Genomic DNA, 117,231 nt, shown 5'->3' with positions numbered 1-117,231 from the left:
GCAGCTCTCCATAGGCTTTTTGTTCTCCTTTTACATCTCGGAAGGGGAGTCTGTTGTTGTTCTCTTCCCCATTGGTGAACTTCATACCGGTAAGGATATTGTGTGTGTTTATGGGCTGCTTCTAATTTGTTGCGTTTCATGATGACACAGATGACATAGCAGACCTAAAGCTTGTGCTGGATCGTGAGGAGGGCTGATCGTTCCAACCTCTGCATAACTGCCTCTGCCAAGAATCCTGATATTGGTGATTCCATGGGTGTCCCATTGGTTTGTTTGTAGGTCTTGTCATTGAAGCTGAAGTGGGTGGTGAGGCACAGGTCGACCAAGTTTGAGGATGCTGTCCTATCTGATGGAGTTGGTGCTGTCAGGTGTTTGTGACCTTTAGTGTGGCCAGTGTTTCTTTGACCAAGATGATGCTTATTGATGTGAATGAGATCCAAGAGTCTCAGGTTGAGTCACAGGTCAACGTGACCAATGATCAAATCGAACAGGAATGGAACGGTGTGGGCCAAGACAGGAGATGACAAGATCGGGGAAGAGGGTGCAAGATTCTCAGCAGGCTGCCTGCTCTTGTTTTCTCTGCCTTCGCTCCACAGAACCTGCCAGACCTGCTGAGCTTCTGCAGCACTGTTTTTGCCCTGACAGAAGAAACATTTCAGAACTGGAGGGAATACAGAAACAACAAAAAAAATAAGATCGACCCACAGAGTATTGAGAGAGGTTTAGTTATGTAGAAAGACTAAAATGTTCACCCAGCTATTAAATCATGAGAATAAGCAAGGTCAATTAACAGCATTACATTGGATCATTTAAAACAAGGGGACATAAGTTCGAAGGGCTGAATGGCCTACTCCTGCATCTATTGTCTATTGTGTATTCCCTCCTGAATGACATTATGGGTCTAGCTATACACATGGACTGCAGGGAAATTCACAGAGGCAACTATAGGACTGGTGTCAGGAAACTTCACATAAAGTAATCAACATTTGGCTCCAGAGAGAGAATGGTGTGTCAGTCCTTGAATTATTTAAAAAAAACAATAAAGTATGACAACAATGGAGCCTTAATTATTTTCAGATGGAAGACAGGATCAGGAAATGTCCACTCATGAACTCAAGAATCTCATTCAGTCTGCGTTTGCACTGATTAAAATTGCTTTTCATTTGTGACCCTTTTTAATCGGTGCATGGGGAATACGTGGAGGTGTTTTTCAGAGAATTGGCTTTTTTTGGGGGGAGGGCCGCACTTCCCCATCCCCCTTGAAAGAAACAACCCACACACTTTGCGAATCGAATCATTGCTGAAATCAATCCTTTTCAGAGTAGGATGCATTTCATTCAATGCTGAAAATTCAAACTTGCAGCCATCATACTAATTATAGAATGACTTCCAAAACAGCCACAGCTAAAAACAGAAACGTGAGTGCAGGCAAGTTAATGGGATGTTTTGTTTTTGACAAACTCAGTGGAATGAAACAAAAGATGGCTGCTGTATTTGAGTGACCGATGTTACGACAGAGGCGTAAACCCTCCTGTTTAACTTAACCCAGCATCACAGAAAAGGTTTATCCCGTGCAGTAATCTGTGAAAATTCGAAAGGCCAAGAACTATTTAAAGTAAAAAAAAACTTTATTTCTTAAAGTATAACAGAGAATAATAAACTAACAACTATGTACAACTCCTTCCTCTAACCTATCTTTTACTTTCCCCTCTCCAAGACTGGTCCAAAAAAAATCCCAGTTAAGATTTATAAAACAAAACTCAAAACCAGGCAGCTTTATATTCTCCTCTGTATTTAAGTCTTCTTTTCTTCTTCTTGGGGATTCTGCTTCACAGGTTCCTGATCGATAAAGGTACCTTTAAGAGAGCTATTTTTCAGGCAGTCATTATATGCTGATGGCTTGGCAGTTCTCCTCTCAACTGTTCAATTTCCCTCCCCCCCCCCCCAAGTCTGAACTCCAAAGCATCAGATTGTGTCATTGGCTTTTAAGATTGTCAATACATTGATTTCAAACTGGATTGGAGTTTGGTATTTTTCGGGGTAAAATTTAAATGGATTGGCCTAATTTGAATCTGTTTTGTTGTTTCCAGACAACCAGCTAATCTAGCTTTCGACCAAGTGTGACATTGTTACCTTATTGAGAATGATTGTTGCTGTGTCAGGTCATTCTGTTAGCTTCTAACTCTCTTAAAGGTACAGTACACTCACATCTTCATAACACTGATTCTTCAGAAATGCAATAAGAGTTTCCTTAAAGCCATAGAATGCAGCAATAACACTTTCGATCTTCTACCTACCAGGAAGAGGCCTTTGGTTGACGTGTAATTTGATGGAGAGGAAAACACAGAACTTGACAACCCCTGACTGGATTTATCCCACCCTCTGTAACATTTGAAATAAATTGCAACAGCTTCATAAACGAGACCAACCAGGGCGAAAAATGTGCTTTCCCCAGTTTTGGTCAAATATTGGAAACACAGCGTCAGTGTATGCATTCCCACTCCTCCAGACTGTAATGTGGTTTCCTGACCCACTTTCTTGGGATGCTTTCAGAGGTGACCTGTACCCCACCTCCCCCTCCTCCCCCATCCCCTTTTGATTACCCAGTCTGTACCTTCAGGAGGGGAGAGTGCAAGTGACAAGTTTGGGACTTGCATCATAAAGACTTGAATTCGAAATATAAAGTCTGCCTGTCCAGAGAGTCCCTTCTACAGCGAGTTCCTGAGCTCAGACCGGGTTAAGTGAGGCACCCTGGAGTGACTAACCTCTGTCACTCCTACCAATGTCATAGGTCCCTTCCCTATCGATTTCTCTTGCCCTCCATGCAGACAATGACATGCAGGATGTAGACAGCAAGCCAGGAACGCCCTGGGCTTGATGCCTGTTCTGTCCATCAACAACTTGCATTCATGTAGTGCCTTTCCACTAGAACTGGAGAGTAGAGTACTGGGTCAATGGAAAGATTCTTGGTTGTGTGGATGTGCAGAGGGATCTTGGAGTCCATGTACATAGCTCCCTGAAAGTTGCCACCCAGGTGGATAGTGCTGTTAAGAAGGCATACGGGGTGTTAGGTTTCATTCGTAGAGGGACTGAGTTCTGGAGCCGCAATGTCATGCTGCAACTATACAAAACGCTGGTGCGGCCACACTTGGAATATTGTGTCCAGTTCTGGTCCCCATATTTCGGGAAGGATGTGGAAGCATTGGAAAAGGTGCAGAGGAGGTTTACCAGGATGTTGCCTGGTCTGGAGGGAAGGCCTTATGAGGAAAGGCTGAGAGACTTGAACCTGTTCTCATTGGCGAGAAGGCGGCTAAGGGGGGATTTGATAGAGACATGCAAGCTGATCAGAGGATTAGATAGGGTAGACAATGAAAGTCTTTTTCCTAGGATGATAACGTCAGCTTGTATGAGGGGCATAGCTACAAATTGAGAGGTGATAGATTTAAGGCAGATGTCCGAGGTAGGTTCTTTACTCAGAGAGTGGTAAGGGCATGGAATACCCTGCCTGCCGATGTAGTTAACTCAGCCCCATTAGGGAGATTTAAACAATCTTTGGATAAGCACATGGATGATTTTGGGATAACGTAGGGGGATGAGCTTAGATTAGTTCACAGGTCAGCGCAACATCGATGGCCTGTTCTGTGCTGTTTTGTTCTATGTTCTAACCATCCCCCTGTGACCCACCAAGACACAACTTGGCACTGACCCACATAAGGAGCTATTCAGACAGGTGACTGAACACTTGGTCATAGAGATTGGTTTTACAGAGTGTATTAAAGGAGGATAGAGAGGTGGAGAGGGGTAGGGGTGGGATTTCAGAGCCGGGACTCCAGCCAGGGGAAGGCACAACCATCAATGGCGGAGCGATTGAAATTGGAGAGGATCAAGAGGCCAGGGTGGGAGGAGCAGAGAGATCTCGGAGGGTGTGTGGCTGGAGGAAGTCGGAAGGTATGGCGCTGGACAAGCACAGCAGGTCAGGCAGCATCCGAGGAGCAGGAGAGTCGACGTTTCAAGCATAAACCCTTCCTCAGGAATGTGAGGGAGAGGGGCCAAGAGGGCTGAGAGATAAATGGGGGGGGGGGGAAGGTACCTGGGAATGCGATGGATAGATGGAGGTGGGAGGCTGATGGCGAGAGGTCGGAGAGGAGGGTGGAGCAGATAGGTGGGAAGGACATTGGACAGGTAAGACAGTTCAAGAGGGCGATGCTGAGTTGGAAGGTTGGAGCTGGGGTAAGGTGGGGGGGGGGGGAAGATGGTGAAATCCACATTGATGCCGTGTGGTCGGAAGTTCCCAAGGTGTAAGATGAGGCATTCTTCCTCCAGGCATTGGGTGGTAAGGGAGTGGTGATGGAGGAGGCCCAGGACCTGCATATCTTTGGCAGAGTGGGAAGGGGAGTTGAAGTGTTCGGCCACGGGGCGATGGGGCTGTTCAGCGTGTGTCCCCCGGAGAGTGTTCCCTGAAACGTTCCGCGAGTAGGCGTCCTGGCTCACTTTCCTGGCTGGGGGAGGTCACAGAGCGAAAGTGAACCCATGGAGGAATTGGAAAACAAAGACTTTTGAACTCAAGATGTGACTTGACCAAGAGCCAGTGTAGGTCAGTGATGGCAGGATCGATAGGGGAACAGGGCTCTGAAAGGCGTGGGGGATTCAGCAGCAGAGAAGCTGAGACAAGGGTGAGGTTACAGAGGGGAATTGTGTTTGGCAGCTCAACCCAGCGCCCGATACAGTAACATTGAGAATGGTCAGATTCAACAGTTGCTGGGGGGTGATGAATGGAGCCCAGGGCTAAGGACCAAGCCTACTTGTGATGCCTCCATTGTTGACCAGCCAGCTGCTAGTCACTGTTTCGGCTCAAATGGACGCTCCAATAAGCTATCAGATGGCTGCCAGATGCATCTTAGCATGAGTTAACAGCTCCAGGAGAGTAAAGAGAAATACAGACAACTGGAGACGGGAGAGAATAGGCCTCAATGTAATAAATCAACGTTGATTTTCCTGCTCCTCAGATGCTGCCTGACCTGCTGTGCTTTTCCAGCACCACACTCTTTGACTCTGACCTCCAGCGTCTGCAGTGTTCACTTTCCCACTCAATGTAATAAATACCTGGAGAGTAGATCCTGAGGGTTAACTTTCATTGATCAGGGATACTCAAAGTGCAATGAGCAGACATCAGGAATGAACGTGTCCCGGAGGGGGGGTTGAGGGGAGTGGGCTGTGGAGCCACCTGTACAATCAGTGACTCTGCTTCCTGACACACCAACCCCACTGACTGGGAAGTGGACATGGTGAACCACAGAGCTCCTGAAAAGAAGCCTCAATGGTTTCTCGATGCGAACATTATGAGCACTGAGAAGCGGTGACGTCAACTCGAGAAGCACTGTGATGTGCTGTTTCTGATTCTTCATTCTTTGTCCCTGAACCGAGTGAAAAAACCTGTAAAACGTGCAAATGAACTCACACTGGTCTGACTTGTTTTCTCTGCCTTAGAACAGGGAGCCAGTATATCCAGTACATTAATTTCCTATTCTTTTGTACACTGCTTTTTTCCCTCTGGGTTGCTAGGCCATTTCAGTGGACAAATGCCAACCACATTTGAAATTTGGTTTTATTGTCACGTTTACTCAAGTACAGGAGGACAGTGAAAAGTTTACAATATCACCAGTCATGGCGCCACCTTAGGGACTAAACTACCTGGGTACAAAATAGAGTCATAGAGATGTACGGCACGGAAACAGACCCTTCGGCCCAACCCATCCATGCTGACCACAGATCCTAACCTAATTTAGTCCCATTTGTCAGCATTTGGCCTATATCCCTCCAAACCCTTCCTATTCATATACCCATCTCGATGCCTTTTAAATGTTGCAATTGTACCAGCCTCCACCACTTCCTCTGGCAGCTCATTCCATACACATACCACTCTCTGTGTGAAAAAGTTGCCCCTTAGGTCTCTTTTATATCATTCCCCTCTCACCCTAAACCTATGGCCTCTAGTGCTGGACTCCCCCATCCTAGGGAAAAAAATCCTTGCCTATTTACTCTATCTGTGCCCCTCATAATTTTATAAACCTCTATAAGGTCACCCCCCAGCCTCTGACACACCAACCTATCCAGCCTCTCCAACCCTGGCAACATCCTTGTAAGTCTTTTCTGAACCCTTTCAAGTTTCACACCATCCTTTCTCAAGCAGAGGGACCAGAATTGCAACAGTATTTGAAAAATGGCCTAACCGATGTCCTGTACAGCTGCAACATGACCTCCCAACTCCTGTACTCAATACTCTGACCAGTAAAGGAAAGCATATCAAACACCTTCTTCACTATCCTATCTACCTGCGACTCCACTTTCAAGGAGCTATGAACTCCAAGGTCTCTTTGTTCAGCAACACTCCCATTACCATTAAGTGTATAAGTCCTGCTAAGATTTGCTTTCCCAAAATGCAGCACTTCGCATTGATCTATATTAAACTCCATCTGCCACTCCTTAGCCCATTGGATCAAGATCCTGATGTAATCTGAGGTAACCTTCTTCGCTGTCCACTACACCTCCAATTTTGGTGTCACCTACAAACTTTCTAACCGGATTTCCTGTATTCACACCCAAATCGTTTCTTTAAATGAGAAAAGTTTAGGTAGGAAGTAGAAAAGTCAAAAGTTCAATGTTACAGTTCTTGTCAGTATAAAGTAGCAAATAAGAAATAAAGTTAAAATTCAAATGACATTGCTGTGGGGGTCTGGAGCCATGAATAGACCAGACCAGGCGAGACTTCCTTCCCTGAAGGATATTAGTGAGTCACGTGGGCTTTTACAGCAATCAAAGGCAGATGGTATGGCTATTATTATTGTTATTGAGACTAGCTTTGAATTCTCAGATTTTTTCATTGAATTTAAGTTTCCCCAGCTGCCATAGAAGAATTTGAACTCCTTGCACTAGCCCGGAACCTCTGGCGTCATCGCCCAGCAACATTACCAGGACACTACGATCTCCCCATATTTAGTGCGTTGAATAAAGACTCATAACCAGATATCTGAGTCTCTGTACCTGCATCAAAGTGAGCGAGAAGACTTATTGTGAGTCAACCAGCCAAAAGGTGTGGGCAGGCAGTTGGACTTACTGAGGTATAATGGTTGAACTGGACCTGACCTACGCCCAACCTCTCTCATAGAGGGCAGTGAGCATAAATACTCTGCCAATGCATGCCTTTCACAATTTATCGCTTGAACAATCGATGCTGTTGTTTCAACAAAAGTATGGAATTCATTCAAGGCTCCGCATGCCCTTAGTCTTCCTCACCGCTCAAGTTCATGATTGGAAGATGGTCAGTGAAGATGATGGCAGCACATATCCCTGCAATTGCCACAAAGTGCCAGTGGGTGGTGCTGTGTCTCTGTTCTCCAAAAGCAGCCCAGCTCCTGTCTGTGTCCCCCTCCTCCAACCTCGCCCCCAGTTCATAAAAAAGGTACAGCTTAAAGTTCATAATGAATTCACCGAAAGTGAGCTTTGCAGGGAAGCAAACTATAAAATCCCCAGGACATTTTTCAAGGCCGAGGCTGCGATAAACAGGGAAAAGCAGGATACAGTAACTATGGCAACTGGTTCAAGCAGCATCAATAGGGGGTGGGACCTGGGTAACACCATGAATGAAAAGCCTCCAGCACTGTCACTGTTGGGGATGAGCTAATTTAGCATACTCCAGACATCAAGTCTTTGATCTTCTCGTTAATGTAGCTAAATACCACGCTGTGCAATACTGGTTATTGCCAAGTGGTTCGGGGTAGAGGCGAAAGGAGACATTTTGGGAGCTGTTTCTCCTCACCTCGCTCAGACGCATCCAGGGCAGGTGGCACCGGAACCCAGGTCTTCTGGTAGTGCCCGCGCCTCTACCAGCGTGCCACGGGCATTGTGGGTGATGGGCTGGTCTCAGGGCTGATGGGACTCTCCTCCAGCCATATTCCCTTATTCTTAATTTAGTCAAAGCAGGGGACAAACAAACAAAAGCTTTCCACTGTATTTTCCTGTAAAGTACACGGGAGAATAAACTCAAAACCAAATCGAGATGTGGAGGCGCTGGTGTTGGAGTGGAGGAGGGGGAGGGGGGGGGTGGTAGGACAAAGTTAGAAGCCCACATACCACCAGGTTATAGTTCAACAGTCCAATAGCAGCACTACAAAGGCTTATGATTTCAAAAGAACCTGTTGGACTATAACCTGGCGTTGTGTGTGGAATCAAATCCAGACCTTGGAGGATGCAGTGAGATGCATCATTTGACAACGGATGAGATGCAAAAACAGAACTTCACTGCTTCAACTCAAAGCACACCCACACACAATTGATTAAAAATACTGATAATTCCCGATGATTCAAATAAAACCAGACCACCAGCACGTGAGGAACTGCACACCCTGTTCGAGTTGCCAGCTGGCTTCCCTTGCTCCTTTTCCTCTTTGTACACGCCAATAAATTACTCATTTACATGCAGGCCAGCTTGGAATGGAAGCAGTCTGTGCCTAGCTAACCATCAAAAGGCTAAAGTTGCAATCCTGGTAGATCATTCAGCATTTTCAATGGGAAAGAGGAACTTGCTGTGTGCGTTATGTGCACAAGTGAGGTCAATCGAGTCGCTTTTGTATCCACCCTTTCAGTCACACCACCGCCAAGTATTTACTTCAGAAACAAAAGCTCCCCTACCTAATAGCAGAAAGCTTCCTTTCAGCTACCGACCCATAGGGATGCTAATCTCCGCTCATTCAATGGAGTTACTCATTGTCAGGCGAGTGACACTGGGGCAAACTTCCTGACCCAGAATGTCAGGTTTCCATGTGGCTCCTAGAGGGAATTGAAAGGAAGGTTTTCCCCTCTCATCAGAGAATCGGAGCAAAACACATTCGGAGTCGAAGGAGGACACAGTCGAGAGGAATTTGCCAGCCCCTAGGAAAATAAGTGATTTCCTGCCCTCGCACGTGCACAGCTCTGCTCCTGAGTAAGGCAATACACATCCTCAATTGGTCCGCTTCATGGGAGTGGGAGAAAGAGAAGAGAAATCTCCGACCTCTCCTGAAACTGACGCCTTCTTGCAGGGTTCCGTGGGCATCAGCAGTTTCTGCACACACCTCATCCCCGTTGGCTGTCTTTACAGAGCACCCTGGTCGTCCGTGTCAATGCTCTTATCTCACGATTTGGAGGTGCCGGTGTTGGACTGGGGTGGACAAAGTTACAAATCACACAACACCAGGTTATAGTCCCAACAGGTTTATTTGGAAGCACTAGCTTTCGGAGCGCTGCTCCTTCACTTGATAAGGGAGCGTCACTCTGAAAGCTAGGGCTTCCAAATAAACCTGTTGGGACTATAACCTGGTGTTGTGTGATTTGTAACTCTTATCTCACCACAGGAAGCATCACAGCTCGACGCAATCTTGCCCTCTAATATTTGCTATCCCGATGAAGGGCTCCTGCCCGAAACATTGACTCTCCTGCTCCTCGGACGCTGCCTGACCTGCCGTGCTTTTCCAGCACCACACTTTATCGACTCTGGCTCTGCAGTCCTTACTATCTCCTGTCAATCAATAAGTCTTCGGACACGACAATATTACTCCTCCCCTGTACACAAGCCAGTTGTGGTGTCTATAGTGTCCCTGCCTTCTCTGAGATTCACTAACTCAGCACAAGCCAAGGATCAACCTTGAGATCTTCTCTAGTTGAGTATGAAAACAAGCCTTGCACTTACTCCAGCTGTGGTCAGCATGGACTGGTTAGACTGAAGTGTCTGTTTCCTGTGCTGTCAGATTCTATAGCTGCCTTGTCTTCCAGATAAAGTATTAAATTAAGGTCCTGCGATTCTCTGAAGAGCAAAGAGTTTTCATGACCAGCTCGAAAGCTGGATATACTGACGAGTTATTCAGCTCTCTTTCACTCTGTGGGACCTCACTGGACTGGGTTGTTTGGATAAGGGAGAAGCTAAATGCATTCTGATCAAGGATGTCAAGTTGAAGACCCAAGTTCCTCAGGGAAAAGGGTACAGCGGGCAGCTAATAAATATAAAGAGTGCAATACATAGAGAGTGAAGTATGGCTAGCAACCAAAATGGGAGATTAGGAAGCCAAAATGGTGGATGCAGGAAGGAACAACAGTCAATAAATGGGATAGTAACGAGGGATATTTACAAACACATCGATAAAGAAGGCCTTTAGAAACACAGGGCTCGTTTAGTCATAATGTATTGAGTCAGGAATTGACAGAAATGCTTGCAAAATATATATGAGAAACATTAAGTAGGCACAACAGGGGTATTTAGCAAGAATAATCAGAAGCTATTAAAAAGTTAATAGGATTGAAAGTCGCTGTGTCACCAGCCCAGAAAGGACTGCTTCAGGAGATAACGAAAAACATGTTCTATCATATTTCAAAATTCTTTGGAAACAGGCATTATGCCAAAAGACGGGATGATGGCAGATGTTACACCCTTGCTTGAGAAGGAGTAAGCCAGAAAATTACAGGCTAGTCAAATTTATGTCAATTGTGGGCAAACTGTGAAGGATACGTAAATTGCAAGTCACGCTTCACCTATTTATTTGAGTAAATTATAAGTGTATGAAGGGAAAATGATGGGTGGAGACTGTCGATTTTCAGACAGCATTTGATAAGGATTGGAGAAGAAACATCTCACAAAACACAAGATAATAGAGACGGCTGAACAACAGAAAGCAGAGGAGAATGATAAATGAGTGCTTTATTAATTAGAAGCTTACAGGTTGTAATGTGCACCCGAGAGCTATTCTTCGACATTTCTCATTAAGAAAAGATTGTTGGACATAAACAGGGTTACTGATGGAAGCTGAAGGGTAAAGCAACCGTTGAGGAAGAATGTCAATTACAGGAGGAAGGGGCGAGGCTGGCAGGGAGGGTCAGGGGGCACACTGCAGGGAGGGGACGGGGGGCACTGCAGGGAGGGGACGGGGGGCACACTGCAGGGAGGGGACAGGGGGCACTGCAGGGAGGGTCAGGGGGCACTGCAGGGAGGGGACGGGGGCACACTGCAGGGAGGGGACGGGGGCACACTGCAGGGAGGGGACGGGGGCACACTGCAGGGAGGGGACGGGGGGCACACTGCAGGGAGGGGACGGGGGGCACTGCAGGGAGGGGACAGGGGGCACTGCAGGGAGGGGACAGGGGGCACTGCAGGGAGGGTCAGGGGGCACACTGCAGGGAGGGGACGGGGGCACACTGCAGGGAGGGGACGGGGGGCACTGCAGGGAGGGGACAGGGGGCACTGCAGGGAGGGTCAGGGGGCACACTGCAGGGAGGGTCAGGGGGCACACTGCAGGGAGGGGACGGGGGCACACTGCAGGGAGGGGACGGGGGGCACTGCAGGGAGGGGGACAGGTGGGACACTGCGGGGAGGGGACGGGGCGGGTCAGTGCTGGGAGGGGACAGGGGGCACACTGCAGGGAGGGGACAGGGGGGTCAGTGCAGGGAGGGGACGGGGGGACACTGCAGGGAGGGGACAGGTGGGACACTGCAGGGAGGGGACGGGGCGGGTCAGTGCTGGGAGGGGACGGGGGGGTCACTGCAGGGAGGGGATGGGGGGGGTCAGTGCTGGGAGGGGACGGGGGGGGGGGCACTGCAGAGAAATACGAAGTACTATATCTTGGGAAGAAAGAACAGGAATAGGAAATATGTTCGACCCATCAAGCTTTTCACAAAATTGTTGAAGGCAGTAGTGGAGGTGGAGAAGACCTTAAAATGGCAGTAAAACCAGAAAATGCTGGAAATAGCAGATCGGGCACCATCGTGGACAGAGGAACAGGGTTAATGCTTCAGGTGGATCCAAATATTTGGAGTTCAGAAGGCATTCAGGATGATGCCACATTAAAAGGGGACTACAGCAAGATGGGAGCTCAAAGTCATGGGGGTGCCATATTAGCGAAGAATTGGATTGCAGGCAGAAGGTCGAGAGGCACAAAAATCAGTTTCAGGGCCTCAGTCATTTCCTCTCTGTATTACTGACTTGGAGGAGGGGCAGAGTGTAATGTATTGACTAATGATACAAAAATAGGTGGGAGGGAACGTTTTGAGAAGGACATATGGAAACTTTGGGGGTGTTTAGATGGATTGAGTGAGGCAGTTCAATAGAGATTCACTTGGCTGATTCCTGGGATGAAAGGGTTGACTTATCGAGAACAGCTAAACAGGTGAGGGCTGTATTTCTTACAGTTAGAAGGATGAGGATGATTTTATTGAAACCAACAGGAGACTGAGGGGGCTTTACAGGGGGAAATGTTGAGATGATGTTAGGGAACCATGAACTAAAAGACATAGTGATAGAATAAGGGGGCACTATTTAGAATTGAGAAGCAAAGGAATTTCTTCTGAAGGGTGTGAGTGTCTGGAATTCTCTACCCAAGGCAGTTGTAGACGCTCCACCACAATGTATTTCAGGAGGAAGGATACTTCTAAAATATCAGGGAGTTGAGAGGTATGATGAGCGACACAGTAGCTCAGTGGTTATCTCAGCTGCCTCACGGTATCAGGGAGCCAGGTTCGATTCCATCCTCAGGTAACTGTCTGTCCGTGTGGAGTGTGCACATTTTTCCTGTGGGTTTCCTCCCACAGTCCCAACGATGTGCAGGTTAGGGTGGATTGGCCGTGCCGAATCGCCCGCAGTGTTCAGGGATGTGCAGGCCAGGTGGATTAACCATGGGAAATGAAGGGTTACAGGGATGGGGTGGCTCTCCATGGATCGCTCTTTGGAGGGCTGGTATGGGTCAAATGGCCTGTCACTGTAGGGATTCTACGAGAAAGGAGTTGAGGCCTACAGTAGATCAGCTACGATCTTCTCGAATGGAGGCAACTAGAGGGGCTGAATAGCCAACTCCAACTACTGTTTCTTATGTCTTAAAGACCTTTCTTCAGGACTGGAAAAGGGAGAATTGGTTTCTGAGTTTTTATATATGCCGTCATTGACCAGTAAACAAGGAGCTGATGATCAATTAATACAAAGTGCTGTTTGGGTGTGATTGGGCAACTGCATGTCGTTATAGACACTGCTTTTAATAGCTGCAATATAATGGAGAGTACAGGTACAGCAAAGGTTTACCAGAACAGCACTACAAAGGCTCGAACGATAAATAATCATCTCAAAAAAATCAGAGTTTTTTCCAATTAAACAGAAAAAGTGAAAGGGGGGGTGGGGGTGGGGAAATTTGCTTTGAAAATTATGAAATGTTTTGAGAGGTTAAATGAAAAATCGTCTTCAGTGGTTTGCCAAATTAGTAACAGATGGAGGATTATCAGAAGAGCAATGAAGGGGGAAAAAAACGCAAAGGAATTTTTTTTTCCCCCCACACAGATGATTAAAACATAGAATGCTCTATCACAAGTTGCTACTGAAGCAGAAACGCTTTCGTTTAAAGACGGGGGCTGGATAAACGTTTCAAAAAACGTGACGTGGGATGAAGGGTAGACGTCACCAGTGATACTGCCAGCCAGCTGCAACGCGGACTAGGTGGGAAGGACGTCCCTGGTTCTGGGCTGGAGCTTCTTTGTATCTGCCTCTGGTCCCTTCACAAGAAAAACCTGACAACAGGTTCTGTTTTAGGAAGGCCTGCACGCCTGAGCCAAGGGGGGTGGGCAAATCAAGTGCCTCTCATTAAAGTTGAGACACCACAAATACTTGTGGGGAAAGTTGGTCTACCCAAACTATATTTAAAGGGAAAAAGTAAAAGCGACAAATGAAATCCAAACAGTACAAGCATTTAGTCCTGAGGCACGTGACGTGGATGCTGTCATCGACTCCCATGATACTGGAGAACCAGAACTTGGTGAAAACTAACATTTTCGAGGAGAAAGTGTGAGGTCTGCAGCTGCTGGAGTATCAGAGCTGAAAATATGTTGCTGGAAAAGCGCAGCAGGTCAGGCAGCATCCAAGGAACAGGAAATTCGACGTTTCGGGCATAAGCCCTTCATCAGGAATCTAACATTTCCCATTCTAAGGATCACCTACGAAACTCCTTTTCCCAGGTTGTCAGTGCAGTCTTCATAATGGCCTGATAAGAATGTAAGAACTAGGAGCAGGAGTAGGCCATCTGGCTCCTCTAGCCCGCTCCACCGTTCACTCAGATCATGGCTGGTTTTATCGTGGACTCAGCTCCACTTACCTGCTCGCTCACCATAACCCTTAATTCCTTTAACTCTTCACAAATCTAGCTTTGCCTTAAAACCATTCAGTGAGGTACCCTCAACTGCTTCACCAGGCAGGGAATTCCACAGATTCAGAACCCTCTAGGTGAACAAGTTCCTCCCTGACTCAGTCCTAAACCTGCTCCCCCATATTTTGAAGCTATACCCCCTCGTTCTAGTTTCACCTGCCCGTTGGAACAACCTCCCTGCTTCGATCTCATAAAATGATGAAGGGAATGGATATGTTGCTATAAGAGGCCCCCTCCCCCCCATTCTTCTAGATTTTCCCTGAGGTTGGAGGGTCTCGAACTAGAGGGCAAAGGTTTAGGGTGAGAGGGGAAAGATATAAAAAAAGAGACCTAAGGGGCAACTTTTTCACACAGAGGGTGGTACGTGTATGGAATGAGCTGCCAGAGGAAGTGGTGGAGGCTGGTACAATTACAACATTTAAGAGGCATTTGGATGGGTATATGAATAGGAAGGGTTTGGAGGGATATGGGCCAGGTGCTGGCAGGTGGGACTAGATTGGATTGGGATATCTGGTCGGCATGGACGGGTTGGACTCTATGAATATAACCCCAGTCTACTCAATCTCACTTGGAAAGAATGGGCTTGAGATGACCGTGGGCGGCACGGTGGTTAGCACTGCTGCCTCACAGCGCCTGAGACCCGGGTTCAATTCCCGCCTCAGGTGACTGACTGTGTGGAGTTTGCACGTTCTCCCTGTGTCTGCGTGGGTGTGCTCCGGTTTCCTCCCACAATCTAAAGATGTGCAGGTTAGGTGAATTGGCTAAATTGCCTGTAGTGGTAGGTAAAAGGGGTAAATGTAGGGGAATGGGTGGGTTGCGGGTCGGTGTGGACTTGTTGGGCCGGAGGGCCTGTTTCCACACTGTAAGTAATCCAAAACAGTTTTTTTTTGAAAACTGCAGGAGGCAGAGATGATTTTTCACTCTGGCTGGACTTAGACCAAAAAGGCAAAAGGACAACATAGATATACTGCATTGTGTGATCAAAAGACCATCCCAACTACACTACATATACACCAGGGGCACAGGAGCAAATACAAACATAGCAATGCAATCGGTAAACAGTGAATTTATTTGCATCTGTGTTACTTATCATCTTACATGGTTAAGTATGTACCAAGAATAACTTTTAGTTGTTAATTTATATACATCAGTATGTGGAGATGCTTTTGGGTGGGGCAATATTGTACGTTGACACGAAAGATCGGCTCATTTAGACAAAAAAAAACCATTTATTTTACGGATCCCACGTTTTCTGGAATGTCAGCAACTGAGCACAAGTGAGGTCTACCTTAATAAGAACAGAAAGAAGTCGCTTTCCCAGACAAGAGGCTGGGAAATCAAGTTAACTGCTTGACAAACTGCAGAAAGGAAAAGCAACAGATAAAAAGAACAAACTGGCGAATGAGGCCATCCATCAAGAATGCATCACAGGAAGAGGCAAGCAGCAGCTGCTGTGTAAAGTCTGGCAAGGGAGGTCACTCGAGTGACAGTACACTCCAAAAGGGAGAAGTGATAGCGGTCGTCTGGCAATTGACATCATCGCAGACAATAGACTGCAGGAAGGAAACGTAACAATGTCCTCAGGCTGGACAAATAAATACAAGGGCACCAAAGACAGCAACGTGCAATGTGAACTGTTTGGCACAGAGGACAGAGCTTGTGGGGAAATCGGATCAAAACGCAATTAGTTTGGTTTCAACCGGGCAGTCGTCCACTGAGTATTTCTACCAAGAACGCTCTCTGGTGTCCTTTTAAAAGAAAATTTGCCAATAACAACCAAAGACTCAAAACAAATTATTTTAGCAGTGGAAAATGAAATGGCTTGTATATATTTTATTCCAGACTTTTGGCATTTGTACATAATCGTTCCTAGATAGTTGCACTCTGGGAAAACAAGTCAACGCATAACTGCGTTCAAGCTTTGGATATTGTAATTAACAGTCAGCGCAGTGGGTGGAGAGTCCCCAGCGAGAAGGGCACTGCAGGATGAGTGTAACCATCCTGTTGGAAGGCCCTGCTTTCCAGATTGTTTAAGAATGTCAGATTTAAAGTGTGAGGACGCTTCTCTTCCTCTCAAAATGCCCGGTTTTCAGGTTCACAGTCGATGCTTCATGTTGCAGGCTGCAGCTGTCCTTTATAGACGTATTCCAGGGCAGTGGCGATCGTTCTCATGTCCATCTCAATGCTTCTTGCCCAATTCTCAACGTCACCGATTTCCTGCCGAGAAAAACAAAACAGAGTCAGCAAGACGAGAACAACACCCGCTTGCTGCTGATCGATATAGCTACCCTCTCTGGCCCTCGAAAACGACCCATGGGGGCACTGCCAGTTTTTGGGCACTGCCCTCAGATGCCAGTCTTCCAGTAAGAAAATGGAATGAACTTGCAGCACCTTTCAGATTTTCAGGATGTCTCAAAATACTTAAGTGCTCAATGAATGACTCTGGCAGCAAATACAGTTCACAGCGAGTTCCAACAGTATATCGGTTTTGGTGGTGTTGACCGAAGGATAAAATATATGACAGCTCTTCAAGAAATCGGCATGAGAGCTTTAGTATCTACCCAAGACTCTTGGTTCAACATCTCACACAAAAGCCAGAGCCTTTGACAGTGCAACTATCCCCTCATACCACTGTCATGTATTAATCAGCACTATTGCATGTGCTCAAGACCCTGGAGGGGGTCTTGTATTCACAACCTTCTAACTCAGAGGCAAAGATTATATGACAAGATATGTGCTAGTAGGAGGCATCATACCAACTGTAATCCTGTCCTTACATTCAAACTTCCCAGCAGTGGTTACTTGATACTGAGCAAGAGGAGGGACCCAGACGGCTTGTTTGCTCTCCAGCTGATTGGAGCATCAACAATGAATGCCTGGAAATCAAAGCTGGGAGATACCATTCTGCCTGGCAGGTAGGACCATCTGTTCACTAGGCCAGCAGGGAGCTTCCTCTACAATAACTGCAAAAACAAAACAGCTGTCTGATCCAAGCACTTCATGTTGGTATTGATCCACCCCTCCATCAGTAAGTGACAGAATCCCAACAGGGCCATTCCGCCCATTGAGTCTGCACCACCACTCAAAAGGGCATCCCACTCTATCCCCACATTTACCATTGGTAACCCAGGCAGTCTGCACACAATGGGGCAATTTAGCATGGCCAATCCACCTAACCTGCACCTCTTTTGGATTGTGGGAGGAATCCCCATGCAGACACACAGGGAGAACGTGCAACTCCATACAGACACTCACCCGAGGCTGGAATCGAACCCAGGTACCTAGCACTGTGAAGCAGCAGTGCTAACCGCTGGGCTACCCTAATCCCATGATCCTACCCTGCTCCCATTTCCCTCTATTCCGTTTTCTTTCAACTACCTCTCCAACCTATTCTTCAAGCTTTGAAAAGAAAATGAACATGTTAAAGACAGGTTACGACACACCTTTGGACCAGGTGGGACTTGAATCTGAACCTTCTGACCCAGAGGTAGTCACACTACCACTATGCCAGAAGAGCCCTAAAGCCGACTGCACTGGGTATTTCCAGACAGTCTCCCATCCAACTACTCCCAAGGTTAGAGTCTACTCAGCATCTGAGACCAGATAGGATTGGGCTCTTTCAGATATTGGCCAACCTCTCCTGAAAATGTTCACACACGGTCTTCTGACCCTGCTCTGGATCACGAACTCCAGTCTTGCATTCCACAGTTTCACAACCTTTCTGTGCAATATGGTCTTCATCCTAAATAGCTGACATTTAATCTCGTGTTTCCTCGAGTCCTGACCCTGCACCCACTGGAAACAACTGGGGTGGGGGGGTTGGGTTTAACCCTCCAAAATAGGTAAGCACAAATAGTAAAATGTCTAATGTGACGCCAACCTCTGACAGATTCCTACCCCACTTCTGGTTTTACTGTCAGGCAGAATTGGCTGGGAGGGAAATACAATGAGCATACAGCGCTCAGGAAGTTGGTCAGTCACTTTTCAGAAGGCTGCATACATCCATTTGAACTCCAATCAGCCTTCGGAAACCTGGCTCCTAAAAGGAAGGTGAGAAGGGCATCCATAATGGGAGTGGCTTCACAGCACTGCCTGTGGACCAGGAGGTACCCCAGCATTTCCACTGACCCAACAAACGTATTCTGAATCCCATGATTTCTTCCTGCAATCAGGGATCGCCCAATCACTCTTCGCCATGTCTGCGATCACCACCCACCCCTCCCTTCAGCTCAACCCTGAACACTCGCGCGGCATCATCAGGAAACTGTACTCTCTAACAAGAGAGGCTGCCAAACCCATCATTCCGCCTGAAGTCCAGCTAGGGAGCCTAGGAAAGGAACGGAAATGTGCCCTGGAACTAAAACTCCAGGCATTTGGGGGAAAAAAAAAAGAACTCGGGCAGCACTGCAGTTCAGTGGTCAGCACTGCTGCCTCACCATGCCCGGGACCCGGGTTCAATTCCAGCCTCGGGAGACTATCTATCTGTGTGGAGTTTGCACATTCTCCCCATGTCTGCCTCCGGGTGCTCAGGCTTCCTCCCACAGTCCAATGATGTGCAGGTCAGGCGGACTGGCCGTGAGAAATTGCCCGAGAGAGATGCCGGTCAGGCGGATTAGCCATTCAGGGATGGGGTGGGATGCTCTAAGGACCAGCATTGACTTAGTGGGCCGAATGGCCTCCTTCCACGCCAAAACCATGTCAAAGTACATACTCGGGCCAGTCTGTGCTATCCCATCACACCAAATCACCCTGCAATCTCCTCAGATATTGAGTGTTGACCCACTTTCTCATGTCTTCCTTTGTATTTACACCTGCTGAAATCAGACAACATGCTTGTGAATTTACACTGCACCTTTGGAGGGAACAGCTCAAAACTGTGCGTCAACTGCAAATGGTTCCTGGTGCAGGGGAGATTGTTCTCAGTGAGTTATGTGGTTTCCCCCGCTCACTTCCTGTGGCAGACCAAGCAGACGGCTTGGAAAAGTTCAGCAGATGAGTTCTGAGTAGGGCTCACCGGACGCAAAAACAGTAACTCCACAGATGTTGCCAGACCTGCTGAGCTTTATCAGCAACTTCTGTTTAGATTAGATTGGATTCCCCTACAGTATGGAAACAGGCCCTTCAGCCCAACAAGTCCACACCGACCCTCCAAAAAGTAACCCACCCAGCCCCATTTCCCTCTGACTAATGCACTTAACACTACGAGCAATTTAGCCTGGCCAATCCACCCTAACCCGCACAGCTTTGGACTGTGGGAAGAAATCGGAGCACCCGGAGGAAACCTACACAGACACGGGGAGAATGTGCAAACTCCACACAGACAGTGGCTGGAATTGAACCTTATGTTTCTGATTTACAGCACTGTTCTGTTTTTAAAACAGACGGGTTGGTGACCTGCCTGTTTAGGAGAGTGAGCACCACCGCGTGATTTCCTGCCCTCTTACGTGGGAATGCCTGGAATGGATTCAGGAGATAATAAGATTGGGGTGATGCAAACTGGCATCCGCATCCCAGCAGTCACTTGCACTACACCTTGCTGTTTAACATGACATGCCACATCTCTCTCCATGTTAACTGGCTCACGGCCATTGAGGCAGTACAAAATATTAAAGGCAAGATGGGTAACAGTCAGTCACTTTAAAGCATTACAGTTGAACTTGATAATAACAGGAAACTGGTGATCTGGTTCCTTGAATTCCACTTATAATGGGGAGGGGTGTGTTTCAATGCAAACTGAAGAAATTTCAACAGAAAGCAATGAAAACTCCATTGGATAGGGTGTGTCAGATTTTGCACTATTTTTATCTGGTCATCACATTATGCAGCTGTGAAACTATTAGTCGGTACGAGAAACTTTTTTCAAAATTTGCAGCTCACCTTATTTGTGAATGTAATATTTCATACTCTCTTTATTGTAAGGACAATGTCTGTGCTAGCTTGTGTACATGGACATGACTGTGCCTCATGGAGACCTGCCGCACAACTACATAGCTCACAAACATTGCCATCCAGGCTCTCCCACAGAATGGGTGGTTGGATGATATAGGGAGCCTTTTCAATACGGTGCTTAGACCTGGTGACCGGGGGACAGGTGCAGATTTCAAAGTCTGACACTAAAACTGTGTCGCTGTGATACTCAGCAGGTCAAACAGCATCTGTGGAGGGAGATACAGAATTCATGAAAGACCCCTCTTTCATGAAAATGGTTGCCACAGGCCTGAAGTGTTAAGTTTTTCTCTTCACAGATGCTGTCAGGCCTTTTAAGCGGTTCCCTTATTTCCAATGTCCATCATTCGGACTATTTTATTTCTGAGAATGCACCAGAAGCAAGAGTCCTCCATCTAACCCGTGGAACGTGATTCAATCAGGATCAGAGGCCCCTCCCCCGCCAAAAATGTCACACTCGATTTAAAGTAAGCAAAGGAGGGTCTTCCAAAACGTGGGAACCTCCCTTACATTGGAAAACTGCGGCCTCCATGACATCAGCGTTGGAATGCCAGTTTGACATCTGGATTTGGGAGGTCCTCAAAAGGCCAATCCCAACAGCAGAGCCACAGAGGGGCTGGAAAAGGCAAAGGTTACGCTCTGGAAAAACCCGTGCAGGCCAGGAGGAGCAGACTGTCTTCCCACTCCAAACCCAGCAAGGAATTCTTGGGTCTTCCCAGCCTTACATCAGGCCTTTCTCTCCCAGTACTGACAGTGACTTCCAAATCCCCAGTCCAAGCCCAATTTTAGTCACTATTCAGTTGGGCACCCAGCTGGGTCTATCACACTGCAGGGGTAGAAGTAGGTCACTCAAGCCATCGAGTCTGATCATCGGTCTCAAATGCGCAAGCCCTTACTCTGAGATGAAGCCCTCTGGTCCGAGACTCTCCCACAAGGGGAGACAACCCCTCCCCATCTCCCCTGTCACGATTCACATCATCTTGCATTCTGTAAATGAGAGCTGGGGTCAAACTTTCCTCGATCTTTTGCTGAATCTCCTCTGGGGACTTCACTACCTCCAACACACCGTCACCAACCTCCAGTTAAAATTCAGATAGCAGTGGATTCAAACCCATGTCTAGGACTTGAGCACAGAACCTTGGCCAGTGGTTCCTAAAACAGGTTAGGAGTTGGCATTGAGAGAAATAAAATCACATTCATCTCCGGCTTCCGCCCCCCAGCCCCCAGCTTGTGTTGTTCTAGAAATGAGAATTAACCAATCATAAAATGAACGCCCAGCACTGGGTTTTGACATCTCTGACCAACTGTGCTATGAAGTAACTCAAGAAGAAAAGTGCCATCATCCCAGAGGAGCCACAGAACCAGTCTCTCTCTCGGCTGAGAGAGTTATCCTAGCGATGCTCCTATGTGAGTACAGCAGAGATTTCCCGGAGCTTTAGCCATGAAAGTGGATGCAGATTTAGCAACAAACTGCAACTCAGTAATCAAGCGCCCGGGATTTTCATCATAGGCTTTCATACTTACACGCGGTCATTAATTACATACTGAACGTTATCTACTTTATTGCTTTCGTTGGCATCTGGGGTTGCATTAACCATCAAGTGTTAAAATGGGGTCGTATTAGAAAACAGTTCGGGGAATGCTGATCTAGGCTGACACTTTGTTGGACCGAGTGAGTGCTGCACTGTTGGAGGTGTCATTTTTCAGATGGGATGTTAAACAGAAACCAAATCGGTCTTTAAAAAGATGCCAGTGTACTAATGGAAGAGCAGTGGGGAGTTCATGCAGTTTCCTGGCTAACACTTGTGCCTCATCACCACCACCAAAAGTCGATTAACTGGTTACTTATCTCGTTGCAGGACCGTGCTGTGTGCAGATTCGTGCCATGTTGACATATTTAACAGTAATTGCTTTTCAAAGGTTAATTAAAATCGACAGCTAAATATTTTTGATCATGAATGTCCTACATTAAGTTGCAACGTCCCTATTTTCATGTACTGAGGCTTTAAGACCCAGTTGTAAAGATACCCCCAGTAACATCATTTGGGAATAAATCATAATTGCAGGTTTAGACAGACACACGAACAGGCAGATAATAGAGGGGTGCGGACGACGTATAGGCAGATGGAAGTGATTTAGAATGGCATCATGGTTAGCACAGATATGGTGGGCTGAAGGGCCTGTTCCTGTGCTGGTCTGTGTCCTATTGCTTGTGGAAGGACTGGATTACAGCTTCAGGAAAGGGGTGACAGGCGGAGTTTCAGCAATTTATTCTCGCATTTCCTGGGCGTGCGTGGTTGTGTTTTTTTTCTTTGCAAACCAGCTGGAGAAAGAGGATTGAGAATTTGCAGCCAGCAGCAGAGCTATGGAGCATGAAGCACAGGTATACGCCAAGTCAAAACATGTGACTGCATCAGCATCACCCTTCCACATTAGACTGTGACTAAAGGAACAGCTGCCTTTCTGAACCCACCTTTCCATGAGAGCAGCGATTCTTATGGCCTGGTGAATCCAGTTAAAACTGAATTTGCCAGGGTCATGCTCAGATGGATTTGATTTTTCTCTCCAAGCCAGCAGATGGCGCTCAGTGCAGCATTAATCCAGTGTTGCTAACCAAACAGGCTTGAGCGTTTCTCCCATCTACTTTTCGGCCCTTCCCCTTTGACTTACCCATGCTGATGTTTTGTTCAAGTGTACCGAGCCCCGTCTCGTAAGGTCATCGATCCTCCCAGAGTGTTGCACACATTCTTAGACATTGTTGGAGGCCATTCAGCCCATTGAGTCTGCTCCACCGTTCAATGAGATTACGTCTGATCTGATAATCTTCCAACTCCATTTTCCTGCCTTTTCCACACTCCCACTGCCCTTGCTGATTAAAAATCTCTCAGCCTCAGCTGCAGTGAAGGATTCCATAGATCCATTACCCGCAGAGATGAGAAATGCCTCATATCTCTGTCTTAAATGTACAACCCTTGACTCTGAACGTAAGGCTATTCTTTGTGTGAGAGCCAATGGACTGTCTTACCATGGGGCTCATCCCAACATGCCAGGGCTTCTTCACCTCCACTGCTCAGGGCGACACATTTCGTATTTTACCCCCAAACTTGAGAACATTTTATTCACATTCAGTGACTGTACATGATGGAAAAAAAAATCATCAGAAGGGCTTGATAGACAGGATCATTATCTTCCTATCTATCAAGTGGGTGGCACGGTGGTTAGCACTGCTGCCTCACAGCGCCAGAGACCTGGGTTCAATTCCCGACTCAGGCGACTGACTGTGTGGAGTTTGCATGTTCTCCCCGTGTCTGCGTGGGTTTCCTCCCACAGTCCAAAGATGTGCGGGTCAGGTGAATTGGCCATGCTAAATTGCCCGTAGTGTTAGGTAAGGGGTAAATGTAGGGGTATGGGTGGGTTGCGCTTCGGCGGGTCGGTGTGGACTTGTTGGGCCGAAGGGCCTGTTTCCACACTGTAAGTAATCTAATCCTGGGATTTCTCCCCAAATCCCAGGTTTCCAATCTTCAAGACAGACCAGATGATAATTTGCATTGCTTTAGCACCTCCTGGAACCCATTGCAGATCGTGCTACTTCTGGGCAGCTTCCAGGAACTGCCTCATTCCCATCGGCTTTGGCCAGCACAGAGCTGCTCCCTCCACTGAGGGCACCTGCCAGGACTCATTGCCAAAACCCGGGATTGAACCAGGGACCTTTAGATCTTTAATTTAACACTCCCCCCAGGTGAGGACAGTGGCTGGACAGTCTACAGCTAGGGTTTACAGTGGATACATTTCTTTCCACAAAGAATCTTCAGAGTTCTCGACCCAGGAGCACTGTGGCTGCTTTGTTGAGGAGTTTATTCAAAAGGCAGAGATCAATAGATTTTTGCGTACGAAGGGAATCGAGTGATATGGGGCTAGTGCGAGAGGCTAGACTGAATGAGGGAGGGTGGATGAGGAGCCCCAGGACCTACAGATAGGGTTAGAGGAGGGAAACATGGTAAAGGCCAAAACAAAAATGGACACAATATTCATCACAAGCTGGATGAATTGATGGCACAAATACAAGTAAATGGGGAGAATCTAATAGCCACTACATAGATTTAGGTCTAAATTTAACATCTGATGTGGGCCCCACAGTCAGAGAGTCATAGAGATGTACAGCTCAGAAACAGACCCTTCGGTCCAACCCGTCCACGCCGACCAGATATCCTAACCCAATCTAGTCCCACCTGTCAGCACCCTGACCATATCCCTCCAAACCCTTCCTATTCATATACCCATCCAAATGCCTTTTAAATGCTGTAATTGTACCAGCCTACACTACTTCCTCTGGCAGCTCATTCCACCCTCTGCGTGAAAAAGTTGCCCCTTCGGTCTCTTTTCTATCTTTCCTCTCTCACCCTAAACCTATGCCCTCTAATTCTGGACTTCCCCCCTCCCCCCACCCCCACCACCAGGGAAAAGGCTTAGGATAAATAGACAATCCATTTTATAAACCTCTATAAGGTCACCCCTCAGCCTCCGACGCTCCAGGGAAAACAGCCCCAGCCCGTTCAGCCTCTTCCATTAGTTCAAACCCTCCAACCCTGGCAACATCCTTGTAAATCTTTTCTGAACCCTTTCAAGTTTCACAACATCTTTCCAATAGGAAGGAGACCAGAACTCAATGCAATATTCCAACAGTGGCCTAACCAATGTCCTGTACAGCTGCAACATGACCTCCCAACTCCTGTACTCAATACTCTGACCAATAAAGGAAAATATATTAAACGCCTTCTTCACTATCCTATCTACCTGTGACTCCACTTTCAAGGAGCTATGAACCTGCAGTCCAAGGTCTCTTTGTTCAGCAACACTCCCCAGGACCTTACCATTAAGTGTGTAAGTCCTGCTAAGATTTGCTTTTGGAGAACAGGTGAGAAACACACGTTGCTTCGGTGATGGAGGTTCAACTGAATGAAGTTCCTCTCCAGTACTTAACTGGTCAGCATCAGGCTTTTCCCAGGGTATAGGACCCCAGCAACAGAAATCCTGCCCACTGAGAGTTAGCAGGTAGAGGCCAACAGCTCTCTGTTGTTGGCGGTCACTAAGAGCATGGCTGTTGCTGTATATACAATGACGCTTTCACCAGAGATCATTGTGGGACCCATGGAAGAAGCAGATGGAATGCTCTGGGATCACTGCCTTGGGAGGGTTGTTTTTAATGCAAGAGCCAAGGGCTGTCTCTTAGAAGCCATCCACCTTGCTGACGCTGTATCCTTTGATAAGGTACGTAAGGGCCTTTGAAAGAAGGATTCCCAACAAACAAGGTTTGCTGGGAGACCTTCAGGAGAAACAGGAATTTTTGGCAAGTCCAGGAGAATCTCTGGGCCACATCTAAAGTATTTCAGATAATCTAGAGCTCCTACATAATAGGGTGGCACAGTCACTCAGTGGTTAGCCTGCTGCCGCACAACACTAGGTACTTGGTTTCGATTCCAGCCTCGGGCGACTGTTTGTGGGGAGTTTGCATTCTCCCCACGTCTGCGCGAGTTTCCTCCCACAATCCAAAGATGTATAGGTTAACGTGAATGAGCCATGGGAAATGTAGAGTTACAGGGATAAGGTAGGGGATTAGGTCTGGGCGGGTCACTCTTCAGAGGGTTAGTGTGGACTTGTTGGGCCAAATGGCCTGTTTCCACACTGTAGGGATCCTATGATTCTATAGTTATCAATGTAAAAATACACATTAAGTAATAGAAACGTAACGCAGGGGATATACATATTAATGTTTATACTTTGTTCACAGCATAAATCACTTAAATAATAATGCAACTTTGCCTTCAATAAAACTTACTGGCAGAGAGCCTTCTCACTCACACCCTTAACTGACCACATCGAGGTATTGGAGGAGAAACTGACGTGAAATTGACTCTCAACTGTTGATATTTCTTGTGGCCATTCGATTGAACAAGTATATTTACACGGAGGTTAATAAATGTAAAAACTGTAATAACTGGAGAGAATAATACAGTAGACTTTGCAATACTTGGAGGTATATACTTTTTTGCCAGTTTATCCAGAGTGCCGGTTCACAAAGTGCCAGTTAAAACAAAGCTTGCTGTATAAGGGAGTCACAAGGGCAAACAGAAAAGTCGAGCTGAGGCCAAAACCAGATCAGCCTTGACTGGATGGAGTGGCAGAACAGGTTTGACGGGCTATGTGGCCGACTCCTGCTCCCATTTCTACAATTTCATCTTCTTAACCCTGTTCCGGTTTCTTACATTCTTATGAGCTGTTAGGGAAAGCCTCAAATAAAGGTTTCTAAACCTTATAAACAAAGATTGCATTTTCAGCTTTACAAATGTAAAGTCCTTGGAGTCTTTACAAATTGGGGAAAACAGCAAATAGCAAAATAACCATGAGGGAGGGGCCTGGTAAGTTTCGAAGTTATGACTGTTAGAAAATACAAAAAAAAACAAACACTGCAACACTTTTCCAACTTCATAATACCAGGAATCTTTATCAGTTCAATGTAACGCAGAAATGCAGTTATCTATCAACATTGCTACCTTCCAGTGTTTTCCTAAAATGATAAACTAAGTCTTATTTTTTCACGTGCCGTCATGTTATTTTCCTAAGGAAATAATATAGAGAACAGTTTACAATCTGCAAGAACCTCCATTAACATTAAACAATGACTTCCAAGCCTGTTCACAGAGATGCATTAGTCTGGTGGCTGATGAGTTATTGAAGCCACATTGCCCTGAATAATCTTATTTATTAAAGGCGCTCTGATCGGCAGAGTGGAAATCTTGTAGCTACTTTATCGCCAGAGTCAGAACAGCAGGTTGGAAAAAGGAAGTTATCAAAGTAAATATCTAAACCCCCAAAATGAGCCACATTTTCCACAAAAGTAGCAGCTCTCCTGAATGCAATCGCTACGAGAGACAGGCCGCTTCAAATTCTCAACGCAAAAGGTAAAGGCCGCTGGAGTAGCAGCTGGAGAGTTGAAAATAATTACAGCATCAATAGTTAACTAGGTCTCTTAAGAGATCAAGCAGCTTCACAGCCACAGGTGTGGGCTCTCAATCGAAGGCAAACAGCATACGCTGGTCGTTCCAAGGGGGCGTAATCAATGAGCTCCGAAACGGACAAAATGATACTAGAGGGTGGTACAGGGTGATGCTGAAACACGTCATCAGATGAATTCGCACATGACATTAAACTAAAAAGATGGCGGTCTTCCTCCCCAAGCAAAAACCATGCGCAAGACGAGTCTGTTATTTGAGATGTCCAACCGTACTTTGATTGTGTCAATTTACAGAAGCCATCGTCATAGAGATGTACAACATGGAAATAGACCCTTCGGTCCAACTCTTCCATGCCGACCAGATATCCTAAATTAATCTAGTCCCATCTGCCAGCACTTGGCCCATATCCCTCTCAACCCTTCCTACTCATGTCCCCACCGAGATGCTATTTAAATGTTGTCATTGTACCAGCCTCCACCATTTCCTCTGGCAGCTCATTCCTTACACGCACCACCCTGTGTGTGTGAAAAGGTTGCCCCTTAAAGAGAAACCAGGAGTATGGGTAGCATCAAGAAAATAGATTTACCTGATAGATACTTTAAGCATCCAGAGTGAAACAATGACTGAGTGGCAAGGGATTAAAAAAAAAATCAGTGAATATGCCACCACAGACAATACACTCCGAGTAACTGACTACTGTCTATCTAATGATGGAGATTCAATTCCCTGACCTGGGACATCAGTGGAGATAGTCATTAACCTGGGATAATTAAGTGATTATGCTGTCCAGACCGTACAGTCTCTCTGACAACTGCTGCGAAGATGTAGCAGCTCATTATTTCAAAGGTTTAACATTTCCGAAGTGACGATAGTTGAAGTGGGTATGGCAATATGCCAGAAATCAGATACATTTAATTTCCTGTTCCCACAATCAGAAGGCAAATGTGTAAATTAAACCGATTCCCCCCCCCAGCCAATCCCTCTCAAGGAGACTGAAAATTCTAAGCAGCACATTTCACCCATCAGGTTCAGTCAGGGTACAGTGTGCTCACAGGATTTACAGGGTTGCATAGATATTATACGCCACGTACATGCTTGAGCAGCACTAAGATAGTAAAAATAATTGGTTTTAGATCAAAGCAGAAGCATGCACAGCTTTTTCATCCCAAGTCAAAATGCCTCAGGATTCAGGCCCCCTTCAGGACCTCAGCACATCCTCTAGGCTGACACTACAGCACAGCACGGTTAGAGGTGGCACCTTTTGGTTAAAACATTAAACCAAGGTCACAGCGATTTGCTTGGGGGGAAGAACAGACTCGTGGCACTAATTGACAGGCAGAATTCCTCAGCTAACGTTTCTCTTTTCATCAACACCAACAAAAGCAATTCACTGGTCATGCATATCGTTGCTGCTTATGGGATCTTGCTGTGTGCAACCTGGCTACCACTTACCTACAAAATAATACTGACAGCATTTTGGACATTAACAAGTGCTGGAGAAACTCAACGGTGTGGAGAGAGAGAAGCAGAGTTAACGTTTCAAGTCCAACGTGACTCTTTTTTGGAACAGAAGAGAGGGGGAGAAATGTGATGGCTTTTATGGAATAGAAAGGGCAAGTAAAATAAAAAGGGATGGTCAGGAAAGGATAAGAGGACAAGGGAGATAGGAAATCAAAGGTGCCACAGAACAAAAGATCGAGTAGTAATGGTTGTTGAGAAGTGACAAAGAAATCCAGAGTGGGTGCGAACAGCAGAAGAAAAGGTCAGCTCAAACTGAAACTGAGAAAATGGGCTAAGTCATGGTGGACAGGGGTTATATGCCATAGATAGGGTTCATTGTCTGATACTGTTGAGCTCAGAAGGTTGGAAAATAAGATGTTATTTTCTCAGCTTGCGGTGGTCTTCACTAGAACACTGCAGCAGGCCCAGGACAGAAACAGTGTCTCAAAATGGCAAATGACTGGAAGGCTGGGGTCCCACTGGTGTTCTGTGAAGTTGGTCACCCAGTCTGCATTTAGTCCCCCCAATGATTTTGGAAGAAGTTCGCTAACCGTGAAGTGCTTGGAGACATTAAGGACATGCAAGTTCCTTCTTTCACAGGCCCTGCCACTCCAACTGCTTGAGCTAGGCTATTGCTCAAACGTTAAGACCAATCCTTTGAACACTTTGAAGGGATAAAATCATGCTTTTCCCCCCCTGTTGCAGGAAATAAATCACGCTGGCTATTTGAAGTGAATTTGATTGTAACCATGTCAAAAACACAATCAAGGTCATGAACAAATGCTGGGCGAGATGAGGTCGTTGCGCTGTTCAGTTTACCTTGAGAGCCTGGTTGAAGTTATCCACCATACCAAGCCACTGTTGCGTCTGTTTGGCAAACTGGGCAGCCTGGATCTGCAGCGTTTTTACCTCATTGTCCAGTTTCCGCTGATTCACATATGCCTGAGCCACTCTGAAAAGGAGATAGCAATGTATCAATCAGCAATCTTGCAGAGGCTCAAGAATGACTGGTTATTGGTTTTCCATTGACATGATCAACAATTTCATCACCATTTGTAATTATTTATCTCACTGAACACGAAGAGTCTATTTTTTTGCTTAATAAAGTATACTGCATTTGCACTTTCTTAATGTGTGAGCTAATGCAATCTTCGAAGGAATGTCATAGATATCTACAGCATGGAAACAGGCCCTTCGGCCCAACTGGCCACGTGTGTCTACGATCAAGACAAAACAGGGCAGCAATGTCCTTGGAACACCATCCTGTTTATGTTCCCCTTCCAAGTCTCTCACACACCAGCCTGGTTTGAACATATATTGTTGATCTTGAACTGTTGCTAGGCCAGTACCCTGAAATTCCTGGGCTAACTGATGGTTGAGTAGCACCACAAAAGGACTGCAGTGATTGAGTGAGATGTCACCACTACCTTCTCAGAGCAAACCTCTCTGCGTCATTCATATTCAAAACCAAAGCTTATTTTTTAAAAACTCCTCTCCTGCTATCAGGACCTCCATGCCAAACAGGTCACCTCACCCAGATGAATCCTCACCCAAACAGGTCACAACTGCTTTTCCTGAGTTATAACTGTCGGTGTTCAGATAGAGCAGAGCTTTACATAAAGTTTCACAGGTGCTACCAGGCATTGGGTTGAAGGAAATATTGATGACAACATATAACAGAAGTCCCGACAGTAAATCAGGCTGGAACCTGGTTTGAATGTGCTTTGATAGCCAAATTCAAACTCCATTTCCAGAGTCAACAGGCTGCAGCCCACTCAGGCAGGAGCACCAACAGCAGGTTCTTGACAGGAGAAAAACCATTCCTAATTAAGTTGGGGCAAGATGAGGCTACTTTGGGAATCCTGTCCACTGACAGTAGGAAGCCAATTATTTCACAGCCCACTGTAACTTAATGGTGGCTGAGGGATTGACCAGGATTTGCTCAGCTCTCCTGGGCCTTCTGAAGGCCAGCCTGCAAACTGTGCTGTATTTGGGTGTGGCCTTGTGGGGTGGAGCTGTTTAGGAAGCAGAGGGACCTCGCAGACAGACACTTTCAGCCGAATGGAGGGAACTGGCATTGGGAAGTGGTTGACATCAAAAGCCTTCCTCTCTCTGATCTCGGGAGAGATACTGCCTAGTAGCCACTGTGCCTGGACACAGGATGGTGAACTGCCAGTTTCCTTCCCACTCGGGGCAAGGGTTGTGTGGAAACTCCCATGCTGGCCGGTATGTGTCTGAAGTACAGCTCCTTGTATCGGGCCTCCCCTTCAGAAACGACACCGGGTTTCCACCAGCTTTTAAAACTGGTCGGAGCAAGCAGCGAGAGGCCACGTTGCTGCGATACAGTCCAGCCAACCATTACTGCGTGACAAGCAAAGGCCCAGCTCAAGGGAACGGGATGTGCCTGCTCCATCTAAAGCACAAGTACCTCCGGCAGCAGCTGGAAACAGTTTCTGCTGCTGCCAGGCACAGGACACAGTGACGATACACACCATTTTTAACGTGCCATTGCCAATGCTTAGAATCCTTCAACTTCAACTCCAACTTCCTGCTGCTTTTTCTCATTCACCCATGGCATGTGGGAGTCACTGGCTGGGCCCGGTATTTATTGCCTGTCCCTAGTTGCCCCTTGGGAAGGTGAGGGTAGGCCGCCTGCTTGCCCCCAGGGAGAGAATTCCAGGATTTTGACCCAAAGACAGTGAAGGAACGGCAATGTATTTCCAAGTCAGGATGGTGAGTGGCTTGGAGGGGAACCTGAAGGCGGAGGTGTTCTCTTATGAGCATAGATTAAAAAGTATGGCAAGGGAAGGCAGAACAACAACTTTTTTTAAGGATGCACGAGAGGCCAGAATTAGAAGAGTATGGAGATAATCAGATGTTTTCTGGAGCATCGACATGTTACAGAATCACTTCAATTTGAAGGGAAATAATTTTGTACTGTACAGAAGGAAAGTACAGAGCCATAAAGGGTTGCAATGGATTGGAGGAGGTTGAAAAATCTATTTTAGGATTAACTGGTTAACAATAATCGCCTTCCAGGATGAAATACCACCAACAAGCCAGCACTAATGGCGATATGCAATAAGAAACAGCTGACTTAACGTCATTCCAATTAAACAGGCTTGAAGTGCTGTATGTACATAATTACAGAGATGATCCTTTGCGGCTGTGATGTCCTGCCATAATTGAGCAGCTTGCCAGATCGCTTTGCCAAGGCTTTAGCATGAGGAATGTTTTGTGCAAGGGGACCAGAGGCTAGGCAGGAGTTAGGCCTTTCAGGAGAGAGGGCTCGAATTTAGAAGGAAAAAAAAGAGAGCATTTGTGTTAATATTTAGGATTCTCATGCTCACAGTGAATATTAGCGATTTCCCAAAAGATTGCCGTCTAATAAATATTCTGTGTTAAGATTCTTGCAAATACTGTGAGGAAGCTATTTCTGGCCCTGCTTAAATGTTTAAGTTACTTTGGTCGTCTTCTTTGGGTTCCTCGTGTTCAACTTCATTGGAAGGAGTGACAAACAAAATTACTTTAGCTGTCTGCTTTCTGAGTGAGGTAAAGCTGTTCAAATATAAAACACTTTAAACAAATACAATTTTAAGAACTTGTGTCATTCACTTTCCTGGGTTGCTGACTTTGAAACCCTGAAGCAATGGCATCTACCTTGACTCAAATCAGCAGGAGGCTGTGCCATGGGACGTGATTAGTTCTGTGCTGGAGGCATCCACTCCTTAATGTCAGCTTCTGAGTCAAACTCGAGTGAGCTGAGGCTGCAATGGGGAAGCTGGAGGCCATGTGAACTGATGGGGGACGCGGGCAGGGCGATTCTACATTTCAATTACAATTGTCAGAGGCACTCAGCCCAGGTCGGATACTTTATACATAATCAAACCAAATTTGGTTCGATTGTTTAAAGATGTATGAAGCGATCATTCGCGTGGCCAGTTTACTAAATGTGCTAGTAAGCTTGTTAGGTGATAAACAGCTAGCCATCCAGTGAAGTACCAATCTGCAACATCAGGGACAAATGCTCTGAGCCCAGGAATAGACGATATTTGGCCGGAGTCTTCAGAGAGCCCAGGACCGGATGTGTAAAACACCGGCAAATCATTATGAGGGAGTCACTGGACACTGGGGGACGCCCATACAATAAGACCATCAGATGGAGAAGACCACAGAAGTAGGCCATTCAGCCAATTGATGCTGTGCCATCATTCAATGAGATCATGGTTGATCTGATAATCCTCAACTCCACTATCCTGCCTTTTCCTCACAACCTCTCATTCCTTTGGATTAAAAATCTGTCTGTCTCTACCTTGAATATGCACAATGGCCCAGTCTCACCAGCTCTCTGCAGTAAAGAATTCTACAGATTAATTCCCTCTGACAGAAGAAATTTCTCCTCATTTGTGTCTTAAATGGGCGACTCATTACTTTGAGATTATCCCCTCTGGTCCGAGACTCTCCCACAATGGAAATCCACTTTTCTGCATCTACCCTGGCAAACCTCCAAAAGAAGCTGAAACAGAAATTGCTGGAGAAACTCAACAGGTCTGGCAGCACCCGTGGAGAGATAGCAGAGTTAACACCTCGGGCCCAGTGACCTTTCTTCAGAAATGATCCTTCTTCTTCTGAAGAGTCCGTGGACTCAAAGCATTAACTGTTTTCTCTCCACACATACTGCCAGACCTGCTGAGCTCCTCCAGCAATTTCTGCTTTTGTTTCAGATTTCCAGCATCTGCAGTTCTTAGTTTTAATCTCCCAAGAATCTTGTGTCTTTCATTAAGGGAGCGTGTCATTCTTCTAAATTCCAATGAGCACAAGCCCAACCTACTCAACCTCCTCTCATAAGGAAATCCCTCCGTACCCAGGATCAGCCTCGTCTTCCTTCTCTGGACTGCCTCCAATGCCAGTATATCTTTCCTTTGTTTACAATATTCCAACAGTGGTCTGACTAGTGCCTTCTCCAGCTTTAGCAAGACTTCATTATTTTTAGACTCCATTCCCTTGGAAGTAAAGGCTCACACTCCCTGTGCCTTCCCTATCATTTGTTCAGCTTGGATGCTAGCTTTTTGTGATTCACACAAGACTCCCAAATCCATCTTTCTGCTTTTAAATAATATTCAGCTCTTCTAATCTCCTGCCAAAGTGCATACCTCACCTTGTCCCACATTATATTCCATCTGACAGGTTTATGCCCACTCACTTGTCTGTATCCCTCTGTAGACTCTGCATGTCATTCTCAATACTTGCCTTCTACCTATTTTTGTGTCATCCACAAACTTGGTGACAGTACATTCACTTCTGTCATCCAAGTTGTTAATGTTGAAAATCATTGTGGCCCCAGCACGGATTCCTGCGACAGTCCAGGTTGCAATCCTGAAAATACTCCCTGTCTCTGTCTCTTTGTCTTCAGTTAGTTAGCCAATCATCTATCCTTGCTGCTTTAAGACCACCAACACCACGGACTCTTATTAAGTAGGTTTGTGTGTGTGATCTTATCAAATGCCTTTTTGGAAATCCAAAATTTATTACATCAACTGGTTCTCCTTTATCTATCTTGTCCATTACATTCTAAAAGAACTCTTAATAATTTTGTCTGGTGTAATTTCCCCTTTGTGAAGCCATGTTGACTCTGCTTGACTACATTATGCAATTCTAAAGGCCCTACTATTAAAACCTTTCTAATAGTCTTTTTGCCTCCCTCCTTTTTGAATAAGTTTGTTACATTGGACCTTTTCTAGAATCTAAGGATTCTTGAAAGATTACTCCTAGTGCACCCACTATCTCTAAAGCTACTTCCTTTATAATCCTCAGACGCAGTCCAACAGGTCTAGGGGACTTATCTGCCTCTGGTCCCAGTAGTTTCTCGAGCATTTTCTCTCTTGTGATAATTATTGTGTTTAATTCCTGTCTGCCTTTAGCCCCATGATTATTCACGATCCTTAGAATGCTATAGATGTCCTCAACCGTGAAGATTGATGCAAAGTCTCTGTTCAACTCCTTGGCCATTTCCATTATTATCTCCCCAGCCTCATTCTCCCAGGTGTCTATGTTCACGTTGGCCCCTCTCTTTCTTTTGGTATACTGAAAGAAGCTCTTGCAGTCTGTTTTCATATTACTTGCTAGTTTGCCCTCAATCTGTTTCCTCTCCTTTTGTTATTATGGTCGGTCATCTTTCGCTGGCTTTGAAAAAAAAACTTTTCGAATCCTTTGGCTTACCTCTAATCTTTGCGACACAGTATCATATTGAAAGAAAAAGCATACAATGACTCTATGACTCGAAGATCTGAAACAGATAAACATTCAAATGACAATGACAGGCAATACCAGATCCATTAGGCTTATTTCAATTTCCTGTGAAATAGGAGGACTAAGCAAGACCAGGCACGTGCCCAATATGCATTCAGAAGGCAGGGACATGACCTAAGTCCTACGGCAGATACTGGAAATTTGAAATTGCAGTAGAAAACGTTGGATATGCCCAGCAGGGTCTAGAAGCATCTTGGAGGGACCAACAAGAGTTAACGTTTCAGGGTCTGTGACTATTCTGAAACCTTTCCTCAATTTTTCTTGCCGAAGCTGCTGAGTATTTCCAGTGTTTCATATTTTAATACTTTGGAAGGAAATATGGGCGGTGCTGTCTCCTGAACACGCTGAAATAATTAAGGATGACATTGAAAAGACTGACAGAATCCTCATATTCAACATTTCTAATTGGTGTGGACTGTGTTAACAGAATGCCAAACTGTACTGCCAGAGCAGTATAATACAAGCCAGAGAAATCCATGGTGCTCTTGTCAGTCTAGCCCTCTGGCTGGAGTTCAGTTCTGTTCATCAAGGCACGTGGAATTCAGTCAGGGTCCTGGAGGCACAGTGCAGGACCACAGGGCACATTCTAGATTAGAGTGGTGCTGGAAAAGCATAGCAGTTCCGGCAGCAACCGAGGAGCAGGAAAATTGACGTTTCAGGCAAAAGTTCTTCATCAGGAACCATGAGAAAAGGGCCTTGAAACTAAACTGTAAAAGTACAACTGGGTGAGAGGCTTGTCTCAAAAAGTACACGTCTTCACAAATACTGTCTTCAAGAGAGAATTAAGATGGCTATACTGAGCGTCCAGTTTCTCAGCCTGCGGGCTTGCAAAAACAAACAAACGCCCGCTTCATGAGGTATCAGAGGGCAACTGATCTCATGAAACCGCACTCCCGTGTAGGAAGGGGAAGTGTGTATACTGGGAAAAGAGGTAAATTCCAGGACAAAAACAACTCATTCCACACGAAGCTCAGGAAACAGAATGTTCCTCTACACAGCTTTCTGAACCTTTGTCTGGGATCTTGCTTTCTACACGTGAAACGGATATTACAGCTTGATCACAGCACTCCAACCTTCGTTTCCAGTAGCTATCCACTCACTCAAAGAAAACGGCAGCTAAAGTGGAATAAATTGTTCCATTACAAATTATGTGAAACGTTTCTTTGTTGGCATTACAGAGATGCCTACTTCAGAAGTCAGTCATAACACTGAGCCATTGTGCTAAATGCAGTATAAATCATTCCCTTTATGAGGGAGTCTCCCATCGCTGGGTAGCCAGTTTGTATTCAGTAAAAGAGGTCAATCACAGACAACACTATACTTTGGATGAAAACATGTGTATTTTTATCTTTTTAGTCAGCTGCTTACTGCAGTGCCTGACATGTTGTGCTGTTTATAAACAGACTAAGAACTTTTTTAAAAATGTAAAACCACAGTCATTCTCGGGTTTGCAATAATCTAGGGAAGCATAAGGCTTTATTCCAGTAGAAAGGTCACTTCAGTTGGTTAAGGCAATGACTGGAGGAAGACCTAGAGGGCAAGCGAGGAGTTCAACACTGAGTAAAATCCTCATCAAAAGGACAGCAAGTTCAGCTTCCCACACGAGGCTTTGAGTGATCTCATTTGCTTTGTTTGGGGAGGAGGTTACAGGGGGCACTAGTGGGAGAAAATAAAAGAGCAAAGGATGCAGGAACAAACAGCGAGTGTAAGAGATTCTGTAAAAGCACAGAACACCCACTAGAAGCAATGGTTCAAGCAGCAATTGATGATATAGGGCACGTGGAAAATGGAGGTCTGACTGAGGGTGTCTGAGGAATTTTGCTCTCAACTGAGGGACAAGACGATGTAGGTATCAGGAATTTTCTGGTGCCAGGCACTGGACTTGTTAGGTGTCACATCTAATCTATGGCTAACGTGAGGAGGGATGATCAATTCCTAAAGGTATGGAGATGCAGTAAGTAGAACCAGTTTTAGATGGGATACCCAATATTTAAACTGGATTGGGGTAGCAATATTCTTGCAGAGAGAATTTCTAAAAATGTAAACTTCCTCACCCTGGCAAAAGGAAACAACCTAAAAAAAGAAATTTAACGGCAACAAAATCAGTTACAGAGTCATAGAGATGTACAGCACAGAAACAGACCCTTCGGTCCAACCAGTCCATCCTGACCAGCTATCCCAATCCAATCTAGTCCCACCTGCCAGCCCCCAGCCCATATCCTTCCTATTCATCTACCCATCCAAATGCCTTTTAAATGCTGCAATTGTACCAGCCTCCACCACTTCCTCTGGCAGCTCATTCCATACACGTACCACCCTCTGCGTGTAAAAGTTGCCCCTTAGGTCTCTTTTAGATCTTTCCCCTCTCACCCTAAACCTATGCCTTCTCGTTCTGGACTCCATAGGGAAAAGACTTTGCCGATTTACCCTATCCATGCCCCTCATGATTTTATAAACCTCTATAAGGTTGCCCCTCAGCCTCCGACGCTCCAGAGAAAACAAAAAAAATCTTCAAATGATAGTTTTAAACGCAATTGGGACAAATTTCCAGATGCTGATAAACTGGCTTAAGGTGGGTCATACAAGGGAGCAAAAATCATGTGGTGAGTCATTTGGCCAGTTCTCCATCACTGGATCCCATTTCTGGAGCATTGACCACACAAGAAATCCAAACGAATGATGGGAAGACATGATGCAATGCACTGTCAGTCATTTGCACATTAACAAAACTGGGCAGGAAGAATGCTGTGCAAGTTCTTGGCGCCCGTGTTGTTATGGCTGGACAAGGCAGTTACGTTTTATGGGTACTTTTTTTTTTACTTAGGCAATAAATCAAGAGAATTATTAAAGGAGAATTTCAAAACTTGGAGTACAATTCATCTCTCACTTGCTGGTTTTGCAATGGTGTGGACTTCAGCAATTTCCCTCCCCACACCAGGTAAAATGAGTAACCAAAGAAGAGCATCAATGATCTTGAGGGTAATTTGGAAGGTACGGCAGAAATTCCTTCCAAGGAAGACGAAACACGCTCAGCAGAGGATGAGGCAAACATGGCCGACAAGGGAAATCAGGGACAGAATGAAGGTAAACAAAAAACATATACTGTGGTGAAGATTCGTGAGACGTCAGAGGATTGAGAAGCCTTTACAACCCAGCAGAGGATAACGAATATAGTATTAAGTGGGGAGAAGATGAAAAGGAGTAAGCTAGCTAGTACTTTAAGACTGCAAGAGCTGCTTTTAGATATCTGAAAAGATAAGTGAAATAAGTCCACAGAGGTTGGTATCCCATCACCGAGTCACCCTATATTTACACGTGCAGAGTCACGAGTGTGGTGCTGGAAAAGCACAGCAGATCAGGCAGCATCCGAGGAGCAGGCGAATCGACGTCTCGGGCAAAAGCCCTTCATCAGGAATGCCCATTCCTGATGAAGGGCTTTTGCCCGAGACGTCGATTCTCCTGCTCCTCGGATGCTGCCTGATCTGCTGTGCTTTTCCAGCACCACACTCGTGACTCTAATCTCCAGCATCTGCAGTCCTCATTCTCTCCTGTTTATACCTGTCAGTCAGGACTCCCTGAATGAACCAGGTTACAGCCCCAATCAGGGAATTCATATTCTATGAGGGTCATCTGGCTGCCCTCATTACAATCACTACAGTAACAGAGAGGCAAGCGTGGATATTGGACCACTGGGGAATGAGGCAGCAGTAGTAGCAATAGGGAACAAAGAAATGACAGAGGAACTGAATAGGTACTTTCCATCAGTTTTCACGGTGGAAGACACATACCAGAGTTTCAAGAGAGTAAGGGGCAGAGGTGAGTGTAGTGGCCATCACTAAGGAAAAGGTGTTGGGAAAGCTGAAAGGGGATAAATCACACGGACTGGATGGACTACATCCCAGAGTTCTGAAGGAGATAGCTGGGAGATTGTGGAGGCATCGGTAGTGATCTTTCTGGGATCATGGATAAAGGGAAGGTCCCAGAGGACTGGAAAATGTCTAATGAAACACCCCTGTTTAAGAAGGGAGGGAGGCAGAAGACAGGAAACCATTGGCTGATTAGCCTGACTTCGGCCGGTGGTAAGATTTTAAGAGTCCATTATCAAGGATGAGACTGCGGAGAAGTTGGAAGTGTATGGTAGATTAGGGCGGAGTCAGCACGGTTTTGTCATAGAGAGGTCACGCCTGACAAACATGTTAGATTTCTTTGTGGAGATAACAAGTCAGTTCAACAAAGGATTTCCAGAAAGCCTTTGACAAGGTGCCACACAGGAGGCTGCCAAATAAGATAAGAGCCCACCGTCTTGGGGTAAGATACTGACATGGATAGAGGATTGGCTGACTGGCAGAAAGCAGAGCGCTAGGGATAAAGGGGTCCTTTCAGGTTAGCTGCCGGTGACTAGTGGAGTTCTGGTCAGTGTTGGGACAACTAGTCACGTTTTACATTAATGATCTGGACAATGGAACTGAGGGCATTGTTGCTGAGTTTTGCAGATGATACAAAGTTAGGTGGAAAGGCAGGTCGTGTTTTGGAAGCTGGGAAGCTGTAGAAGGACTTGGACAGGGCCAGGCAAGTGGACAAAGAAGTGGCAGATGGAATACAATGTGGGAAAGCGTGAGATTATGTACTTTGGTAGGAAAAAGGAGTGTAGACCACTTGCTAAACGGGTTAAAGTTACAGGAATCTGAAGCGCAAAAGGGACTTGGAAATATTAGTTCAGGATCCTCTTCAGATTAACATGCAGGTTCAGTTGGTTGTTATGAAAGCAAATGCAATGTTAGCATTCACTTCAAGAGAGCTAGAATACAAGAGCAGAGATGAAAATGTGTTGCTGGTTAAAGCACAGCAGGTTAGGCAGCATCCAAGGAACAGGAAATTCGACGTTTCGGGCCAGAGCCTTCAGTTTCCTGATGAAGGGCTCTGGCCCGAAACGTCAAAATTTCCTGTTCCTTGGATGCTGCCTAACCTGCTGTGCTTTAACCAGCAACACATTTTCAGCTCTGATCTCCAGCATCTGCAGACCTCACTTTTTACTACAAGAGCAGAGATGTCCTGCAGATGCTGTACATGGCTCTGGTCTGACTGCATTTGGAATATTGTGAATAGTTTTGGGCCATCTAAATTAGAAAGATATGTTGGCCTTGGAAGGGGTAGAGAGGAGATATCATTCTTGTAAAGATGAAGGACTTCTGCAACGAGGACCGGTCGAGGACTCTGGGTCAGTATTCGATGGAGATCAGAAGGATGAGGGAGCATCTGATTGAAACTTACAGAATACAGAGAGGTCTGGATAGAGTGGACGTGGAGAAGATGTTTCCACTGGTATGAGAGACTAGGGCCTGATGGCACAGCCTTAAGAGTGATTAATCTGTGGAACCCATTGCTGCAAAGAGTTGAGAAGGCCAAATCACTGTGTGCTTTTAACACAGAGAAAGATAGCTTCTTGATTGGTTTGGGGTCAAGGGTTACAGGGAGAAGGCAGGAGAATGGGGTTGAGAAACATACCAGCCATGATCAAATGGCAGAGCAGATTCGATGGGTCGAATGGCCTCATTCTGCTCCAGTATCTTATGGTCTTATTTTGGCATTTGCTCAAATATACAACTATCCTGAGCCTAGGAAATCAGGCAGGGTTAGTTCACAGGCATGTGATGGATGGAAATTCCTTCCTGCTGAAGATTAACTGCCATCAGTTTTAACAGTGTGATTGAATTTCAGGCTCAGACAATGGAGAACTATGAGAAAACCTTTGGAAGCATGGTTACCCCTAACAGATTCGACTGGACAAATGTAATTCTTCCTTTTTGAGGTACATCCTATTCACATCGCTCCTGAGTACTGTATCCAGCTCTTGTCATTAAATACACACAAGAAACAACTCAGCCCTGGGACCAGAGGAAAAAACGATGGCTTTCTGCAAGTCTTGGGTTGACATTCAATATGGTTCCAGGTGAAGCAACTGACTTGACAAAATAAAAAAAAACATGAGGGGGCCGAGAACTAGGGAAAGAAGCAAGTCATAGGGTAGCAAGATTAAGCTGTGATATCCATAGTGAACTCGCTCAGATTTTGGTGTGGAGACCCCTTTGTTTCTGAGTTAGAAAATGCCTAGAATTCAGAAATAACGCAAGCTAGCTAGACCAGCTGATAACATCAACTAGGATGGAAATCAGTCGTCTCATATCACAATTAAGTGGTTACAGAAGGTCCCAGACAATATTTGTGCCTGGACAAAATTATAGTAAACTGAAATTCAATGCAGATAAATTCAAAGTGTTTGCATTGAGGAAGAAAAATACCAGACATACAGAATGAATGGTGTTGCATAAGTCCTTCTCGATAATTACCCTTCACATGAACAGGTTCCTAATCACATTTGGTCACCCTAGTCCGACATCATTTTATTCACCTCGCTAATGTGGATGGCAAGTGAATCGGTGACGTCTCCTCTGAAAGCTTTCCTCTCCTTCCTATAGGATGGTGCAGGTGAAAAGGCAGGGAGAGAAACAGGAGCACTTCAAAGCTCAACACTAAGCAAGTCACATCACTGAATGCGGAGATATGCTGTCAAATCAATCAATCAAATCAAAAGCTGAGGTAGCTGTGCTAAAGCCGTACAGTGCTTCTCTCACATCGCTCCCGAGTACTCCATCCAGCTCTTGTCATGAATGCGCACAAGATACAACTCAGGTTCTAGATTAGAGTGGTGCTGGAAAAGCACAGCAGTTCAGGCAGCATCCGAGCAGCAGGAAAATCGACGTTTTGGGCAAAAACCCTTTATCAAGATACAACTCAGCCTTGGGACCAGAGAAAGTCTGAAGGCCAGAGGACTGAGTTACAAGGAAAGAATGGGAGCAAGAGGGGACCTAGATACTGAGTGGCAGAAAAGCAAACCCTGAGCATTATTTGAATACACATACAAACACCCTCTGCAAAGAGAACTAAAAGAACAGCATTTTATAATGGAGGACAAAAGTCATCACGATCGCTAAGATGTGCATGTGTGAGAGAGCAAGGAAGGAAAAGAGAGAGAGAGAGAGAGAGAGAGAGAGAGAGAGAGAGAGAGAGAGAGAGAGAGAGAGAGAGAGCCATTTGATTGAAAGTGGACTGGTGTGTGCACATCTCTGATGTTGAATAAGTTGCTGACACTCACTAAGTTTGCATATGAAATATCCCACAAGGGAAACAGATGAGTGCTTGCACTCAGGTTATTGTACCCCAGCAATAGACAGTGTCTTCAAAGAGAGATCAAAATAAAATGAAAAACATAACGCTGTATTTCTGCTCAGGCTAGATTTGGGAAATCATAAACAATAAACAGTATTGTCTGTATTACTTGATGATGCCTGGGACATTCCAGCATATTCTATTCCCATGAATGTTTCAACCAAATTTGCTGTAATGATCAAACCAGATGTTTGTCACACAAGAAGTAAGATTGCTGACATCGTCTCACATTCACTAATCTGACTAAGTTGCAACATAAAACAAAAGGCCTTGTGTTCGGGTGTAAACCACTCTTTAGGTGCATGCATAACAGGGAAGAACATAGTTAGTGTGGCTGCCAATAATTCTTCCTTGTTCCAGTTATTAAAATCGACTCTTCTAATCCTCCGTGCCCTTCGGAAATCTACATGGTTTTAGTCACACACTTCCCAAAGAATCTCTGTGGATTCTGTTCTAAACAACCTTTATTTTCGCAAACAGTGATTGGGGTTGGTGCGTTCAGTTGGCTGGACAGCTGGTTTGCAATGCAGAGTGATGCCAACAGTAAGGGGTCAATCCCTACAACCAGCTGAGGACTCGCCTTCTCAACTTCTGCCCTTGCCGGAGGCATGGTAACCCTCTGGTTAAACCATCATTTCTTTGGAATGAGAGAGCAGCCCTCTGGTCACTTTTCCTTTTATCTGGTTGGAACATCAAGGCTATGATGCCAGCCAAGTTGGAAAGTTTATTGCATTTATGGAATACAATAAAAGTAGCCATTTTTTCTGGAAATGACAATATTTGAAGAGCAGGAGAATTCACCTCGATTCCTGGTTAATATTTATCCAAACAATCCACAATAGATTAGCAACACATTCCTTTGATATCAAACGCCTTTCCTTAATCACCTATCAACGGCACGGTGGCTCAGCGGTTAGCACTGCTGTTCAACAGCACCAGGGAGCCGGATTCACTCCCAGCCTCGGGTGACTGTCTGTGTGGAGTTTGCACGTTCTCCCGGTGTCTGTGCGGGTTTCCTCTGGGTGCTCCCGTGCAACTTTTTCACGCAGAGGGTGGTATGTGTATGGAATGAGCTGCCAGAGGATGTGGTGGAGGCTGGTACAATTGCAACATTTAAGAGGCATCTGGATGGATATATGAATAGGAAGGGTTTGGAGGGATATAGGCCAGGTGCTGGCAGGTGGGATTAGATTGGGTTGGGATATCTGGTCAGTATGGACAGGTTGGACCAAAGGGTCTGTTTCCATGCTGTACATCTCTATGACTCTATGTGCAGGTTAGGTGAATTGGCCATGCTAAATTGCGCATAGCATGAGGTGCATTAGTCAGAGGGAAATGGGTCTGGGTGGGTTACTCTTCAGAGGGTCGGTGTGGACTTGTTGGGTCAAATGGCCTGTTTCCACACTGTAGGGGAATCATGGGATTGCCATTGATCAAACAAATGCACTTGAAATACTGTGGCTACAAGAGCAGTTCAGAGGCTGGGGACATGGTGGTGTTTAACTCGCCTCCAGTCTCCCCAAATATTGTTTACCACATAACAGAAACGTCAGGAGTGTGGTGGAATATTCTTCATTTGCCTGGTTAAAGACACTGAAAGCTTGATACCATCCAGGGTAAAAGTAGTCTATTTGGTTGGCACCTCGTCTGCCACCTTCAACATTCACTCCCTCTACCGCCGACACAGCATCAGCAGAGGGCACCAAGCACAGATGCACAAAAGAAACACATCAAGGTTCCTTCGACAGCACCTCCCACCTCCGTGACCATCCCTACCAAGAAGGGCAGTAGATACATGGGAACGCCAATGTCTACAAGATCCCCTCTACTGCTTGACTGTCACTGGAGTTATCCCGCCTCACAGCACTGAGGGCGTATTTACACTGCATGAACTGCAGTGGTTCAAGAAGGCAGCTCACCCCTATTTTCTCAAAGGGCAATTAGGGATGAGCAATAAATGTTAAAATTAGCCAGCATCACCCAGATCTGGTGAAACAACTTTGAAAAATAATGACTGTGGAAGATTGTAATATGAGAGTAGGTGCTGTATTTCCCACAACAGAGACTGCAGAGGGATTTAGGCCGGTTAAGTGAGTGGGCAAAAAAAACTTGGCAGATGGAATATAATGTGGAGAAATGTGAGGTTATGCACTTTGGTAAGAAGAAGAGAGGAGCTGAATATTATTTAAATGGAGAAAGACTGCAGAAAGCAACAGAACAGAAGGAATCCTTGAAGAACCACAAAAAGCTAGCATCCAAGTTCACTGGGTAATAGGGAAAGCAAACAGAAGATTGGTCTTTAGTTTAAAGGGAGGGAGGTTTTGCTAAAACTATACAAGGCACTAGTCAGACTACAGCTGGAATAGTGTGAACAGTTTTGTGCCTCTCATCAAAAGGGGAAATATATGCATACCGGAGGCTAGAAAATTCATTAGGTTGATCTCAGGTACGGAGGGACTGTCTTATAACATCAGGTTGTGTAGATTATGCCTGCACCGTCAGAAGAAAGACGGGCTACCTTATTGAAACATAAAAGATTCTTATGGGACTTGTTAGGATAGATGCAGAAAGGTTGCCTCCCCTTCCTGGAGTCCAGGACCAAAGGGCATCATCTCAGAATATGGTGTTGCACATTTAAGATGGAGAGGAGGGAAAATCTCCTCTCTTGGGGGGAGTGAAACTGTGGAATTCATTACCGTCGAGGCTGAGCCATAATCACATGTTCAAGGCTGAGATAGACAGATTTTTAAATCATTCTGGGAATCGAGGGCTGTGGGGAAAAGGCAGGAAAGTACAGTTGAGCGTTATCAGATTGGCCATGACTTCACGGAATGGTGGAACACACTCGATGGGCTACCTCTGCTCCTACATCTGATGATACTATAAAAGTGAGTACACTTCCAAAGTACTTCATTGACTGTAATGATCATTGGGATCTCCCCAGATCATGGAAGATCCTATACATATGCAAGTCCTTTCTTTTTTTTTAAAATCTCAGAAATGGATAGAATATTTAGTACTTTAGTGATACCGTATTTTTAAAATCACATGGTGACTACTTCATTTCGCCTTTTCTTTGAGCTGGATGTTCGCTGTCAGCACACTCAGTACAGCAGGTCCTTCAACTTGATTCCATGCAGGAATCTTGCAATCTGTAAAAGTAGACTCCGATTGCCAAGCTACTAACACGTACTGAAAGAACTTTAAAACAGTTGAATCTTACAATTTATGTTTTGGTTTCATCAGAATTTCAAGGAGGGTTTCTCTCCATGAGCTGTCACACTCCATCATCTTACCAAGCTCGCCCCATTAACGACCTACCCGGTCTCTATTGGGAATGTGGGGAATGGAATGTAGCAAGTCCTGGGCCTCCTCCACTGCCACCACACATGCACTGAACAATCCCACCGCCCTGGGGCCGACCACGTCAATCCCCCACCCTCTCCGTCAAGGACATGAGAGTCCTGGGCCTCCTCCACTGCCACCACACATGCACTAAACAGCCCCACTGCCTTGGGGCCAAACACTTCAACTCCCCCTCCCTCTCCACCAAGGAGATGCGAGTCCTGGGCCTCCTCCACCACCAAACCCTAGCCACCTGATGACTGGAGGAAGATTGCCTCATCTTCCGCCTTGGGGCCCTCCAACCACATGGGATCAATGCCGAATTCACCAGCTTCCTCATTTCCACTCCCCCCCCACCTTATCCCAGATCCAACCTTCCAGCTCAGCACCGCCCTCTTGAACTGTCCTACCTGTCCACCTTCCTTCCCACCTATCCTCTCCACCCTCCTCTCTGACCTATCACCACCTTCTCCCCCACCTTCATCCACCTATCGCATTCCCAGCTACCTTCCCTTTCCCCCCCCCAGGCCCATCACCCTCCCATTTATCTCTCAGCCCCCTGATCAAGGGCTTAGGCTGAAAACTTCAACTCTCCTGTCTGACCGGCTGTGCTTTTCCAGCACCACATTTTCCGACTCTGACCTCCAGCATCTGCAGTACTCACTTTCTCCTAACGTAGTGTGGCACTCGCTTTCACCTCACTTCGTAGCCGGCTCTCTCTCACTCCAGGAGGAAAGCAGCCCACAACAGGGCTGAAACAGGCTGGCTGGTGGGCTGCCTGACATTCTGCACCTCAGCCTTATGAGGTAAGAGAATCCTGACTCTGACCACTCAGAGGCTGACTGACTGTGTCCATGCCCATGGATTGGTACTGGAGGTTTGCCCTTGAGTGACTGTGTGCTGGGAACCCCACCCCGCTTCACCAAGGGCTCGACTTGACGGAGGTCTGCTGACAACCACGATGGCGATAGCGGAGGAGCCAGTAAGCAAGGAGCGACAGTGCTGTGCACCACTTATTTCTCCGTAATAACAGAAAGAACTGCGGATGCAGTCAACCAGAAACAAAAACAGAAGTTGCTGCAAAAGCTCAGCAAGTCTGGCAGCAGCTGTGAAGAGAAATCGGAGTTAACGTTTTGGGGGCGAGTTCTGAGGAAGGGTCACCGGACCCGAAATGTCAACTCCGGTTTCTCTTCACAGCTGCTGCCAGACTTGCTGAGCTTTTGCAGCAACTGCTGCGTTTATTTCTCATGATTTGGAGACGCTGGTGTTGGGGTGTACAAAGTTAAAAAAAAATCACACAACACCAGGTTATAGTCCAACAGGTTTAATTGGAAGCACACTAGCTTTTGGAGCAACGCTCCTTCATCAGTCTTTCTCAGTCTTCTCCTGATGGGAAAGGCAAATCAGAGTTTGTATGGTTCTAGTAAAAAAATGAGGTCTGCAGATGCTGGAGATCACAGCTGCAAATGTGTTGCTGGTCAAAGCACAGCAGGTTAGGCAGCATCTCAGGAATAGAGAATTCGACGTTTCAAGCATAAGCCCTTCATCAGGAATATTCCTGATGAAGGGCTTATGCTCGAAACGTCGAATTCTCTATTCCTGAGATGCTGCCTAACCTGCTGTGCTTTGACCAGCAACACATTTGCAGTTTGTATGGTTCTAGCAATCACAAATACCTGGAAGACCAATATCACTTGCTACTGCTGCAGCCAGCTCACCTTCAGCACACTCAGCATGCCTGCTATCCTGCAGAAACAAAGCATCAATCAGACATCACTGACTGGAAAGAAACAATTAGCTTGCAGCAGCCTTCAGGCAAAAATTCAATCTCTAGCTCTCCTGCTGTTCACACTCTTACAGTTTCTTAAACCATCAGAACTACTCAATGGAATTAATAGCTCAAACCTTGCAGTACATCACCAGATTTACTTCTAAAAAGTCAGGAAAAAAAAAGGCTTTTATAACTAATGTAGCTGACATATTTTTCTAGTCACCACCTTTTCGAATAATTCAATGTTTATTCTTCAAGGCACTTGTGTCTTTGTAACCTGGAGTTGGAGGTTTAATAGTGTGTGGACAGTTGGGGAGACAGTGAGAGAGAAGAGACGTGAAATTTGCTTTAATTCAGGCATCTCACGGTGGAGCTGAAAAGAAAAGGAATATAATTCCTGCAACAGCCTGAGGGATAAATGGACAGATTAGATTAGATTCCCTACAGAATGGAAACAGGCCCTTCGGCCCAACAAGTCCAAACCGACCCGCCAAACAGTAACCCACCCAGACCCATTTCCCTCTGACTAATGTACCTAACACTACGGGTAATTTAGCATGGCCAATTCACCCTGACCTACACATCTTTGGACTGTGGGAGGAAATCAGAGTACCTGGAGGAAACCCACGCAGACACGGGGAGAATGTGCAAACTCCACACAGACAACCGCCCAAGGCTGGAACTGAACCTGGGACCCTGTGCTGTGAGGCAGCAGTGCTAACCACTGTGCCGCCTCAGTCTCATAAGTTCAGAGGCAGCAAGGGCTATTGTTTCATTCTGCCCCTCGCCCTGCTCTCACACGTCTAATATCCCTAACCCTTGCTGCCATAGCTCTTCTCCCCACCTCGGGCAAAGTTGATGAACTCTCCTCGAACTAGGGAGCCCCTTAAACTGGGGCGAGCACTCTGAGGCCTTCACTAAATTAATCAGGCTACCCTGCTCCTGACTGCTATTAAATAAAGGAAAAGATAGAGTCTCCATCGTCCTAATGGACCATAGGACTGCCCTCTCATTCGAGAGAGACCATTGGTGGTGGTTTAACTGGAGAGTCACCACCCTTCAGCCAAGAGGAGAGATTGAGAAAGGGTCCTTTGTGGTCAGCTCAGTCGGTGTAGGAATTGAACCCACACACCATTAGCACCACAAACCAGCTTTTCAGCCACCTGAGCTATTATTATAGCCAACACTGGAAAGTACACGTGAACGTACTGGAGGCTAGCAATGCGCTCAATGTGTTCAGAGTTGAATGGAAAAACAGACATCCAATACAGAGGCATTGAGTGAGTAAGGATCACGATCACATACACAGAAGAGTCAGCTGGGACATTGGGGTGGCACTTTATTTGTTCACAGGATATGGACATTGTTGGATAGGCCAGCATTTAAATCCATCTTTTCTTGCCCTGAAGGTGATGGTGAGGAGGTGTCTTTTTGAACTGCTGCAGTCTACGTGGTATAGGTACACCCACAGCACCATGAGGGAGGGAGGTCCAGGAGACATTAGGAAGCAACGATCTGTCAGGGTGCATCCTGTGATCAAGGAAAAAGAATCGAGTCTTGTTCCATCCTTCACTATCTGGCTTGGATCCATTTAACACTCAAGGGGTGAGCTGCCTTCTCTCTCTCGGTACAGAGTTGGGCAACCAGAGGGTATCCACTAACCACCTGATAGTCTGGGCAGGAGACTGGAGGCATTTTGAGGGCTGCACCAGATTGGCATTTGGCTGGAAACAAATGCCCTGAAGCAGCCTGCCAACTCTTGAGTCACTGCAAGGCTGGATGAGCTGCCCAGAACCGAAGGCAGAAGAGGGGGATGTCCCATGGAAACCACAGCTGGTGCAGCAGCCCCGGGTAGCCGAGGTAAAAGTTATAAGGAGCACTCCTAACCTTCCCAGTCTCCCAAATAAATACTGACAGCTAACCTGTGGGATCCTCTTTGATTGGGTTAGCACTGGGAGAAAGTGAGGACTGCAGATCAGAGCTGAAAACGTGTTGCTGGAAAAGCGCAGCAGGTCAGGCAGCATCCAAAGAGGAGAATCGACGTTTCGGGCAGGAGCCCTTCTTCAGGAATGAGGAAAGTGTGTCCAGCAGGCTAAGATAAAAGGTAGGGAGGAGGGACTTGGGGGAGGGGTGTTGGAAATGCGATAGGTGGAAGGAGGTCAAGGTGAGGGTGATAGGCCAGAGTGGAGGTGGGGATGGAGAGGTCAGGAAGGCGGTGCTGAGTTCAAGGGATTTGACTGAGACAAGGTGGGGGGGATGGGAAATGAGGAAACTGGAGGAATCTAGGTTCATCCCTTGTGGTTGGAGGGTTCCTAGGCGGAAGATGAGGCACTCTTCCTCCAGCCGTCGTGTTGCTATGGTCTGGTGATGGAGGAGCCCAAGGACCTGCATGTCCTTGGTGGAGTGGGAGGGGGAGTTGAAGTGTTGAGCCACGGGGTGGTTGGGTTGGTTGGTCCGGGTGTCCCAGAGGTGTTCCCTGAAACATTCCGCAAGTAGGCGGCCTGTCTCCCCAATATAGAGGAGGCCACATCGGGTGCAGCGGATGCAATAGATGATGTGTGTAGAGGTGCAGGTGAATTTGTGGCGGATATGGAAGGATCCCTTTTTGCATTTCTTGCAGTTGCAGGGGAAGGTACCAAGAGTGGAGGTTGGGTTGGTAGGGGGTGTGGACCTGACGAGGGAGTCACGGAGGGAGTGGTCTTTTCGGAATGCTGATAGGGGAGGGGAGGGAAATATATCTCTGATAGTGAGGTCCGTTTGGAGGTGGCGGAAATGACGACGGATGATACGATGTATATGGAGGTTGGTGGGGTGGTAGGTGAGGACCAGTGGGGTTCTGTCCTGGTGGCGATTGGAGGGGCAGGGCCCAAGGGCGGAGGAGCGGGAAGTGGAGGAGATGCGGTGGAGAGCATCGTCGATCACGTCTGGGGGGAAATTGCGGTCTTTGAAGAAGGAGGGCATCTGGGCTGTACGGTATTAGAACTGGTCCTCCTGGGAGCAGATGCGACAGAGACGAAGGAATTGGGAATATGGGATGGCGTTTTTACAGGGGGGCAGGGTGGGATGAGGTGTAGTCTAGGTAGCTGTGGGAGTTGGTCGGTTTGTAATAAACGTCTGTGTTGATTCGGTCGCCCGAGATAGAAATGAAAAGGTCTAGGAAGGGGAGGGAGGAATCTGAGACGGTCCAGGTAAATTTGAGGTCGGGGAGGAAGGTGTTAGTAAAGTGAATGAACTGTCCAACCTCCTCGTGGGAGCACGAGGCAGCGCCGATACAGTCATCGATGTAGCGGAGGAAAAAGGTGGGGGGTGGTGCCAGTGTAGCTGCGGAAGATGGACTGTTCCACATATCCTACGAAGAGGCAGGCCTAGCTGGGGCCCATGCGGGTGCCCATGGCTACTCCTTTGGTTTGGAGGAAGTGGGAGGATTGGAAAGAGAAGTTGTTCAGGGTGAGGACCAGTTCAGTCAGTCAAAGGAGGGTGTCAGTGGAAGGGTACTGGTTGGTGCGGCGGGAAAGGAAGAAGCGGAGGGCTTTGAGTCCTTCGTGATGGGGGATGGAGGTGTACAGGGACTGGATGTCCATGGTGAAGATAAGGTGTTGGGGTCCGGGGAAGCGAAAATCATGGAGGAGGTGGAGGGCGTGGGTGGTGTCCCGAGCGTAGGTGGGGAATTCTTGGACTAAGGGGGACAGGACCGTGTCGAGGTATGCAGAGAGGAGTTCTGTGGGGCAGGAGCAGGCTGAGACAATGTTCTGTGGGGCAGGAGTGACCTCGCAAAATCCTATTCTAAAATCAACAGGGTCCTTATGAACATGGCTCTGGATTTACATATCAAAAGGATGTAGGCGAAAGTGAGGACTACAGATGCTGGAGATCAGAGTGGTGCTGGAAAAGCACAGCAGGTCAGGCAGCATCTGTGCAGCAGGAAAATCAATGTTTCAGGTAGGAGCCCTTCATCAGGAACTTAAGTTTACCTTTGTTTTGGCTCCCAGACCCACAGAATCACATCCAAGTAAGAGTTAGTGCATTTGTGAAAAGAAGATGGGAAAGCAGGATAGAAGATTTCGTTTTTAAATTATTTTAAACAGGGGCAGCACGGTGACTCAGCGGTTAGCACTGCTGCCTCACAGCACCAGGGACCCAGGTTCAATTCCAGCCTCGGGTGACTGTCTGTGTGGAGTATGCACATTCTCCCTGTGTCTGCGTGGGTTTCCTCCGGATGCTCCAGTTTCCACCCACAATCCAAAGATATGCAGGTCAGGTGAATTGGTCAGTGATAGGTGCATTAGTCAGGGGTAAATATAGGTTAGGGGAATGGGTCTGGGTGGGTTCCTCTTCAGAGGGTCGGTGTGGACTTGTTGGGCCGAAGGGCCTGTTTCCATATTGTAGGGAATCTAATCTAAGAACAACAAGTCTTCACTGTTTCTGACAGATACAGAATGATAGGAATGGATTTTAAAAAAAACAGAAAAGCCGAGATTTCATTCCTTTTCCTGCAGATGCTCTTAAAATTTTCTAATGGGATTTCTTTTGTTGTACTACTCAGACAAGTTAAGCCATAAAGGTCAGCAACAATGGTGAGTAACACCCATTTTTTTTCCCCAGCAATTTGCCCCATAGCAACTGACAGAATGGAGAAATAACATTCCAACTTTCAAAGCACCCTGCTATAATAAACAAAGGTCTGATCACAGTGCTTACAGAAGGCTTGTTAGCTCAGGTAATCAAAATCAACTCTCTCAAACAGGCTTCCTTTCTGAAAATGGGACTCTTGCTGTTGAAAAGGGAAACATCTAACAACAACCTTAATTGATAGAGCATCCTTTACAAAGTAAAACATCTCCAGGAGCTTCACAGGAGCAGTCGAGCAACATTTAACATGGAGAAACACAAGCTCAAGCTATTAGCAAAGATGCCCAAGTGCTGGGTCAAAGGGAGAGGGGCAGGGGCGTTGACGGAGGTAATTCCGGAGTCTTAAGGTTTTGATAGCTGAAGACACAATCACCAGTGGTGCGAGGAAGGACAACTGGGGATGGAAAACAGGCCAGAGTTCAAGGAATACAAAGATCTGAGGATTATAGGGTTGAAGGAGGTAGAGGTAGGAATAGGACAGACCATGGAGGGATTTGCACACACCTAAGCTCAGGGTATCTCTGCAGGAGTTCCTCAGGGCAGTGTCGTCTTCAGTTTGCTTCAATGACCTTCTGTCCATCACAAGGTCAGAGGTGGGGATGGTTGCTGATGATTACACACAATGTTCAGCACCTTTTGCAACTCATCTGATGCTGAAGCCATTCAGAACCAAGTCCAGTGTGACCTGGACAATATCCAGGCTGGAGAATGACAAGTGGCCTGGATGACTTCCACACCACACAAGGGCCAGGGAATGACCAACTCCAAGATGATAGAATCGAACCACCATCCCTTGACATTCAACAACATTACTATTGCTGAATCCCATACTACCATCATCCTGGGTGTTATCATTGCCAAGAAACTGAACTAGACAAGCCATATCAACGCTGCAGCTACAAGAGTAGGTCAGAAGCTAGGAACCCTGCAGTGAGTAACAAATCTCCTGATTCCCCAGAATCTCCCCTCATCTACAAGGTACAAGTCAGGAGTGTGTTGGAATACTTTACACTTGGATGATGCAGCACCAACAACACTCAAGAAGCTTCCATGCAGAACAAAGCATCTCATTTGATTGACACTGTATCCACATTCACTCCCTCCACCATCAGTGCTCAGGTGCAGCAGCGGGTACCATCTACAAGGTGTTCTGCAGAAATTTGTCAAGGCTTTTTAGACAACACCTTCCAAACCAACAACCACTACCCTCTAGGAGAACAGGGGCAGCAAATATGTGGAGACACCACCACCTTGAAGGTCCAATTCATACCACTCAGCATCTGACCTCGGAAATATATTGTTGTTTCTTCGGCATCGCTGGGCCAGAATCCTGGAACAGGAAGTTTGAAATAGGGACTTGGGGTCTATTATGTGGAACCTTGGCAAGTGCCTTGCTGAACAACGTCTACTGCTCTGCCTTCAGCAATCTTAAAAATCTCAATCAAGTTAGTGAGACATGATTTCCCATGCAGTCTAGATTAGAGTGGTGCTGGAAATGCACAGCAGGTCAGGCAGCATCCGAGGAGCAGGAAAATCAACGTTTCGGGCAGGAGCCCTACATCAGGAATCATGATTTCCCAAGCCTTGTTGACTATCCCTAATCAGTCCTTGCCTTTCCAAATAAACGTACATCCTGTCTCTCAGAAATCCCTCCAACAACACACCCATCACTGACAGCAGGCTCACTGGTCTATAGTTCCCTGGCTTTTTCTTACCTCTTTTCTTAAAAAATGGGAGCACAATATGGTACAATTCTCTCAGCAAGGGACCCAGCAATCTCGCCCGAGCTTCCCACAAAGTTTTGGGATACACCTGTTCAGCTCCTGAGGATTTTTCTACCTTTGTGGGGTTTAAGATCTCCAGCACCTCTTCTTCTGTGACATGGACACCTTTCAAGACATCGCTATTTATTTTCCCTCAGGTTAACAGCTACTATGTCCTTCTCCACAGTAAATACTGACACAAACTACTTGTTTAGTATCTCACCCATCTCCGTTTAATTTATCAGTCTTACCTCATTCTCTGCTGCGCTCTTGCCTGCTTTGACTTGCTCCCCTTCCCCACTGTCCCAGCCTCAGACTTACCTCTTTTCTCACTATCGCTTGGGGAGTCCCTTGCCGTTTTTGGCCTAGACTTAGAGAGCTCACCAGCTTGCCCCACAAACTTCCACTTCTCTATCCTTCAACTATCATCACTTCCAGCATTCCCCAATCCTGTCTGCCACCATGCCCTCTGCCACTTGGTACCCTCCCTGCACTGCCATCACTCCTACCTTCTCTACGTCAGGACGACTCCCACACCCCAACTCCCCCTTGTCGACTCATCTTTGTCAGCTTTCCTACCAGTTGGCTAGGAATTTGGCTTTGAAAGTATTCAATTCCATGACAATAGGGAGCATAGGTTTAGGGTGATGCATGTATGGAATAAGCTGCCAGAGGAAGTGGTGGAGGCTAGTACAATTATAACAATTAAAAGACATCTAGATGGGTACACAAATAGGAAGGGTTTGGAGGGATATGGGCCACGTGCTGGCAAATGGGCTGAGATTAGGTTAGGATATCTGGTCGGCATGGACGAGCTGGATTGAAGGGTCTGTTTCCGTGTTGTACATCTCGATGACTCCATGACAACACAGGATTGGGGAATTCAGTGCAGGCAAAACAGGAAACAGAGCTGGGATCAAAGTTTGGGAGAAGAGTTTGGGAGCTGGGTGTAGCAGGTGTGCATTCGAAACTGGGATTAGGTCAATTGGACTGGTAAAGACGTGGCAGCAAAAAGACAACAGAATTTGAGATCATACAACCCTTTTAGTATGTCAGAACAACTTCTAGACAAAGACGTATTCTTGAACTCTGGTCACGGTGGCTCATAGGCAAGCACAGAAACCAAACTGAGCACAGCAAGATTCCACAATCAGATTGCCTCATTAATCACTTTCATGCACCAATTGGGATCTTGCAGACACCCTCCCACTAAGGGATAGCTGCTTGGGAACCCTCCAACCACAAGGAAACAGAACATAACAACACGACGGCTGGAGGAGGAGCGCCGCATCTTCCGCCTGGGAACCCTCCAACCACAAGGAAAGTGAACTCCGATTTCTCCAGTTTCCTCATTTCCCCTCCCCCCACCTTGTCTCAGTCGGTTCCCTCAACTCAACACCGCCCTTCTAACCTGCAATCTTCTTCCTGACCTCTCCGCCCCCACCCCACTCCACTCCGGCCTATCACCCTCACCTTGACCTCCTTCCACCTATCACATCTCCATCACCCCTCCCCCCTACCTTTTATCTTAGCCTGCCTGGCACACTCTCCTCATTCCTGATGAAGGGCTTATGCCCGAAACGTCGAATTTCCTGTTCCTTGGATGTTGCCTAACCTGCTGCACATTTTCAGCTCTGATCTCCAGCATCTGCAGACCTCGTTTTTTACCAGCAGTTGAGGAATGCCCAAACATTGGGATTGGGGGACATAGGGGGCGGCAGCAGGTTAGATCTCAATCCTTCTCACAGGGGGTCCGAGTACTGCTGGTTCGATATTATTTCAATAAGTTGGTTCAACAATGTGGATAGAGGGTAAGTGGCACTGAGATAGTTTGAGGGATGAAGACGGGAAAAGGAAATTAAAACTACTCTGCATAAAACTCATCTGACAGCTGGTGGGAGGCAGAGAAGAACATGAATTAATCGAGAGTACTATCCAGAGGAAACACCTGGGAGATGGTGCTTGGAGCAGCAGAAATTCGACTTTACGTTGGGAGAACTGAACCCAAATGGAAGGTACACAAATTTACAGTTTAAAGTAATATGTAGGCACGACAAAACCATGAGCAAAGGCATGAACGCAACACAACAAACTTTCTAACATACTGATGCTAAAAAATTAAGCCAATAGTTTTGTGTAACAAAAGAAAATATCTTATTGTTTATTTGCAGCTTGGTTAGCCTATTTCAGTGTGGAACGGATTCAGAATTTTGAACATTTCCATCGAGTGACTTTACACCAACCAGATATCCTAACCTAATCTAGTCTCATTGAGAGTCATAGAGTCATACAGATGTACAGCACAGAAACAGACCCTCCGGTCCAATTCGTCCACACCGACCAGATATCCTAACCTAATCCAGTCTCATTTGCCAGCACCCGGCTCATATCCCTTCAAACCCTTCCTATTCATACACCCATCCTTTTAAATGTTGTAATTGTACCAGCCTTCACCACTTCCTCTGGCAGCTCATTCCATACACATACCACCCTCTGTGTGAAAAGGTTGCCCCTTAGGTCTCTTTTATATCTTTCCCCTCTCACCCTAAACCCATGCCCTCTAGTTCTGGACTCCCCCACCCCAAGGAAAAGACCTGGTTTATTTATCCTATCCATACCCCTCATGATTTTATAAACCTCTAAGGTCACCCCTCAGCCTGCAACGCTCTAGGGAAAACAGCCCCAGCCTACTCAGCCTCTCCCTCTACCTCAAATCCTCCATCCCTGGCAACATCCTTGTAAATCTTTTCTGAACCCTTTCACAACATCCTTCCTATAACAGGGAGACCAAAATTGCACACAATATTCCAACAGTGGCCTAGCCAATGTCCTGTTCAGCCACAACATGACCTCCCAACTCCTGTACTTAATACTCTGATCAATAAAGGAAAGCATACCAAACGCCTTCTTCACTATCCTATCTACCTGTAACTCTATGAACAATGAACCTACACTCCAAGGTCTCTTTGTTCAGCAACACTCCCCAGGGTGCAAGTAGCATTGAGGTGTTAAGGAACCCCTCAGAAAGCTGGAGTTAAACCGGAGACCTTCTGGTATGGGCAGTTACTCATTTCCTTTCAGTGAATCATGACGAAAGCCTCTGAAGTGAATATTTGCAGCAATTTGAATACAATGTCCATGACAAACATCGAAAAAAAAAGCTTCCTATACACACATGAAAGAAGCACTCGTAACCAACTCCCAAATACTTTCAATTAATCCAGATTGTTTGCAGACTTGGATCGATTTGTGCCAAATGAAAAACAAAATCCTCAGCATTGCCTTCCATCTTAATGAATCTGGATTTCCTGCAGGAGACAGAGTTTAAATTCTCGGGTGGGAAGTGAGAAAGAAGATTGGCCCGGCGGTCAAGAATTTATTTTTGTTTCTAAAATAAAAGTAGGCTGTCGCAGATATAGAATGAGGAAACCTGTTGAAAAGATGTCTAAAACATACTCTATAAAGGGAATGAACAAGAGAAAAAAAAGCAGGTGGACTAGTTTCTTGGAGAGATCTTAACTGTACAGGGTTATAATTAGAGTGTGTGAATGTCTTGAATTTCTGTTCTCAGAATCTCTGAGTTTTCCATTATCGTGAGGGCTTCTTGCTCAAATTTGCAAGGTCACTGCTCTCAGGCAATCTTGACAGTGATGACAGAGAAGCCAAACGATGGATTGGAATGCAGAGCCAGTGGGACAATGAATTTAAAACGTTTAAAACTCAGCAGCCTCTCACTTTTTTTTCCTCAGCATATATAGTGAAACTCTATCTCAGACTCCTCTTTCTAATATCTGAAATATGTTAGCATTTGACTCATTCACATCTGATAATAGATTGGCAGCCTATCCACTATCTAAAACACAATCACTCCCTCCACCACCAGTACACACAGGCAGCTGTGTGTATCACCTCCACGATATACTGTAGCATCTCAACAGGAACCCTTCCAAATCCGTGGCTTCTATCAACCAAAAGGACAAAGGCAACCAGTGCAAGGAAGCACTTGCAAAGCATACATTGGTACTTGGACTAGATGGTCATTCCTTCACTACCAGTGGGGCAAAATCCTAAAAGCTTCTTCCAAACAGTGCTGTCCCTACACCACACAGACTGCGGCGGTTCACTTGGAGGGTAATTAGGACTGAATGTTAAATGCTGACCCAACCAGCAAGACCCACATTCCACAACTTAAAATTTCTGGGATAAACTCAGTTTATTGTACACTTCATCCCAAACAAAGTAGACAAAAAAAAACACATCCAAAAAGTGGATCTGGATCATCAGTAGCCCAATTTTGGGCAAATTAGCCTGAAATTCCGAAAAGGGAACTGTGCTATCAAAAGTCATTGCTTTAAAAGATTTTTGTTTCCCCCTCCACATATGCCTTTACAATTTGTGGGTTAATTTGAGATTTGTAAAGTTTTTGATGAAATTCACCAGCAGCAAAACAAACACGTGGTAATCAAGGAATAATCCCAATTTTTTCATTGCCTCTGCACGGATATTCAAGTTGAGCAGAAAAATGAAACTCACTTAATTATGGCAGTAATTTTAGATTCTCTGCAAACAGGCAATACTACTCATAGTTATGACAATTCTTACCCAGTATAAGAAATGCTACTCATCTTTATGAGTCACCAAACAATTACAAGATACATCCATTTTTAAACTTCCTTCCTCAACCAAAAGTCAGAACAAAGGCTCAAGCCTACATCTGGACAGGCAGATAAAGTTGACTTTAGATAAATGATTCTCTCCAAGTTTAGTTTCGAGTGCCTGAGAGAAGAAACCGGATTCTTTTAGTTGGCACCAACAGATATTCCAAACTTTCAGTTCTACATCGGAAATTTCAAATGGAGAATGCTTGCTCTTTTAACCTTGACAGCACCAGACACAAATCACCAGTTCACTTTTCACAAAAAATGATATTTTCACTGTGAAGCACATAAATCCTGAAGTCTGGATGCTCCTTCCGCATCTTACAACTCCAATAGTTAGGTGTGTCGTTGTTTTAGGTGCAAGGTAAATCTCTCAGTCACTTCAGAAACAATGCCTTCCTATGCCAGTGTGACTTGGCTATTTTCCACACTGTTCATGGCACTTATTGTTTTTTCACCAATGTTTTACTTTTCCACTACTGAAGAAGGCCAATTATAGTTAAAGAAATGATCTGCAAATGCCAGAATCCTTTAGTATTGTGTCTCAGTGGCTATTATTCATGTATGAATGACAGTGAGTGTTAGTGGCTAGTTGGTCACCAGGGATCCTGATCCTGCACTCAGGCTGGCATTTTCACTTGTATTTCCACCAGGATTCCTTGGATAGAAACCAGGAGGAGTGGAAGCTGTAGCTGACTTTTCCTTCGCTAATCCAGTCAAATCTCTACCTCTAACTCATTCAGACTGTTCCCCGCGTGGTTTGGTGATACGGATCAGTCCCCAGTGGAAGCTGGGCTCAGCTGATCAGATCGATTTCATTTGGATACTTTAAAAGTTGCATAACAAGAGAACATTCACGCCGTGGTTCATAAATGGTTCGCCATCAATATGTAGTTCAGAGTGCCTTGGGAAGAAACTGGATTCTTTTCGTTGGCACCAGTGGAAATGACAAATTTCCAAACTACAGATCATTTAGAAAAAGAAAAAAAACTTTCTTCACTCAAGGGGGGAAGCGAATCTCTGGAATTCTCTACCACAGAAGGCCGTGGGGGTCAAGCCACTGAATACATTCAAGAAAGAGATGGCTAAATGTTTACATTTTAAAAGGCATCAAGGGTTATGGAGAGAAAGCAGGAAAATGGCATTGAGAAAGAGAATTAACCACAAAAATATTGCGTGGCAGACTAGGCTCAAAGGGCTGAGTGACCTACTCCTGTTTATTGTTTCCATGTCTAACTAAAGTACAGCTCCACATCAATGCCAGGGCTAAAGGCCAACGGCCTAACTCACTGCAGCTCATTCACTCTGTACAGATTCCTGTTCATTAAGAACTTAAAATGCTGTTCCACTACATTTGTTGCACAAATAGAAATGTAGTATCCCATAATTCAAGATACCAGTGCTCCAGTTTGTTCTGTCACTACATCATTATCACGTTGAGAAAACAAAGCACATCAAGAAAGCACAGCAATGCCTCGATTCCCTCAGGAGGCTAAGGAGCCTTGGCATGTCCAAAAAGACCCTGACCTATTTTTACAGATGCACCATTAAAAGCATTCTATCCAGATGGATCATGGCTTGCTACGGCAACTATGCTGCCCAGGACTGTAACAAACTACAGAGAGTTGTGAACACAGCCTGGTCCATCAACGTTCCATCCATTGGCTCCATCTATACTTCCCTCGGGACGGCAGTCAACGTAATTAAAGACCCCTCCCACCCCAGTTACAATCTCGTCCATCAGGTAGAAGATACAAAAGCTACAACACATGGCACCAACAGATTCAAGAACAGCTTCTTCCCCCTCCAGACAGACCTCTCAAATTTAATATTGACCTTCCTCTTCGTGTACCTTCTCTGCAGCTGTAATATTGTAATCCTCGCTCTGTTCTATTACCCTAATGCACTTTGTATGGTATGGTCTGCCTGTACTGCACGCAAAACAAAGCCTTTCACTGTACCTAGGTACACGCGACAACAAGTACATCAATGAAAACAATACAAGGGGTATTTCTTCATTCTGATACATTTAATCCAGCATCACGGGAGGTGATGGTGTCCTGGTAATGTCACTGGACCAGTAATCCAGAACCTAGACTAATGTGCAGAGCAGCAACACCAGTGGGAAAACATAACTGCGCAGTTCACTCACGCAAACCATAAGAAGCTTTTTCTGGAACTGGCCTGCATGGACCTTCCTCAGCCACTCAGAAACCCCCCTTTGGGAAGAAAGCTGCAAGTGGTTTATCCACTGCACAAGTTGTGCCATCAGCCCACAAAATACAGGCTGCGCATTCCATAGCACTGGGAGTCGCAAAATGTCACTGAACTGCTTCGACCTGGGGATATCATGCAACATTAAAAAAGGTGGGGTGGAACTTTTTACAGCTTTGGAGAACTTGCTGAAAAAAAAAATCCATCCCATCCCAAGTAATGAAGCTTTCGTCAGGCAAGACAGAAGTCATTGCCAGCACACTGCCTCATTTTACAAATCAATTTGGTAAATTAAATAAGGGACTGTACTGAGATTGCAAATTGCTCATTTTTGGGCATTTGTTCTTACAGTGTACGCTGATCAAAGTACCAGATCTGAGCAAACAAGTTCTGTATTTATCAAGATGCAACTGAATGACTCGGAATAAGTACCAGATGTTTGTTCATTACAGACGCATGGTACAAGTAATTATAGTAGGAGTTCAAAAGGTTCCACATTAAGGGCAAAATACACAAGGCAGATTTGAAAAAGATACTCATCATTCAGGCTATTATTAAAGAGGTGGGATCCACCTTTTACAAAATGCTCTAAGTGCCATCACTTCATTCACAGAAGAAGATTTACATAAATTAATATGCCTGAAAAAAAACAACAGAAAATTATCGTGTTGCTGTATTAGGACCAATTAGCAGACAAAATCCAACAGGTAGAAACAAAATTTCAGAAATCGACTTTGAAAATTTGTGTCTTTCAGCCAGTCACACATTTCCCTGATCCGAGGGAAACACACAAATGCTGGCCTACAAACTATAGGGCACCTCACTTTGCACAGAAAATGTGCCAACAAACATGGGGGCTGTGCCCTCTGGGACCAGGATACCAACCATAATGAATGTGGTCTCCTGGACAGCAGTTCCAAAGGAGATCCACCAAGTTTATTTTACTTTCTGAACACCTGTAACAAACGTGCACCCTGAAGAATATGCAGCTTTCTAACCCGAAAACAGTAAATTGAGACCAAGATGCTGCACAGACTCAACAAGAAGATGCCTGCTTGCATTATTAAGTCAATATGCTCTGCTGCCATCAAAAGCACATCACTTCTTGAACAGCACAGTCCTTCAGGTTCAGTTGGCTGCAAAGATTAATGCCCATTCCATTCAAACATTCATCTTTGTACCTGGTCACACAATGGAATTATCACGGCAGTAAATGAACACCACGGGTTGGGATATCTAGTCGGCATGGACAGGTTGGACTGAAAGGTCTGTTTCATGCTGTACATCTCTATGACTAACTTGCTATTACCCCATAGTCCCCTTGACATAGTAAAATATATCAAGTGACAGATGGAAAGGTGATTGAAACTTTACTTAAATAGGTAGGTTTTCAGAAGCAGCCTAAGGGCGGGGGTGGGGGGGGTTTTAAAGGGAGAGATTAACCAAGGTAGCAGAAGGCAAGGCCGTCAGTGGTAAAGAAGCAAACATTGGGGACGCTCAAGAGGCCAGAATTGAAACAGCACAGATATCCTGAAGGGTTGTATGGCTGCAAGTGGTGAAATTAATGAGCTCTTCTGATGGTAACTTTCTGATCAGTGATGCTGTAATGGTACTTCGGGATAGTTCTGGCCTCAAGAGGAGAAACACCGTGAGAACCACATCCTCGATTCGGGAGCTTGCTTTTCACATCGCTGTTACCCCATAAGGAGTGGCAAGATGGAGGGGAGTAAAAAATAAGTTTGCATGGATGATAACTATGCTGAAATAAACTTGGAATGCTTGAACTTCCTCTTCCTGCTATGTAAAAAAAATCTGACTTGTCAGATGTGTGAAAATGTCCTTCTCTTAAAACTCTTCCAGAACATACATGAGACGATAAAGTTACTGTCTTCTGTTGTTAGTCTCCACAACTGCTATGTAAAATGATTCAACATTACACCATGAAAATTGCTTTGATCCGTTGGTATTCTATTGAAGCAAGGGGAGCTTGTAGTGTAGGTATTTTTAATCAATCTGTCCTAACAGAGAGCAGATGGGGCTTGAACCTGACCGTTCTGACTCAGAGGCAGGCATACTACCACTGTGCCACAACGGCCCCTGGGCTTCAAGAATGTGATTCATTAGAATGACTGCATCATATAAACAAGACCTAAATGGCACACCCAATCCCTAGGAGGAGTCTTCGTTTAAAGTATTGTGTACCGCACTCCTTGCAGTCTTGAAATCTGTAGTCCACATTCCACTCCCATTACCCATCTCAGGCAAATGCCAATATAAACCAACACGAACAGACTGGGTGGATGCAGGCAGTTCGAGAATGTCCTTCCGATTTGCAGCACTTACTCATTTTTCCCACACACGAGAAAAAAACCAAGCGACAAGTAAAAATCTAAAAGGTTACCCCATTTCAAATGTTTCAGCTTCAGAGAAACTAAAACAAAATATGCAAGCTATTTTAGGCTCTGTTAATTTATTATTTTGCTTGGCATGTTACATAGTGTAGAGAAGATTTGCTTGACTTGCTTTTATGGGTGAAATATAAATCACACAAGAGTCGCAGAAGCCCCCTGTGAAACATGCTTAGCATCTTCACCTCAGAACTAGCAGTGACCTTTTCCCATTTATTTTAAAACATGGGCTTGGGATTTAACAAAGTTTGTTCAGCTGTATACTTCCAAGTTAATGTGGCGCAAAAGGAGAATGAATTGTCTATCAGCTATAGATATGTATGTAATGCAATATATTAACATTTACATACTAACATTCCTCACCTCTGATGTTCTACACTGTCTTCCTGAAGGTGCTGATTCTGGCTGGGCAAGGACATCTCACTGGTTCTTGACATTAAAGCACGTTTAGGGCGCTATGTAAATTCAAGGCGTTGCTGGGCAGATTCAAATATTGGGCAGATTCAGGACTAAAGGTGCAAAAGTGGTGACCTGATGGAAACAGGGGCTACGTGTGACTTTCTAAAACGTCACATCAACCTACTGTTGCTGGGTTACAATTCAACAGATGCTGACAGTTATTCAGTACACAAGCGCCTATTCTTTGTATGTTGAGTGGGAGCAAAGGGTTAAAAGCCCAATTATGTCTTTACCTAACACCCACCCACTATGTTGCACACTTTCCAGCAGCAGTCATGAGACATTTTGCAGACCCGGGGACACCCCAAATTGATTTGCCCTCTTGAGTATAGCGGACTTAATACACAGCGAGGGCATTACACCTTACATACCCTGGTTGGCTCAAGACACTGCAGAGCGGAGGCAAGGAAAAGCTAAACATTTTAAAACAAAAAGTAAAAGAAAGGTAGGTTCATTCAAAAACATCGTAAGTATCCTACTAATTAGGAAGATCCTTCAGAAGACATCAGTTCCAATCTCAGGCTAGCACTTACTATTAGTCATCCACAAGGACAGCTGAATGGCTTAACATTCAGTTCAAAGCATGCGTTCCTGTGATTACAGAGCTCCCTCGCTATGCTGTGGTGCCAGTTAATCCTCCATCCAATGCCCTGGGATCCGAATGCTCATTATTAGTCATTAGATTCTCGGAATATTAACGGGCATCCTTTTCTCCACAAGCCGGAACTGACTCATGCAAGTTTGAAAGATTCAAAGTACGCATCTACCATTTTGTGTGACTTTTAACTTTTAAGATCACAACTGCAGTTGTTGAGCTCCTCAGTCCAAAAATCTAACACAACTCAGGTAGACCATGTTGGAGCAGGGTGGGGATTTCTTTCTCATGTCACTGAAGAATACTGTTGACTTCATAACTAAAGGAGATGGTTGGGGTAGGGGTGAAGAGATGGGGATTCTGATGAATAGCAGACAAAAAGGACAATCCTAATCACTTAGCGTCAGGATTTCCACTCTTTCCCAATACGATTTACTTATATAGGATGAAGGAACACAAGAGATTGCAAAAATAAAGTTCAAAGAGTTCAACATCAGTGTAACTTTTAAAATCACTTTTCTTTAGCTCTATTCCATTACTAAATACTTAAGTTTTAAAGAGGCTGACAGCTACTGCGTTCTCTCGATGTTCCTGAAGTAGTGGCTGGTTATTACAGTCATAGAGATGGAAACAGACCCTTCGGTCCAACTCGTCCATCCCGACCAGATACCCCACCCAATCGTCCATCCCGACCAGATACCCCACCTGCCAGCACCCGGCCCATATCCCTCCAAACCCTTCCTATTCATATACCCATCTAGATGCCTTTTAAATGTTGCAATTGAACCAGCCTCCATCACTTCCTCTGGCAGCTCATTCCATACACGTACCACCCTCTGCGTGAAAATGTTGCCCCTTAGGTCCCTTTTAAATCTTTCCCCTCTCACCCTAAACCTATGCCCTCTAGTTCTGGACTGCCCCCATCCCTGGGAAAAGACGTTGCCTATTTATCTTATCGATGCTCCGCATGACTTTATAAACCTCCATAAGGTCACCCCTCAGCCTCCGATGCTCCAGGGAAAACAGCCCCAGCCTGTTCAGCCTCTTCCTGTAGCTCAAATCTTCCAACCCTGGCAACATCCTTGTAAATCTCTTCTGAACCCTTTCAAGTTTCACAACATCTTTCCGATAGGAAGGAGGCCAAAATTGCATGCAATCTTCCAGAAGTGGCCGAACCAATGTCCTGTACAGCCGCAACATGACCTCCCAACTCCTGTACTCAGTACTCTGACCAATAAAGGAAAGCATACCAAACGCTGCCTTCACTATCCTATCTACCTGCGACTCCACTTTCAAGGAGTTATGAACCTGCATTCCAAGGTCTCTTTGTTCAGCAACACTCCCCAGGACCTCACCATTAAACGTATAAATCCTGCTAAGATTTGCTTTCCCAAAATGCAGCACCTCGCATTTATCTGAATTAATCTCCATCGGTCACTTCTCAGCCCATTGGCCCATCTGAACAAGATCCTGTTGTAATCTGAGGTAGCCCTCTTCACTGTCCACTACACCTCCAATTTTGGTGTCATGTGTAAGCTTACTAACTATATCTCTTATGCTCACATCCAAATCATTTATATAAATGATGAAACATAGTGGACCCAGCACCAATCCTTGTGACACTCCACTGGTCACAGGCCTCCAGTCTGTAAAACAACCCTCCACCACCACCCTCTGTCTCAGTTCTGTATCCAAATGGCTAGTTCTCCCTGCATTCCGTGAGATCTAACCTTGCTCACCAGTCTCCCATGGGGAACCTTATCGAATGCCTTACTGAAGTCCATATAGATCACATCTACTGCTCTGCCCTCATCAATCCTCTTTGTTACTTCTTCAAAAAACTCACTCAAGTTTGGGAGACATGATTTCCCACGCACAAAGCCATGTTGACTATCCCTAATCAGTCCTTGCCTTTCCAAATACATGTACATCCTGTCGCTCAGGATTCCCTCCAACAACTTGCCCACCACCGAGGTCAGGCTCACCGGTCTATAGTTCCCTGGCTTCTCCTTACTGCCCTTCTTAAACAGTGGCACCACGTTTGCCAACCTCGTCTTCTGGCACCTCACCTGTGACTAACGATGATACAAATATCTCAGCAAGAGGCCCAGCAATCACTTCCCTAGCTTCCCACAGAGTTCTCGGGTACACCAGATTAGGTCCTGGGGATTTATCCACCTTTATGCGTTTCAAGACATCCAGCACGTCCTCCTCTGTAATATGGACATTTTTCGCGATGTCACCATCTATTTCCCTACATTCTATATTTTCTATGTCTTTTTCCACAGTAAATACTGATGCAAAATACTCGTTTAGTATCTCCCCCATCTCCTGCGACTCCACACAAAGTTGTGGTTCTGTTCGCCGAGCTGGAAGTTTTTGTTGCAAACGTTTCGTCCCCTGGCAAGGCGACATCATCAGTGCTCTGGAGCCTCCTGCGAAGCGCTTCTTTGATGTTTCTTCCGGTACTCCACACAAAGGTTGCCTTGCCGATCTTTGAGGGGCCCTATTCTCTCCCTAGTTACCCTTTTGTCCTTAATGTATTTGTAAAACCCTTTGGATTCTCCTTAATTCTATTTGGTAAAGCTATCTCATGTCTCCTTTTTGCCCTCCTGATTTCCCTCTTAAGTATACTCCTACTGCCTTTATACTCTAAGGATTCACTCGATCTATCCTATCTATACCTGGCATATGCTTCCTTCTTTTTCTTAACCAAACCTTCAATTTCTTTCGTCATGCACCATTCCCTATACCTACCAGCCTTTCCTTTCACCCTGACAGGAATATACTTCCTCTGGACTCTTGTTATCTCATTTCTGAAGGCTTCCCATTTTCCAGTCGTCCATTTACCTGCGAGCATCTGCCTCCAATCAGCTTTTGAAAGTTCTTGCCTAATACCATTAAATTTTCTCCAATTTCAAACTTCAACTTTTAGATCTGGTCTATCCTCTTCCATCACTATTTTAAAACGAATAGAATTATGGTCGCTGGCCCCAAAATGCTCCCCCACTGACACCTCAGTCACCTGCCCTGCCTTATTTCCTAAGAGTAGGTCAAGTTTTGCACTATTTCAATCATATTTCCAGACTTTAATAACTCATGACACTCTGGCCTGCTCTTTTCCTAGCTCCAACTTCAGTTAGGCAGAGCCACAAAAAGACCAGAACCAGACATGGGATACTTGGGCCAGATTGTTCAGACTTGGAAGGGCTTCACTGCTTAACCAAAACGATGGAGAACTCCCAGCCCTGAACTCAGTCCCGACAATGTTTACTGGAGGAAGATGGGGTAACTGGACAGGAGACATCTTACTTATCCACAGTTCAAGGAGGCAGCATCACGTTTGGCTGAGTGTAGCTGCCTTAATTCAGACACAATGTACCTCACCCAAATTGTAGTCACAAACCATGTGAGCTTCAGACCTTTCAGGAAAAGATCAGAACAGATCAGGGTCCTTCAGAGAGTCATGGTGCAATTTGGGAAGAGATCTGGGTACCCTTTAATAGAGGTTGATATGCATAAAAAGGTAGATAAAAAAAGTCAAGGCATTAAGTCACTTAAATCCTGTGCTCTTTAAACATTGAAGGGTAAAAAAAAAAGCCTGTTGTCACACTCAGTTGATTAAATCTCGATGCTTTCAATTTCAATTGCTGTTTGTTGACATAAGCCAGAGGGGCTCTGTGCAACTTGACTGCTCCCACAACCTATCATTATCACGGTTGGGGGTAGGGTGCAAGTTCACATTTTCTGGTTATAACTGAATTAGCTGTTTTGATGTGAGACTATGAATGAAATGCTTTTATAGGCAACTCTGTACATGGAGTGATTTCAATGCATTGAATGGGCTTTTTAGGAATTAAAATGCTTTTCTAACAGAGTGAAGTCTGTAATACAAATTTAGAACGCTATTTTGTTTCAGCATGCCCCCTGCACCCCCCCCCCACCCAAATATAGGGTTAGAGGTTTGTTGGACAGAGAGATGTGACACATTACATAAATTCTGAACCCAGAGTCCAGTCTCAATCACACTGGTCAAGTTCATCAGTTTGATTTTCCTGGCCTATTATCAGTCTCAATCAGCAGTATGATGGAGTTTATATGCATTGCACAGACTAACACAGGGATTGAAAGGAATGGAATGCTTTGCTGATAGTACAAGCTAGTGAGGAGGTGGTGGTGAAGGAACAGAAACACCACCACAGACCTGTTTGGCCAACAGATCTTTTTCTGTGTTGTAAGCTGTAATGTGACTTGACTTTTCCATACTGAACAAACACCAAACAGCCCTTTCCAAGGTGTATAATATATCCGAGGAGTTGACAGGAAAGTAAACTATTATCGGTGGTGAGAGGAAATGAAGACTGCAGATGCTGAAGCCTGTTGTACAATGCAGTTGATCTGAAAGGGTTAACTCAGAAGCTCGGCTTTGCCCACTGATGTAAAAATGACTGCTTCTGGGAGGAACGAGTCAGTTGTCCAATTTGTTGCTCATGGTCAGTTCCACAATCTATAGCAATGTTGCACAGATTTAGTTGCTATCTCTTAAGAGATAACAATGTCTTACCTCGTGTTAATATAGCTGAAAATGTGTTGCTGGAAAAAGCGCAGCAGGTCAGGCAGCATCCAAGAAACAGGAAATTCGACATTTCGGGCATAAGCCCTTCATCAGGAATGAGGAAAGTGTCCCCAGCAGGCTAAGATAAAAGGTAGGGAGGAGGGACTTGGGGGGAGGGGCGATGGAGATGTGATAGGTGGAAGGAGGTCAAGGTGAGGGTGATAGGCCGGAGTGGTGTGGCGTTGGACCGCCAGACCATAACAACACGACGGTTGGAGGAAGAGCGCCTCATCTTCCGCCTGGGAACCCTCCAACCACAAGGGATGGACTCAGATTTCTCCAGTTTCCTCATTTCCCCTCCCCCCACCTTGTCTCAGTCGAATCCCTCAAACTCAGCACCGCCTTCCTAACCTGCAATCTTCTTCCTGACCTCTCCGTCCCCACCCCACTCCGGCCTATCACCCTCACCTTGATCTCCTTCCACCTATCACATCTCCATCGCCCCTTCCCCCAAGTCCCTCCTCCCTACCTTTTATCTTAGCCTGCTGGACACACTTTCCTCATTCCTGATGAAGGGCTTATGCCCGAAACGTTGAATTTCCTGTTCCTTGGATGCTGCCTGACCTGCTGCGCTTTTCCAGCAACACATTTTCAGCTCTGATACTCCAGCATCTGCAGACCTCACTTTCTCCTCATGTTAATATAGTTAACCAGTCTTAAGCTAATGCAACCGGTCATTTTACTTATATGAAATAAACTATTTCATATTGCTCAAGTACAGGCCTCTTCTGGCAAAGACTGGTTCATCGTTCATTCCTCAATGCTCATATACTCTGTGACCTAGTATCAGAAATAGGGTTGGTGGAGGAAATCTACCCAAAGATGATCCTAGCAGAACTAGATGCTAGCTGCAGACACCTCTTACATCAGAGTTAAGGAGTAAAATCAAGAAATAGTGGAATTACACAACATGGTTGATCCGATAGCTGCTGAGAGAAAGGCCAGGTAAAGACCCTTCCTCAGGCCTGAGCATCTTCCTGGGAAATGGCAGCTTATCTCCCTTCTTTCCAGATATGGCAGATCTTGTACAAACATAGAAAATGTTGGAAATATGCACAAAAATGAAGATTAAGCTGTTTATACAGTCAACTAAATCCCCCAAGAGCATGACTAGCAGCTGAAATTCCCACATTACTCTCTCTCATTTGAGCTTTCCAGTCACCAAAAAACAGAAGACAGCATACTGCGGAAAAATAAATGGAATTACGTGCAGAAATGGATACACACACAGGTTAATAGATAACTGGTTGTGAGACACATGACAGCAATTGAATTAAGGGATTGGATGACACCATAAATCACAGGGGAAAAAGATTCAGCCTGTAATGAAGTCTGGTCACTTGTTAGTTTACATTGAGGGAGAATTTGAAAGTACATATACATTTCCAGGATCTATAACTGCATTATAAACAGGAGTTAGGGGTAGGCCAATCATTCTGCTATTTGGTAAGATCACAGCTGATCAGATTCTGGCTTTGGCCAGACTGTTCTCTCTCTCTCTTCTCCCCCTCTGTACTCTTCGAGTCCCTTAATTCTTAGATTCCCCAGTGTGGAAATGCCCTTCAGCCCAACAGGTCCACACCGACCCTCCAAAGAGTAACCCACCCAGACTAATGGGACTAACATTATGGGCAATTAAGCATGGTCAATTCACCTGACCTGCACACCTTTGGATTGTGGGAGGAAACCGGAGTACCCGGAGGAAACCCACGCAGACACAGGGAGAATGTGCAAACTCCACACAGACAGTCGCCTGAGGTGGGAATCGAACCTGGGTCCCTGGTGCTGTGGGGCAGCAGTGCTAACCACTGAGTCACCGTGCCACCGCAATTACAAATCTATCTAACTCAACTTTAAAAATGTTCAATGACCTAGCCTCCACTGCCCTCTGGGGAAAAGAGTTCCACAAATGAGCAGCCCTTGGGGGGGGGGGGGGGGGGGGGGGGGAGAAATCTCATCTCCACCTTAAATAGAAAACTGCTTTGGTTATTGATAAGTGGCCATTATGATCACATTAAAAGACACATCTATATTCTGTGTGCACATTTGTCCATGCTCCTACAAAACCGAATTGGTGCAGATAATACACCCCCCTGCTGCATTATAATTCTGTAAAATCCAGAGCAAAGAGACAGACCACTGAAGTGCTTTTATTAGCTGTGAATCTGAAATGTAACAAGGTGTTTCCACTGTAGGTAACAATATAGAAATGAGATCTGAGCTAGTGGGATTTGAAAACAAACCAAAATAAGCTCTTAAACCATTCGCAAATACGCTGCTGTCATCCTGGCTGGCTGAACACGTTGAACTGACCACAAGGGTTACTGCACAAACAATGCTTACGGATGAATCCGTAATATTATACATTCAAAATCTGCACCCACACCTCCCCCCTCATCTCCATCCAAGGCCCCAAATCCAACAGAGATTTACCTGCACTTCCACCAATGTCATCTACTGCACCGGTTGCACCCATTGTGGTCTCCTCTACACTGAGGAGACAGGACGCCAGCTTGTGGATTGTTTCGGAGAACATCTCTGGGACACCCACACCCACCAACCCCACCGCCCCGTGGCTGAACACTCCAACTCCCCTTCCTAATCCCCCAAGGACATGCAGGTCCTGGGCCTTCTCCATTGCCAAACCCTAACCACCCAACGCCTGAAGAAAGAACACCTCATCTTCTGCCTTGGGACCCTGCAACCACACGGGATTAATGCGGATTTCATCAGTTTCCTCATTTCCCCTCCCCCCCCCCCCCACATTATCCCAGTCCCAAGTCTCCAACTTGGCACTACCCTCTTGGCCTGTCCATCACCTTTCCCATCTGTCCACACCACCTTCCCCTCTGACCTATCACCTTCATCTACCTATTGCATTCGCACTTACCTTCTCCCCAGCCCGACACCCCCTCCCATTTATCTCTCAGCATCCTCGCCCCCAGCCCACAAGCCTCATTCCTGATGAAGGGCTTATGTTCAAATCGCCTGCCCCTCGAATGCTGCCTGACCTGCTGTGCTTTTCTAGCACCACCATACCCTTGACTCTGATCTCCAGCATCTGCAGTCCTTACTTTCTCCTATTCAAAAGTGGATGTCTGATTGCGATTTATTCTAATTTGAATTAATAATTCTAATGGCTTGGTTTTTCGTAATGACTTTTAACTACTGGATTCTCCATGGTAACAAAAGTGCAAGCGCAACCCCCATGGACCATCTGAGTAGGTTATCGGCCTTACCTTCAAGGCCAATTTTCTTGCCTGATTTCCTGGAAAATGCAGAGTCGCATTACAGTTTCAGAGAGACGGCCTAGCCACTGGTACCTCTGTCTGCTGGTCATTTTCAATATGGCAGCTGAGGTGGTGAAAATTCCTTAGCAGTTCCACAGTGGAGGCATCCCAGCAGAGATTGAACACCCTCCTGTTCAATTTCTCACAGACGCATACTTTCTGGTAGAACTCCCTGAACAACATGCAGAATTAAATTCCCAATTTGTCATTTCTTAGCCCAGGACCAGACACCAACTGAGGAGCCCCAGTGGTACAATGTTTGAGGGGAGTTAACTCCGGTAGACTGGTGATCATCATGTGATCTGGATGGTTTAAGTTTATATAGGAGTTTGACCAGTATATAAATATTGGAATCGAATTTTGGGATCCATTCCACTACGCAACACCATTTAAACATAATCTGTAAACTGTTCCAAGGAGAATGTGAGGCAGGGGACTTTAAGAAGGAGGTTTCCAGGTATCAGAAAGGAGCCAGCTGAAGCTGCTAACATTGAGGCGAAGTCAGGAGGAAGCAGAACAGGCCACAGCCAAGTGAAGGGGGAGCTTGGAGAATGGGCTGGAGGAGGGTTCAGAAATTGGAAGGGATTTAAAATGCGAAGGTGAACATTTTAAACTGAAGGCATGGGGAGACTGGAAGCCACTGTGGATCAGCAAGGGTGAAAGCAGGAGAGAGTTACAGATGAGATGTTGGTCAGGAGACTTCACCAAACCTATATGAATTCAAGAAGTGGATCATTCATAGTTTCACTTTCAGTAATTTGGTTAATTTTTTTTAAAAAAAAGTTTTCTTTTAATACATGGTGAAAAAGGAAAGGGTTAAAAACTGTTGGCACGGTGCTGAAGAATTCCTCTGTTGCCAAGTCAGAGAGGCTCGGGCTCTCACAGCTGCTGGCCACTGTAGGCAGCTGAAGGCACCGTAAAACGGAATTCCAGTAAAGTACAATCGCAAGATTTTATGAGTGGGAAACTGGAAAAAATGACAAGAGCTGGTCTGAATCAGTCCAAGGGTGGGACCAGTAATAAAAGAAAAAGGTTCCGAACTAGAATACCAAAAACAAACAGCAGTCACGAGTTTGAGGATAAGGCAAGCCAGACGTGGCAACTTGAAAAGGCAAGCGGCTGTTTGTAGCACCGAAAAGGCCTTGCAGTTTTCCAACAGCATGCACATGATTTCTGTCAGGGAACAGATGGAAAAAATAATTCTCTGTAAAAAGCAAAGGATTGGGAGCCAAATACTTCCCACCAAGATAATCTTTCAATTTACATGAACAACAGTGAATGGGACATTTTATAGAAAAATAAAATAATTATAAAGGCTACGCACTCTATTCTGACTTTATGATGGGTTGCAGGATGTGGGACACCAACGGTGGATAAAATGCTCCTAATTTCTCAGAAATTACCAGCTTGGTGTCAGAACCTTGAAAAAGAACATTGGTCAGTGCACTGAGTACAGGAGTTGGGAGGTCATGTTGCAGCTGTACAGGACATTGGTTAGGCCACTGCTGGAATATTGCGTGCAATTCTGGTCTCCTTCCTATTGGAAGGATGTTGTGAAACTTGAAAGGGTTCAGAAAAGATGTCGCCAGGGTTGGAGGGTTTGAGCTATAAGCAGAGGCTGAGTAGGCTGGGGCTATTTTCCCTGGACTGTTGGAGGCTGAGGGGTGACCTTATAGAGGTTTATAAAATCATGAGGGGCATAGAAAGGGTAAATAGACAAGGTATTTTCCCTGGGGAGGGGGAACCCAGAACTAGCGGGCATAGGTTTAAGGTGAGAGGAAAGAATTAAAAGGGACCTAAGGGGCAACTTTTCCATGCAGAGGGTGGTGCGTGTATGGAATGAGCTGCCAGAGGAAGTGGTGGAGGCTGGTACAATGACAACATTTAAAAGGCATCTGGATGGGTCTCTGAATAGGAAGCATTTAGAGGGATACAGGCTAAATGCTGGCAAATGGATTAATTTAGGATATCTGGTCGTCATGGACGAGTTGGACTGAAGGGTCTGTTTCCGTGCTGTACATCTCTGTGACTATATAAGAGGTGACTTCACACAACTTGCACTCTGCTACATTATAATCACAACTGATACTCTGCCAAGCTTTTAAACTCCCTGAAGTCAAAATGCATAAGTGTAGCAGGCAGTTGACTCAATTCCACTATTTTCAAATCACTCTCTCTCTACAGCCTCTGGTTAAGTTCTAGTAGGCTTAGGTTTCATGAATATTTGCTCCCTGTGATTAGGCACCTATGTGGTCTTCTTCAGGTGAACCCAGGCAACTAAATCAGGCAGGCTATTCAGCCGTGTGAGTCATCACCAAAGAGCTCCATCATCTGCTCAACGGACATCCCCACACACATGCACGTTTTTCCATAAGGACTGATGAAGCCAATTGCTGCTCCCCTGTTCCTGCTGTGGGTGAGATCACCTAATGCAGCACATTTACAGCATCAAAAACATTCCTGGTTTTAACAGGGAGAGGAGTACATCCTGTGGAAGCAGTGTTGATCTTGGCCCGGCTGTGGGTGCAGGTCTCTTGCCAATGTAACACTGGGACCCCATTTTAATACGCTCAGCCCAACATCCGGGTGAGCCCAGCGTCGATGGCGTCAGGCAAGAAGCCAAGGGCTTGGAGAATGCAACACCAGGATGCAGCCATGTATGGACCCCAGCATTCAGGTTACGTGGTGAGGCACTCACTGGGATGGGGGTCAGAAGCCCACAGGGTGAAGTTTCTTTCTGTGGGCCCTGCAAGGAATGGTTTCAATAAATAAATCAGCAACTTTTTCCTTCTCCTCGCTCAGTGTTCCTACTGGCACAAGACACCATACGGAACTGCTCATTGTCAAATCAACCCACAAGGGGTTCAAATCACGCCATCAGGCTTTAATCTTTGAAGGGCTTTTGCCCGAAACGTCGATTTCGCTGCTCCTTGGATGCTGCCTGAACTGCTGTGCTCTTCCAGTACCGCTAATCCAGAACCTTTAATCTTGGCATGTCAATGAGGACTTCACTGGCTCATCCGACAGTGTCCGTAAAAACAATACTGGGCCTTTAACGTCATATAGGAGGAGAAAGTGGAGGTCTGCAGATGGTGGAGATCAGAGCTGATCTGCAGATGCTGTCTACTTGCGGAACGTTTCAGAGAACACCTCTGGGACACCCAGACCAACCAACCCAACCACCCCGTGGCTCAACACTTTAACCCCCCCTCCCACTCCACCAAGGACATGCAGGTCCTTGGACTCCTCCATCGCCAGACCATAACAACACGACGGTTGGAGGAAGAGCGCCTCATCTTCCGCCTAGGAACCCTCCAACCACAAGGGATGAACTCCGATTTCTCCAGTTTCCTCATTTCCCCTCCCCCCACCTTGTCTCAGTCAAATCCCTCGAACTCAGCACCGCCTTCCTGACCTCTCCGCCCCATCACCCTCACCTTGACCTCCTTCCACCTATCACATCTCCATCGCCCCTCCCCCAAGTCCCTCCTCCCTACCTTTTATCTTAGCCTGCTGGACACACTTTCCTCATTCCTGAAGGGCTTATGCCCGAAACGTCGAATCTCCTGTTCCTTGGATGCTGCCTGACCTGCTGCGCTTTTCCAGCAACACATTTTCAGCTTTAATGTCATATATTACACCTGTTTATCTGGGGCAGTGATCAACTCAGGTACTGTGACAGCTCAACCAGAATTCAACTCTTATTCAGAAAGTGCTGCCAAGCTTGTAGGTGAAAATGCTTTGGAAAGAATACTGACCACACAGCGAGAGAGTCAAGGGATGACTGAAACCACTTCACTGAATGAACCACACAATGTCAACTGGTGATAATTTAGCTCTTACATGCTATTGCGCTGACCAAATCTTCTCCCCCAAGATTAATAGTATGCATTGTTCAAAAATACTACTCCTAAAAACACACAACTTGGCAAAAGATATTGAAAGATAAAAACAGCACATTTTTTCATAATTGCTTGGAAATAAAAATGGAAAGAAAAAGGCTCTCATGGTGATACTCATTTTTTAAAAATCTCAGGATGTCAACAATTTTTTTTAAAAATACTTAAATGCTGCTGTTGCTGCTCTCTGGGGAGCGAAGAGATTGTGGGAGAAGAGCTGGTAGCACACTGCAAATCAGAGCAAAAAGGAAAAGGAATGACTTACACATTAGGAGGAACTTGTTTTGCTTGCCTTCCTCATACTGATGTAGGGTCCGCAGTTTGGCTTACAATTCCACAGGCAGCAAATGCTACCTGGTACCCTTCCCATGTGGCCCTGCCAGGGTATGGTCACACACCATCTCAAAGAATTTTTAAAAATCTGGCAGGTTGTCAGACCATGGGTATAGGCGAGGAAGGGATAAAAACAGAAAACAAAGCCAAGCTCAGTTCTATCCTCTCAAAATTCATGACCATGCGTGCACTTTCCAGGGGATGATAAAATTTAGGACTGGAGGACATACCCCTGCCAGGTGCATTTTTGGCAGGGGGAGAGGGCACACACAAAATAAGAATAGGTACACACCCTCACCCATCATCATAACATGGAGGGTGGGCACTTGCCAAAATTCAGTAACCTGGCCACCAGAGATTTTTAAAATTAACCGGTTTGGACTTGTTCCGACACACCTAGAACATAGAATCCCTCCAGTGTAGAAGTAGATTATTCAGCCAGTCAAGTCCACACTGACCCTCCGAAGAGTATCCCATCCAGAACCCACCCCCGCACCCCACCCTACCCTGGAACCCTGCATTTCCCATGGCTAATCTACCTAGCCTGCACATTCCTGGACACCACGGGGCAATTTAGCATGGCCAATCCACCATAGCCTACACATCTTTGGACCGTGGGAGGAAAACAGAGCACACGGAGGAAACCCACGCAGACACAGGAAGAACGTGCAATTTTCGCACAGACACTCAGCAGAGAGTGGAATCAAACCCAGGTCCCTGGCGCTGGGAGGCAGCAGTGCTGACCACTGAGCCACTGTGTTACCTCTGTGACAGGTGAGACTTGAACTCAGACCTTCTGGCCAAGAGGCAGTACCACTACATCACAAGACCCCTTTGCCCACCCTCCATACAGAACAGAATTAAGCATCAATCGAGCTTGACCAAATCTTTGTTGACCCCAATATTAACCTGCCCCACCATCATATGATTGGCATTTCAAACGGCAGGGAAGAGGATTGGAGCCTGCTGTCGGCAAGAGGTCTTTTGTGAATCAGAAGAACTCAGCCCTGCCCGCCCCCAAGTTGGACAAACCCCCCCCCCCCCCAAGGTCCTTTCCTTCCCTGGGTCTTGGATTCATTGTGATCTTCACCTTGGGACTGCCTGGAAACATTCCCTCTGGTCCCCTCTCCTTTTTCTCACCTTTCAACATAGACAACTGCTAACCTTTTGATCTGATTGGACCACCACGTTTAACTTTTCATTAATGAGGGGGCATGAGTTTCCCACTCACCACTGATTTAATCTCAGACATCTGACTAAATCACAACTGCTCCAAATTAAAGGAGTATGCAGGGCAAGCAAATGTAAGGAAAGGAGATTCTCCCAACTAATTGCTGTGACCCTAAAGTTCTGCTGAAATGCTGATTATTTAATCTCTTAACCCCAACGTGGAATTTCAGCTCCACCTGATTTAGTCACCCCATCCAGCATCTTTCCTATTTTGGGTGGCTGCATTAAATTCTGATCAACATATGGAATTAAGACCCAGAATAAATCAGAAAAGGGTGCTAAATATATTCATATCTAAGCAATACTACACCAGAACATTCACAAATGCTTCAGCATGAAACAAATGGGGGGCACGGTGGCACAGGGGTTAGCACTGCTGCCTCACAGCGCCAGAGACCCAGGTTCAATTCCCGCCTCAGGCGACTGACTGTGTGGAGTTTGCACGTTCTCCCCGTGTCTGCGTGGGTTCCCTCCGGGAACTCCGGTTTCCTCCCACAGTCCAAAGATGTGCAGGTCAGGTGAATTGGCCATGCTAAATTGTCCGTAGCCTTAGGTAAAGGGGTAAATGTAGGGGAATGGGTGGGTTGCGCCCCGACCGGGTCGGTGTGGACTTGTTGGGCCGAAGGGCCTGTTTCCACACTGTAAGTAATCTAATCTAATCTAATCTAAAATGATCTAGCTCCCTGAAAGTGGCAACACAAACAGATAAGGTGGTAAAGGTGGCTTATGCCTTCTTGCCTTCATTGGTGTTAAAGTTGGCAAGTTATGTTGCAGCTGTATCAGACTTTAGTCAGACTACATTCGGAGTATTGCGTTAAGTTCTGGTTACCAAACTATAGGAAGTATGTGGGGGCTTTGGAGAGGGTGCAAAGAAGCTTATGAGGATGTTGCCTGGATTGGAGATTGGACAAACTCTGGCTGTTACCATTACAGCATCAGAGATGGTCCTCAGGGGGTGACCTGATAGAAGTATATAAAATTATGAGGGCATGCATAGGGTGGATAGTTGGAATCTTTTTCCAAGGGTAGAAATATCAAATTCCTGAATGATGGATTCCTGAAGAAGGGCTCATGCCCGAAATGTCAATTCTCCTGCTCCTTGGATGCTGCCTGACCTGCTGCGCTTTTCCAGCAACGCATTTTCAGCTCTGATCTCCAGCATCTGCAGTCCTAGAAATAATTCTCCTAGAAATATCAAATACTCAGGAGCATAGGTTTAAGGGGAGAGGGAAAAGTCTAAAGGAGATGAGCAAAGCAAGTTTGTTTTTCCCAAGTTTGGCAGGTGCCTGGAACATGCTGCCAGGGGAGATGGGAGAAGCAGATACAATACAGACACATGAACAGGCAGGGAATAGAGAGAGACATAGGCCGTGTGCAGGCAGATGGGATTAATTTAGAATGGCATCACGGTTGGCACAGACATGGTGGGCCGAAGGGCCTATTCTTGTGCTGTACTGTACCATGTTCTCTAAGGAAGTTCTTACCCAAAAGGCCAAGACTGAACTGACTGCACTCCATCCTCAAAAAAAAAGGTAGGCAGTCACGTTGCAAAATTCAATCTTTTTACAAAGAGTATGTCAACACTACCTGAACGTGAATGCAAATTGTAAACAGAATGCTTCATGTGAAGGATCTCGACTGAAACATTAACCTGCGTTATCTTTTCAAACTTGTTTCAAATTCAAGAATTGCCTTCCATAGTTATTTCTTCCACATTGATGGATTTGTAAAGCTACCTGGAGCTGTATAGAGTGCTTCATTCACAAAATACTCAATTTTATCATTTTCTTTCAGTCATAACAGAAGATTAAATTTCACAGAACTTAAGGCTAAAGATTCAAAGTTCATGTATGAAACAAGAAGACTGGCAACATTTACCTATGTTAAACTGCTACTTTTACATATTGTAATTATTGTAAAGGAGTTGAGTGAGCCCTTCCATTCAACGTACCAGGCATGACTCAGCTACCAAACCTTTCTCTCTGCGATATGATAGAGGACAGAATTTTCTGATAAATACAATACACAAACACAAAGTCTTTTCTTTTCATATATTCCTCAGTTTTTCAATGCATTTATTAGTGCTTCTTTGTCCCAACTCTTCAAAAAGACCCAAAGGCCAATATTTTTGTCATGAGATGGCAGCTTTTCCTAGATCTATCAATAAACACATCACGTTGGACCCCATCTACCACCCCCCTGAGAAAATGGAACAGCAAGTGACTTCACCACTGGAAATAACATCACCAACCCAAAGAAATCCAAATATATAAATCGAAAGCAGGAATTTTCAGCAGTGCTTCGCCTGGAGGCCCAGTGATGATGTTACCTAGTAGGGTGACAAAATGTCTGGAAATGAACCTTCCAGCTCAGTGAGCAAACCTACATCCAAAACCTCAACCTGAGCTACAAATCTTCTCAAACCTCGCTCAGCTGAAGGGCTTTTGGCTGGATAGAATCTGCTTCAGTTCAGAGATTGAGTTAGCGGTCTGTGGGCATCTCCAGTTTTGGTCCAGCTTTAACAGGGCTGCTAAAGATAAAGTGGCTCATGACAGCTTCCCTAGGAGGGGTCCTCCCGACAGCACAAACTCATAACTGAATAATTATGAACTGAGCAGCTAATCCACAACAGCAACCACCCAACAAAGAGAATCAGATGTTTATACATGTCCCAATTAGTCTGTGACAAGTGGTCCCTTATAAAGAGAGAAATCTAATTTAGGGTTCATATTTTATATTGTTAATGAAGGTTATATCTGGAACTGAAGCGGTTGAAAAGACAGCCTATTGCACGGACATTGAAGAACCATCGGTAAGTAAAGGAACGCAAATGCTAATTATATCTCAACAGAAGAGCAAAAGGACAATTCTTAGCCCCCTTGCAAAAATGAAGTTCGAATCTAACCATTACTCTCAAAACTTACACATGAGTAAAGGGCTGAAGCAAACAAAAACAGAAGTATTGGAGAACCAGAGAGTTAAGGTTTCAAGGCCAGTGCCATTTTGAAGGGTCACTGGGCTCGAAATGTTCATTCTGTTTCTCTCTTCACAGATACTGCCAGGCCTGCTGAGTTCCTTCAGTACTTTCTGGTTTTGCTTACTTCAGATCTCCAGTGTCGGCAGTTCTGTTTGAGACAAGTAAAGGTCTTTTGGGTCAGCCCCAACCCACCAAATCCAAGTATCCCAGTCCCAAAGGCAAGACACTTAATAAAGCATTTAAACGGCTCAACATTGGTTCTTGCTGATATTCTCCTGACTGTGCACAAACTAAAGGACTTTTTGGCAAGACAAGATGTTTGATTTTCTGAGAGGTACCATCTTGCTTTTAAAAGATGTGGAAAAAAAACATTGAATTAAAACGTTTTAATGTAAATTTTAGTGGACAGACTTTTTAAACGCTCGAAAACATGACTGCTTCTCCCACTTCACAATTGTCATACGAGATGGATGAGACAGACGGCCTACATTGACGTCGCTCAGTGCTGACTGACAGGAAACAGCTTGTGTGGTTGAGGCAAGGCTCCATCCCAGCCCAACCCCCCATCTCCGGCCGATTGTTGCTGTGAGAGATAAAGAATGCTCAAAGAATCACGAGGCTCATCACAAAGAACGACTGAATTGGTTCAATCAAGAGGGCAATTAAGGGTGAAACCCAGTTGGAACAATTGCTTGAACAAGCAAACAATATCATATCCTGGGCCTTGATATGCTAAAACAAGTAAGAGGCAGTGGCAGATGGCTCATTTTCTGATCAGCAATAATGTAGACGTTTCTCATACCAGATGCTGCCAAGAGGTAGGGGCACGTTTTACTGCTGGAAATAAGATTTTTGTGGTCATAGGCATTCATTACTGGCTGCAAATGCCTCCACACGTCACAGTTCTCACATGGGGAAAATCATACTGGTTACAAAACTTTCATCAAGAGACAATTGTAATGTATGGAGGGGTTTCTCGCTGAGATTGAATACTGGGTGCCAAGTCATACGAATCAGTAACCGAGTTAGACAGCAAACTGAACGATTGTAACTAACTGGAGTATCCCCCCCTCCCCCCAACACAACTGTGTCTGTAATAAGCTGCATTATTTTACAAGTAAGTATTTGATATTTTAATGGTGACTCAAGCCCTGGGTCTTCACTTTTGCAAACTTATAATGAGGAGAAAGGGCAGGGGTGCAGCATATTGTAAATTGGTAATTTTTTTCATATGTATCTCATAAAAGTTTGATCCAAACATTTAAATTTCTTGGCAAACTACTTGTGCATTTATTTGGATTCTGTATTACAACAGTTTGTGCAGTTTACCCATCACAGTGGGTATTTTACTTTGCAAGAGTTTGCTTATTAAAAGGATCTTTTGTTCAGTCAATTTTAAAAACTAAAAGAAAATGTGGCTTGTTCTAAATATCATACAAGCTTTGATTTTGACCTTAATTTTGCAGTGTAACAGGCTCCCTTTTGTATTCTGCAGAATAGCAATGTCAATACTCGCTTTTTCTTCGCCGCCTACATCAGGATTTTCTGAACTAGCAAAGCTTATTTCACATCTCCAGTTTAGAAACGCTGTATTTTGGGTGCACTCCGATTGCCATCACTAGCTAGAGCATTGTTTTCAAAGAGCAGTCCTGCGCTAAAACTGCAACCAAAACACAATTGGGAATGGGCATGACTGGCCAATGTTCAATCAGCACATAAAGCAGCTGCTTTTTGAAGTGACGGTGTATGACTACATGCAGAGAGTCAGCGGAGAAGGACTCTGGAAAATAGATTTTGCTCTTGTATCTCACTATTGAAGAGAGAGCTTTCCAGACGGTGCAATGGGTAAGGGCACTACGTGGTATGGCACAAAAGCCATGCAGGGAATGATCACAGGTGTGATTGCCATCCTCACTGAAGGAGCTGATTTCATGTTGGGATACCAGCTGAAGGTTCAAGTTGGCTCCAATTTCACTGGTGGCATGGTGTGGTGCTGGTGGTGGTCAGGGAGGGGAACAGAAATCAGTCATTGTTCCACAGTGTCTGGCCATTATCCAAATAAGCTGAATGAGAAATGCACGTGGGTACCAATTGGTCACATTGCACAGAATTTACAGACCAACTGCCGAGGCCTAGGGCAGGGTTTAGCCTTTCACACAAACTTCTGACCAGCCGACTCTTTCACTCAAGGCAATCTGAAAATTGTGATCAGCCATGATACCCTTCACAGTTTCACAGCCTGCACACACACAGTTCCATTTTATATCCTGGGTGGGAATGCAGCCCAACGGGTGTCCAGATGATTTTAATCCAAGAGCCTCGTAAACATACCACTGGCTTCCCGATCAAGATGACCTGGGCGGCAGTGGGAAACGGTGCAATTGGTCAGGAAGACTTTGCAAGGAACTGACCCTGGCCCTCAGGCAAGTGATCAGGAGTTGGGGCTGGGGTGCTATGACATCGATAGCAGTTGACCGGGGTAGGGAGTTATCCTGTTCAAGATCCACACAACGAAACTACTCAAGAAAACATTTTTACACTTCTCTTTCTCATCTCTGCTGGCCCTGGACTGAGTTCCCAATGGTCTCAAGCTGGTGGGGAAGCCAGTACCACTCCATTGCTCAGGTATTGCAGTCAGTATATGACACAGAGTCTGACTGGCACATTTAAATAGTGTGGTTTCAAATGGGTCTCTTTGTAATTGTACATTGCAAGTGCCAGTCAACAAGACTGGAGACAGTGGCAAGTCCTATTTTAACAGCTGCCAGCCTGGCATAAACCAGGAAGTTCAAATTTCATCCCAACCTGTAAGGACGGATGAAAACAAAAAAAAAAATTATTAACCTATTTTTCTGATCCGAGAAGTTATTACACACCTCTGGAGCTGATGAGACTTGAACCCAGGGACACTACCACTGCACCACAAAAGGGCACAGATAAAGACATGCAATTGGAGTTAACTACTGGCATGGACCGGTCATTTTCAGATCTGTGCCATAAGTTCAGACAGCAGTGATAGTGTCCCTGGGTTCAAGCCCCACCTGCTCCAGAGGGGTGTAATAACATCTCTGAACAGGTTAGTTCGAAATAGGAGTCAGCAGGTCCAGGTTCAAGCCCCACTTGTGTTAGATGTGTGTCATAACGTACCTGAATAGGCTGATCAAAATAATCATAAAAATTAGGAAGAGCAAAACATTGAGTAGGTATTTGGGGTCTGGTGGCTGGAAAATCAGCTCCAGCTATGGGGAATTAATCAGAGAAAAGAATAAAGACCACCCTTAATATAAAAGGGAAGCCACTCAGGGGTGTATAGCAAAGACCTACAAAACATTAGATTCCCCTCCAACTCTATTTTGATTTAATCCCTGCCCTCCCCTTCCCTGTTTGATCACACAGCATTGCCCTTTGATGTGAAGGGCACTGCTTGTCACTGGCCACCCGAGTGTTTTCCTATCTTCCTGGTGGTGGAAATTGAATAAAGATTTGTGCTCTTTGTGTCTCTCACTGTGTCTGACAACTGCACACACACACACCATGGGTGCTGGGGAAAAAAAAAAGCACTACCGCAGTTAGGCGGTAGTGTGGGGGTTAATTTAAAGAAAAAAAAGGAAAACAATTTAAAAAAAAGAAAAAAAAATAAACAAAGGATGATGAAGGGCACTGCTTGTCACTGGCCACTCGGGAGAAAGAGAGAAAAAGAAAAAAAAAACATTAGATTAAACACAGCAAGAAACTGCAGGGTGAAACTTCAGGAAGCAAGGAGGTGGAGCTGTGTGCAGTGGAGATGGTCGAGAGCATCAAGTTCTTGGGAGTGACAATCACCAACAATCTGTCCTGGTCTACTCATGTTGATGTTACGGCCAAGACAACACAACAATGCTTCTTCTTCCTTAGGAGGCTAAGGAAATTCAGCACGTCCGAAAGGACTCTCACCAAATTTGACAGATGCACCATAAAAAGCATCCTATCTTAATGCATAACAGCTTGGTATGGCAACTGCTCTGCCCAGGACCGGTGAGAAATTACAGAGAGTTGTGAACACAGCCCAGTCCATCACGCAAGCCAACCTTCCACTCATTGGCTCCATCCACACTTCCCACTGCCTCGGGAAGGCAGCCAACATCAAACCCTTCCCACCCGGGTTACAACTTTTCCAACCTCTTCCGTCAGGCAGAAGATATTAAAGCTTAAACACACACACTAACAGGTTTAAGAACAGCTTCTTCCTTGCCGTTATTAGACTACCGAATGGACCTCCAAGTTCAAATCTAATTTTGATGTTGCTTTTGTACGCCACCTTTGTAGCCGTATATTCCTCGCTCGGTTCAATCACTATGATCTTTGTAGGTTATGGTCTGCCTGTACTAAATGCAAAACAAAAAACTTTTCACTCTACGGAGGTATATGTGACAGCAATAAATCAAATCAATAAGGAGTGGAGTTGAAGAAGCGTATTGCTGAAAAATGTGGATCCCGGCCAGATGCCTCGTTTTCCTACTCATTAAAAACAGGGTACAAACTGGTCCATGATTGGTTGGTAAGTGGAATGCTTCAGTTCTGACAGGACCCAACTGTTTGTCTTGGAAGGTCTTGTGACACACTGGCAGTGCCGCCACCTCTGAGACTGAAGGTCCAGGTTCAAGTCCACCTGCTCTGGTCATGTGCTGGAGCATGTCTGAACAGGTCGATTGAAATAACTACTTTTTTTTTTGAGGTAGAAATTAAAACAAGCTGCCTCCCTCCAATGAAAGGAAAAGATTTGTATAAGTATGCTACACCATGCTCTCTGCCCTCCATACAAGGAAGAGGGGTGGTAAGGGAAGAGTGATCACAAACTCATTGTGACCCGTCACGTTTGCTTTTGGTAAAAAAAAACGTCTGCTTGTGCATTGTCCAGGGCACATTCAAACAATTCATGGATCCAGAGCCAAGTCTCTGGTCCTACCCTGAAGTGTGAAGTCTCCCATGAAACACACCCAGTATACATTATAAATCACAAGAAAGTGTGTCCCTGAGTACATGTGGATTTTATGTGTCTGTTTATATCATTGGCTTTCGAGATTAGCAGATCAAAAAACCGACTTGCAACATCATTTGGAAACAGAGTTGGGATGTGTAACCTGCCCAAACTATTTCCAGTGGAGGTGGGCAGTATACAAATTGGGTGCTGCCACTTCATTTCACTTGGTTTTGTGAAAGGGAAATTTGCACTTGAAATCATTTATTGGAGCTCTTTGAGGAGTAACAGATAAAAGGGAAACTTGGGGTTATGGTGCAAATGGATTTTCAGATGACATTTGACAGGGTGTCACATTAAAGACCACAGCGTAAAATAAAAGCCCATGGCACAGGGAGTAACATATTAACATTAAAAGAGGGGTGGTTAGCTAACAGGAAACAGAACAGGCATAAAACCGATAATCTTTGAGCTGGCAAGAGAAGTGCTACAGGGATCAATGCTGCGGCCTCAACTATTTACTCTTCATCAATGATTTAGACAAAGACACTTAAGACATGGTTGTTAAATTTGCTTCTGACAGAAAGATAGGTCAGATAGTAAATTGTGAAGACACTAATACCTGAATGGGCAAGAAAATCTGGAAGATGATGCGTAACGTGGGAAAATGTCAATTTGTCCACTAGCAAAATGAATGAAAAAGCTGTATATTTCTCAACAGTTGGGATGCAGGTACAACAGGTGATTAGGAAGGTACATGGAATATTGGTGTTTAGTGCAAGGGGAATGGAATCCAAAAGTAGGGAAGTTTTGTTTCAGTTGTATGGGACATTGATGAGACCAGATCTGGAGTAACGTGTACAGTTTTGGTTTCCTAATTTAAAAAGAGGGTATAATTGCATTAGAAGCAATTCAGAGAAAGTTTGCTCAACTGTTTCCTGGAAAGAAGGGGTATTCTTTTGAGGAAACAGTGGACCCATAATCATTGGAGTCTCAATACTGAGAGGTGATGTCATTGAACCATACAAGAGTGAGGGGACTTGACAGAATCAATACTGACAGGAGGTTTCCTCCTGTGGGAGAGACTAGAACGAAGGATAGTTTAAAAGTGATAGGTCTCCTATTTAAGATGTCACTTAGGAGAAATCCCCTCTCTCAAAGGGGTTGCAAACCTGTGGAATGCTCTGCCCCTGGGGAGTGGTGAAAGCAGGGTCTTTTAATGTTTTTAAGACATAGCTTGATCGAGATGGTATGGGGTAGGTAAGAGAATGGAGTAGAGGCTATAATCAGATCAGCCATGATGTTATCACAGAGACCAAGTGGAGCACGCTCAAGGAACCAATTGGCCAATACCTGCTCTTAACTCACATACCTGTATACAGTAGACAACATAATGTAGTATTCTGGAAAACTTACAGCAGTCCTTTTTTGATTTGCAAGAGTCATTCCAGAAAAATTTTAACTTAAAAAACTTTAACCTAAAAAGAACCCTCATCATTAGCTTTATGCTCAGGCCACATACCTTTCACAGGCTTCCTGCATATAAATCTACTGCTGCATGGTTAAAAGTTTAAGAAAAGGTGTACTGTTAAGACTTGAAGTGAAATTCAGACAACTGATTCTAACTAGCTTGCCACGATCCTTTATTTCTGCACAAAAAGAAACGTTTACCTCAACAGGATTTTTGCAAGCCTTCAAATATGTTCCAACGCAACTTTTCAAATTCGATTAAAATTGCTTCCCTTCGTCTCAGCTATGGTTCTTGGAATGTGACCCCCCTCGTAAACAAACACCTTCTTAAAAAAAAAGTTGGCAAGTTGCACACAAACATTTGTAGTGAATTTTCCTTCTCTTGTAACATTGCCCAGCTGTAACTTCTGGCTCTGAAGGAAGTGCCACGGCTGTAGAATTTCCTGCATTCAACTTCACCACATGTATAGCAGCTGAGAAAAGCATGGAAATGTTGCTCTCTGTGTCTGCCTGTAAAAGGTTCAAGGCAGAAGAGGAGGACCCCAATTCTCTGTAACTTGGCAGAATGGTGTCTTGTCTGGATCCATGTTCTGGCAATGCCCCAAAGAGGCAGACGCTTTTTACATTTGTTCTCCAAATGTAAGGATCACTCGAGGTTTAATTAATTGCCCTTTCTGGGGAAGCGATGGTGCATGGGGAAATGTCCCTGAATTAGTAATCTAGCCGAATGTTCTAGGGACAAGGGTTCAAATCCTACCATGGCAGAAGGTGAAATTTGAATTCAGTAAAAATCTAGGAGTAATAAAAATTTGCCTCATGATAACCATCGATTGTTGTAAAAACCCATCTGGTTCATCAATACCCATCATGGAAGGAAATCTGCCATCCTTACCGGTGTGAGGCCTACATGTGACCCACAGCAATGTGGTGGTTGACCTTTGGCTGCAATTGGGGATGGCAAATAAATGGTGGCCTAGCCAGCAACATCCACATTCCAAGAACAAATGCGAATAATTCTGTGTTAACGTCAGAAGGGTCCCCTCCTTCATAGCGATTTTGTTTCTGACAAGTGAATGATAGACTACCTCAAGGGCATTAAAATCAGATCAAGTCAGAATGTCAAATACCATTCCCTTCAAGATAGTTGGGAATCACAGATAGAGGAGAAAGTGAGGTCTACAGATGCTGGAGATCAGAGCTGAAAATGTGTTGCTGGAAAAGCGCAGCAGGTCAGGCAGCATCCAAGGAACAGGAAATTCGATGTTTCGGGCATAAACCCTCCCTCAGGAATGGTCAATCACAGATAGACTTTGACAACAGTGGCTTTCATAAATTCCTTTAGTCTCCCTAAGACTTCACTTGCTGTTCAAAATCTCTTTGCAACTGTGGATTGTTCTGCCAGGCAATGAAGGCTGCTTATTTTTGATCCAGGTGGTTATATATTTCTGCATGGTTATCAACGAACCACTTCTACGACAACCATGCTCAAACCCAATGGTCTGGGCACAGGAGTCCAGCACAGCTGAGTTTATTGGATCCCACTGTACCTAGGTAAATTAGCCATGCTAAATTGCTCATAGTATTCAGGGATCTGTAGGTTAGGTGCATTAACCAGGGGTAAAATGTAGAGTAATAGGGTAGGAGAATGGGTCTGGGTGGATTACTCTTCGGAGGGTCAATGTGGACTTGCTGGGCTGACGGGCCTGTTTCCACACTGTAGGGATTCAATGATTCTATGAAAGGAAGTTGGATATGTGAAGGTTTTCCAGATCGATCATGAGCTGCACTCAGAAATCCTGATTTCGATTGGTCTGCTTTAGGGTTGAAACATTCATCGTCTTCCTTTTGAATGTCAGGGCCTTGCAAGATCCTGGTGCTAAGTCCATGTGCATCACCGATCAAACAGGCCCATGACCTATTCAGTAGGCACCGGTTTTCCACACAGTTCATCTTGGACTTAAATCTTGGACATGAACCAGGGTCTAGATGATCTAGAAGCTTTTTTTAAATTCATTCACAGGATAAGGGCATTGCTAGCTAGGTCTTGAGTCACACGCAGGCCAGATCAGGTAAGGATATCCGTTTCCTTCCCTAAAGGACATTAGTGGACAAGATAGGCTTTCCCAACAATCAGCAATGGAATCGTCGTCATCATTAAATTCTTAATTCCAGATTTTTATTGAATTCAAATTTCACCATCTGCCATGAAAGGATTTGAACCTGGGTCTCTAGATTGACAATTCAGCGACAAGCTCGAATGTATCCGTAAGGCTTCATATTCCTCTTTCTGGCAGAACAAGTTGTTTATTGGAATGATGCCATGCTGAGCACACTTTCAGGAGGATGATGCCATTTGCATTGGCATTTCCACCCAGTTTTTCCCCAATGCTTCCACCCCACACATTGGAGTTATAGCCAACTGCGGTGTAAAGTCTCCCAGAAAGATGATCGTTTCTTCTTTTGAGAAGGCAGTAAGGACTTCATCAGGGCGTGGAGGTGCCGGTGTTGGCCTGGGGTGGACAAAGTTAAAACTCACACAGCACCAGGTTATAATCCAACAGCTTTATTTAGAAGCACTAGCTTTCGGAGCACTGCTCCTTCGTCAGGTAGCTAGTGGGGCAATATCGTAGGACATGGAATTGATAGTAAAAGATCTTGCCCCATCACTTGTATGACACTTTGATCTTTTACTATCAATTCCATGTCCTATGATCCTGCCCCACTAACTACCTGATGAAGGAGCAGCGCTCCGAAAGCTAGTGCTTCCAAATAAACCTGTTGGACGATAACCTGGTGCTGTGTGATTGTTGACTTCATCAAGGTTAGAACAGAACTTTTCCTTAACATCATCAGTGTCTGGGCTAAGCACTGATGATGACAGCATGTTAAATATTAGCATTTGACAATGCATACACATGCAAAATCAGCCTGAATAAGTGTAGAGATTGAAGTGGCACATGGCTTCACTTCAGGTGCTGAAAATGTGTTGCTGGAAAAGTGCAGCAGGTCAGGCAGCATCCAAAGAGCAGGAGAATCGACGTTTCCTGAAGAAGGGCTTATGCCCGAAACGTCGATTCTCCTGCTCTTTGGATACTGCCTGACCTGCTGCACTTTTCCAGCAACACATTTTCAGCTCTGATCTCCAGCATCTGCAGTCCTCACTTTCTCCTCGAAGATTTTAACTTCGGGTGCGTCATGACAACCCTGAAATTCACAAACTGTTGGACCTTCTCTGTCCTTCAGTAATGAATGGGCCACATTCCTGCTTTGAAAGCTGTAAGACAGCCCGAATAAAATGCAAAGGATTGACTAGAAAGTCAATATTTTAAATTTCAATACAACGTAAGAGATGACATCTTTTTATTTTTGGACTGTGGACTGAAAGTGAGAAAAATAGACACTGCTTTTCAGAAGGGGAGAGTATTCAAGGAGTTGTTTGCAGCTTTGGAAAACAAGCGAAGCCACCTGATACATGTGAGACAGTGTCTGGATTCAGTGTCTCCGAAATGGAACAATCTGGTACCATTTGTTGTGGGACCAGGAGGGCCTAACATAATAACAACCCTCTGATTGGGTCAGGTTGCAGTTTAACACAGACCTTGTTAGGGAAGTGAAAGAGAGAGAAGCAAGGAGATCTGCATCAATCATTCGCTCTTCCCTTTCTTGAAAGTTGCTATCTCCAATTTTCTGTTGGAAAAGCAGAAAATCTACATTCAGAGACACTGAAAGAAATAATTCTAAAACCCAAAGACAGCCCTATGTCCAAGTATGGAACTTGATTATCATTGTGCAGATAGAGGTATCTATGAAGAATTGAAATGATTATGAAATCAGCCCTTCTCGTTTTGTGATTTGGACTGGTAATGCAGAACTGGATTCTCCTAACTATATTTTTCCCTCCCACTCACAGTCCCTATGCTTTCTTTTGGGTGTATTTGGACATATGTGGGACAATTTTAAAGGGGGTAAAGTTTAAGTTACATAAATTAGAAACCCTATTCTTGTGAAAAGCAAGTTTCAGTAACTTCCCAAAAAAAGTTACAAAAAAAAAGGAAAAGTTTTTTTTTAAAAAACTGTCAATTGAAGAGAGCTATTCTGGTCTGCTTTTATCCTGGGTAGCAATCAGAGGCAAATTGAGAGTTTTGGATGTTTAATTAACTCTTCACATTTGTGGTGACTCAGAGCTTGATTTCCAGTGTCCAACTCCAGTGAGTTGTGATGTAGAAAGGGATCAACAGCTATTGTGAATTTTCTATTAGATCAGATAGACTGGCCCACATCATGACTTTATAACTCTACACCTGGCCGACAGGGACACAGTCACCGTGTTCAACTTTGGTTTGATGCTTCAGAAGTCTTGAGCACAATGCCTTTCCAGACTCTGCCTAATCCATTTCTTGGCCTTTCACTGACAGGAACATAGGATTGAGGAGGAGTAGGTCATTTCAAGCCTGCTGCACGGTTCAATAATATCATGATCGATCAGGTTGTGGTCTCAGCTCCACTTCCCGTCTGTCTCCCATAACCCTCAAATCCCTTGCCTATCAAAAATCTAACTAACCAAGCCCGCGAATAAATTTGAAGACCCTTCCTAACACTCGCTTCCGGAAAAGAGGATTCCACATGTTTATTATAGAATCCCAACAGCATGGAAACAGGCCATTTGGCCCAACAAGTCCACACCGTCCCTCCAAAAGAGTATCCCACCCAGACCCACTCCCCTACCCCTGACTAATGCAGCTAACCTACACATCCCTGAATGCTATGGGCAATTTAGCATGGCCAATCCACCCTAACCTGCACATCTATGGACTGTGGGAAGAAACCGGAGCACCCGGAAGAAACCCACGCAGACATGGGGAGAATGTGCAAACTCCACACAGAGTTGCCAGAGGCTGGAATCGAACCTGGGTCCCCTGGGCATGTGAGGCAGCAGTACTAACCATTGAGCCCCAGAGAGAAAAAAATAGTCTTCATCTTTGTCTTAAAAGGAAGATCTCTTGATCTTAAACAATGTTGCGTAGTTTTGGTCTCCTCCACAAGAGGAAAATTGTCCTGTTATCCATAGTATCCATTCACCTCACGATCATCTGTGCTTCAATAAGATCACCTCTCGTTCTCCTAAACTCCAATGGATATAGACCTAACCAAATTAGGAAGACATTACTACCGACATAACACAAACGTGGGAGGGAGTTGGTGTTTCTAAAAGATAGTAAGACTTAGGAGGAAAGAAGCAGAGAATTATTATAAAACACAGCTGTAACATCAGCAAAGAGCAGGGGCTCTCAGGCCACGCAATCTGTAACACACTGAGTGCCTGAAGCATTTCAGCACCCCCGCCCACTGTCACACCTGCTTCACACAGCTGCTACAGTGCTGCTGAGTGATGGGTCATGCTGAGGTTAAGCAGCTTCCATTGCAGTGGATTCTATCGTGCAAGTAAAACTATAATACCCAAACCCAGCAATGTTCCAATCCTGAAGGCTACTGCTTCTCAATTACTCCAGAATGATTACATTTCTCAGTGTGGAAATCTGAAACACTGAGAACATAACAGCAACAGCGCAGCCACTCCCACTCACTCGGCTAATTTCACAAGGAGCCATTATAAATGTTTAACTCGTTCACTGACTTGACGATTCTGTTCATGCCATTTACACGGCTGACACTTTTGAAAGATACGCAACACAATCATTGCCATATCATACCTGTTATTATGAAAATTATACCCCTGTCGGTATTTAATACTACCTACCACTCCCTTTCGTTCTCATAATATTGCATTTTATTTTCCATTTGTAAAAGCAAGCCATCTTATTGATAAAATGAAACAAAATGAATTGGAAGATTCATCTCAGGCAATGCAATCTCCGAACAATTCCTCTGGACTCACGTGTTAAGGAAGTAGCACAAAATCTGAGCAAGCTGTTGAAGAAGGATCAAACAAATAAATTGAAGGTTTTTTATTATGGCTCCACAATTATACTTGAAACCCAACAAGTAGCTCTCATATGGGTATGAAATGGAAACACTGCTGGTTTCAAATCACTTACCCAGTGTCAATCCTCTAAAACCTTTTCTCGAGGGCTATTTCAATAAGACTTGGATCCAGCCAAGATGAGTGCAAGGTTGGCAAAGTGCTTGCTGTTCTCTCCTGTGCCATTGTCAAATTTGGGATTCATTGAAAAGGCAACTTCTTGCCCAGCGTTCGATGCCTGCTGGTGGGCATCTCACTACAGCAGAGCTGGTGAGGTGAGCTGGGGACATTACCCAGCACCATTTCCTAAGGTTAGGAGCAACGTTCCTACTTTTCCTTGTCTCACAAAAGTGATCCAATTTACTTCAATTTGCAAACAGTATCCTACAACCAGAGAAGGACCGTGAGTGTAGCAGTTAAACACCAATTGTTTCAGACTGGAACATCTGCCGGGAAATCTGTGTCAGCTAGATCTGCAGGGTCTCAGGGGCAGTCACTCTTGCCTGCCATTTTCAAACCAACAAATGCCTCATAAACATAACATGGAGATGCTGAAAAAGGCCCAAACATACACCTAGCAGAGTTCACTCAACAGTAACCAGATGACTTTTCTGAGCAGGTTCGAGTGGCATACTGGTTAGCACTGCTGCCTCATGGCACTTGGGACCTGGGTTTGACTCCACTCTGGGTGGCTGTGTGGAGTTTGCACGTTCTCCCAGTGTCTGTGTGGGCTTCCTCCGGGTGCTCCAGATTCCTCCCATAGTGCAAAGATGGGCAGGTTTAGGGTGGATTTGCAATGCCAAATTGCCCATAGTGGCCAGGATGTTCAGGCTAGATGGACTAGCCATGGGAAATGCAGGATTACAGGTGGGTCTGGAGAGGATGCTCTTCAGAGGACCAACGTGGACTTGATGGGCAGAATGGCCTGCTCCCACACTGCAGGGATTCTATGATTCTAGGAGTACATGGATGACAACTAGAATATCCACACTAGTGTCAATTTTCAGGCACAGCCCCAAAAGGTTCTGTGCTGCATTGTTGTGTGTTCCATGTTCTGATATGCTGTTAAGATCCTACAGGTAAATGTACTTTACAGGTTGCTTTTGGATTTCTTTTTACATACAACAAAGAATTAGTCACAAGTGAAAAGGGATTTGTACTTAGGGAGATACAAATTAGTGGATCTATCTAAACAGGACCTACAGCAGGACATAATCCTGCCTTGGGGGCAATCAGACCATTATCCTGGTGTAATTATCATGGGCGAGTTGAATATTTATGATGAAAAACAAGGCTGTCAGAAAACCGTAGGCAGTCAATCCTACAGCGGTGCCTTATTGCAGGAGGGAGAAACAAAGATGGCAAACTAGGAAAACAAATGATCAATCATTTTTACAATCATAAGCTCTGGAGAGATGTACAAAAACAAGGATTAGCGATTTTTTCAAGTCATTGATAAGAGCAAATACCCACCCAACATTAAGATGATCCACCAGGGCCTCCGTGAGACGTGTAGCGGCTGCAACAGCTTCCCTCCTCCTTTTTTCTGAAAGGAAATGAAGATATGAAGTTGGTGAAGAACTGCCTGGTTCTATCCTTGCCCTCTAAAGATAAAGAGGGAAAATAAATACATATGCATGACCTAAATAAAATCTGGCATTCTAAATATCCAGTGGTGCTATCAAAGTGCACAATAAGAATGTCCTATGGAACGGACTATCCTTACAGCATTCATCCTCATATAGGAATGGGTTTGAAGACTCAAACGGCATGGTGGCTCAGTGGTTAGCACTGCTGCCTCACAGCGCCAAGGACCCAGGTTCGATTCCAGCCTCAGGCAACTGTCTGTGAGGAGTTTGTACATTCTCCCCGTGTCTGCATGGGTTTCCTCCGGGTGCTCCAGTTTCCTCCCATAGTCCAAAGACGTGCAGGTTAGGGTAAATTGGCCATGCTAAACTGCCCGTAGTATTAGGTGCATTAGTCAGAGGGAAATGGGTCTGAGTAGGTTACTCTTTGGAGGGTCGGTGTGGACTTGTTGGGCCGAAGGGCCTGTTTCCACACTGGAGGGAATCTAATCTAATGGTTCTGCACTGTAAGAGGGTTGTATAAGACAGATGAGAGTGACACGCTGTGATCGCAGACCGCCAGGCAGGAGTAGGTACAAACAAGTGATTGTGGAATGATAGAACAGTTGGCAGCCAATCATGTCTAATCACACCATGTTAGAAAGCAGCCTGTGCGCTTTGCAGGATCTATATGTACCATTCCTCACTCCCTGTCCTTGCTCCCCACCTGCCTGAGAAAATTGGAGACAGCACCAAAGATAGGAGGCATTCTTTTCCATTCTATGACCAAGCGAGTCTGACAAAGAATTATCTGGACTTGAAATGTTACCTTGTCCTCTCTCTGTGGATGCTGCCTGACCCGCTGTGATCTCCAGCCCTTTTTATTTTCAGAGTAAATATGGCAATGCCGTTTTGAGATGATGTGATTGCTACAGAAAGAGCTGGAAAACTATTCCAAAACAGTTCTTAAGTGCCTATTCTGAGCAGCTACCCTTCATGGACAGCCTGGACAGTTAGCATCACAGCCAAGCAGTGCAGTTGGGGGAAAACAGTGAGGACTTACCATAGGATGACCAGGAACAAAATTAGTTTTCTGCTTTATTCCCTTTCCCAAGATTAAAATATAAACCAACTGGAATAGCTGCTGTCTGTTCATTCAACACAACCCAAAGACTGAACCCAATATTGTTTTGGGCTGTGAAGGTCAGCACATTTGCCTTCTATCTTATCTCAGGAATTCCGGAACAGTAGCATTTGACTCAACATTGAAAGATACTTCGTTTCTCCATTTTAATTTTGCTAAGGTTAGCAGGCCAGTAAAAAGGTGTAATATTGCAGCAACGTTTTGTCCCACAAAGTGTGCTGATGTGTGTAATTCCTCACACGGTGCATTCTTGCTCTTGGTCTTGTCACAAGAAAGGAGACATAAAAAGCTTAGATGCCAAGAGGAAAGCAGGAGCCTGTCCACAATGAGGAAGAAGCACAGGAGCAAAAAAAAATAACAAAGGAGTCAATTTTGGTTAACTTAGCACAATTTCTGGCAGTCAGATTGACAGCAGCTTATGAATGAGGATGTGAAACCCAAAGAACAAAGAAGAGAAATAAACAATTACTGTTACTTTAAATGAAAAAGAATATTTAATTGTCACTGCTTATCCAAATCTCATTTTCTTGCTTCTGAACAGCAAAAATCTTCATAGTTGCTAGCTCAACATTGCCATTTTATACAGCAAGATCTGAAGCGACAATACTAACTTGCCATTAGCTCACTAACTTTGACAGCATTGTTTCTAATTCTGAAAAACGGATGAAGACTTCAAAAGAGAGAGAAACGGAACAATAGGCACAGCAAGACCGATGCGTCAAAAGCCAGCAACATTAGCACGGTCAGCATATAATTCGAAAGCACCTATGGATTCTGTAATCGAAGACTGAAGATGTTAAGCTGTTTAACACTGGTGGAGAAGCAATAATCACAGATCTGCCATTAGTGCTGGAGGGAGGTAACTAGAAATAGCGTATTAATTGAATCAATAAAAAGAAATTGATTTCATCACCAAAGCTCAACTTCATACATTGCTGCAGATCAGTTAAAAATCAAAAACACTCAAATCAATTCTGACAAAGGATTTGAAAATGACCTGAAATATAACCCTGTCATTTTGTCTTCTCTGACACAGATCTATTGTGAATTGCCAGCATTCGCACCTTTTATCTTACAGTTTTGACTTTAAGACAATATAGCACTTCCTCCACATTTAGTAAGCTAATGTGATGAACTGGCTTTGGTAACTGGGTTACAAAGGCTTTGTTAGATAAAATGGAATGTAATACAGTGTGGTTGCTGAAATAATTTTAAAAGGGAAGGGGAGGTGGGGGGAGTCGGGAGAGAACACCACACTAGTTTTGGCCTTTGGATGCTGGACTCACACAGAACGTCAGCAGTTTTTGGAGATTATTATTCCTTACTCAGACTGTGGGAAAAGATGCTGGCCAGACTTCAAGGTCTCTGCTTAGAGAATAACTTGGGTCTCCAAGGTAATTAGAATTGGGCCAACTGTGACTGAGGAATAACTTTATCTTGACTACAGAACAGAGGCTGCTCTGATAGTGTTTATTCCTTGAAGTCATCTGTTACACTATGGGAGAAAGGGGAGAAAACACTGGGCATAGCAGCCAGATCAATGCAGTCAGTAATTTGGCACCGCTGTAATATTTGATTTGATTGGATTGATCTTGAAAATTGTGGGTGAGTCACAGCCAAGTAACTTACCGTTGGCTTAATAAAACATTTATTGTAACAAGTAGCTTTTACAGCGAATTGCTGGTGAAGGAAAAGCAATAAATGTCAAGCAGAAGACTTGCAATATTTTGACCTCTTGCTCGCCTACAATTGCACAACTGCCAACATCCCAGAGGTGCCTTGCGCAACTTCATGTGCAAGCTGAAAAAGTGAATGCCAACCAGTTATTCAAATCTGGACGGTATCACAACGAGGCCAACATGCACTTGGTAGCAGCGAGTCACTGGATAGCAAACAGAAGTGGGAACCCTCTATCGGGGCCAAGATCACAAAGAGAAATCGGAACTTTCCAAATTGACCAGCTCACTCAGATCAGGAATTAAAAGATAAAAATTTTGTCTGTATGACTGTGTTCCACACCAACAGTTCATTTAACCACATAAATACAGGGGACAGATTGCATTTCTTACTTTTACTAGCCGTGAATCATTGCATGAACACATTACTATATAGCGTCTACATCTCAAAAGGTGGAATTAAGACATATGATCCGTGTAAGGATTTTTTTAGCATAAAACAAATTAAGAGGTCGTTGAAATTGCAAGAGCAAAATAAAAGCTTTTAAAAAAAAAATTGACATCCAGAAAAGAGAATGTCAGTATTTTGGCCATTTGATCAGAATTGAAAAGCTACAGAGATCTCTTCTAGAGAGCAAAATAGCAGGCAGAAGAAAGAAGCATTGACCTGGTTAGATGAACAGAGAGACCTGGGAGTGCAGGCTCATCGTGCCTTGAAAATAGAGTCACAGGTAGATAGGATAGTGAAGGTGGCATTTGGTATGCTCTCCTTTATTGGTCAAGGCATGGAGTATAGGAGTTGGGAGGTCATGTTGCAGCTGTACAGGACATTGGTTAGGACAATTTTGGAATATTGCGTGCAATTCTGGTCTCCTTCCTATCGGAAAGATGTTGTGAAACTTGAAAGGGTTCAGAAAAGATTTACAAGAATGTTGCCAGGGTTGGAGGGTTTGAGCTATAGGGAGAGGCTGAACAGGCTGGGGCTGTTTTCCCTGGAGCGTTGGAGGCTGACGGCTGACCTTAGAGGTTTAGAAAATCATGAGGGGCATGGATAGGATAAATAGATAAGGCATTTTCCGTGGGGTGGGGAAGTCCAGAACTAGAGGGCATAGGTTTAGGGTGAGAAGGGAAAGAAATAAAAGAGACCTAAGGGGCAACGTTTTTACGCAGAGGGTGGTACGTGTATGGAATGAGCTGCCAGAGGAAGTGGTGGAGGCTGGTACAAATACAGCATTCAAAAGGCATCTGGTTGGGTATATGAATAGGAAGAGTTTTGAGAAGAACTGTAGCTCAGGTTGAGGTTGTGGATTTAAGTTTGCTCGCTGAGCTGGAAGGTTCATTTTCAGACATACTAGGTATCGTCAGTGAGCCTCTGGGTGAAGGCTTCATCTGGAGGCTCACTGTGTGAAAACAAACCTTCGGCCTCAGCGAGCAAACCTACATCCAGAATAGGAAGGGATATGCGCCAAGTGCTGGCAAATGGGACTCGAATAGGTTAGGATATCTGGTCGGCATGGACGAGTTGGAATGAAAAGGTCTGTTTCCGTACTGTACATCTCTATGACTCTATGATAGATGTCACAAAGCAGTTGCAGACAAGCTACATAGAATATATGGGCTTGTGCAAGACAGGTGACACACTGTCAGCAGATCTCCTGGCAGGAATAGATACAAGCAGCAGCAGCACTTTGTTAATGCAATCTACCTGCTGTGGTACCTGTTCTGTCATGCACAACATTTCCAAAGTTACTTTCTCAGCAATACTAAACATCAGCATTCAATAGCTACCCAATGGTTTCCAGAGAAGTGCAAAGCTCAGCGGAAACTATTTAAAGACTATGGCAAGATTACAAATCAATTTAGACACAAATTGGTTTGTTTGTGCTGGATAGAATATTGCCATTCAGAGGCAGGAACATTTAAAAAAAAAACTTCTGCCATTTTCATTTCCACCTACCAGGAAATGCAGACAAAGAATTGCCAGAAGCCACTGTAAAACAGACATTTCACCAGAATTATGAACCTGAAATTGAAACAAATTTGCTCACAGAGAGAGGTAGCAGTGCCACGATAGTGCTAAAATATGCAATTTGCAATTTCCACTATCCAATTTTAATCTCCAAGACCTTTCGTGGATGAAAATGGGTTTTCAAAAATGGAGAAAACAATGATTTAAAAGGCCCATAATGGTCACCTGACAAGACTGAACTAAGCTCATGAAACCAATGGGAGATAAACAGTCTGAACTAAAACTAACATCCTCTGATATTCAGTCAGGCATGAAGAAACTCTTGTCTCCTAGTTTTGATTTACACCTTTCTAGAAGTTTATACACTTGGATAGCCTGCAGGCAATTTTCATCAATCCTGAAAAGCAATGAAGCCAGACATGGAAATACACATATAAACTGCATTGCAGACAAACTGCTTACTGGAATTCTCTCTCTCTACAATTGTGGTCTCTGGCTCAACTATAATAACTGAAGGATTCCAAGAACTTTTTAAACTTCCTACTTCTGATCATTCTTCCGGATTTGCCATTCTTCCCTTTTTAAGGCACGTCTGTGTGTGTTTTTGATGTTGTGTTTTATTAGTTTTTCCTTGGGGTTACTGGTAATTAAAATTTACCTTTATTTCACTCAAGAATGGATGGGTATATGAATAGGAAGGGTTTGGAGGGATATGGGCTGGGTGCTGGCAAGTGGGACTAGATTAGGTTGGGATATCATGGCCAAGTTGGACCGAATGGTCTGTTTGTGTGCTGTACATCTCTGTGACTGTGACTGTGACTGTGACTGAATACCATGCAATTGGCTCCTTAAAATTTGATATACGGACTTCATTTTAATTGAAGTATGAAAAACCTGCTAAAAATAAGATATATTTATTGTGACCGACCAAGGGGGTTCAAAAGAAGGGAACCGACTCACCCCTTTTCACTGGTCGTAACATTAGAACAGGAAATGCTTTCTGGTATGTTATAATGAAGGAGGGATCAGATTATAATTTCAAAAGGGACAGTCCTGGATCAACATTTGAAAATGGGAGAATATAATAAAAGGGTTTGGAGAGTGAGCAGAAAAACGGAATTGGGACAAGTAGTTCCCATAGAACTGGCACCAACAAAACTGACTGAATGGCCTCTACCTGCATCGTGGTTCTGATGGAAAAGAATTCTGCAATATTCTTACTATCACTGGCAGTGCACTGCCATCAAATTTACAAAACACACACTCATGGCAACCAAGGCCAGATATCCCTTTGGCTTTCATTCCAAAATTAAACATGGGAGTCCAAATGGCCGAATTTAACCAGCTGAGATCTGAGCGAGGAGATTCTACATGTTTTTGCCAAGTACTTCATTCGGGCAGGGGTCCAAAAACAAAATCAGATCCTAAACTTTCAGAAGCTTTAAACCAGCTGCACTCCACATAGCAGCTACTCTATCTTAATTGAAATAACTCCTTGAAGGCTGGTATTCTGTCACCAAGTCACCTTTTATTTATATGAGCATAGTACAAGGTACTGACCCAGCTAGCTTAGAGCTGGCTCTGAGATTGACCAAAACCCCTGATATTCTGATTTCTGTCAGCCAGGACTCCGAGTGGGGCTGTTAACCTGGTCCACCCAGGGAACTCACTCTTAATGAGATCCGACTGGCTGACCTCATCCCAATCACGACATTAATGATGGCTTGAATTTGAAAATATGCTCTGGAACGGTCTCTTTTACAATCAGTTTAACAAGTTAAAAAGGTACCCATAGCATGTAAGGTGCTAGCAAAAGTAGAGTTCCCTCCTACATTGTTCACAGGAGCAGATTTGATACAAATCACTATTCGTACAAGAGATATGAAAATTAAATCCAGTGCTGGAAGAATAAAAAGGTAGCTTTCTAGGAATGTTTTAGCATGTATAAAAGGCAGCTTTCTAAGCACTGATATAACATGTTCTGTTCCCCAGGTTCTCTGTTTGTATCCTGTTTAGAGCATACCTGGAACCAATGGGAAGTGTCATCCAGAATGCTGGTTAACAATTACTCACCTGTACATCCAGTTTGTGTAAGTGGAGCAGTATTGGTTAATCTAAGTGATTTTAGCCTGCCTAACATTTCCTTCTGTATGCAGGTTTCTGTCCTCAACCTGGCAGCTTTATTTATGCTATCACTTGCCGGTAACATTAAAATACCAACAAGTAATGGGTTCGGAAATGTCTTCAGCAGCTTTCAAGATATTCACAGAAATCCTCCATTGTGGGGTTGGGGGGAGGTGCTGAGTGGAGACAAACTGCTGCCTCATTATGGGTGGAATCTTCAGTTACAGAATCTAGGTTCAGCTTCAGCAGCTGTACAGTTCACAGTTCATTGTATATCCATGTGCAAGTCATTCAGCAAATCTCGTGGTAGAACAAGCAGGAAGCCAACACCTCAAACATGACCTCAAGGAGTTGGAGGTCCTTGGCGCCAAAGGACACCTCAACAGGCAAGCATTCACTGCAAGCCAGAATGCAGCACTCAGGCCCTAGGCGGGGACACCTGCAGCGAAACATTTGGGCCCTTGTGCTCTTCCCTGGTCAGCCTGCAGAATATGTACCACTTGCATTCCAGTCTCCATCCTTCAGTCACCTTCCATGCTGTGTGTAACTTGGACTGCCCACCAGCCAGCCTGAACTATCATGGCATGTGATAGACAAATGCTCTCCAAAGAGGAGAGAGCAGTGGCTACTCAGTCCCGAGGCCAGCAAGTACCTCTCCTGCCACACGCTGCTCATATGCAGCTCTGAGCTGGAAGATAAATTCTCCGTGTACAAGCAGTATGTAATTGCAAAAGGTTCAGCACACTATCCATATGCTAAATTTTGGCATCCCACTCAATTCAGGTCACCTGTTTCTCACTCTTCCTGCTCTTTGGATCAGCACAAGGATTCCACACTAAGAAACAGAAAGGGAATCAGTTCAGGTCAGTTCCATACTGCTTCTGGTAACCAGTAAACCGTGGACTCACAGAGACACAGAGTGATAAGTATTGATGCAGGCCAATCAACCTCTTGTCTGTACTGACCCTTCAGTAGTGGAGCTCCTGTGGCATGGTGATAGGGACACTATCTCTGAGCCAGGAGTTCAAGTCTCATGCGCTACAAAGATGTGTCAAAACATCTCCAAACAGGCTGATATAGAAAATATCTGAGCCTTTACCCTTTAAATAGAGCTATTCGATTAATCCCTGCCCTTTCCCTGAAAGTAATTATCCTATTAACCAACCAGGTTCCTCTGCCTACAATCTCAAGTGAGGAACAACAGCAAAGGTCTGGACAAGAATTTGATTTTTGGAATTGCAACTACCCTTTTCAATCCTTACTAATATCAGAGATGTACAGCATGGAAACAGACCCTTCGGTCCAACCCGTCCAGATATCCCAACCCAATCTAGTCCCACCTGCTTGCACATGCCCCATATCCCTCCAAACCCTTCCTATTCATATACCCATCCAAATGCCTTTTAAATGTTGCAATTGTACCAGCCTCCACCACATCCTCTAGCAGCTCATTCCATTACGTACCACCCGCTGCGTGAAAAAGTTGCCCCTTAGGTCTCTTTTATATCTTTTCCCTCTCACCCTAAACCCATGTCGTCTAATTCTGGACTCTCCGATCCCAGGGAAAAGACTTTGCCCATTTATCCTATCCGTGCCCCTCATAATTTAGCAAATCTCTATAAAGGTCACCCCCTCAGCCTCCGACGCTCCAGGGAAAACAGCCCCAGCCTGTTCAGCCTCTCCCTGTAGCTCAGATCCTCCAACCCTGGCAACATCCTCGGAAATCTTTTCTGAACCCTTTCAAGTTTCACAACACCTTTCTGATAGGAAGGAGACCAGAACTGCATGCAGTATTCCAACAGTGGCCTAACCAATGTCCTGTACAGCCGCAACATTACCTCCCAACTCCTGTACTCACTATTCTGACCAATAAAGGAAAGCATACCAAACACCTTCTTCACTATCCTATCTACCTGCGATTCCACTTTCAAGGAGCTATGAACCTGCATTCCAAGGTCTCTTTGTTCAGCAACACTCCCTAGGACCTTACCATTAAGTGTATAAGTCCTGCTAAGATTTGCTTTCCCAAAATGCAGCACCTCGCATTTATCTGAATTAAACTCCATCTGCCACTTCTCAGCCCATTGACCCATCTGGTCCAGATCCTGTTGTAATCTGAGGTAACCCTCTTCACTGTCCACTACACCTCCAATTTTGGTGTCATCTGCAAACTTACTAACTGTACCTCTTATGCTCGCATCCAAATCATTTATGTAAATGGCAAAAAGTAGAGGGCCCAGCACCGATCCTTGTGGCACTCCACTGGTCACAGGCCTCCAGTCTGAAAAACAACCCTCCACCACCACCCTCTGTCTTCTACCTTTGAGCCTGTTGTGTATCCAAATGGCTAGTTCTCCCTGTATTCCATGAGAACTAATCTTGCTAATCAGTCTCCCATGGGGAACCTTCTCGAATGCCTTACTGAAGTCCATATAGATCACATCTACTGCTCTGCCCTCATCAATCCTCTTTGTTACTTCTTCAAAAAAAAATCAAGTTTGTGAGACATGATTTCCCACGCACAAAGCCATGTTGACTATCCCTAAATCAGTCCTTGCCTTTCCAAATACACGTACATCCTGTCGCTCAGGATTCCCTCCAACAACTTGCCCACCACCGAGGTCAGGCTCACCGGTCTGTAGTTCCCTGGCTTGTCTTTACTGCCCTTCTTAAACACAGTGGCACCACATTTGCCAACCTCCAGTCTTCCGGCACCTCACCTGCGACTATCGATGATACAAATATCTCAGCAAGAGGCTCAGCAATCACTTCCCTAGCTTCCCACAGAGTTCTCAGGTACACCTGATCAGGTCCTGGGGATTTATTCACCTTTACCAGTTTCAAGACATCCAGCACTTCCTCCTCTGTACTCTGGACATTTTGCAAGATGTCACCATCTATTTCCCTACAGTCTATATCTTCCATATCCTTTTCCACACTAAATACGGATGCACAATATTCATTTAGTATCTCCACACAAAGGCCACCTTGCTGATCTTTGAGGGGCCCTATTCTCTCCCTAGTTACCCTCTTGTCCTTAAATGTATTTGTAAAACCCTTTGGATTCTCCTTAATTCTATTTGCCAAAGCTATCTCATGTACCTGTTTTGCCCTCCTGATTTCCCTCTTAAGTATACTCCTACTGCCTTTATACTCTAAGGATTCACTCGATCTATCCTATCTATACCTGACATATCTTCCTTCTTTTTCTTAACCAAACCCTCAATTTCTTTAGTCATCCAGCATTCCCTATACCTACCAGCCTTTCCTTTCACCCTGACAGGAATATACTTTCTCTGGATTCTTGTTCTCTCATTTCTGAAGGCTTCCCATTTTCCAGCCGTCCCTTTACCTGCGAACATCTGCCTCCAATCAGCTCTCGAAAGTTCTTGCCTAATACCATCAAAATTGGCCTTTCTCCAATTTAGAACTTCAACTTTTAGATCTGGTCTATCCTTTTCCATCACTATTTTAAAACTAATAGAATTATGGTCATTGGCCCCAAAGTGTTCCCCCACTGACACCTCAGTCACCTGCCCTGCCTTATTTCCCAAGAGTAGGTGCAAAACTTGACCTTCTCTAGTAGGTACATCCACATACTGAATCAGAAAATGGTCTTGTACACACTTAACAAATTCCTCTCCATCTAAACCTCTAACACTATGGCAGTCCCAGTCTATGTTTGGAAAGTTAAAATCCCCTACCATAACCACCCTATTATTCTTACAGATAGCTGAGATCTCCTTACAAAGTTTGTTTCTCAATTTCCCTCTGACTATTGAGGGGTCTATAATACAATCCCAATAAGGTGATCATCCTTTTCTTATTTCTCAGTTCCACCCAAATAACTTCCCTGGATGTATTTCTGGGAATATCCTCCCTCAGCACAGCTGTAATGCTATCCCTTATCAAAAATGCCACTCCCCCTCCTCTCTTGCCTCCCTTTCTATCCTTCCTGTAGCATTTGTATCCTGGAACATTAAGCTGCCTGTCCTGCCCATCCCTGAGCCATGTTTCCGTAATTGCTGTGATATTCCAGTCCCATGTTCCTAACCATGCCCCGAGTTCATCTGCCTTCCCTGTTAGGCCTCTTGCATTGAAATAAGTGCAGTTTAATTTATTAGTCCTACCTTGTCCCTGCCTGCCCTGACTGTTTGTTTGACTCACTTGTTCTCAGCTCTACCCGTCTCAGATCAATCTCTTTCCTCACTATCTCCCTGGGTCCCACTAGTTTAAATCCTCCCAAGCAGTTCCAGCAAATCTCCCTGCCAGTATATTCGTTCCCTTCCAATTTAGGATCAATCCGTCCTTCTTGTACAGGTCACTCCTACCCCAAAAGAGATTCCAATGATCCAAAAATGTGAATCTTTCTCTCATACACCAGCTCCTCAGCCATGCATTCATCTGCTCTATCCTCCTATTCCTGCCCTCACTAGCTCGTAGCACTGAGAGTAATTCAGATATTACTACCCTTGAGGACCTCCTCTTTAAATTTCTGCATAACTCTCTGTAATCTCCCTTCAGAGTCTCAACCTTTTCCCTTCCAATGTCATTGGTTCCAATGTGGACAATGACCTCCTGCTGGCCCCTCTCCCCCATGAGAACATTCCGCACCCTCTCAGAGACATGCTTGATCCTGGCACCAGGGAAACAACACACCATTCTGCTTTTTCTCTGCTGGCCATAGAAACGTCTGCCTGTACCTCTGACTACAGAATCCCCTAACACAATTGATCTCTTGGAAGCCGACGTACCCCTCGTTGCATTAGAGTCAGTCTCAACACCAGAAACTTGGCTGTTTGTGCTACGTTCCCCTGAGAATCCATCACCCCCTACATTTTCCACAACAGCATACCTGTTTGAAATGGGTATATCCACAAAAGACTCCTTCTCTAGCTGCCTACTTCTCTTACCCTTCCTGGAGTTAACCCATCTATATGACTGTATCTGACACTCCTCTCCCCCCCCCCCCCCTCCTATAACTGCCATCCATCACATACTGTCGCTGTCGCAAATTCCTCATCGCTTCTATCTGTCTCTCCAACCGATCCGATAAGATTCGCATCCAACAGCGTTTATGGCAGATATAATCCGCAGTAACCCTGAAACTCTCTAAACTCCCACACCTGACAAGAAGTACATATCACTGCAAAGGCCATTTTTGCTCCTTCACAATCTACAGACTCAAAATAACACGGTCTTATTCCTCTACAAACACTGCCCCAGGTTAAAATTAATAGCTATAGCTTTTATTTTAAAGTTTAATCAAGAGACTTATCTCCAAAAACATATAATCAAGAAAGAACCCACTATACTCACTACTGCAGCCTTTCTCTTGGACAGACTTAAAACAGCGATTAACCTATCGGATTCTGTGCAGTGTAACTTTGCCCAGCAGTTCCTCCAAGATTAGTTGTGAATTTCACTGTTTGTTTATTTTCCCAGATGCACACCGATGTCCAGCGATACACGAATTCAAACAGCAAAGACAGTAACTGTGCAGGTTCTCTCTCTCTCTCTCTCCTGCTCTGTCCTCACCACGAGTTACCTTCGTCTGCTCTTCTCCCTCTTAATCTGTTGTTTTGACTTTTTTTTCCAAAGTTCCGAAACAATGCCAACAGCATATAAAACAGGAATTGCTGCTCCTGGAATTCGAGGAAATCACCTCCAACACCTAAAATACCTCAAAAAAAAAAGGAGCAGCTCTTACAGCCAGAAATTTTTCCCGTCCTCCAATATCAACATTGGAATGATCAGCCGATCCTACTCGGATTATTCCTCAGTAAGATAGCATAGTAACTCCTCGCCAACATTCTTCCCTCAACTACCATCAGCACAATGCATTAACTGGTCAATTAGCTCTCTGCTGTTTGTGCGACCCTACCACATACAAACTGACAGTGACATTTGCTTACAAATAGCATGGACTACACTTTTCAACCGGTCTGTTAACTGTGAAGCACTTTGGGGTATCCTGAGGATATGAGAGGTGCAACAAGGAATACAAATTCTGTTTTTTTTCCTAACTGCTAGCTCCAATGAGACTGATGCCTTTGATTATCTATTCTGTGATTCTTGGTCTTCCTCTTCATCTCACTCATACTTGGAACTCTCAACCACTCCATTATATCTCTTCCTGTCCACGAGAAAACTCTGGATCATTGCACTGCCTGTCCTTTGATACATGACTAATTCATATGTCCCTTGGGGTATTCACCCTTTGATTCACAGGAGGAAACTTTCACAGGTTACAATTAGTGATAACACAAAGCCAGCCTTCATGTGCAAGGTAACAACTAGCCAGAGATTCTTCTAATCCTCTGAAAGGATGTTGTTAACACTCTCAGAATAACCGCTGACATTAAGAACTCAATACAGTAAATCTTTTCCCAGTTTACCATTAGCAAAACCAACATTTTTTTTCCCCCAATTCTGCACTGCCTGCTTGCTTTGGCTTTGTTAACTTCCTTGGCTCTTGAACTAGGTCAGGATAAGCAAAAGCTCGGTGAATACTTGACCTCAAAATGGAGTTACTTCCCTCCATTACCACAACATTTTCAAACGTTTCTATTACTGCTGAAACCACAATCTGCAGCTTCATCATCTTAAATCGCGTCTTCTCTACCTGTCAGCTAACCCCTATTTCAAAAACAAGACACAGACACTCCCCATCAGCCATGTTGCTTCAAAGTTTCCAATTCCCATTGACCTTGCCAAGATCCTCGTCCTTGTTGATTTAAACATGCATCATCAGTCTTCTCCACCTTAAGCCCTCGTAATAGTGTCTGTTCCTCTGATATCACATCAGTCCTTATCCCAGGGACTACCAATGGCAGCTCCACCCAAACTCCCTACCTTTGTCCTTATGCTTTGCCACCTCCTTCTATTTTCAAACTCTCCTTTTCCCATTATGCCATAATGCCTCCTCCGATCCTCAAGGTTTCTCCTTCCCCACCATGCAGGCAATCCAGTTTCATCTTCGCAAAGTAAAAAAGGTGACTTGAGACACCTTCCTCTGTGCAGGAAGCATGATGGAGATTGGAGTTGATGCTGCTGTGAATAAAGGTTGCCAATTGTAATGAGTGCCTAAAATTGCCTGCAACGAATGAAGGGGAAAGTGTGCAAAGACCACTAATACTTCAGTCCTTAATCATTATAAAACATTATACGGTATTACCTACATGTCAGTAGCAATGTGAAGTTTAGAAGACAATTACACACACAAATCTGATTGTACAGCTTTATAATGGAGGTCGTTGGACAAAGTTTTCTACAACTTGTCAAGCCATCATGATTAATTACCGGGTCATGGAGGTGGAAACATTGCTTGAAAAAAAAAACACACCCTGCTGTTCTTGAAAATTGCTCTATAATTTCAGCTAGTTTTAAGAAGCACTTCCTCTCTAATGAAGTGTTTGGCAAATCTTATTAGATCTATTTGCAAACATTGCACTGAAACATATAATTCACGCACTTGCCAATGTTATTAGTCAGAAATTGTTCCTCTGCCTCGTTATTGTGAAGAAAGATTTGTACAACACCGTGGAATCAAAGACGATGTGCATCACAACTTAGATCTTCGCCAGACACATTTTTACATATCTAGAGAAAAGGACCTCTCTCCAAAAAAAAAAAAGCCCAAACTTCCAGTGATCCACAATCTGTTCTTATTTTAAGTCATCTGGGACTGGGCTGCAGAGTGAACAAGTAGCATTCTATGTCAATCTTTAAAATGTAATGGAGCTCTTTTAAAATTTGTCACGATACAATTAATGGACAATTTTCCATAAAAGAAGCATTAGGTAGAATTACATAGAATACATTACACAGAAAAAGACCATTCAGTCCAACCAGTCAAGCCTCTTAGACATAAGACCATAAGACACAGAAACAGAAATTAGGCCATTCAGCCCATCAAGTCTGCTCGGCCAATCATGGTGGATCGGTTTTTTAAACCCCATTCTCCCGCTTTCTCCCCATAACCTTCTGTCCCCTTGGCAATCAAGAACTTATCTATCTCAGGCTTAAATCTACTCAAAGACCTGGCCTCCACAGCCTTCTGTGGCAATGAATTCCACAGGTTCACCACTCTCTGGTTCAAGAGGTTTCTCCTTATCTCCATTCTAAAAAAGGGTCTTCCCTTTACTCCAAGGTTGTGCCCTTGGGTCCTCGTCTCTCCTGCCAATGGAAACACCTTCCCAATGCCCACTCTTCCTTTCTTTCTTTACCTGCATAACCCTCTATTCCAATCTCCCAAATATACTTGCGCAGCCTTTCCTCAAGATGCATTTGTACCATTCAACTCAGCTCAGCTTGCTAGACAACAAGCAAGTAGCTCAGATTGGACTTTGATTAGTGTTCCAACTAAGGTAGGTTTGATACCTGCTGAAAATGTGTTGCTGGAAAAGCGCAGCAAGTCAGGCAACATCCAAGGAGCAGGAGAATCAACGTTTCGGGCATTAGCCCTTCTTCAGGAACTGCCCTTCCTGAAGGGCTCATGCCCGAAACGTTGATTCTCCAGCTCCTTGGATGCTGCCTGACCTGCTGCGCTTTTCCAGCAACACATTTTCAGCTCTGATCTCCAGCATCTGCAGTCCTCATTTTCTCCTAGGTTTGATACCTGCCTATCTGTGGCAAACATCTTGGCACTACACTCTGATTCAATGAAGAACCAAGACCTGCCATTTGCTGAGGAGATGACAGGGTGGGAGTGGTCTAGTTTTGCCTTTTCTTGGCATTCTATCATTTTTCACCAATGGTCTACAAAGTTTTGTGAATATGTTCTATTTCCTTGTTAAACAAATGTTGGTATATCATTGGCTATCTGCCAGGTCTCTGGCATTGTGGCTGTCTCTACTGAATCTTTCAAAAAGGCATGCAATTGCTTCTCAGCTGTCTCTTCTTTAGACTCCAATCAGATCAGGAGTTCTGAAGAAAGGCCACTGGACTCAAAACGTTAACTGTTTTCTCTCCACAGATGCTGCCAGACCTGCTGAATTTCTCCAGCAATAACTGTTTCTTTTTCAGGAGTTTTATTAGTTTATTTAGCAATTCTCCTCAGTCGGTCGCTCAGTGGACAGCACTGCTGCCTCACAGTGCCGGGGACCAGTCACCCGGGTTCAATTCCGCCCTCGGGTGACTGTCTGTGTGGAGTTTGCACATTCTCCCGCGTCTGTGCGGGTTTCTTCCCACAGTCCAAAGATGTGCAGGTTAGGTAGATTTGTCATGCTACGTTGCCCCATTTTATGCAGGCTATATGGTAAATGTGGGGTTACGGGATAGGGTGGGGTGCACTTTGGAGGGCCATTGCAAACTTGATGGGTTAAATGGCCTCTATCTGCACTGTAGGGATTCTATGATTCAGAGTCTACAGTACGTAGCTTTCAGGCTGTAGTCAACAGGAATCCTTCAGTCTTCATATTAAAACATTCTGGTTCATTAATGACTGAAAGTAATTTTGTCACATAATTCAGTTGATCAAGTGGTTTGTAACTGCCATCTGAACCTTGAAATTAGCTTTCAAAATCTACATAACCAACTTAGCAAGGCCAGTAAAAACTCAGCAACAGCTTCAAAAGCAATGATATAGTACTTGGAAAACTAACCAACTTAAAGCCAGCTCTGGATCTAGGCCAATGACATTAGTTACATTAAAACTACAGGAGAACATGGACATCTCTAGCATTAAGATACAGGTTTACTGAACGTTTTATCACTTGTTTAGTTGAGGATTGTGGGCAAAGTTAAAGATTTTCTCCAAAAAATTCTGAGCTATTGTGGACTCGTATTGATATTCTGTTAATAATTACAAAATGGCGCTTCAGGGTTGCTTCTATGGTGCGATTTGATGAAAGTTCCCACCTCAGGATCACACTGACATACTTTGCCACTTCAGGTTGACCTTGGCATTCCTCTTCCCTCTGCTGAGAGCTGATAATACACAGACCAGACATTTTTAAAAATTCACTGAAGGGACGTGGGTGCTGTTGACTGGCCAGCATTTAGAAGGTGATGGTGAGCAGCCTTCTTGAACAGCTGCAGTCCACCTGCTGTAGGTGTTAGGTTCCTCTTCTCGAGGATGCAACTGCAATATGCCAACTTCTGTGAACAGCCAAAATTTATTAAATACAAGCTACGGAGGAACCCTCAACACTCTTTGCAATGCTTGCGAAGCCATGTCAAGGGATTTCTCTGAACAAAGGGACAGTTGTAAGGGACAGACCCTGTATAAAGGAACAAGAGTTTCATAATATAGTCAGTAACACCCAGAAGACAACCACCCCCACCCACCATTCCCCCACAGTCACATGCCACTCAAGCCACAATGTAGTGATCACATCATTTCCAGAAACAATATAATGTAAATCATCCCTTAATGGCCAGATCTGTTGTGAATCTTTTTTTTTAACCTGCAGGGAGCAGTCAGAATTTTAATTGCAATGTTCTTATTGATTTCTGAATAGGGGATGAGAATGTGATTCTTTTACTCCAAATAACTAGGAAATGGCCAAGCAAATGGCTCTGAATAACGAGGTATGAGAATGTAAATTCCTTACATTCTACCTGTAAGACAGAGACATACCATCCTGAGACAGAGACATCCCACCCTCGCCTAGAGACATCCAATTTCCTGCAGGTCAGCAGTGCAAATTAACTCTTTAATACCTCATAGGTAGGTCCATAATGCTCTCCGGGAGGGAATTCCAGGATTTTTGACCCAGCAACAAGTAACAGTCTTATATTCCCAAGTCAGGATGGTGGGTGGCTTGGAAGAGAATGTGTTTCCATGTATCAGCTGCCCTTGTCCTTCTAGTTGTGGGTTTTGAAGGTGCTGCCTAAGGATCTTTGGTGAATTTCTGCAGGGCATCTTGTAGATGGTACACTCTCCTGCTACCGTGTGTCGGTGGAGGAGGGAGTGGATGCTGTGCCAATCAACTGGGGGCTGCTTTGTCCTGGATGGTGTCAAGCTTCTTCAGTGTTGTTGGGGCTGCACTCGTCCAGGCAAGTGGGGAGTATTCCGTTACACTTCTGACTTGTGCCTTGTAGATGGTGGACAGCATGTCGGGAGTCAGGAAGCGAGATATTCACTGCAGTACTCCTGGCCTCTGACCTGCTCTTGGAGCCACCGTGTGTACGTGAAAAGTCCAGTTGAGTTTCTGGTCAATACTAACTCCCAGGATGTTGAGATAGTGAGAGATTCAGTGATGCTAACACCATTGAATGTCAGTCAAAGAACGGTGGTTAATTATCTTTTATTGGAGAGGTCATTGCGTGGCACTTGTCTAGCATATTTATTTGCTACTTGTCAGCTCTAGCATGGATATTGTCCAGATCTTTAGCTTTTGAACATGGACTGCTTCAGTGTCTGAGACACCGCGAAGGCTGCTGAACATTGCGCAATCAGAAGCAAATATCCCCACTTCTGCTTTACTGCAGTTCTTTGTACAAATTTGAATGATAGATTATACCAAAAACACGTAAACCCGGCTTGTTAGCAACATGCTCACTGCCGAATAAGAATGCCACGAGTTAAAATCCACTTCAGGACTTTAACACTTAATCCAGGCATCTATTTCAGTGCAGTACTGAGTGGAACATTGCCAGAGGTGCTGTCTTTCAGTTGAGATCCGTAAGGGAGATCCCATCTGCACCGTTGGATGGATGTTAAATGCCCCACAACACTGCGCTGCTCAAACCGCAGTGTTCTTCTCATCAACTCGCCAACATTTATCGCTCAACCAATGGCATGTTAAAAAAAAAATCAACTAGCTATTAAACTAGTACATTTTGCTAGACTTTTGCTGGATACAGCAGTTACCTACAAAATAGTGAGGACAGTTCAACATATTCAGTCCAATACAATGGGATATTGAAAGAAACAATAAAGCTTATTTTTTTTCTTATCTGTCTGCTCAGGGGGACATAGTAAAATCTCATGACGCTAGTTGAGGAGCAGGTATTCTTCCACTGTGTTAGCCAACATGCTTCCTTCACCACAAGAAACATTAACTAGTCCCCAATAGCAGCTCTTCTTTCCCCCCGGCTTACCATTTCGCATCCCTTTGTCTGCCCAACAGTTCTCCTCTCCCTCTGGTATCCATCGCCACCTATCGCTTATTCCTTTACCCCCCACCTTAATATCCTATCTATCTTCAGCATATATACCAGCATTCCCTCGCTACTATCAGTTCTAAAGAAGGGTAACTGGACCCAAAACATGAAAAAAAATAGAAACATAGAAAATAGGTACAGAAATAGGCCATTCAGCTCTTTGAACCTGCACCACCATTCAATATGATCACGGTTGATCATGTAATCTTGGTATCCCACTCCCACTTTGTCCCACGACCCCTTGATCCCTTTAGCCACAAGAGCCATGTTCAGCTTCTTCTTGAATATATCTAACAAACTGGCCCCAACAGCTTTCTCTTAACTCCGTTTTCCCTCCACAAATGCTGCCAAACCTGCATTCTCCGGCAACTTCCGTTTTTGTTTCAGATTTCCAGCATCCATTTTCTTTGTTTTATTAACTGGCCATTTATTGTTTAATCAGAACAGGCTTTATACACTTAATGGTAAGGTCCTGGGGAGTGTTGCTGAACAAAGAGACCCTGGAGTGCAGGTTCATAGCTCCTTGAAAGTAGAGTCGCAGATAGATAGGATAGTGAAGAAGGCATTTGGTATGCTTTCCTTTATTGGTCACAGCATGAGTTGGGAGGTCATGTTGCGGCTGTACAGGACATTGGTTAGGTCACTGCTGGAATATTGCGTGCAATTCTGGTCTCCTTCCTATTGGAAGGAAGTTGTGAAACTTGAAAGGGTTCAGAAAAGATTTACAAGGATGTTGCCAGGGTTGGAGGATTTGAGCTATCGGGAGAGGCTGAACAGGCTGGGGCTGTTTTCCCTGGAGCGTCGGAGGCTGAGGGGTGACCTTATAGAGGTTTATAAAATAATGAGGGGCTTGGATAGGATAAATAGACAAGGTCTTTTCCCTGGGGTGGGGGAGTCCAGAATTAGAGGACATAGGTTGAGGGTGAGAGGGGAAAGATATAAAAGGGACCAAGGGACAACATTTTTAGACAGAGGGTGGTGCATGTAAGGAATGAGCTGCCAGAGGAACTGGTGGAGGCTGGTACAATTACAGCATTGAAAAGGCATATGGATGAATATAGGAATAGGAAAGGTTTAGAAGGATATCGGCCAAGTGCTGGCAAATGGGACTACATTAGGTTAGGATATCTAGTCGGTATAGAGGAGTCGGACCAAAGGGTCTGTTTCCATGCTATACACCTCTATTATTCTAACATCTGCAAGTTGGATGTCCTGATTGCATATATTATAGTGACAACAAAATCATTAATCAAATAGTTAATTGCGAAACACTTTAAAAACCCTAAAGAAAAACAAAATGCACAATTTTTGCCCCTTCAACACAGACAAGTAATAACAAATCCAAAATGTTCACTGTTGGTGTAGAAACATAACTCATTGCCACATAAACCTCAGCAATTTCATGCTCATGATGGCCCTGAAGAGTTGTCAATGCAAAATAATGGAGAATATTAAATGGTAGGAGAATTTTAACAGTGGGAACATGGAGCAATTTTTTAGCTTAAACACAATTATATTGTGCGGTGTTGGAAAAGCGCTGAAGGTCAGGCAGTATTCAAGGAGCAGGAGAGTCTATGTTTTGTAGGAGGGTGGGAAGGCAGCTGGGAACACGATAGGTAAATGCAGATAATAGTGATAGTTCGGAGGGAAAAGTGGAGCAGATTGGTGGAAAGGAAGGTGGACAGATAGGACAATTCAAGAAGGTGGTGCCAAGATGAAAGGTTGATTCTGGGATGAGGTGGGAGGTGGGGAAACTAGTGAAGTCAACGTTGATGCCACGTGGTTGAAGGGTCCCAAGGTGGAAGATGAGACACTCTTCCTCCAGTCATTGGGTGGCTTGCATTTGGTGGTGGAGGCGCCCAAGCCAGATCCAACCCTCCAACTCAGCACCGCCTTCTTGAACTGTCCTTCCTTCCTTCCCACCTATCCGTTACACCCTCCCCATCGATCTATCACCACCACCCCCCACCTGCATCTACCTACAGCCTTCCCAATTACCTTCCCCCTCATTCCCACCCGCAGCCTCCTATTTATCACTCAACCCCCTTTCTCCCCCCAAACATTCCTGAAGAAGGGCTAATGCCTGAGACGTCGACTCTCATGCTCCTTGGATACTGCCTGACCTGCTGTGCTTTTCCAGCACCACACTCTTCGACTCTGATTTGTCCACCATCTCCAGTCCTCACTTTCTCACAATTATCTTGTGATTGATCAAGCTGTAGTTTACGATGAGATAGAGGAGGTGAACATTATGCATGACTGTAGTTAAATTTCATCAAGTATAATTTTTCTCTTACACCAACTATTAGACAATCCAACAGCTTTATTGATTGTGTTTTTATCGTTAAAGTAGAAAAAACGAAAACCTCAGCTTGCATTATTATTGACAGCTCAATGTACCAATCAGGAAAGCGGGTTGAGAGCTGCGCTCCACATTTGGGCAGACGTTCCGCTTCTCAGAACCAATCGGCAGCAGGATAGGTCCGTCACCATGGAGATTTGGGCCTTGCTCAGGCCGTACGCAAGACCCACACACTTGAACGGGTAATGATTGTTCGGGCTCTTGGACGTCAAAGGGAAGTTAGGCTCCAGTGGTGAGAACACTAAATGTTTAGACTCACCTTGTATTTCTTTGCGTTCGTTTTGCTTGGCCTGATGATCTTTGAGTAAACGAGACAACATGACGCCGGAGAAGTTCCTGCAGAGCGAAACGCAGCGCAGATAACGAACATGGAATTCAGACGCAGATCTCGCGCGAGGAGACAGAACGGTTCTGATCATGTGAGCAGTTTAATAACCGCCTTGGCTGCTCTTTAAAGAGAGCTGTCAAGGCACTGGGAACGTATAATCAGTGTTAATGAGTTGAGAGCTTTGCACATTCAAAATGTATTTAAACACATGGATGCTGGGGTCATGTTTGTCCAGCTCACCTGTGAGATTCCACTTGAGCACATTAGTCAAGACAGTGCAGAGACATTGCTGTACTGTCAGGTGCCATTTTTCAGATGGGATTTTATGCCATCTGCCCTATTGTGTAGATGTAAAAGATTCCATGCCGTTATTTTAAAGAAGAACATAGGAGCCTTTTCTTCATCTGTTTACAGGATATGAGCATTGATGGCTGGGATAGTATTTATTGCCCATCCCTGGTTGCCTTTGAGAAGGTCGTGGTGAATTGCCTTCTTGAATCACTGGTCCATTTGGTGTAGCTACACCCATAATGCTGTTAGGGAGGGAGCTTCAGGAGTTTGACCCAGTAACACTGAAGAAACAGTGTATTTCCAAACAGGATGGTGAGTGGCTTGGAGGTGAATGTTCCATGTATCTGCTGTCCTCGTCCTCATAGATGATAGTGGCCGTGGCTTTGGAAATTCTTGTCAAAGGAAGTTTGGGGAAGTTCTGCAGTGCATCCTGTTAATGGTACACTTGCTGTTGTGGTGGTGCCAATCAAGTGGGTTGCGTTGTCCTGGATGGGGTTAAGCTTGCGTTGGAGTTAGCCAGGAAAGTGATGAGCATTCCATCATGTTTCTGACATGTGCCTTGTCAATTTTGAAGATGTTTTGGTGAGTCCGGAGATGAATTGCTTGATGCAAAACCAAGGCTGGAATGAATTCAGGAGCTGAGTGTCCTGATGGAATCCAAGTTGTGTGTGTAGTGATTGGAATGAGTGCCAGGTGGATCTTATTGAGTATGAGATCCTTGATGGGCCAAGGTTAACAGCCCCTATCAGGGAGCCCTGGCTGACAGATATAAACAGGAGATTCAGAGTCCCCTCAATTTAGGGGACTGACTCTATGCTGGCTGGTACTATAGTCAGTGTGTTACTGTTGTTTTCCCCCTCCCAAAAAAG

The 117,231-nt window shown here is 44.9% G+C and overlaps 1 protein-coding gene across 1 annotated transcript; it reads right to left on the bottom strand.

Annotated features, from left to right (window-relative positions):
• Positions 1–15,254: 15,254 nt before the first annotated feature.
• bloc1s1 (biogenesis of lysosomal organelles complex-1, subunit 1) lies at positions 15,255–116,146 on the bottom strand. The gene is made up of 4 exons (XM_060820926.1): positions 116,003–116,146; positions 94,266–94,338; positions 29,483–29,615; positions 15,255–16,421 (listed from the first exon to the last, which is right to left on the bottom strand). Exons 1-4 carry the CDS (start codon positions 116,061–116,063, stop codon positions 16,314–16,316), a joined length of 375 nt encoding a protein of 124 aa, XP_060676909.1. The 5' UTR covers positions 116,064–116,146; the 3' UTR covers positions 15,255–16,313.
• Positions 116,147–117,231: the final 1,085 nt, after the last annotated feature.

This window comes from Hemiscyllium ocellatum, chromosome X, assembly GCF_020745735.1.
Source record: "Hemiscyllium ocellatum isolate sHemOce1 chromosome X, sHemOce1.pat.X.cur, whole genome shotgun sequence".
Classification (NCBI taxonomy): Eukaryota; Metazoa; Chordata; class Chondrichthyes; order Orectolobiformes; family Hemiscylliidae; genus Hemiscyllium; species Hemiscyllium ocellatum.
Note: the sequence above shows the minus strand (reverse complement) of the source record. Positions and strands in the feature narration are given on the sequence as shown.

Excerpts from the sequence above, each read along its gene's own strand:
- bloc1s1 (XM_060820926.1), bottom strand. The coding sequence starts at position 116,063 with ATGTTGTCTCGTTTACTCAAAGATCATCAGGCCAAGCAAAACGAACGC. Across the intron at positions 94,339-116,002 it reads CGAACGCAAAGAAATACAAG|AAAAAAGGAGGAGGGAAGCT; the intron begins GTGAGTCTAAAC and ends ATTTCCTTTCAG. Across the intron at positions 29,616-94,265 it reads GTGGATCATCTTAATGTTGG|AGTGGCTCAGGCATATGTGA; the intron begins GTGGGTATTTGC and ends TCTCCTTTTCAG.